At 45.4% G+C, this 142,335-nt stretch overlaps 5 protein-coding genes and 1 long non-coding RNA gene across 11 annotated transcripts; 3 read left to right on the forward strand and 3 right to left on the reverse strand.

Moving 5' to 3' along the window:
- The first annotated feature begins 386 nt into the window (after positions 1–386).
- AAMP (angio associated migratory cell protein) lies at positions 387–13,546 on the forward strand. Its single transcript, XM_053263800.1, has 11 exons — positions 387–619; positions 1,012–1,152; positions 2,716–2,835; positions 4,553–4,692; positions 6,159–6,303; positions 6,921–7,004; positions 7,998–8,113; positions 8,647–8,750; positions 9,229–9,319; positions 10,088–10,242; positions 11,133–13,546. Exons 1-11 carry the CDS (start codon positions 490–492, stop codon positions 11,206–11,208), a joined length of 1,302 nt encoding a protein of 433 aa, XP_053119775.1. The 5' UTR covers positions 387–489; the 3' UTR covers positions 11,209–13,546.
- Positions 13,547–15,433: 1,887 nt separating this feature from the next.
- LOC128326229 (uncharacterized) lies at positions 15,434–20,817 on the forward strand. The gene is made up of 3 exons (XR_008307899.1): positions 15,434–15,757; positions 19,749–19,789; positions 20,468–20,817. It is a non-coding gene; the product is annotated as an uncharacterized LOC128326229 (long non-coding RNA).
- Positions 20,818–26,272: 5,455 nt separating this feature from the next.
- GPBAR1 (G protein-coupled bile acid receptor 1) lies at positions 26,273–39,902 on the reverse strand. Of its 3 annotated transcripts, XM_053252672.1 has the most exons (3): positions 34,760–34,927; positions 32,970–33,116; positions 26,273–27,588 (listed from the first exon to the last, which is right to left on the reverse strand). In XM_053252672.1, the coding sequence occupies exon 3, from the start codon at positions 27,560–27,562 to the stop codon at positions 26,534–26,536; it is 1,029 nt and encodes a 342-aa protein (XP_053108647.1). In that variant the 5' UTR covers positions 27,563–27,588; positions 32,970–33,116; positions 34,760–34,927; the 3' UTR covers positions 26,273–26,533. The 3 variants fall into 3 exon arrangements, with proteins under 3 accessions (XP_053108647.1, XP_053108632.1, XP_053108640.1); XM_053252657.1 differs by lacking the exons at positions 32,970–33,116; positions 34,760–34,927 and adding an exon at positions 39,776–39,902; XM_053252665.1 differs by lacking the exon at positions 32,970–33,116 and having other exon boundaries at positions 34,760–34,926.
- On the reverse strand, positions 38,623–51,955 carry LOC128326199 (keratin, type II cytoskeletal 8-like). 2 transcript variants are annotated; one of them, XM_053252626.1, is made up of 9 exons: positions 51,341–51,955; positions 47,762–47,970; positions 46,154–46,214; positions 44,711–44,806; positions 44,318–44,482; positions 42,659–42,784; positions 41,376–41,596; positions 39,776–40,083; positions 38,623–38,842 (listed from the first exon to the last, which is right to left on the reverse strand). In XM_053252626.1, exons 1-8 carry the CDS (start codon positions 51,629–51,631, stop codon positions 39,915–39,917), a joined length of 1,338 nt encoding a protein of 445 aa, XP_053108601.1. In that variant the 5' UTR covers positions 51,632–51,955; the 3' UTR covers positions 38,623–38,842; positions 39,776–39,914. The 2 variants fall into 2 exon arrangements, with proteins under 2 accessions (XP_053108601.1, XP_053108590.1); XM_053252615.1 differs by having other exon boundaries at positions 38,623–38,871.
- Positions 51,956–52,002: 47 nt separating this feature from the next.
- LOC128326200 (keratin, type I cytoskeletal 18-like) lies at positions 52,003–70,932 on the forward strand. Of its 2 annotated transcripts, XM_053252641.1 has the most exons (8): positions 52,003–52,695; positions 58,428–58,510; positions 62,429–62,585; positions 66,003–66,167; positions 66,258–66,383; positions 67,526–67,746; positions 69,540–69,568; positions 70,760–70,932. In XM_053252641.1, the coding sequence occupies exons 1-8, from the start codon at positions 52,309–52,311 to the stop codon at positions 70,855–70,857; spliced, it is 1,266 nt and encodes a 421-aa protein (XP_053108616.1). In that variant the 5' UTR covers positions 52,003–52,308; the 3' UTR covers positions 70,858–70,932. The 2 variants fall into 2 exon arrangements, with proteins under 2 accessions (XP_053108616.1, XP_053108620.1); XM_053252645.1 differs by lacking the exon at positions 69,540–69,568 and having other exon boundaries at positions 52,011–52,695.
- A 1,354-nt stretch (positions 70,933–72,286) lies between these two features.
- On the reverse strand, positions 72,287–110,650 carry ARPC2 (actin related protein 2/3 complex subunit 2). Of its 2 annotated transcripts, none has more exons than XM_053252697.1 (10): positions 110,550–110,650; positions 93,953–93,987; positions 92,929–93,041; positions 86,906–86,951; positions 86,123–86,309; positions 84,686–84,779; positions 82,769–82,895; positions 76,933–77,033; positions 73,527–73,627; positions 72,287–72,743 (listed from the first exon to the last, which is right to left on the reverse strand). In XM_053252697.1, exons 3-10 carry the CDS (start codon positions 92,983–92,985, stop codon positions 72,719–72,721), a joined length of 738 nt encoding a protein of 245 aa, XP_053108672.1. In that variant the 5' UTR covers positions 92,986–93,041; positions 93,953–93,987; positions 110,550–110,650; the 3' UTR covers positions 72,287–72,718. The 2 variants fall into 2 exon arrangements, with proteins under 2 accessions (XP_053108672.1, XP_053108661.1); XM_053252686.1 differs by lacking the exon at positions 110,550–110,650 and adding an exon at positions 110,297–110,543.
- Positions 110,651–142,335: the final 31,685 nt, after the last annotated feature.

Consider the following 142,335-nt stretch of genomic DNA (forward strand, 5'->3'; position numbering starts at 1 on the left):
TGGCAACCAGCCATCCCGACCCCTTGCCCGTAATAAGCCACCTCCAAGTATCTCGCCACCTGCCCAAGAGTTACTGCATACATAGTCACCCTACCCTGCACTCGAAGGCACCCAGCCGCCATCTCGGGAAACTCTCCCCTGCTGGCTTGGTCGGCTAACGTGAGTGACAACATAGCAAGCAGAGAAAGAAACAAGGAACTACAGTTCCCATGACACCTCTTCGCAGGGCGGAACTGGCGTTGGTGAAGGGCGGCGGGGGGGGGCAGCGGAAGAGAAACTACAACTCCCTGCTTGCCCTGCGCTCGGAACGAGAACGAGAGAAGCCGTTTTGACGCCGGCCCCGATTGGCTAAGCCTTTCTAACCCCCTTCGGCAATTGGCAGTAGCGTCTTAAGCTCCGCCCTTCTCCGCTAGATGGGAGGGCGGCAGAGGAGGCGCTTGGTTAGTAGCAGGATCGGTGGCGTGTGGGTGCTGGTGGGTAGAGGCCAGCATGGCGGAACCCGGAGATGGAACAGTTGCAGAGCCGGCTCCAGAGCCTCTTCTGCTCCTGGCAGGCGGAGATGAGGAGGGGGACGCAGAAGAGATCGTGGAGGTGGTGGACCTCGAGGCGCCTGGACCTGGTGAGAGAGAATGAGAGCGGGGCTGGAGGCCTGGAGCGGGGACCCTGGAGATCGGGGGCCCTTAAATCGTGGAATGAGATTAGAGGAATTAAGTTGCCCTTCTGGGGGAAGAAACTACCCCGGCAGTGAGAGTCTTTAATGGCTTAGGCTACCTTCTTCTTGTAATAGTGGGGAGAATAGGGGACAGGTCTTAGCAGAGGCAATGCTGAAGGTCTCCTGGAGGGGCTTGGCTGCAACTTCTGAACTGTTTGCACCTGTGGTTTTGGACTGAGGAGACGAGCCTGCCCTTTAGGGTGGATGATCATCCTCTTGGAGTGGCTTGGCACATCTGGTGCTGAGGAGAAAGAGTGTGATGTGGAGTGTTCATGGTTCTGGTTGGTTTCTCTCAACAGACGATTTGGCTGATGAAATGGAAGACGTGGACTTAGATGAAGAGGCGGCTGCTTGGGAGGTGGTGGAGGAGGAAGATGAGGGGGTGGAGGAAGGCATGGAGGCCCAGGATGACAGCGAGGTCACATTTTCGAAGCACACAGGTAAGTTAGTGCAGGAATGAGAGTAGACATCCCTCTTAATTATCTGGCTTTCCAAGCACAGGTTTATGACACTTTCTCTCTCCTGGCCTTTTGGTGCAAAATGTGGTAAGAATGCGACTTTCATTTGGAGTGTTCTCAGGGAACCAGTTCTGCCTGTGCTAAATAAATGTGGCTTTTTAATGTGGGGAAAGGACTTTACTAGCAAGCCTGAGGTTGCTGGTTTGAATCCCCGCTGGTATGTTTCCCAGACTATGGGAAATACCTATGTTGGGCAGCAGCGATATAGGAAGATGCTGAAAGGCATCGTCTCATACTGTATGGGAGGAGGCAGTGGTAAACCTCATTGGCAGAGTAAACTTGTTTGCAAATGCAGCCAAGGAATTTACCATTTTCCTGCCCAGCAATGACTCATTGGGTTGTCTCCTGGAGAGTGACTAGCTGGCAAACAGCTGGTACTTACAGGTTGGTTTGTCTACTTGCTACTTTATTCCTGGCACCTGAAAGCCAGGTTTGACAATATGAATTGTTCCTGCTGAATTTAAGAAGCTGGAATTGGAGCACTGTCTCATGTCTTCCTTTTGCTTTAAAGTGCCAAAAAAGTGAGCTCACCTGTGCAGCCCCTATAGCACTGGGTTGCTGCAGCTATAAGGCACAGCTGTGTCAGCTAAAAGAATGGCTCGTTCTCTTTCCTTTACAGTGTTTCTGGATAGGGGATGAGCATGAACTGCAGTTTGAGCACAGTTTGGGAGTGGGGCCCAGGAGGTTTAAGAAAGGGGAGAGCAGGTGCCTGCAGATGCCAAGTGTGTGCTGGTGCTGTGCAGGGATTCTTGGGACGGGCACTGCCCCAGCAGGAAGCAGCATGGGGCGGTGGAGAGCAGGTAAGGACCTGCTCTCCTCTTTCTTAAAGCTCCTGGTCCCCACTTCCGAACTGTGCTCTAACTGCAGTTTGTGCACACCCCTATTTCTGGACCTTCCAGGACAAAAGAGGGAGGGCTATCATAGCCTGCATGGTGCTGTGCTCTGTTTCTGGCTTGACAGCCATGATGGGATCAACTCTGTTATCAGTCCTGGCTTTAAAAAATCAAGAACAGATCCTGAGATAGTACAAGATGAAGAAGTAGGAAATGGCTCTCTGATCTTTTGAGTTCCTTTTTATTTGGTTGCCTACAAATGCCCTGGTGGGCCAGAACTGACCATGACTTGCTGCATGGGGCCGAGGTCAATTTTCAGCACATATTAATACAAGTGAAAGGGCAGAGGGTTGGAGTTTGGGGGAAAGAGGGATGGTGTCATTAGGTTCCAGTCCAAGGACATCTGTCCTCAAGCGGCCAACCACATTGAGCTGCTGCCGTTGATCAGCAGGAAAGGCCAAGAGCTCTTAATGTCTCTGCTGTTGCTGCCTCATATTCCCACGTGGGGGGGGGGAGCAAAAAAGTCCCTGTGGGCTGGATGCAGCCCCCGGGCCTTATACTGTGCAGGCCTGGCCTATGTTAAGGCACTCACTAAAGCTGGAAAGTGGTGGCTTGTTTCCCTCATTCACATTGTCTTGTTTGTTCTCCGCAGCATCTGTCTTCTGTGTCAGCCTTGATCCAAAGACCAACACGCTGGCAGTGACAGGTGGTGAAGATGATAAGGCCTTTGTGTGGCGCCTCAGTGATGGGGAGCTCCTCTTTGAATGTTCAGGTGAGGCATCTCACAAATTGGACATCTGCTGCTGGCTGGGGAGGGCTTACAAGGTCCCCATATTTAGCTTGCCTTGGGGTCAGCAAGAAATACATGAAGAATAGATACTTCTCCCTGTTTCAGAGAGCCCCAGGGATGAAGCAATAGTTATTTTATGCTGAAATTCTTCAGCATGTGTCTTGAATAGGAAGACGCACAAATGGAAGTCATCTCCCAGACTTCTGAGGTGATTTAATAGTCTCCCAGTTTACTTTGACTGTAGGTGGCTACATGTGGATGACTCTGCATGATCAGAGTGGCTCTGCTCAACCGAGAGAGAAATACTTCAGCGTGGCTTATTAAGTAGAGAATGGGGGAGATGACACTGTTAATACTATTGTTGGTATATGTATTGTTAGTAGGGCTGTCGATTGGAATTTCTGATTCTGACAGCAAAGTCTTCCCGGGGTTACGTGGGCGGGTGCTTCCAGTCTGGCCACCACTGCACAATGCCATATTTGACTGAATAGAAGATGACCCCCTTTAAAAACATGAGTGAAACACAGGTTATGCTATTTTTCCCAAAAGGAAGAGGACCCTGAATGTAAGACGACCCCCCAAATTCTGTCATCAAAACACTTGGAAAAAACCTAGTCTTGGGTTCAGGTAAATGCAGCACCTGCCATTTCTGGTACAGGGGCTGGGGTGGGGTCTTCAGCGGAACTAAGAGTTCAAGGGGAAGCGGGGAGGGTGCAAAGAGGACACCAGGAAGGCACTGGGGGACAGCTGGGAAGTGTAGTTCTTCCCAGCATTCTTTCATGGGGAAACTGCTGGAAAGAACTACAGTTCCCAGATGGCTCCTTTGCACCCTTCTGATGTCCCTGTTCTTCTGAAAAATCCTGTTCTTCTGAAAAATCCTCCCCTTCCTTCCCCAGAAATAGAAGGTATTGTGCAAAGCTGGCTGTGCCAGGAACGCCTGCTTCTGTGTACTGCTGGAGGGCAGTGTTCCCTCTAAGGCGTGCACATGTGCACGCGCTCACACTTTTTAAAAAATGTCCGCTCGGTTAATTTTAGATCCTGCTCAGGTTTAATCAGGAAGGGTCCCACTCTGAATGCACATGTGCACACACTGCCTTGACACTGCAGCTCAGAACAAAACTCATTCTGCACACAGATGAAGAAAAATTAGAGAGAACACTGCTGGAGGGATGTTGCCTCTTTGTCAGAATTGGAAATGCTGATGCATAGCCCCAGTTGTTACTACTACTACTATCAGTATGGGTATTAGTGCTTCAGATACTAGTACTATAAAATCATTTATACTACCTCATAGAAATTTTCTTGTGTGGAGTACAACAAACTTGTACGGTAGATCACTCTTCTCTCCGTACTGCAGATAGTGAGGCTGAGACTGAGAACAGCTTGTCTTGGGCCCTGTAGAGAGTTCATGGCAGAAGTGAGATCTGAACAGGAACTTTCTGGTATAGAGTTGAGTCTCTTTGCTGCTGTGCCACACTGTAGATGGAAGGTGGGAGGGGCTGCTGAGAAGTTTAGGAACTGATGGGATGAGGAAGGGTTATTCCTAACTAATCAGGACAGCAGGTAATGATGGTACTAAAGTCTCAGGTTGCTGCCTGGTCTCCTGAATCCTCTTGATCCCTGTTGCACCTTTGCTACTCTTAATTGTGTGAAGTAGCTCTGGCACCCAAAGTATGATTTTTCTTTTCATTTTCTGCAGGTCACAAGGACTCTGTTACTTGTGCTGGTTTCAGCCATGACTCTGTATTTGTGGCCACCGGTGACATGAGTGGATTGATCAAAGTGTGGCGGGTGGAGACCAAAGAAGAGATCTGGTCTTTTGAAGTGGATGACTTGGAGGTGAGAAATGGGACCTGCAAGTTCCAGGGCGAAAGCTTTGTCATGAAAAGATGATAAAGCCGGTGCCCCAGTGAAACACGAACACACACACACCCCTGATCACACAAGGGACCTACTAGGCTGCAGTCCAAAGCCTCATTGAACTCAGTGGAACTTGCATGAAAGACTGTAGTACAATGGTTAAGAATGGGGGAAGAACCACAGCTCAGTGGAAGAGCACCTGCTTTGCATGCAGAAGGGCCCAGACTCAATCCCTGGCATCTCCAGTTAGGCCTATGAAATATGTTCTGAAACCCTGCAGGGTAGTAGGCAGTACTGAGCTAGATGAACCAATGGTATAAAGCAGCTTCTTATGGAGCTCTGAACTGAGTCCCCAGCTGAGATCTTACCTCTGTCATTAATTCATTAGATGATCTTAAGGAAGCTGCTATCAATCTCCTTCTACTCTCTCCTCGCCTCCACTGCAATACTGAATAGTACCAGCCTCTCTTAAGGGTTGTTATAAGGATTCTTTAGCTTTTTATAATTTTCAGTTTTTAGCTCTTAAAATAACCTTTAATTTGAACCTAATAATGATTGTGGTTTTTAATCTGACAACTTTTTTTGTTTAATTTAGTTAATTGTATCTTGTATTTATCTTATTTTTGTGAGCCATCCCAAGCAGTAGTGCACTGGAGGGGTGGGGTATAAATATTTTAAATAAATTACTAAAAGAGCACATTGGTTCTCTTAACACCCTGAAATGCTGTGTAAATGTGAAGTCCTTTTCTTAGTAAATATACATAGTGTTGAACTGATGGAGAGCTTGCAGCTGGCACTGCACAAGCAAGAGTTTGTGACACACCTAGCGAAACAACCAATAATGTTTAAGCCTGTGCATATTTGCAATTGAAAATTCAGATTTTATCCAGAATTGCCCAAAATCGGTAAAATCCAAATCCATTTTTTAAAATTGGATCGGTAAAGTCAGAATTAATTCCAAAATATCAAAATTTATTTTGGAAAATATCAAAATTTATTTTAGTATTGGCAAAATGAAATAGGATCCTCCCCCCCCCCAGATGTGAAGGGGGAAATTTAAAAATAATAATCGCTGGTTGGTCCTACAGCCTTGAAACTTGCCACACATGTAGGGAAGGAGGTCAGGGGCCCCCTGTAGTTAATTTGAAGATATTTGATAGATCCTCTGATTTTTTTGGGGGGGGTGGATTTTTAGGGGGAAATGGCTAAACATGGTGAAATCTGGCTTGTTTCAAGCCAGAACTTTAATAAAACTTCTGAAACTGAAGACTCTCCTTGGACCATAATTCCACCAACATGTGGAGGAATCTGCCCTTTGTGTTCTTGAGAAGGGGTAGCAGCATTCCGAATTTTCTGAACTTGCATGAGCCTAATGTTTGTGCATTGCTTATCTCCCAACCTGTTGCTTTCCACTGTCTTCTCACCCTACCCACCTTCAACCCCAGTGGATGGAGTGGCACCCTCAAGCTCACATCCTCTTTGCTGGCACGGCTGATGGCAACTCCTGGATGTGGAAGATCCCTGGTGGAGAGTGTAAGACCTTCCAAGGGCCCAGCTGCCCAGCCACTTGTGGACGTGTCCTTCCTGATGGTGAGGAACAAGGCCTGGGATGTGGAGAGTTGTTGTTGTTGTTGGTTGGTCGATTTCTATACCGCCCTTCCAAAAATGGCTCAGTTGACAGAATTGCTGCAGGAGAGTAGGAATGCCTGTGGCAAGAGACCCTAGACTTGTTCACACAGCCTCTGGCAGGATAGGAGAAGTGCCCAACCTGAGGAGGAGAGCCTGGTGTGCTTCTGATTTTCAGTCATGCGCTTGCAAATGTTAAGGTAGTTGGTGGGGAGGATGTGTGTGAGGCAGCAGCTGGGTGGGACGAGTGTACTCTACCTAATTCCATCCCCAGCATTTAACCAAGGTAGGTATGTCACCAATCATTCTTCCCTGCCTTAATGTTCACAAGTGTGTGACCGAAAATCAGGAGCGCGCTAGCTCTTCTCCTACCCTGCCAGTACTTGTGTGAACAAGCTCACTGTGAAGCTTTGCGCTTCCAAGCACATCCTCCACGGTGCGGGATTGTTTAGAAGTTTTGAGTTAGTAAGGGCTCTTGGGTCTTTTTGAAAGATGGGCTAGAAATATTATTATTCTAAATAATGCAAGGATTTGGGAGACCTGGGGACAGAAAGGGACTAACGCTAAGATGCTCCATGCAGGGAAGAGAGCTGTGGTCGGTTACGAAGATGGGACTGTGCGCATCTGGGATCTGAAGCAGGGCAACTCACTGCATGTTCTCAAAGGTACCAAACGTGTTTCTCGCTCCTCATCCGTTTCCATTACTGTAAAGAAGCAGGAGTGAAATTGTCATAATATCTTGGTAGGGAGCAGGGTAGGTTTTGTCCAAGAATCTGTGTTTCATAGGACTTGCTTCAGAGGAATTGTAAAGGTGGGAAATGCTCTCTTTCTTTCATGATTGGCTTCCAAGGAACATAGGGAATCCCAAGATGGTCATTGGGCCCAGTGTTCCCCCTAAGCTGTGCACACGTGCACAGTTTTTGATGTCTGCTCCTGCTCGGGTTGAATCTGGAGGGTCCCATTCAGAATGCATGTGCACACACGCTGCCTTGATCCTGCCGCTCAGAACAAAACTCATTCTGCATACAGATGAAGAAAATTAGAGAGGGCACTGATTGGGCCAGCCAAATTAAAAATGCCTCGTTGGAGAACTTCTGCAAGACTTCATCTTCTTGTTGTATGCTTGCCCTCTACTTGGGGCTGAGGAACCTTGACTCCACTAAAAGTGGAATTGATGGGTTTGAGGATCATCAGCAGACCTTTGTTTTATTCCACAGGGCTGTAGGAGGGTATAGGTCAGCTCTGGGGTCTTGTGGTATCAAAACATGCCTTGTCCCCTGTGATAAGCAGGGTCCATTCTGGTTTGTGTTCGGATGGGAGACTACATGTGTGAGCACTGTAAGAAATTAGAGCACTTGCGTGCTTGCATGCAGAAGGTTCCAAGTTCCCTCCCTGGCATCTCCAAGATAGGCCTGAGAGAGACTCCTGCCTACAACCTTGGAGAAGCCACTGCTTGCCTTTGTGGGCAATACTGAGTTAGATGGACCAGTGGTCTGACTCTGTATACTTCTGCCCAAGGATAGCCAGGTATTATGGTTCTAGGCATTGGCAAAGATGGAGGAAGGGGACAGAGGGATGTGCTGAGTTGAGCTCTGCTCTTGCTTAGGCATCTTCCATATTTAGCTATGTGATCTTTGCTCTCTAATAACTACTTCCAGGTCAGGATGGGCATCAGGGCCCTTTAACCTGTGTGGCCTGCAATAAGGATGGTAGCCTAGTTCTGACAGGCTCCATTGACTGCCATGCCAAGCTAGTGAATTCAGCAACTGGCAAGGTGAGTGTGGTACTGGAATGAATGAACCAGGGGATCTTTTCAGTTGGGAGGGTATATGTATGCAAAATTCTTTTAGTCCCAGTGAACAACTGGCATTGCCTATCTAGCTAAGGGCGAGGGTCAATTTCTGTTTGCTACTGACCTTGTTCTCTTTGGCTACTCTTGTTCTAGCAGCAAAGGTTTCAGAAATCCAGTCACTAGCTCCTGGGAACTGAGATCATCCCCCCCACCCCCCAAACTTTATCCAAACAGCTTTCTCTCATGGCTTGTATTTGTACATAGCTCTTTGGGGCCACGTAGATCTTGTAATGTGGTGGCTGATATGTTTTACTAATATCTCCTGTAACAGTTTGCATTCTTGGCTGAGCTTTATAAAGTTGATCTCTGCTGTCAACTTGGGTAGCATTTATGTGGAAATGCTACCCAAGGGTTTGCGCTTCTCTGCTGACAGGGTTTTGTAAACTCTGTGCTCAGAGATGATGCTTTGGATCATGACTATGTGGATTCTCCTTAATTGGTTTTCTCTTCTGTAGGTTGTGTCTGTGTTTAAAGCAGAAAGCATTGCCCCCAAGCCTTCAGCAGGAGAAGCTGAGGAGGCTGAATCCAACTCTGTTGAGTCTCTGGGCTTCTGCAATGTGTGAGTATTGAGGGTGGAGGGTGAGCTATGGTCACGAGCTTGGTATAGATCTTACGTGCTTAGTACACCAGAGAGCTTGATCCACCAAGCCATTTTGCTTCTTCAGTGCTGGGAGTTCTGAGTATCTCCTTGCCTCTATAACCTTGCCTGTGTAGAGCTCTTCCTTCTTCCTGTGGCGGTTGCTTTGGAAATTGGGTGGTATGCTGCCGCCCCAATGGACATTTAGAAAACCACACGCCGGCGGGGGAAACACGGTGGGTGTGGGGGAGTGCATCCTCCCCCACCAGACAGATCTTGCTGTCTGCCTTGTGGCAACTACCATGTTGCCTCTTTTCTGGAGGAATGTGAACCTGGTGAATCCTCCATATTGCTCCTTTTTAATGAACCAGAGAGGGAACTCCCCTAGAAGGAGTTGAAAATTATATTTCCATTAAAAGGGTGCAGTAAAATCACTCCTCTTATCCTTCTGCTGTTGCAGGATGCCACTAGCAGCTGTTGGCTATCTGGATGGAACCTTGGCTATTTACGACATTGCCACACAGACCCTGAGGCATAAATGCCAGCACGAGGTAATGGAGAGGATGCCTAGAGGAGCCAGCAGGGGGCACTGTGAAGAAATGCATTGGCATGAAACCTCCTGAAATGCTAGGCCATAGGAGGAAGCATTGCAATGGTCTGGCAGCTGCTCGCACTAATTTTCTGGTCCTTGCTATGTAGCCCAGCTGGTGACAGCCCTAGATGGGTACCCTGCTCTTAATGAACAACTGGGACTGTCAAGGCTCTCGTCAATTCAGAAGCCTCTTTTAGGGTAGAAAGCTAAAGAAAAATAACTGGTGGATAAGTGTGCAGATTCTGGTGTCTCCTGCTGCTTTTGGCTAGATGGGTAGAAAACATGTTACAGGATCCAATAGATGCTAGAGCACACGATGGTGTGGAGGAAGTGCTATAGTTCAGGGAATTATTAAGCCTACCAACTGGCGTGATCCAGGCAAACCTGCCCCTGCTGCCTGCTTTGCCATCTTCCCCATAGCTTTTGAGAGCAAATATTGTAGCCCTCTTCTGAGCACCATTCCCTTCTGGCCCTTCTCCTTTACAAGTGATCATTTGACCTGCAGTCGGGCTCACTCTACCCTGCTAGCTTGGTTGTGACATACAGCGTATTTATAGGCAAGATGGTGGTGCCCAGCCAGTTGTGTCTTTTAAAGCAACAAATCTGTTGGCTTGCTGAAAAATGTTAGACGTCCAGAGCTTAAGACAATATGAAGGGGTCTGGCTCTAGCTTGAGTGGGTGGGAAGGGAGGTGACCCTAATAAGAGCTTTTCCATCTGAATTTGCAGTCAGGGATTGTGCAGCTCCTGTGGGAAGAGAGCTCACCTGTGGTCTACACCTGCAGCCTGGATGGGGCCGTGTGCCTTTGGGATGCCCGTTCAGGCAAGCTGATTAGCGAGTACCGGGGCCACTCGGCTGAAATCCTGGATTTTGCTTTGAACAAGTGAGTGCCTGCAGCAAGAAGCTCTTTAACTGGAAAAATGCTGAGTGGAGAGAGGCATTGTGGAATTCCTGTGAAGAGAGAGAGAGAATAGTGCACGAGACTGGGATAACAAGGTTGAATATCTGGATAAATGAGGCATTGGGAGGGAGGGTGAATGCTGGGAGGATGCGGTCAGGAAGGGAATGTAAGATTGAAATGCAATTGTAGGTTCAGGTGCTTCTGTGGTTGGGGGTGTGCATAGACTGGTTTGCAATAGAACCGGGTCCATTTGAGTAGTACAGTCATGAACCACTTCACACTGGTCTGAGCCGGTCTGTTGCTTCGACTGGCCCCACCGTTTGGTTTAACTGAACTGGTTCGGGGAGTGGAACTTTGGTCCGAATTCAGACCGAACCACCACTGGTCTGTGCACACCCCTCGTTAGGGGGGTTGTATGGGAGAAATACATATTTACCAAAGTGTTCCTCTGAAGAGGCACGTGCCTCCTTCCACCTCTGTCCACCCTCCCTCCCCATTTGTCTTGTGGAGTTAGCGCCACTGGCTGGTCCTATAAAGGCAAGTGCAGTGAAATGAAGATGTGTGCTTTAGCAGGCAGAACAGACATGAGCCAAAGTTCATCCCTAAGTAGCCTTGGGTGCCCAAGTGTACTCTGTCTGCCCCTCAGTTCATTATATGTACTGTGTGAAACTTGAAATGTGCCTCACAGAGGAGTTGAGGAAGAATGAGAGACTTTGGTACTTTGCACATATTCTAAGGAAGAAGCCCCCTTGGAATCGGCAGGACTTGCTTCTGAGTGAACATGGATAGGAGTGGGCTGTGAAAATGTCATGGCAAGTGTTAATAGTCCTCTTCGGAGCTAACTCATTTTCTCTTGTTGTTTTCTCTTGCAGAGATGCTTCCATTGTGGTCACCACCTCTGGGGATCACCAGGCCAAGGTGTTCTGTGTGCAGCGCCCTGACCGCTAACACTGCCTCACTCAGGCAGGGATTGACACTGTGAAGAAACAGGCCCATGCGGATGCCAGCGGCCACACCAGTGGTGGGGTGGGCGGGGTTAGTGTCATCGCCTCTAAGGGGCATCTAACCTCTTGGTGAGGGAAAAGCTTTGCCGCTCTCTTCCCTAATGGCTCCGGGCTAATTTCAGAAGGCTTTTAATTATCCCACCTGCCTGGTGCTTTTGTAGAACTGCAAAGCCATGAAGCCACACTCTCTCTGATCTGGGGCTAGATCACCAGGATCCTCAGCATGTTGGTGGTGGGAAGGTGTGCCATGCCTTGTGGGCAGAGGAAAGCCTTTGTATTTCTTCCAGGTTCAAGTGTCACTTTCCCCTGCATAACTTCTGACAAAGTGTGTAAAATCCCCGGTAATATGAGACATATTAATCAGCATTAAGACATTAATATGTCTTAATGCTCTTCCCCATAAGGTGGAGCAGAGGGATTGCTTTGCAGCCTCTGAAATGAAGAGGAAGCATCTCCTCCTCCTCCTGTTGAATCCCTCTGCCTTTCACATTTGAGTGACAAATAATGTGATTAGAGACTGAGAAATCAGTGTAGGGTGTGATGACTTCTGGTACACATGTATTTCTTTTAAGAAGATGGGTGACTGAATAGCTCAACCTGGAGTTGTTCATTGGATCAGTCATTCCTCCCCTACAAAACAACTTGGTCAAATAATGATTCTTGTCTTTGCACTCAGATGACCACAGGATGCAATAATAAGAGAGAGAGGCTTCACAAGGATATTCTCGGCTTGGACCATTTGGCCCTGGTCAGATGGCAGTTGGGTGACTTTATAAACAGGATCCAGATTAAGTTAGTCATGATTTGGTCCCATTGATTTAACTTAGTCCTATTGAAATTGTTTTATGTTGATGTTACTTAGCCATGGCTAACGTAATCTGGATCCTGCCCAGTGTCCGTCATAGATCAGCCTTTTTCTGCACTCTGCCTCTGTAGTGGCTTTTTGCTAGTAAGAGGAAGTAGATACGTGCAGCAGAACCACAAAGCAGCCCCTATTCTTCCAACCAGTTCCTTTGCCTCAAGAGAGGAAGCTGACTGGGAGATTCTGCTGTTCTGCTCAGTGGTCCTTCCCGTAATGCACACCAGCCACATCTCATTGGCAGCCAAATGTGTGGCTGTAGGTGCAACATCTAACCTTTGTTAGATAGTGTGTTCTGCTGTGAAGACCTTGGTAGGTGGGATGCTGCCTCCTGTGCACTAGGACTGGGCTAGTGCCTGCTAGCCTAGGCAGAAGCATGGGTTTGGAGAACTTGGGACCGGGCAGTGTATTTCTTGCCAGCTACTTTTTAAAGTACCTGCATTGTTCTCCTGTGGTATTTTGGGGAAAGCAGAATAGAAAGGAGGGAGAATTCTCTGAGGGCTCACAATGCTGCTTAGGAGAACTGGGGCAGGGAGAAGTTCATCAGCTGCTCTTTCTCTTGCTAAGGGAGAAGTGGCCCCTGCCACTGCCAAAGATGATGACAAAACCCAGGGGACATATTTATTAAGAGAGCTCATAGGGCAGCTCCAAAGGATTTCAAGGATGTGCTCTTTGTTGGGGGACAAACACTAGTAGTCATCCAGAACCCAGCTCCAAAGGGAGCCACAACCTCCAGCAATCATGACTTACCTGTCATTGCCAGCTGTCTCCCTGCCCAGCAACCATTAATGTCACAATGGGCTTTTTCAGGGCCAATGGTTGCCAACCCTAAGTGTAGGCATTTTGAGATTGCCAGAAAAAACACCTTCCATCCCCCCCGCACCCCCCCATGTGGCTCTTCATATTGCCTGAGGTATTCAGAGAGAGGCACTGCCCCCACCAGCATGCAGTAGCCGGTCTCATTCATGTATCACAGCAGTTGTGCCCCTTGAGTTGTTTAGAAGGGGCTCGGAAAATGTGCTTTCTCCACAATTCCTGCACTAGTTCTTCCTGGGTATGTGTTCTCACTTTGAGGCATAATAGGGCCTGAAGTGCTCTTCTTGATGACAAATAGCCATAAAAAAAAACAAAAAACCCAAGAGACTGGCAACCTACTCAAACTATTCCACATGAATAGTTGCTCAGTTTTCCTTCCCCACAGACCCCTCCTAGGCCACCTTCCCATTTACACAAGTATTCCAGAGAAGACGTGTACCAGGATTTTAAAGGTGTCAGTCAAACATATTTCAGTTTTGTTTATTCTTTTAATATGAATTTCATTTTCTGTGGAACCAGCCAAGCAGTCTGGCACTTGAGTGCCTTTCTGGGTTGAGATAAATTTTGCACTTGCCCTTCAAAAAATAAAATTAAATCTATACACTGATTTGTGTTCTGGTTAAATATTTGATTACATGTTGTGGTCTGTCCTTTTTATTCTCTCATTTTAACGGCTTCCTTTTGACACAATAGGCCTTGGATGCTGCTTGTTTTCAAAACCTTAAACCTGGGGTGCACAACTCAAATACCCCAGTGAGCCAGAACCAATCATGACTTGGTGTGAGGGGGCTTGGCTCAATTTTCAGCACATTTTTGCATTAAAATTATTAACGAAAGCAATTATTAGTTACTTGTGGATCTTTTCCCCCACATCAAGGGGCCCACAACTGTAACCAAGGGTAGTGGCCAGAAAGTAGACCCTATCCCTGCTTTATCAGTGGGGTACCTGGAGGACATGCCCGCCTCCAGCAAATGCCAAGTCTTCTCTAAATTGCTGTTAATTTCAGGCTAAAATCCTGGGCGTGCTTAGGAGAGAGCTGTACTGGGTACACCATGAGATGTATTCCTGAGTAAATATGTATTAGATGGCACTATAAGGCAGTTTCTGGGAGAGGATAGAGGGTGGCCCTCCTTGGAGAAGGCAGCTGGGCAAAAGAGTGAACTTGTACCTTTCTGGGGTGCACTCTGCCTGTACCCATCTGATGTTATAGCTGCCACTGTCCCAACCCTTTCAATCCATTGCTGAAGCTGCTGCAGATCCGGCCGGTGGGGCCTGCAGGTAGGAATATCCCACAGTAACAAAAGGGGCCATGAAGGATGGGCAGGAGACTGTTGGTCAGAGCATGGGGTGGCCAGCAAGGGGGCAAAGGGTTGGACTTGGGGGTAAGGCAGGAGGAGTGAGGTTAGTGGTTTCCAACCCAGGGGCAGGGCCAGCAAAGTGGGCAGGGGTCATCTGGTCCCAAATGGCCAACTGTATTCAGCTACTGCTGCTTAGCAGCAGGATAGGCCAAGAGCTCTTCCTGGCTCCTCCTGTTGCTGCAGAATATTCCTACCTGAGGGCCAGCAAAAAAGGCCCTATGGGGTGGTTTCAGACCCCTGAGCATTATGTTGTGCAGAGTGATCCTAAGCCACATTTCCCACCGTCTGTTGGGTTCTGCCAGGGCTTGCTTTCACCAGGGAGCAGCGAGTGAGTCTGGACTCTCTTGCATTTCTGTTCTTGAGTTGTCCTGAAGGGAGTGGCAGCAGGCTGTGCGTGAAAGGGGCCTTCTCTTAGGCAGATACACTTGGAGGCATGATGGTCTTCAGGTCTTTACTGAGGTTCTCTTGGCTTTATCTCTCCCTCCCCCACATAACTGTTTTCTGGGAAAGCAGAAGGAAGCTCATCTCTTGAACTAGGACTGCTGCAAAAGGAAGCCTACAGTCCTCCTATCTGAAGGGCTGAAAGAAGCGTCGTGCTGACCTAGTCTGCTTTCTCAGCCCAGTTTATTCTAGGGCAAGACAGCTACACACGAACTAGCTGCCTGTCACTGGATGATAAATGCATCAGCTGCCAAAGACTGAGCCATCACGAAAGCTATTCCGGTGTTGGACATGATATGGCCTTGCTCCTCCTGCACCGTAAAGCCTGCCTGTAATACATGAGCGTCAAACTCAATCCGCTGGTGGGCCGGATTTGATTCCGATGCAGTTTGGGGCGCGCCACCTTCTGTTGCCTTGCACTGCCTGCCTTCTCTTTCTCTCACTCTTTCCCTCCCCTCCCTCCGAGAAAAAGTGCCCCGCGCTGACTTCTGGTTTGGCTGCCTCGTCATCTTCCTCCCCGTCTCCCCTTTATCTCCCTTCTGAAGAAGAACGCTTCTCACTCCCTGAAGAGCCTGCTGCGAGGGACGGGGAGGGGAGTGGCGGCGAAGGAAGGAAGCCTCTCAGGGCTCCCACTACAGCGCACTGGGGGCGTGGCGGAGAGAAATGCTGCAGCTGCCAGCAGAGGGTAGAGGGAAGCCTGCCAGTCAGCAGCAGGCAAATGAGGAGACATGCCGCCTCTTTGGCAGGCAGCGGGGGGAAGTAAGGCGGTGTCCCAGCTTCACGTGGGCCGGTCACTGGAACTCCAGGGCCCTGATCTGGCTCGCGGGCCGGCAGTTTAACATTCCAGCGCCTCTAATATAATCCTGTGCTGCTGTCACTTGTCTGTACATTTTCTTAGGGAGCTCCTCCCATTAGTTTTTGGTTAGTGGTATTTGTAATGCAGAAGCCATCGCGGTGAGGAATCTTTCGTTCAGGGACGCTTTCTTGGCCCCATGAACAAGGCTAATGCTTCCGAAGGGTAATTCAAGTCTTGGCTGCGGTCTACATGTTCAGAAATAGGAAATGGTGCTGTCCTCCTGTGACTATATCACTTAAGAATTTAGGCGGGGTGTGTGTGTATATATATTTTAGAAAATTCCCATGTTTTGGATGATTACTCCTTGCAGATAATAAAAAGAGAACTTTAAAAAGCTAGATCAGGACCCTTTAAAAAGGGTCCAGCTTTCCATGGAATGGGAAAGAACAATCAACTTATTTTTTCCCTTTCATCCTGCTTTTTCTAAACCTAGAAGCCTTAAGCTGCAGTTCAGAGAGTTACACAGCGATGCTGTAAAAGGATATTTTCCCCTCTTTCCAACAGCTAATAAGCTACTTGAGAAATTTGGGGTAGTTTCAAATACGGCTTGTGATGTAACATAATAAGCTGTTTGTGTGGTGGGAACCCCAATCCCTGATGTGTAAGCATGGGCTTAAAGGGCTGTTGGGATCCTGGCCCAAATCACTTAGAAGCATCACTGTATGGAAAATGTGCCATGCCTTTAGACACTCTCTTTTTCCATAATGTTTCTTTCCAGTCCTTCCCTTATACTTCATATGCTAGGTAACTTGAACTCCATATAGTATCCATCTCTTGATAACTTGCATGTGTGAATGGGTAGTTTTCTGAAATCACAGCAAACGTTTCAAGGTTTTTCTTGTGTATGCTAGTAACTAATTCTAAAGCCTAGTTCATATATATAATGCTGAACAGAATAAGCTCACTTGTATGGGAAAACTCACTGAACTCAAAACTAATACCATTGTGGGGGCATCTACCATATTTACCTGAATTCAACACTAGTTTCCACACACACCCCCAAGTTATCTGATATTAGAAATTTGTAGTGCAGCATCTTAAATTCAGTGTCCTGTTCCATTTGGGTAAATACAGGTATAAGCTGTATTTAACCTCTGTTTTTAAGAGGATCATTTAAATTCAGAGTCATCTTCTATTTGAAGATGGTATAATGGGGTAACAAAACTATTTTTATTTATTTATTTATTTATTTAACATTTATATCCCACTCTTCCTCCAAGGAGCCCAGTACATAGTTAAGTTTCTCCTCACAACAACCCTGTGAAGGCTGAGAGAAAAGTGACTGGCCCAGAGTCACCCAGCAAGTATCATGGCTGAATGGGGATTTGAACTCAGGTGTCCCCAGTCCTAGTCCAGCACTCTAACCATTACATCACACTGGCTCTATGAGTACTGTTGACCTGTTGACTCATGAGCACTATGAGTACTGTTGACCTGCATTGGGTGTGCTTTGCGAGTTCAAATACCATCACAATGATTAGTGGCATATGTGGTGCTTTTCCATACCTCAGTAGCCATAGCAGCACTTCTGGTCATGGACATGCCCTACCATCCATTACAACAGTTATAACTGCTCCTGTGGTGCAGAGGTATGGCAAAGCACCCCATGTGCAACAGTATGGTTCGTTGCTGGAAGAAGAGATATCATTGACTTTGAGCATTTTGCAGTGGTGCAACAGTGAGAATAATCTTAATATGCTCACAGTAGTAAAAATACTTTCCCAGCATACTTCATATGACTAACAAAGCGGCAAAAACCAAAATCAAAACAATCCCCTAACTCTTCAGTGCTAAAAGGGGGCATTTCGTGTGTATGATCCCTGCATCTCTCTTAGAATTAATCCTGCTTGGTTTTGTTTCGCAATGTATGTTGTTATATGATAACATAAAAGCCAAATGCTGTTTCCTTCCTGGAATGAAAGCCGCAGATATCTTTCCTACACATGCTGCTTTTCAAATGTAAGCAAACATGGTCTTGGGAAAATGTTGACCTTTATGTGGCAGGCCAGAACGAAACCTTAAATAGTTACTGTCTGAATGAAACTAGAGGGGCAGTGTGACCTCCTCCAGATCCCACATGAATCTCTCCATGTCAAGATGGTGGTAAGGGCAGAGAGAGGTGAGGATTGGTAGCTTAGTTGTAGTGGTTCTCAAGTTATTCAAGCCTTCAGGAGTCTGCTTTCCTATGAGAAAAGGCTAAAACACTTGGGGTATTTAATTTAGAACAAATTATTGAGTGTAGGGAAGTGCTATAGAGGTGTATGCAACTATGCATGGTTTGAAGAAAAAGTGGATAGATTTTTTTAAAAAAATTATGCCCCTCATAATGTGAGAGAACTCAGGGTCATCCAGTGAAAGTGACTGGCAGTAGATTTAGGATGGACAAAAAGTATTTCACACAGTTAATATGGCAGTGAATTCCGTAAGTTGTAGTGATAGTTACTGTTTTAACTTTAATGTGAGGCCTAGACAAATTCAACAGTGATTGGACAGGAGGACTAGTCTATTGGTTTTTAGGCCTGGGCACACCTGAGAAGTTGGATCTGATCCGAATCCGACCTGATCTGATTCTGAAAATTAAAGCAGGGAGAGCTGCTCCCAGCCTCGCTGCAAACACAGCGCTGGGCGGAATATGCTTGAAAACAGGGTGCGCAGCTCTGTTTACAAGCGCGCCATGCCCCCTGTGTCAGACTCAGGGGGTGTGGCTGGGGCGCAAGCCACATCCCCTAAGCGCAGTGGCCTGGGTTCTTTTAACCCGTTTGCATAATGGTGGCTCTGCCCCTGCAATTATTGAGCTTTCAGATGCCAAGCTCTCTTGGTGGAAATTAAATCTCTTTACTTTGTTTTAGGTCATGCTTTAGTAAACACTGGTTTTCTTGTATTCCTGTGCTAATACCCTAATCCCAATATAACCTAATAAAGTTACCCCATTTTAAGATATGAATTTACTGTAGCATTCCAATAACCTTCCTCCCCATGAGTGTTAGGTTCAAGGCACACTGTCTAGAGAAGTGCATAATGATTCAACCATGAATCAATTCTGGTCAAATTGGGGGGTGGGGTGATTTGATTATTCTACCCCAAATCGAATGACTTTGGAAAAAAGGGGCCAGAGTTGAGGTAGTATAGAATAATCCCTGATTTGACCCAAATCAATTCAGGTGATTCAGGAACCATTTTGAGGCCTGTTTCGCTTGGAAAATGGCCCTCAAATTCCCAATTGGTAGACCAGCTCTCCTTGTTTCCTGGGGAGAGCTGGTCTACCAGTTGGGATCAGCGAGTAGACCAACCTTCTTCTCCAGACTTGGTGCGGTCAGCCTGCCTTGGAGAGCTGGTCTACCCTCTGATCCCAATTGGTAGACCAACTCTCCCCCCCCCACACTCCGCCATTGTGAGGCCAATTTTTCAAGCAAAACGGGCCTCAAAATGGCACATGATTTGCTCTAATAGATTGGGGTCGAATTGGGGTGGTTCGTCAAGGGAACTGGCCAAGCCAACTGCTTTTGACAAATCAACGGTGTGTGTGTGTGTGTGTGTGTGTGTGTGTGTGTGTGTGATTGAATTCAACCTTGAATTGCAGATATTGATTTGTGCATACCCCTAACGCTGCCTGCTTCAAGATTACAAGGAAAGAAGGGCTGATTAAAAGGACCCACAGCCAGGATTGGGTAATGAATAATAAAGTTTATTCAAAGCTTTGTTTCCTATTGCACAAGTGGCAGGTGCAGCCCACCCCCATCCACAAGCATCCCCTTATTGCAGAATTTTCTAACAGAAAGGAAGGAAGATGGAAGGGAAAATGAATAGGGAGAAAAGACAGGGAAAGAGGAAAAATAGCCAAGGAAGCAAGGAAAATTTAGGTGCCTTGCAAAAAATGGGAGAGTCTCTACGTAATGTACTTCTTGTATAAAGATTGAAAGGAAATAAAGATTGAAAGAAAATAAGAGTTATCTTAATCTTCATTTTCTTCCCTGTTGTCTTTTTCTCCTTTATTTCTTTTTAAGAAACTGCCTACTTCTTAGTTTCCATCACAAAAATGTAGTTCCAGTGTACACTTTTTGTTGGACTGCACAAAATGTGTGCAGCTGCATGTTTGACTAAACCTTGCGGTTAATGCTGATAAATAATCTGTTTTTCCTTCCTTAATTCTAAGATAAATAAAGGCAAGTGGTGGCAATGATAAAGTACAGCAAGGTAAGGGCCTTTCTTACTCTCCTTTGCTGTCAGAGGGTAAAGATAGTATTGTGGGGTGGGGGGATTAGTGTAAGGTGCAGGACTTGATGGTAAATTGATTTGGGTTCAGGGTTGTTGGGACAGCAGAGAGCTGGGGGCTAAAGAAAGACTGCTATAGTCAGGCCAATTCTGTGCCGATCCTGTTTAGTGCCATTTCTATTTAAGTGCCAACATAACATCATAAATCATGATACCAGGAAGTGTGGTTTTTAAAAAAGCTTTCTCAGCATCCCCATTTTTAGCATCACCAGAGAAAGGAACATTTGGTTGATCAGTTCTTTTCTGCTGCTCCCAGCTTCAACTTTCGTAGAACTTCTGTACTAGGTCACCAACAAAAAATCATAGCACAGCTGGGGCAGATGTTATGTCATTCCATGGAGCACCCTGGAAGCACTTGGCCTGCTAAATAAACAGACTATGCTATGCCAAACACTACTGAAGGCAATAATTTCAGTTCCTTGGTCTGCCCTGACTTTTCGCACTTAATAGAGATTACAGTTGCGACTCATGTACTGGATGGAGCAGCACTTCACAGCCTGATCAGGCAAAGCTGCTATGCCAGCAACTAACACATTTATGTGTGTTACTTTTTCTTCCCCCTCCCCTTCATGTGTGTTCTTCCCATCTTTTCTTTTCCAGATCCTTCTGATAGAAATTTGATGCTGAGCTTCGGTGTATGAAAATAATTTCAGGGTTACAGGAGAAAGCTGCCATTTAACATTTCTGGTGGGAGTGAAAGCACAGTGCTGTGCCTCTCTTAGAGAGAGATACTTTCTATTTATTTATTTACTTACTTACTTGTTTGTTTGTTTGTTTGTTAAACATATTTTCATACCACCCAAAATTTATGTCTCTGGGCAGTTTACAACAAAGTAAAAACAGAAAAAGTAAAACATTTGTTAAAACAAAAACATAAAAAGTTAAAATGTTACAACAATTTAAAAAATTTAAAATAATATTTTAAAACAATATTAAAACTATTAAAACAGTATTTAATTAAAAGCATGGGTGAACAGATGCGTCTTTAAAAACTTTTTTAAAGCTGTCAGAGATGGGGAGGCTCTTATTTCACTAGGGAGCGCATTTCAAAGCCTCAGGGCAGCAGCAGAGAAGGCCCGTCCCCGAGTAGCCACCAGACGAGCTGGTGGCAACTGCATACAGACCTCTCCTGATGATCTCAATGGACGGTGGGGTTCATGACGAAGAAGACGTTCTCTTGAAGACATTCTCTTAAATTTTTAAAAAACATTGATGAGTTCTCAGTTGTGAAATGGCAGAAGGGATGGGGTGAGCCATTGATTGCCACAGTGGAGGCAGGAGCGGCCAACTAATTTGGTTATTTTGCTCTTTTGGAGCAAACCCCACAGCAGATGCTACTCTGTACATCCTATGTGGCTTTCAGCAAACATTGGTAGGGTGCACATAATGGGAGGGGAGAGAGGTAGAGAGGGAGAGAGAGAGAGAGAGAGAGAGAGAGAGAGAGAGAGAGACTCTGAGTCCTGTTTGCTTGGCCAACCTGGATACAGTACACAGGTGAAAGCAAAGGTGCTGTGATCATATAAGCAATCCAGTTCACTCAACTACCTTTACTAGAATAAACAAACATACATTTCAAGTGAAATCTACCAAATTCTGTGCAACCAATCACAGAAGGAATATTTTTCAAACCAAAACAAAATGTATCACTTTTTGGAAATTTGACCATAAAGACTGCCAAACACGTTTACACTGCCCTTTCTATCAGTGACCTGTTAAGCAGCCTAGAGTCTTCAATACAGAAACATGAAAAATCACCCATATCTTCCCCACCTCCAGAATATATGGCTTCTCAAATTTGTTAAAATGCTGCATTAGGAATCTTAAGTGGTCACTAAAATATTCAAAATGTTAATCCTATGAATTTCACCCCAAAAATCTTGTGCTCACATCCTGGGATCTGGATCTGAGGCCTTAGAATTACCAGGACATGTTCTCAACAAGATTTGAATTACTAACTATTAGCCAGTATATAAGACTTGAGCATAGCACCAAGCCAGAACTGGCTTTTCAGAAATTCTAAACCCTTTGTGTTGTAACCCCTGGGGTTAAGGGCCATGGTCAAAAGTCGGGCTAGCAAGGGTGGAAGCACCGGGATTGGGAGCTATCCCAGTACTCCACAAACAGCCTAAACTAGGGGTGTGCAATTTGGATTTTCAGTGTTTCGATTTGGATCCAAATTGAAACACCCCCCATTCATTTTGGGGTCCAAATCTAACCCATCTGAATCAACCCAGATTCAATTTGGTTCCGAATTAATCTGAATCTGAATCGATTCGGATCAAGAATATGGGTCCCAGGGCCAAAATAGTGGGGTAGGGTGGTAGTGCCTAATGTGTGGAGGCTACCACCCAAATTGCAGAGGGATTGGGCAAAGGGCTGGTTTTTGGTGAATTGTTGAAGTTTTAGTGTCTTTGGGGAAGATTTGGGGCATAAAGTGGGATCTGGGGTGGAAGGGTGGGGTGGGGTGGGGTGGTAGTGCCTAATGGATGGAGGCTACTACCCAAATTGCAGAGGGATTGGGCAAAGGGCTGATTTTTGGCGAATTGTTGAAGCTTACGCATCTTCAAGGTTTCCCCCCATAAGGTATAAAGGAGGTGTATCGCTTCATGTCGGGGGGGGAGGGGTGGCCTAGAGTGGTGTGGGGTTGGTGGTAGTGCCCAAGGGGGGCAAGGAAGCTACCATAATTTTTCAAAGGATTTGGGCAGAGGGCTGATTTTAGGTGATTTGCTGAAGTTTACGTGTCTTTCAGGTTTTTCCTCATAAGGTGTAATGGAGGTTTCAGCAGCCCCATAACTGCACTTGGGGGGTGCTGGGGTGGCCCAGAGCAAGTGGTGGGGTAGTGCACATAGGGTGCCAACCATCCCCATGGGTTTCTAACCCATGGGGTACAGGGTTCTGTTGTTTCTGAGATGTTTTGAGTGTGGATTCTCTGATAGCAAATGAGAGTGGATTCATGGTTTGTATTGAAAATCTCATTTGACCACACCACCCGAGATAGACTAAAGAGGATTTGGGCCCCCTCAGGAGCTGTGGAGGCCCTGGACTTCAGCCTGGAAGTCCACAGGTAAGAGCGTCTCTGTGCCTGCCCTCACCACCAAGTTTCTGTTGGCCAGATATGGACAAACACATTGAAAATGTAATCAGGCATTGCATGGCTTGTGCTGTATGTTACAAATCACAGAAAGACCTTTCCCACCCCCTTGACTCCATTAGAGTATCCCAATGGTCCCTGGGAAAAACTTGCTGTGGCTATAATGGGGCCTTTTGATAACCAGCCCACAAAACAAAGATTTGTTCCAGTGATGGTAGATTACTATTCCTGGTGGCCAGAAGTTTCATTTACCGACAACATTACTACAAACAAGGTGATCCAGTTCAAGGCTGCAGTTTTTGTGAGATAAGGTCTTACTAAATAACTGGTGACTGACAATGGGACACAGCTTACCCAGAGGCGCTCTTACCCCTGGACTTTGGGGCCGAAGTCCAGGGCCTCCACAGCCCCTGAGGGCCCCCAAATCCTCTTTAGTCTGTCCTGGGTGTTGTGGTTGCCTGGCAGAGCATGATGATGCTTAATTTGCAGGGGAGGGGAATACATACTCGTCATTTCCTACAGACTTGGAAGGGGAATGCAATCCTTGTGAAGCTGCTTTTCAAGCTTTTGATGATCATTTCCACCCACTTTGAATGTGATTGCTGAACATTACAAGTTCTATTCTAGATCCCAATTGCCTGGTGAATCGATCAATCAATATGTCACAGCATTGCTTGTCTTAAGTATAACCTGTGAGTTTGTCAGCTTTACTGATGTAACGATCAGGGACCAGATTGTTATGAAAATGAACTGCTCCAAACTGTGTGACAAACTGCTACTGGAAGGGAAACTTACCTTGGATAAAGTTATGGAGATGGCTAGGAGGGCTTCACTGTGCCAGATCACTCTCTTTGTTATCCCAAAACCAAGGAGAAGGAGAGGGAAAGAGGAGGAGGAGGTGGTGGACAGCAGGCCAGAGTGGGGTTGGGGGAGGCAGGAGTGGATGGGCCCCTAGCAGCAGATTGGCCTGTGTTCAAGGGACACTCTTGAACATTGGTAGCACCACTCCTGGGGGAAACCCTGCTTGGAATGTTGGGAGGAGGTGGCAGTGAACAGTTGGCCTTGAGTAAGAGGAGTTGATGTCTGACCCTCAGGAGAGAAGTCGGGGAAAGAGTTTCTGGTTCTTAGAGAGAAAAGAGCTAGGCTAGAGAGGATCAGGTGTAGCCTAGATCACGAAGACCAAGATGGCTAGAGCTCTCTCTGGTGAAAGCTAAACATAAGTTAATTAAGAACAGAAAACTGGTAAACTCTCTTACACAGGGTGTGTGAGGCAGAGTAGATAAATTCACCTAGCACTTCAAGTGGAAGATTTGGGGGGATTTTGGACTGTTCTGAATGAGAGTAAAGAAAGAGCTTAAACTAATTTCAGAAAGGAACAAAAAATATTCAACACAGCCTGAGTAAAATCAAACTTTTAGAAAGTGTAAAAGTCATCATCAAATGAACATTAAAAACCTCTAGAAGAAATCTTTAAGTACTGTAACCACCAAGCATACCAACCACTGCCAAGTTGTCAAATACCAGTTTTAAAGTTCTGTAATCAAGTTAAGCACAACTACTCTGAAGCCTTGAAACACACTTTCAAATAAATAAACTCTAGTATTCTTTTTACAGAAAGTGTGATAAAGTCTATTTTCTACCAATACCTACATGCCTAGTCCTTGCTATGAGTTACTGAAAACAACACCCCAGTGAACCCATGTGGTGGTAGTGGAAGCAGAGTTACAAGACAGCATTACATGACTTTTGTTATTCTTTGGCGTGGGGGAGCCTTGAAGAAGGGCTTTGGAGTCTCAGGGGAATGAGAAAATATCACAAGCTGCTCCCTCCTTGCATTCTGCATGTTATACTAGAACTAAGGTTACTGACTTTGGTGGACACTGATGCTAGAGGCATGTGGCTCTGGATGCTATCAGCCTGACTTGTGGGTTGTTTTATCTATAAGTCATTGCTCTTTTGCTGATTTATGCTTCAGGCTTTCTCAGGCTTCCTGTCTCACTACGATGCTATAAATAATGTCTCTCCTTATCAGGGGGACAGAACACCCTTTCTTCTTGGAAAACCCAAGATTGCAAAATCATAAACTTTTGCTTTCCCCTTGTTTTAATTCAGTGTGCCAAACATTGTCCAGATATGCCATAAGGGTTTCTCTTGGCGCACGGAGCCTGAAGCAGAGCTGAAGGTAGCTCTTCAAAGACATCATAGCAGTGGTGAAGTGACGTTGAGGGTGGGAGAGATATGAGGCAGCCCCTGCTGTCTGACTGCCCCCCACCAACTGGGCAGCTTTCTGTGGCTGGGCTGTGACACAGTCTAATGGCATCACCACACTGGTGTGAGCACGCAGCCCCATCCCAACAAGAACAGGTGCCAATGTGGTGACATTATTAGACCAAGGGAGGCAGGCTGGCGGTGGGAGGGCATGGCAGGCAGCCCATTTGCAGGCACACTGCCTGCCCTTATTATAGGTACATGCCACCATAGTAGAAGACTCCGTACTTTTTAGATCTTATGGCCAAGGAATCACATCACCCTGCAGAGGGAATAATAGACTCAAAGGTTCACACGACGAACAGGGCTGGGGCTGGTAAGGGCGGGGGAGGCAGAAGCCTACCTGCCTTCCCCCACACAATCGGAGTCTGAACAAGGCTCTGCTGCCCATACACCTAGATGAGCAGCACGGAGAGCAGGAGGGAAGGAAACTGGACTGCCAGGAATTCCATAATGCACCAAGCAAGCAGTGCGGTGCACTGGGGAAGTTCCTGATGCCAGGCTGCTCCTTCCGCCCGGCTCTGTGGAAAGGGTGGCTGCCGGCGGCCTTGGAGGAGCTGCTGGCAGCCCAAGTGCCCACACAACCCAGGAGGGGGACAGGAGGTGTGTGCTCACCCTCCTACCTCACTTGTCGCCTGGGTTTGAAAGCAGGGCTACGCAGGGTGGAGTGTCAGGCTCCCAATCCTGGTGCTTCACACGACCAGCCCTATCTGGGGTAGCCCTGTCTTACTCCTGTAGGGCTGGTCACGTGAACGACCTCCCAATCTTTTCTCCTGGACTGCTGGAAAATAGCTGTTTCACATAAGGTGTATAGAGCTAAGCATATAATCAGAGTCTACAGAAAAAAATCAGGGTCACCGCCCATAGGACACCTGAAAGGTCCAGTCAAGGACAATCGCAGAAACCCAGATGTTGAGAATTATTTTGCAGCAAACAACGTGTACAGATATGATGAAGGAACTCAAAACACACCAGTTAGACAAAATCAATTTGATGCAACAGTGGCAGAATCCATTAGTGATTAACCCAGCTACACAGAGGCAATGTTTAATAATAGGAAATAGCAATGTTTAATCATGGAAAATTCACAGTCTAATCAGAGAGCATCAAAGAGTGGGCAAGAAATTAGACTATCTTCAGGCCAGTGAGAATTAGGAAGAAAGTGACTGGTTAGCCCTTATGTGTTTTTGATAATTGCACATACTCCTCTCAGAGGTCTACCTTAAACTACTGAAAACCAAGCACATCCTGGCTTGGCTTGCTGCTGCTGCTGCTGCTGCTGCTTTGATATCTGTCTTGAGAAGGTCTCAGCCTAGTTCCACATTTAGGTCTTCCTCTGGGGTAAAAAGATCAGTATTTGGCAAGCTGGTTTGCTGCTGCTGCTGCTTACAGCCCTGTCCTTGGCAGCAGCCCCCACAGACTTTGGTGACTTTGTCCCTCCAGAATTGGGTGTACTGGTGATTGCTAAGGCTGAGGATGATGGGAACTGCAGCTGCAGGGCCAGTGCCTAGACAGGTGACAATTGTGAGAAAGAGTGGACTGGGACTGATATTTTGACTTATAGCTAGCACTGATACATTCAGGCAAGCAATATATGGCACCCAGCAGACCAAGAAGATGAGGGATACACTGGCAATACCCTTAGCATTCCGTAGTTCCAGCTGCTGCTGTAGCTCTGAAGGGGCCTGGCTTTGATTTACTGAATGAAGGAGTTTTCTAATGTTCCTTAGCTGCCTCCGGGCCACAATCAGCACCCGGGTGCACATAAAGGCCATAGCAAAGATGGCTGGAATAAGGAGCCCATAGGTCTCTACGTAAAGGTAAGAGGTGGGGAAGACAAGTTGGAGGGAGCAGTTCCCATCGGGTTTCAACTCGCTCAAAGCCATTGGGAGGCAGGCAAAGACCAAAGGAGCAGTCCAGGCCAGGAAGATGTAGAGAGCAGCCCAACGGTGCACCCAGAAATTGTGGTAGTGCAGTGGGTAGATGATGCACACGTACTTGGCATAATGCATCAACAGAAGGTTGGCTAAGAAAGAGAGGAAGATGAAGTTCGGTGCCACAGAACTTGTGAAGCAAGCGTGGTAGGCCCAGTTCTTCTTAAGGAGGAGCAGCTGAGGGACTGATGGAAGGACTAACCCAGCAAGAAGATCAGCAACAAGTAGACTCAGGAAGAACCAGGTGGTGGAACCATGGAGCTTTCGGTTGAAGAGGATCCCAAGGATGATGAAAATGTTGGCCAAAACAATGAAGACTGCTAGGGGCCATGCGAGCCACAATATGATATGCTCCTGGGTCCTAATGTCCTCTTTCGATACATCTGCTGAAGACATATTCATCCTTTGTGCTTTCTGACATGGAATTCCTAATGGAAATGAGAAAATGTCCAGCTTTATTGTTCAACAAATACCAGGGGATGGAGGCAGAGATTTCATGCAGGGCTCTGCAATCACACTTCCTTTCTTGTGGTTATAACTGATGCGAAGATTTCACTGACAGAGTTCTATTTATTAAAACACTTATTTCATGTATTTATTTAAACAATTGCTGTTCAGGAGTCCAGCCCACCCCAACTGAAGAAAACAGAGTAACCACAATGTAGCAGAACTATTAATTAGAGCATTTTTCACAGTGAAACAGCATCTATGAAAATACAAAGTTGTTGCAGGGCCAGTATGATAAATACATATAAAAGATACTGGGAATCTCTTAACTGGTGATAAATAAAATTACAACACAAATGTCTAACAGACCCTCCCTTCACCAACTCCCTAATCTTATCTGACACAGGAGATAGGGACACTTTGCATCTCACCACCCAGAAGGGAGGATATTGGAAGACTCTTTGAACTAAGGACAAGTGTGATACCCACAGTCGCCTGGGCCCAGCTCACCTCCTCCATCATGGCTTTAAAGCTGGAGGGCAAAAGCCTGGCCAGTGTTCGCCCTTTTCCATCTGTAAATGTGTGTTGCAGGGAAGAAGCTGTAGAAATTAACGTTCTCTCGGCCAAGGACCTGTGGTAAAACTCAGTGCTAGTCAGTTAGTGAATGCTTTTGTATTTTCTTTTGAATTCCTGTGTGCCTTTCTTTACTTCCAGCTTCAACCTACTTCCCCCCACCCCCCCGCCCCATTCCTTATTCTGTGTGCAACCCTTGATTCTTAATAAATTTCATATACTTAATGGCTTCGGTCTGAATTATCAGGTTCTGGAGGGTTACTTGCAAAACTCTTCCCCATGTGCCTCATAAGGTCATTCGCTACTGTTGAGTTGTTTTCAGAATAATATCTTGTTGTCTAGAGCTGGGTTTTGTGGACTCTGGCTGTGTACAGTGCCTTTAAGTCCCAAGCTGGACAGTTCTAGGTTGTTGAAGCCGTGTCTAAACCTGGTCAGTGGCTTTAGATCAGTCTTCAGGTGGTGGCAGCCTACCTTGAAGGAGCGGCTTGCTCCTAGATCGGATCAGACTAGAGCAATCTCTCTACTGAGGGTAGATCTCAGGAAAGCATCGTGTTACCCCCGTTTCGTCACAATTGGTGGCAGCGGTGAGAAAACCTATCACAACCAGCAATGTTGCTTCAAGGTTTGTGGTAGAGTCCATCAAATAGGGAAAAAATATTTCAAGAGGTAGCATGTCTGATCATACATGCCAGCACAGTATATGCTTTAATCATGACTGTTTGTAACAGAGAATAACCAGAAATTACACATCCATATCCTAATAGGGTGAAAAAATAATCAGCAGGTGTGATAACTTCTTCAAGTCATTCACAGGAGGACCCTGGGTCTGTCTCAAAAGGTATTTAGTGAAGATTTGGAGGCACTGAAGTATTCTGTATCTTCTTAGTTAAGGCAGGCAACACAAAACACAGTGATTATGGTTGAAAATCAGATGCTTTCATAATTAAAGATTGTTATTTTAAAATCCTCTGATTGGGTTAACCCAGTAGACCAGGCTGCCAAGGAAGGGGAAGTGTATAGAAAATATGCAGGACAACATCCAGACTAGTTAGTATAACTAGCACCATTGAAATCAATAAGACAAGTTAGTCATGATTAATATTAATTTCAATGGAACTCGGTCATGATTAGCTTAGCCTGAATGTTGCCCACAGGATCTGTGCGTATCACATCTGAGAAAACTTTCCAAAAAGTTACTTCTGCCCAAAGCATGGTCTGCTCTTTGACTGAGGAGATGAACCATTTCCTGACTGAGCAATGCAACAGCAGTCCTTATCTGCAGGGGACTTCTTGACCTGGGTTAGAAAATGAATAAGATGACTTTGCTCATGGAGACCTGACCCTGCTGAGGTCTTTTGTGAACACTGTAGTCCCTCAGATCTCCTTCCAAATATCCAGCTGCTGCTTTCTGGATATACTTTCTGAATATCCAGCTGCTGAATATCCAGATGCTGTGACCTTTTTAGCTGGGCCACCCATCCTTCTCCCTTGAGAAGTCCATAATGCTGGGGAAAGTGAAGGAAAGAGAAGAGGACGACCAGCAGCAAGGTGGATGGACTCGATCATGAACAGCAATGCATGCACCACTGAGAGACCTTAAAGGCCAAGTTGAAGACAGATCATCCTGGAGAGAATCTACCTATGTGGTCGCTCAGAGTCAACACTGACTTGACAGCACTCACTCACTCAATCAATCAATCACCCATCCTACTACAAATTAACAGAGCCTGTCCAGATAGTTAGGGCTCTACAAGCCGAATTGTTTGCTCTTTGACTGAGGAGATGAAACCATTTCCCGACTGAGCAATGCAACAGCAGGCTAGTTGCTAGCCAGCAAATGGGAAAACAACTGAGGAGGGAGAACTCGGCTAAGTCCAATTGAGTAATATGTGCAGTATCACCTAGGGCTGCAGATGCTTTACAGGCAAGAGCCTCTAAAATGACTAAGAATGTTATTTTAACAAGCTCATAAAGAAGAGGCAGCAGGCTCTTAGAGGGCAACTCTTACCATCTGGATGTGTATAACAAGAGTCAATTAAGCTATTATAGTGACATAATTTCCAGCAGCAATCATCTCTGTTGAGGCCCTGTAGTCTTGATTGAGAGGGTGAAAATAAAATGGAACATGAAAAGCAGGGCCCATTGTCAGAGGCAATTCAAGGGATTTAAGAGCAGTCTCTGCTCTTAAGCAGCATGAGAGAAGTATTAGGTATTTCAACCCTTCTAGAGACAGCCTGTTTCGGTGTCTTCCTGTCATGCTTAAAGCCCTGCTCTAATAGCTGAGAGGACCGTTTTGTTCTGCATTGAAAAGGGAAGCTCACTACACTTTGGTACTTGGGTAGGTTTACTTCTAAAGTGTGAAAGATATGAATGTCCCTGCTTCAGAGGAGCCCACCCTTTGGGTCTCTACAGGAGTCTCTTTTGAGCATGCTTCCTGACAGGAAAAGTTGAGCCCAGTCCAGTCACTTGTGTAGAGACTTAATGGGCAGCCTCTGTGGAAGGGTGCTTTGGGTTCACCAGTACCCTTTAAGCAGGGCCCCAGGATCTGGTTTGAGGGCACATGATACAGCCACCTTTCAGACACTAAGTAGGTCTAGGTCTTGTCAGTTCGTGGATGGGTGACCAGCTGGGAAGCTCATTTACATCACCTGAGTTTCAGAAGCAGATTGTGAGCCCGTTTGGGACAGAGATCCATCCTGTTTACTCTTTTGCAATGTATGCTGTTCTAAGAGCAATAGCTTTAAAATGGTATATGTGGAGAAAGGCTTTTGCTCAGCCCCAAACATCAGAACGTTCATTTGCTACAACCATGCTTCAAGGCTTTAGAGTCGAAGATCCACCTTTTTGCAACTAAGACTGCCAGTGCCAGCCTCTTGGCTTAATAATATCCAAGCCAGAATGTAAGTAGATTACTTCATGCCTTTTTGAACATTTTCTTTCCATTTTAATTGCCTGTAAATTGTTCCTTCAATTTTTACATAATAAACTAGACTTTTAACTTGTTTTTACCATAACTCTGGTCTGTGCTGGGTTTTTACTACATTAACGTCCTACCCACACAGCTTGGGCAATTGCTACTAATGCACTGGATTTGGAGTGGAGTGGGTGGTCCCCTTTTTATAGCAAGGGAGATGTCTCTATTAACACACTTGACCATCCCTTGTGTGCTTTTGGGGTTCAGGCTGTGGTTTCAAGTACCCAGCCTACCAGGAAAGTCTGATGGTGGTGGCACTGAAAACTTTTTCGGAAGAATCTAGGAATCTAGGAACATAGGAAGCTGCCATATACTGAGTCAGACCATTGGTCTATCTAGCTCTGTATTGTCTTCACAGACTGGCAGCGGCTTCTCCAAGGTTGCAGGCAGGAATCTCTCTCAGCCCTATCTTGGAGAAGCCAGGGAGGGAACCTGAAACCTTCTGCTCTTCCCAGAGCGGCTTCATCCCCTGAGGGGAATATCTTACAGTGCTCACACATCAAGTCTCCCATTCATATGCAACCAGTGTGGACCCTGCTTAGCTAAGGGGACAAATCATGCTTGCTACCACAAGACCAGCTGGGAGTGCAGAGGCTGGAAATCTAAGCAAAGGTCTTGCATGCCTGGGCCTTCTTCACAGTATATATTATAAATAAATAATAGTGGCCAACATCCAGCTCAACACTGCATCTCTGCGACGCTGTGCTGCACTGCACCCTTCAAAAGCAATGTCAGGGCTGCGCAAACATGACAGTTGTGCAAATGGCACGTCTGCAGTTTCCCCATTCAGAACAATGGTGAAATTTGTGAAAGCGCTCCTTTTACCCTGTTTGTGCAAGCCTGACATTGCCTATAAAGAGCACAGGAGCCCCACAGCACAGTGTTTCAGCGACCTAATGTTATTTTAATTAATTAATTAATTAATTAATTAATTCATTCATTCATTCATTCATTCAATTTCTATACCGCCCTTCCAAAAATGGCTCAGGACAGTTTACACAGAGAAATAATAAATAAATAAGATGGATCCCTGTCCCCAAAGGGCTCACAATCTAAAAAGAAACACAAGATAGACACCAGCAACAATCACTGGAGGTACTGTGCAGGGGGTGGATAGGGCCACCTATCGTGGCCACCTATGTTGGCCACAGATAGGGCCACCTATGTTGCACTGGGTGTTGCCTAATAATAACAATAAATATTCAAAAATAAGCCCCAGTGTTCAGTGGGCCTTAGCCCCTTGTAAGTATGGTTAGGATTACTGCCTTAATGTATTCATGGATCCAGATAAGATGAAGGTACTTATTGTGTGGGGTCAGAACTCGGGTGAAGATTTTGATCTGCCGATTCTGGATGGTGTCACGCTCCCCGAGAAGGAACAGGTTTGCAGTCTGGGGATGCTTCTGAATCTGAACCTCTCCCTGGTGTCCCAAGTTGAGGCGGTGGCCGAAGGTGCTTTCTATCATAGGAACATAGGAAGCTGCCATATACTGAGTCAGACCATTGATCTATCTAGCTCAGTATTGTCTTCATAGACTGGCAGCAGCTTCTCCAAGGTTGCAGGCAGGAGTCTCCCTCAGCCCTATCTTGGAGACGCCAGGGAGGGAACTTGGAACCTAGATGCTCTTCCCAGAGCGGCTCCATCCCCTGAAGGGAATCTCTTACAGTGCTCACACATCAAGTATCCCATTCATATGCAGCCAGGGCAGAACCTGCTTAGCTAAGGGGACAAGTCATGCTTGTTACCACAAGACCAACTCTTCTCCCCTTAAGGATATGATACGCCAGCTGCATCCATTTCTTGAGATGAATGACCTCAGAATGGTGGTACATATGCTGGTAACCTGCAGGCTGGACTACTGCAATGCACTCAATGTGAGGCTGCCTTTAGTCAGCTGGAAACTGTAGTCCAGAAACTGCAGTTGGTACAGAATGCAGCAGCCAGGTTCGTCTCTGGGTCATCTAGGAGAGACCATATTACACATGTGTTGAAAGAGCTACACTGGCTGCCAATAAGTTTCTGGGCAAAATACAAGGTGCTGGTTATTACCTATAAAGCCCTAAACAGCTTAGGCCCTGGGTATTTAAGAGAACATCTTCTTCACCATGAGCCCCACCGCCCATTAAGATCATCTGGAGAGGTTCATCTGGCGGCTACTTGGGGACAGGCCTTCTCTGTTGCTGCCATTGGGCTTTGGAATGTGCTCCTCGTTGAAATAAGAGCCTCCCCATCTCTGGCAACTTTTAAAAAGGCACTGAAGACATATTTTTTCACCCAGGCTTTAAATTAGATTTATAGTTTTAATACTTTTAAAGTTGGGTTTAACTGATTTTAATGTTGATTTTAATGTTTAAAATGATTTTAATTGTAAACCGCCTAGAGATGCAAGTTTTGGGGCGGTATAGAAATGTGTTAAATAAATAATAAATAAAATACCAGCCAAAGCTTGCAAAAGGTACTTCTGGACACTCTTACCATCTGGGCCTCCAGGGACAGTGTTGTGTCCAGGAGGGCCTCCAAGTTATGAACTCCAATGCACAATGAAAAACCCAATCATGTATGGAGTGCTCCCTGATAGCTTGCAGGGACCAACATAAACCAGGGACGATATATGAATGCACACCTGCCCTTCCCATGGTGAAGGAAAGCAAATCATCTTCTGGATATCCCTGGATAGACTCATATTTGCTGCCCCTTGAGACTGTTCTCACGCACAGCCCAAGCCAGGCTAGGGACGTCCCGTGTGGGTTAGGCTGTGCATGAGAACTGCCGAGATCTGGCCCAATCCTGGTGGAGGAACGCTGCCAAGCCTTGCTATTAACCCTTTATGGGAGGGGATCAATAAAGACACTTCATGTGCTTTAATTGTTATACTGAAACAAATTCAAAGCTTTATCTGGAAATAATTTTTTTATTGAATACTTGGTAAATCAATAAAATATATTTTCTCACACTTCCAAGGTATAATTAATTAAAATGTAATTACAAATTGTAACAAATATGTAAGTAATTAAAACATAATAAAACATTAATTACTACTTTGGAATTGCAGAACTTGCCTAATATTGCATTGGCATCCATTCATTGTTACTATGGGATTTTACGAAACAATGCTGGACATCTGGACTAGCATTGCACACATTTAGCAGTGTGAGTTCCAGACTACAGCTGCACTGTTGCTTGAGGAAGGGAAGAGGCTATTTCCACCAATTCCCCCTCCCCTCTGAAGCCCACCGTGTGCCACCAAAACAGTAACTAAGGTACTGGAAGTTCCACTCCACAGTAACTTGAATTACTGGCTTCGGTTGAGGGGATTTCATTATTCCAGGATTCTCCATCTTGGGTCCCCAGATGTTGGACAACATCTCCCACCATCCCCAGCCTCAATGCCTTTGTAAATGGGGATGGTGGGAGTGGAAGTCCAACAACAGCTGGGGACCCAAGTTGGTTGGAGAATCCCTGAAATAATGCAACCCAGGGAAAGCTGGCATTCATTCCATCCCTATCCTACCCTCCTGACAAGAACTAAAGACCCAGGAATTAGGCATTAAATAACCATGCAAAGGTTAGCAGAGGCAGACCTCCTGTGGGTACCAGCACTTACTGTGTCTAGCACTGTTGTGAGAGCAGGCACTTGTCAGCTGCTTGTTGGCTGCCCCATCATCAGCTGCTGTAGAATAGCGCCTGGTCGTTGCCCATCACGGAGGAAAGGAACCCTAGCAGCCAGCTGGTTTAGGTGCCTCCAAGGCAAAAGGCGGGCAGCAGCACACCACCCCCGTTGAAGAAGAACGGGGGTGGGTGGGGGGAGAGACTCTCCGGGTGGCCGGTGTCCAGTGAGAGAGCGTCTCCTTCCTCAGCACTGTACAGTCACACCCCTTGAGAGCCCAAGTCCAGCCCTTTTGAGCTCCGTTTCCTCGGGGGCTCAGCTGCCTCCCAGTGGTCTTGGGCTATGGCAGGCGAGATCCTGCAGCACTGCGCCCTATGCCAAGGCTTGAGTGCACCCCCTGCATGAAGCAGACTCTATAAAGAACAGTGTTTCCTGTTATAGTTCCTCATTTTTAGCAAGTGTTTCAATTGTCCCACAGTTTCAAACGTGGCTGCTGCCCCCCTGTGATGTGTTGACAGAACTGCAGCCACGCTCTGGGCTAGGCCCTAGGACTAGGAGTGGCCACTTCTTTATTCTCTGGTGCGGGCAGGGCGGGCTGTATTTTTAGACATTGGTCCAGGGCTCAGGTGTATTTTGCCACATAACTCAGCCCCTCACAGGTGATTCAGTTCTCTGAGAAAGTCCCATATACGACAGAAGAACAAGCTTTGTTTGTGCCAGGAGAGACCTCTTGGCCCAGTGGGCTTATCTGATAATGCAGTAGTTAGCAATACAACAGCAAGCATTGGGAAGGTTTTCTCCATCAAACAGGGCTTGGGGTTATGGAAATGGTGTTTTCGTAAGGGCTTGGGATTCCTGTGCTCAGTTTCCAGCTCTGAAAAGGGTATGGTTTCTTGTAGTTTAGTATGGCTCTGAGGAACAAGGAATTCTGGATGCTTTTGAGATAATTAGAGTTGGAAAGGGCCACCAAGTAATCTGCTCCATTCTCCCACTCAAAGGCAAGACCACCCACCCCTCCCTTCCCCCTTCTTCACTTCCCTACATTAACCACAAGTAGAGACCCAGATTACTCAAGCAGATAAGCCAACCCATCCAGGACAGAGCATCAAAACTGTTAGGGCAGGGATTCTCAACGTGTGGGTCCCCAGATGTAATTGGACTTCAACTCTCATAATTCCCAACCAAAGGCCACTGGGGGTAGGGATTATGGGAGTTGAAGTCCAAGAACATCTGGGGACCCACACGTTGAGAATCCCTGTGTTAGGGTCTCTTGTTTATATTGTACTTGGGGTGAAATTCTGGTCCCAGTTCCAGAAGCAATGTGGGATCTAGTAGGTGGCATTGAAACTCAGGGAACCTGAGATTTTCCAGTTGCTTTTAGAAGCAGCGGGTCTAAAAGGGTTAGAGAGGAGAATAAAGACTGCTGCTGGGTTCTCTATGACAGGAACAGACGGGGCAGGGCGGCTCAAGCCTGAACTTTTTAATTCAGATCCTTCTCGGTGAGATCAAGTGGGTTAAGATAAAGCCTGGGGTGAAATTCTGGTCCCAGTTCCAGAAGCCATGTGAGGAACATAAATTCAAGTATCAGAACCTCTGGATTGTAGCCCTGTGCTTGGCTTGCCATACTGTTATATTTGTACATTGTGCTATTCGCTGCCTTTCAGATCATAAAAGTAGCAAAGCCCCTGCCAATAAAAGAGAGGGGATGGGGACGACTGTTCCAGGAATGTATTCCTTTTTTTACAACATGCTAACCCCCCCCCGAATGTATCCAAACGTTCAAAATGTAGACTAATACTATATTTCTTGCCCTCGGGTCATCATTCGGCATCTCTTAGGTTGTACTCCTTTCTTCAGAAAGTGCCACCTTACCTTTTAAAGGCAAATAATGATTTTTGTTTCTTAAATAGCCCCAAGAATGAAGCCAGTCCCTTCCCAACATGACATGGGGCTGAGGGGCGGTTAACAATGCTAGATGCCCAGGAATTCAGCCTTGTCCAGCATCCCCAAAAGGGCTCTCCTCATGTCTTTGTAATGTCCAGTACAGAATGTTATACCTTGAAGACTCTCAATTCCCACCTCTTTGACAGGATTGTTTTGTGAGAAGAAGCTGTTCCCCCTGCCTGTTCTGCTCTGCTCTGTTAGGGTCTCAGGAGTGACGTGAGAGGGCTACATAGGCAGTATCTATAATCAGCAAAGAGATACAGGCAAACCTTCTCAGAAAAGAACGGATTTATTTTGGTACGAGTCTTCATAGTCAGGATGCCACAATAGCAGAGTCAGTCCCTAAGTAGTCACAGCCCTCCTTTCCCCCTAAGAACTAAGGGCATAATCTACACTAGAGATTAACCATCATTCCCCCTCCAAAGAACTCTGGGAACTATTGTCCTGTGAGAAATTTGAAACAGAAATCCCAGCACCTTCCCTAAACTACAATGCTCAGGGTTCTTTATGGAAAACCATGACACTTATTGTATAAAACCAATATAAGTTTATAAAATAGAAACATCTTAACTGGTAGGAATTAAATGAAGGCTGGTGTTCAGGGTGTCCAAGAAATCTTGGGCGAGACTTGTGTACAAGAACCGACAACCTTAGTTGGAATAACAGAGAACTGAGTTGTTGTAGTGGTGATGAGGAAGAGGACCTATCATTAAAATGGAGCAAAATGGCCATTATTATGATGGCCTGTGCAGGGAGTGGATAGACAGAGGACCTGTGCATTTGAGGATTTTGGGGGACGGGTGTGTATGCATGTGAGTGCTGGAGCCAGACTGGTGTAGTGGTTAGTGTGTTGGACTTGGGCCAAGGAGACCCGAGTTCAAATCCCCATTCTGCCATGAAGCACACTGGATCACCTTGGGCCAGTCACACTCTCTCAGCCTAACATATCTCATAGAGGTCTTGTGAGGATATAATGTGAGAACTAGGTGCACCGCTCTGAGTCCCTTGGGTTGGTAATGGGTAAAGGAATAATTAAGTCTTTGGGCACATAGAAACAAATGCTGTCCTTTTCACGAGGGTTCCTGCCAATGGGAACAGAGCACCCAGTGGGGAAGGGGAAGCCTTGCCCCTACTGCAACTGTGGCTCCCCAGATTGTACTTTATTTCCCCCTATCACAACAGAAGTGAATGACACTTTCCCCCTTACACAGGAGAAGGTACAATGTTCACTCAGGACCACTGTTGGGATGGGGGCTAAACCTGCCTCACTGCTCCCCCTGTCCAGTTTTTTCAGGTGGGAAAGGTTTTGCCTCTCCCATGAAAGGCTGATGATTGCATCCATTTACTTCACCCCATAGAACTGAATGGGAGCCCCTGGAAACTGCATAGCCCCTCCCTGTTTCTCAAGAACACAATTGTACGTTAAAGAGCCAGAACGCAGGAACTGCCTATGAGCATGGTGATCTGAGGTTGCAACAGAATTAATAGTGCAACACTCGCATACAGCTCTGCTTCCTGGTACATGCCCCAGGCTCCCCACATATGACATGAATCTCATCTTCCTAACCTGCTGTTTCCAGCACCCACCCATCCCTCTGCTTTCTAAGAACTTGCGTGCTTGGCAAGGTTCTTCGTACACATTATCTTGAGGTCAGAGCCTCCCACTTCATTACAAGCAGAGAATAAACCCATGACGCAAAACCATGAAAGGAAGACGGCTTTAGGAGATCAGGGACGAAGTGCATGGCGCCACTGTCATATCTCAAGCAAGAAACCAGTGCTGAGGACAACATTTCTGGAGCTCTGCTAGGACTATGAAAATAATGCCTCAGTCCAGTCACACCACCCAGCCAATGATAGCTGCTGGACCGTCTGTGATAGTCTGGAGAAGGAGACACCACTGCATTTGCAGGTCGTGAGTTAGAGGCTTTTATTCTTAAACTACCCAGCCCAACTGCTCCTTGCCCTGCTACAGCTACTTCTCCGAGAAGTGGCTGGCCTCTGAGAGGATCTTCCCGTCCTTGGTCTCGATGGTTTTGATCAGCAAGGGCCTCTTCACTGAGCTGTTGATGGCAAAGGAGTTTCCAGGGGTCCTGTTCTGGGAGGGCAATGCCATCCCCTGTGTCAGGAGCCCAGCTGCATAAGCAATGGATGGGTTTAGAAATCTAGGCCAAGAGATCAGAGAGGGATGGCTTTAAGGAAAAGGCTCCTGATTGGCTCCCCAAAGTGATTTGAAAGGGGGTGGGAGGGAAAGAAAGAGGGAGAGAATCAGCTCCATCCAAGCAAGTCAGCAACAGGTAGATACCTCAAGGGCAACTGGCTAGTTGCACTCAGCAAGTGGTTTACTTAAAGAAAAAGGAAGGACAACCCAGACAAACAACCATCGCCGATCATCAGAGAGATATTAAGAGGTAGAATTAAGACAAAACCCTTTGAAAGCTAATCTGTTTCCCTTCTTGCCAGGACACGCTCAAATGAAATGGGCAGGGAGGTGTGGGGAGGCTCAGGAAACCTGGAAGGAGCACAAGGGAGCCAAGATGGGAAAGTGAAGCAACAATGTGACCAGAAGCTCCCAAAGGAAGGAAGGCAAAAGGAGAGGACAGTTTGGTGGAATTACTAGTGCAATTGCTCATAAAATGGAAGCGCCCATTTTATAGTGCTGCCAGTAGAGTCTTGCATCAGCTTGATCAGATACTGTTCTAGGCGCTTTCCAGATTAGCTGCTTAAATGCCTCGTTCAGGCAAATCACAGTCAAAATGTAAAACCTGCAGGGGGAGCAGTCTCGTGAAAACCAACAACCCAGAAAAATGACACCCTTTTTTTGCCGGATAAATGACGTCATAGCACCAAATTACAGCGATTAAATTTGAAACAAGGCATCCGACACATGAATGGCACCCTGAGGTCAGCGTCGGGACTGCGGTGTCATAACATAGGGAGTGTGGAAGCACACTTCAGAGATATGTCCTGACCCTGTTTTAGGGTCTAATCTGGAAAGCGCCCTAGAGAACCCAAATGCACCAGTCAGAGCAAGAAAAGCATGTACCTACATATCTTGAATGTACTTACCCAGTTTGTCAATAGCACTAACTTGATGAAGATTTGGAGCCTGGCCAACCATCCTGACCGAAGAGAAAAACACGTTATAGGGTTCAGGAAGGAAGGAAGAGGATTCAGGCAGCTCGGCATTCCTCCATCAGCAAGATGGTCAGTTGCTCCATCTGTCCGTTTGCCCTGAATACTGTCCCACTGTTTGCTGCTGTGCAAGCTCTGGGATCCTTGCTATTCTTCCCCACTCCATGTTTGGATAATTCCCCACCAGTCCAGGATGCCCACATTCCAGAAGGGACAAGGTTTCTGCCACTTTAGGACCACGGCTGTAAGGCAACATTTAACGAGTACAATTATTCCCTGCAACAACTGCATCTTTTTCAAAGCTCTTAAAAGGAACAGGTTTGGGGGTGGGTCTTTTTGGTGGTGGTAGTAGTAGTAGTAGTAATATCCCAGTCCAGCAACATGCTAGGACACTTTAGAGCAGAATACCACAATTAGAATCCATATCATCGTCCAGAAGTTTTGTAGCTAAATGCCCCCATTCAAGGCTCACACTCCTTGTGAGCTCTTGTGCTTAATTCCCTGTAGTTCATAGGTGCACTACATAGGAAGTTGCTTGATACTGAGTCAGACCATAGGCTAAGCAAGCTTAGTATTGTATACACCAGTGGTTCTCAACTGCCGGCCCGCAGACTAGTGCTGGTCCGCAAGTCCATGGGGCATCACTAATAAAAACCACCCCCCAAAAAACAATTTAGGGCTGCCGCCAGGAGCTCTCTGGAGCTCATTTCTAGGCAGCCCTCGCTGCTGAAGCAAAATGAACGTTATCCAGCAGCGAGGGCTGCCTGATTAGAAATGAGATCTGCAGAGCTCACTCGGGCTCTGTGGATCCCGAGCCCTGTGGATCCCGGGCACTGCCCCCTTTGCACGTGACATCATGCACAGAGGGGAGCAGTCTGGGACCCACAGAGCCCAGGAGAGCTCTCTGGAGCTCATTTCTAGACATTTCGCTTCCTCAAAATGAACGTTATCCAGCAGCGAAGGCTGCCTGGAAATGATCTCTAGAGAGGTCCCCGCAGCAGCAGCCCCCACTGGCCCAAAAGTGTTTAGGGGTGCCTGGAGGTGAGGGCGAGGGGGGCGACCCCTTCACTAACTGCTGGTCCGGGAAACTGTGCACAAAGAATGTACCGGTCCAGGACTCCAAAAATGTTGAGAAACACACTGACTGGCAGCAGCTCTTCAGGATTTCAAGCAGGAGCCTCTCCCAACCCCACCTGGCAATTCCAGGGACTGAACTTGAGACTTTCTGCATGTGAAAGAGATGCTCTACCACTGAGCTATGACCCCATTTCCAAGTTCACCTTCGCCCCTTGGCCTATGATTTATTCAAGTCCTTTGCCTCTCTTATTTATATTGCAATTGTCTGTTCCATTCATACACTTTCAACCTAGTGTGCAGGAGGAGAGTGTAGGAAAGTCACACAGCAGCAGTTTCCCCTCTCTTCGCCTGACGGTTTCCCACTCCAGTTTCCCAAGAGGACTCAATGCAGAGAGCAGTCATTTTTTCAAAAACCCGACACCCACCAGCACTTTCAGTCTGTTAGGATCTTGCTTACCGGTTCTCTTCTCCTTCCAGAAGCTTCCTGTAGGTGGCGATTTCCATATCAAGGGCCAACTTGATGTTCATTAGTTCTTGGTATTCTCGCACCCTGCAGGCCATGTCATGCTTGGCCCGCTTCAGGGCCTCCTCCAGGTCTTGGATGGCACCCTTGGCATTTTGCACGGCCTGCTCCCCTTCCTCTTCAGCCACTGTGACGGCATTCTCCAGATTGGCTCGCTGGGCGGGAGGAGAGGAGGAGCTGAGAGGAGGAGCTAACCTTTTTCCCTCCACAACTCTGGTGGGAAGCCACATGGAAAGCCCACAGCAGCTGGGCACAAAGGCATGGTCCACTCTCACAGAAGCATGACGAGAAAGACTCTGCTTCTTTTTGAAATCCAGGGTGCCTCACGATGGCTGTGGCTGCTTGATCTTTCCCCAGTGGCCATTTTGAATGACAAAGAGGTCTTGCCCCTAGCCTTCAATATAGGGACACAATTCTTTCACTTCCTTCCATCTAGAGACCTGCCCAAATCACCTTTCAAGAGATGTCAGTGAGGTGGTTCACACAACCAGGCCGGTGGGCAGAAGACTTCACTCACCTTCCCACCAGACAATTGATGAAACATTGCTGGGAGTGCCATTGTGCTCCCTCCCACACGATTCATCTCTGGAGAGCTGGGACAATGTGTCTCGGCCTCCACGTATCCCACAATGCACCACATGCCAAACATGGTGCATTGGGGGATTCCCCAGGGACTGGTGCCCTCTAGGTTGATCTCCTAGAATCTAGGGGAATCTTAACCGCTTGCTCCCTTCATCCCAACTAGGAGCTAGGCTAAAAAGCCGGGCTAGGCCGCACTGCCCCGCCAGGATCGGGGCCAATCCTGGCGGTTCTCACCCAGGCCTCAGTGTCTGACGGAAGACCTGAAGGACTTCTTATGGGGCCACCAGTTCCACCTAGTGGTGTATTTTTTACAGGATCGGTGATCATTTTAATTCATGGCATCTTGAAATGTATTCTCCGAAAGGATAAGTTACCCCTTTCAGTTCCTCCTGCAGCAACTGCTACACCTTTTTATTCGAAACAAGGGCACCTGTAGTCAGGCAGGTCAGTGCTAGGATGCAGCCTATTTGAAATACAACCAAGCATGGATTGGATGAATCAGGGCAGAAGGTATGGCTAGAAAATGTGGAATAAAGAAGAATAACATTCTCCTAACACCATATACCATCCACCTCCCTGCCATTTTCCCCAATACATTTGGCTAAAACTTACTTTTCTGTCTAGAAGCAACTCACCTGGTTCTTCAATGCCTCAATTTCTGCATTAACACGTTGGGCATAGCGAGTGAGCTCAGCAATCTGCCCCTTGATGCCTTTCAGTTCATCATAGTGCTTCTGGGACTGCCTTGCCATGTCATCAAACTAGGAGGTGAGAAGAATCAGGAGATTTTAGTGTCACCAGGATACTATACATGGAGTTGCAAGGTGCAGGCTCCATCACAAAGGATACCAGTGATTCAGCTGCTATGTTGCCAGACATAATAGAGCAGGCATAGCTAGCTGGAGGCCCACAAAAGCCATTTCAGCTGACTCTCAGAGGACCTACCAAACTGTAATAAGTTGTTCTTGTAAGAACAAATCTGCCCACTTTCCTTTCACTAACTCCACAACTGGACTAAATTTGGTCCAAATCAGTTAAGCATTCACAAGTTAGACCACTTGCACCTCAAATGTTCACACGTCTGCCATCCTGAATTGGGGTGGATGACATCAAAACTACGCTATTGAGGTGTCCCCGTGTGTTCCTACAACTGTATCAAATTTGGTCCAAATCAGTTCCCACTTGCACCTAAAACATTTACATGTCCGCCACCCTGAATCAGGGTGGATGACATCATTACAAACTATGCCATTGAGATGCCCCTATGTGTACCTACAACTGTACTCAATTTGGTTCAAATCGGTTAGGTGGTTCACAAGTTAGCCCACTTGCACCTCAAATGTTTATGTGTCTGCCATTTTGAATTGGGGTGGATGACATTATTATAAGCTACAGCACTGAGGTGTCCCTATGTGCCCTTACAACTGTACTCAATTTGGTTCATACTGGTCCAAGCATTGCGAAGTTGATGGGAGTGGGGGACACACACACGGAATCCCATGCAATCTCATAAGCCTGCTAGAAAGTAAGCTAAACAATTTGTTCTAGTCATAACTAATCTGCCTATTTTCCTTTCACTATCCCTACAACTGGATTAAATTTGGTCCAAATTGGTTAGACAGTTGAATTGGGGTGAATGGCATCATTGGGGTGGATCATTAGGTTGATCATGACATCATTGGGGTGGATGGCATCATTACAAACTATGCCCTTGAGTTGTCCCTATATGTCCCTACACCTGTACCAAATTTGGTTCAAATCGGTTAGGCAGTTTACAAGTTAGCCCACTTTGTGCCTCAAACGTTTATGCGCCCACCATCTTGAATTGGGGTGAATGACATCATCACAAATTACGCCATTGAGGTGCCCCTACAATTGTAGCAAATTTGGTTCAAATCGGTTAGGCAGTTCACAAGTTCACACTTGTGGTTCACACTTGCACCTCAAACATTCACACGTCTACCATCTTGAACTGGGGTGGATGAAATCATCACAAACTATGCCATTGAAGTGTCTTTATGTGTCCATACAACTGTACCTGATTTGGTTCATATTGGCCCAGGCATTGCGAAATTGGTGTTGGGAACATACACATGGACGGACACACACATGGACTGCTGGATAGCCTACCGCAAAGTAGGCTAAAAATATGGTACAACACATAACCCCTATGTTATGTATAGCCTACCACCAATGTAGATATCCACACAGTACCTTTGTACGTGCATTCACACATACAAATAATGCATCTACATGGCTGCATGAATGCAAAATGATGTACATGTCCCACTCACCTTGTTCTTGTACCACTGCTCAGCCTCATCACGGCTTTTGGCAGCCATAGCCTGATACTGCTCCTTCACCTCATCAATTATGTGCTTCATCTCCAACTCTCGGCTATTGTCCATCTCCACAGTGACCATTGCATTTTGGACCTGAGACTGCATCTCCTGGATCTCCTGGATTGGCAGCGGAGGAGGAGAAAGAAATAACTAAACTGTAAGTGAAGTTGGGACTATGAAGTTCCTCTTATGCTAAGTCCCTGCACAACCTATCCTTTCCTCAGTATTCTTCCTAGGGGCCACCAACTTGGAGATTAAAATGGAAAGCCAAAAATCTCTCCTCCTCCTCCTCCTCTTCCCCACTCACTTCCATCATCCACCACTCCTCCCACATCTGGCACTCACCTCCTCAAAAAGTTGCTTGAGATACTTGATTTCACTGGTGATACCCTCTAGCTTGGACTCAACATCCACTTTCTGCAAGTAGATGTCATCCAGGTCCTGATGGCATAGGAAAGATGTAGTCAGCATATCCCATGCTGAGGATCAATACAGGATTCTCCATGCAACATCCACCAAATTCCTTGAATCTCAATATATTGTACACTGTGGATGTCTCTAACTCATTGCTTCAGTGCATCCAGTTTCCTGAAAATCATACAATACTGCACATGGCCTGCATCAATCCTCCAGTAATCTAAGCAGCAGACTTGGGAAATGGTGCAGTCAGCACAGACACGTCACACAGGAAGCTGCCTTATAACGTGTCAGAATGCTGGTCCACCATCTAGCTCAGTATTGTCTACTTCTGGTTTTCAGACAGATATTTCCCAGCCCTACCTGGAGATGTCAGGGATTGAACCTGGGCCTGTCTGCATGCAAAGCAGATGCTCTTCCACCGAGCTATGATCCCTCTCCAAGGATAGTACAGTCCTCTCAGGGGAAAGGCCTGTAAAGTTAGTTCATGCATCATGGTCCTAGAATTTTGGGTGGAACATAGGACGCTGCCATATACTGAGTCAGACCATAAGTCCATCTAGCTCAGTATTGCCTACACAGACTGGCAGCGGCTTCTCCAAGGTTGCAGGCAGGAGTCTCTCTCAGCCCTACCTTAGAGACGCCAGGGAGGGAACTTGGAGCCTAGATGCTCTTCCCAGAGTGGCTCCATCCCCTGAGGGGGATATCTTACAGTGCTCACACATCATGTCTCCCATTCATATGCAACCAGGGCGGACCCTGCTTAGCTAAGGGGACAAATCATGCTTGCTGTCACAAGACCAGCTTTCCTTCCAAGTTAGCCCTAAGTGAGTTAGGGCTTCGTCCGTGTGCATGTGTGTGTGTGTGTGCGTGTGTGTGTGCGTGTGCGCACTTGCCTCGTGGTATAGTGCACTTCACAGAATATGTTAGTTAGGAATTTACTAATATACTCTGTGAAGTGCACTATGCCATGAGGTGCCGAGACCACCTGGCGGGGCACAGAAACAGCAAAGCACTCTTGAGTCATGAGCAGACAAGAACATTCTCTTTTAAGGGTGGAGGGAGGAAAATTCACCATCTAGGCTATGCCACACGTATGTTCACAACCTTCTCTTTTTTTCTGAGAAGGAACATTAATGATCTAGAGGCAAGAGTGTTAAACAGTCTGCAGTGAACTTGCCCTCCACTTCAGAGAAGAGCAGAGAATAGACTTCTCTTCAGCCCCCAGAGGCACTGGATAGGCATAGAAGAGGGGAAAGTGCATAGGAGACGTTGAATAATTTAAGATGGAGAAGCAACCTTCAGAACTGGCTCGACCAGTTGTTCAGACGGAACCAGGCTTTCATTTGAAGGTCGTTATCTTGCACCCACCTTCTTGGTCACCACAAACTCATTTTCCAGTTGGTTACGCCGATTGATCTCATCTTCATATCTACAGATCAGAAAGAGGAAATTCTGGCTGTGAGAGACAACAGGGAACACCTCACAGATAACCTGATGAGGCCCCAAGTCTGTGTACCTTTCCCTCCATATTAGACAGCTTGTCCTTCACGCACTTGCCTGTCAGCCATCTCAGCTTAAGTGCTGGTCATAACAATCAATTCATGATAGTGCTCCTTGTTTCTTCCTAATATTCATATTTTAAAACAAACACTAGGGGATCCCTTTAGGATGGACCTAGAATGCCCTCATCTTGCTGACAGTCATGGAAACAGGAATTCAGTGGCAATGTCAAAACTGCTGAACCAAGGCTAGTAGCTTTCTTGAGGAGTCTGGGTCTGCAATGGAAGGCAGCTAACCCTGGTTTTCAAGTCTCATGAATACTTACACTGCCAGACTAGCCTCCTCTTCAGTTGGCATGGGACTTTGGGAAAACCCACAATTATCTCTTGATGGTGGTTGAGCTGGAAATTGAAAAAGTGTCCATATCTGCAAGATGTGGCTTATTAGGAGGAGAAACTTCTTATATGCCATGAATATTTTCAGTCTGCCATGAACAGGGGTGCAGACAGAAGGACAACTTGAGGGGCAACTCCTCACTTGAATTTTCTTGGGGGTGTGAGGAAACACACTTTGGAAGGGAGATATGGGTTACTTGGTTTGGCAGGGGGAGTTCAGTAAAATGAGTGGGGGAGGGATCTGCACTTTTGTTCATAAGGAGATTCCCCACAACCATTTCCCATTCTTTTGGGAAGGCGCTCCATCTCACAATAGAAACAGAATACCCATCTGCTTTCCTTCTTGGGCAAGATAACACCCTGGGGGCACTTCAGAGGTAAAGTAAAGTGTGCTGTTGAGTCGATGTTGACTCCTGACAACCACAGAGCCCTGTGGGTTTTCTTTGGTAGAATAGAGGAATAGAGGGGTTACCATTGCCACCTCCCACACAGTAGGAGATGATGCCTTTCAGCATCTTCCTAGAGCGGCACTTTAGCTCAGGAAAATAGATGAGGGAAGGATCAATCCTCTCTCCTAGCACAACAGACCTGATCTGACTCTTTCCCTCCTCCTCCTGTAGTTGTTATTGGGCCAGTTCAGATTATCACTGGCCCCCTCATGCAATCAGGGCAGGGAAAGTGCTGAAAACACACCTGTCTTGACATCACTAAAGGATTTCTGAAGCACTGCTGGGGCATCCTTTAATTGCATGAGAGGGTTGTTCATCCAAATCGTCCACTAGACATGCTCCAAAAGCCAGTAATGCATGTAGAGAGGAGATTCAGATGAATGGTCCTCTCATGTGAGTAAGGACATTTGGACAACGTGTTCTTTAGTGATGTCAGGGTGGGCATGTTCTCAGTGTGCCCTCACTGATGGATGTTCATCCCAACCATTAGGGTGGTTGTTTTTTTAAAGCAGCAAGCATAGGAGATCCAGTCATGGATCTCCACTATTTCAACTAGCCTAGCTTTTTTCCTAATGGGAGAACTGTTCAAGGGTCTCCCACCAGCTCAAATAGGCTGGCCCTCACAAACCCACCTGCTCTTCAATTCCTCCAGAAGAGCCTGCATGTGGTCCAGCTCATTTTGCAGCTTCATCTTATCTTGATTCAGTGCATCAATCTGCAGCTTCAGGGGCTGGCTGTGGGCTGCCATGATGCGTCCCACGTTGGATTTGTACTGGTCTTTGCCCTTCAAAAGCTTCAGCTGCGTCTCCAGCACTTTGTTCTGCTGCTCTAGCTTACGCACCTTGAAGGGTGAATAAGACAAAGATGAATAAAGCTGAATGGGCACAGGACAGGGAGTATGCACAGAACCCAAGCTCACTGCAAAGCAAATATTTGCATGTTGTGTTTATACAGGAGTGAGATATTCTCTGGATTTCCCCAGGGATGGACCCAGATGTTGCCATCCTCTCTTCAGTCTCAGGGTGGGTGCCAACAACCCCAACACCACCTTCATTTTCTCTTATAGAGCACAAACAGAGGCGATGGGTGTAAGTTTCTGGATCAGAAGGAGGCGCATGGAGAAGTGTTCTTTGAGCAAACCTTTCACTGAAGCCAAGAACACTTGGCACATCTCTCCACCAGGGGGCCTCGCACCTCCTAAATACCCGGCTCATACTACTGAAACAGGACCCTGCAGCAGATCCCCAGCTTACTAGAAATTTCATTGTTCGCTTGGACATTACAGCAAAAGTGGGATTGGGGCCATGATTTAACTCTCTTGTATCATATATAATGTAATTAGAATACGCAGCCCATTGACCATCGCGGATGACACCCAGGTTGTAGGGTTGCCACATTCACACCCACCCCAAAGGGTCATTTCAACTATCATGCTAAGAGATATTGCGCGCTTGAAGGCTCTAAAACACATCAATCACATTTTTATCTCACTCTTCTTCCAAGGAGCTCAAAGCAGCACACATTATCCCCCCACCTTTTTCTCCTCCCACCCTGTGAGGTAAGTGAGGGAGAGGGCCTAGCCAAGGACCACCTGGCGAGCTTCATGGCTGAGAGCAGACCTGGACACAAATCTCCATGGTTCTAGTCCAGTACTCTAACCACTAAGCATACTGTTTCTTAATGCAATCCACCCCCCTGCAGAGCTACAATCCAGGAAAAGCTTTCCCACAATTCTGCTGAGTGAATAAACGGGCTCTATCTACTACTTGCTGAAACGAAGCTGGTTCCACTGATGCAACACTGGCCAATTTGGAAAAATAAAACTGCTCACATGAGCGGCCTACTTGTATGAGCAGCGTAAACTGAGAACCACAAACTCAGCATGCAAGAGATCCGCTTTGTTTCTATGAACAGAAACATCACACAATCTAGAGAAGATTTACAAGGAGTAAAACCAGATACAGTAATAGTGTAAAGAGTTTGGGAGCCTGTCCCAGCCTCCCTACATGGGCCAGATGGAACTCCATCTTAAGAAGGAGCAAAATTGGAGGTGGGAGTCGATCCACTTACTTCTGTTATACTGGAAGCTTATGCATGTTTATTCCAAAATAAGTCCCACTGAGCTCCATGGGCCTTCCTCCATAGTCGATGTTCTTAGGATTGCCGCTTTAGATATTTCAGGCAAATTAATAATGACATTTTTCAATTTAATTTTTAAAGTTGTAAGACCTAGATATGGCTTACATTTTTAAAATAAAGGTGTTTTTAAAAAAATATACATAATGCTTAATATTTGTTGCAGGGTTCCGGGGGTGTGTGTGGAATCCATACTGGAGTCAAACAATCCATTTGTAACGGGTGAGTGGAAGAGACATTTTTGAGAATTTCTCCAGAACAGTGTACAGTTCCCCCACCAAGTGCAAAGCTTTATCTGATTGACTGCCTTGATTTTGAGATCCACATTCATTTTAACACCTGCTCTCCCACGGTTAACAATTCACAATGGTTAACAATTCACAATTACATCAGATCTTGTTTTACTTCCTGGTTTCAGAATAAAGAGCTCAAGTTTTCATTAAAGTCAATAATTACTTTTCGACCTCTCCCAGTTTACAGGAAGACTGAATAGTGTGATTAAGATCAATGAACTCCCCTCACCCCCTACATAGCTATGACTTTGGACAATTGGAAATTTTGTGTCACAGATAACACCGGAAAAACACCCTTGTTCCATTGACAGCTATTAACATCGAGTAGCCTAGCATTCCCCACTTCTATGCAAAAGGTGAAAAATCCCATTCTTTTACCAGCCTTTATGCACTCTGATTGTGAGCATGACAGTTACACATCTTCACAGGAACTAATCAGTGTTACATGAGCTTGAATATACGAGTAAACAGCGCTCACTAGCAGAACACAAGCGGTCCCAGATGATGTGAAGGTGTGTGTGTGTGTATACTTAACCTGCTGCTTATGATCTACATTACTGATATTATACAGTGGTGTTGTATGGCTTAACAATCTTTGGAAGATTTTTATAGATTGAACAGTCTATAAACCAACAAATATACTTTCAAATACATATGTTTGCATAGGGGTGAAAGGCGTTCATGTATTCTGTATTGCCTCATACTGAGTCAGGCCAAGCTCAGTATTGTCTATTGAGGGTTTCATGTACCTGGAACCTTCCACAAGCAAATCAGATGTTCTTCCACTGAGGCAGCGTCCCATCCCTACTACTTTGCCTGGTACTCTGCAGGAGCTACATACACCATTATCAATATTATTATTATTTATTATTTATTCGATTTCTATACTGCCCTTCCAAAAATGGCTCAGGGTGGTTCACAGAAAGAAATAATAAATAAATAAGATGGCTTTCTGTCCCCAAAGGGCTCACAATCTAAGAAGCAACGTCAGATAGACACCAGCAGCAGTCACTGGAGGTACTGTGCTGAGGGTGGATAGGGCCAGTTACTCCCCCCCCCCCCGCTAAATAAAGAGAATCACCAGGTAAAAGGTGCCTCTTTGCCCGGTTAGCAGGGGACTGCTATTAAAAGGTGCTGCTAACCTATCTAGCAGAGAAAATAATGTGCAATTCCTGCCAACTGGATATAAAACCACCTTTGCAAGTAGTGGCTTTTTTCTGTTAAGTAGGAGGGAAGCAATTGTCTCTTCCCAAACGCAGAACAGAGTCCCTCTCAGTAGCTTTTGCTTAAGGGTTTTTTGTTTGTGTTTAAGACTGTGACCCCTTGGGGCACCTTATTTTTCTTCATTTCTTCTGCTATGTAAATGACTTCGAAAACGGTTTTGTACTAGACTAACAACAGCAATACAAAAAAAATTACAACACACATTCATGACTGCATGCAGGCACCTCGGCGCAAGCTTTTATCAATCATTCTGCCTTAGTCACATCACTGGTTTCACAAGCAGCGCCTACACATAGGCCAGGGGTGTTGCTATAATTGAGTGAAGGGATTCAAAGAACCAGGGGGCCCCCAACTCCTGCCCCCCCAGCTCCACCCCTCCCTCTTTCCTCCATTATCTCCCCCACTCCGAGGGGTCTCCGGAGAGAGGGGTGAACACGGCCCCCCCTCCCCTAGCGACACGCCTGACATAGGCGCATATTTCACACGCGCGCGCGCACACACATCCCGGACAGAGATAGCACATCACGTTCTGTGATGCACATGCATGCCAGGCTGCACCTTGTCGATGAAGGAGGCGAACTGGTTGTTGAGCCCCTTGATCTGCTCCTTCTCCTCCGTGCGGATCTGGTGCAGCTTCGGGTCGATCTCCAAGCTGGGCAGAGAGGAGAGGAGGAAAGCGGGCGAGGCGGAAAGCGGGGAGTTGGAGAAGGCACTGGAGGATGATCCCCGGTAAAGGCCCGGCTGGAAGCCCCCCGAACTAGCCCGGTACAGGGAGCTTCGATTAGGAAGGGAGCCCTGGGAGCGGCTGCTAAAGTTCAGACTCCCCGGGCGGTGGTAGATGATGCTCATGGTGCAAGGAGTCCTGATCTGCTCAGACCGGTAAAGAAGGAGACAAGTACGCAGTGCATCGCCCGAGCAGCTTAATACAGGGGCGGTTCAAAAGGCCCCGCCTCTTGTACACCTGGGCACCTTACTGACATGTCAACGCCCCTGTCTGCTTCCGAGGGGCAGCCACGATGCCGATGCTGGACTCAAACATCCAGACAGTGCGCCTACTGTAACCCCCTACTACTTTCTAAGAGCCTTATTGGCATAGCCCCGCCCTTAAAGCCACGTGATAGCGCTAAAGCCAGCTCAGCTCTGCGCCCACAGCCCTCTCACACAGACCAGCGCCCCCCTATTATTTGCATAGCCCCGCCCCTTCGAGCTGCTTTTACGTGTTAATGGCCAGTGAAGAAACAACGGGGGTTTAGTACTTTTCCATCGGCTGTTTTTAAAGCCCCCCAAACTCCAGGCTAATTTGACTAAAAGCTCTCAACTCTCACCCCTATGACTGAGGCTCGTGGAAATGAGACCGCTCTTTCGGTGTGCATGCAAATTAGGAGAATGCATGCGGTCACTGTCCCACCAATATGTTCAACCGAGAAGGCTTCCAATTGGCTGTCCGCTACCTGGGCATGCAAATGACGACGCAGGTGTGGATATAAGGGGGCAGTAGGGACCAAGCGGGCCAGCCAGGTGGCATCATGGCTTTGTCCTTTGGTCGGCCCCGCAGTGGCTCCCTGTCGGCGGGCTCCGTGCGCCTCCTCCCCAGCTCTTCCGCGGGCTCCGTGCGCGGCAGCTCCAGCGGTTCGGACTCCTGGTTCTCGTTGTCCCGACTGCATGCCGCGCTCCCTGCGGCGCGAGCCAGTATAGATTCCGCTCCGATCTTTCTGGGCCCGGGCCGGCAGCAGGAGGCGCTTCAGGGCTTGAACGAGCGGCTGGCCGGCTACCTACAGCGGGTGCGGGGGCTCGAGGCAGCCAACCGAGCCCTGGAAGATGAGATCGCCACTATCCGGGCGCGCAGGGCTGGGGCTGTCGGCCATAAGGACTGGGAAGCCTGCGAGAGGCCCCTAGCCGAGCTGCGCAAGCAGGTGAGAGAGACGTGGTAGCAAGTAGTGGGATGGGGAGCGAGACATGGATGATGGGGCCAGCATGGAGGTGAAAAGACCTGGGCGAAGGCAGTATTTACATTGCTCACTAACTAGGGATAAGTGTGTGAGTGTGGCGGGGGCATAGCTCGGACAGATAGAAAGCGGCTTGAATGAAAGTCGCGCAGAAGGGAAGATGCTTCTTAAAGGATGGCAGAAGAAGGGCTTAGCAAGAGGATATCAGGAGATAATGACTTCACCTGAAAGGAAAGGTGACGATCCAGTCTCTCCACGCCCTGCTCCACATCGAACTACGATATTATTCTTCACAGATAAACCCACATAATCCAGACCAGACTTTGCTGCAGCAGATAGTAGGAAAGCAAACAAGCTACATCCGTTGTGCAGTTCTTTGCACACTTGCTTGGTAATAGGTAGCCTTGAATTCGGTGGAACGTCAGTCTCTGAGATAACATCTGTAGGATCGGGCAGCACCTGTGTCTGTGGGACAGAGAAATCCAGATTAAGAATGACTTGAGCAAATTATCTAAGGCACAGGGGAGGGAAATCAGCAGCTCTGAGAGTAGGTAAGATGAGGAAATGGTTGGGAAAGAGTTGCGGGCTAGGGGGGGATTGAATCAATGGGCAAGAGGTCATGTTGCAGGACTTTGCATGGGTCACAGGAAAGCTGTGGAATGGGCAAGCTGGAGTGCAGTTGTAGCAAAGCCACTCTCTCTTAGGCTCAGCCCTCCATCTCCATCTGCAATATCTGGAGCTCATAATCCTCCTGCCGTTCAGGGTTGTTTTGTAGACTATGACAAGATAATGTAGGAGATGCTCCAAACACTTTCCAGTTCAGGGCACGTCACACACCATTATAATTCTTAAAACCATCCCCAAAGATAGGTGAATATTTGGCTACTAAGTAGTATTAGGAGAAGTGGTTTGTAGAGCAGGCATTGTCCAGAAGAAGTGGGTGGTGATGAGAATATCACAGGGACTTAATAGGCAGTCAAGAAAAGTTCTGCAAAAAATGCAAGGAGATGAGCAAAGGAGATGATGCAAGCAGAGCTGCAGAGCAAGGCAGGGACGTTTTAGTTGTCCACATACACAGAAAAAAAGGCTGGAAGACCCTTTGAGAGAACTTGTGTGTGAGGAAAGGCACTTTCTTCTTGCCATGATGCACTTCCAGAACTCCTCTTTAGCTGTTAGAGTGTCCCAATTTTGCTCCAAATTGGTTCATTTAGGAAGCTGAGATTGGGGGTGTTGTACAATCCCACCAATCTCAGCATATTGTGCTCTATTTGTGGCACAGAACCAGAATCTGTAACTTGGATTTGAAGTGAGGGACGGATTCTGGTACTGTGCCACAGTTATGGCAGGATGTGCTGAGACTGGCGGGTTTATACAACATGCCCAATCTCAGCACATTGCTGTCCAGACTCAAAGCAGGGCTCACACATTTTCACAAGGCTATGGCAGCTTGTGACACTGCCAGATTTGGCTTATTTTAAGCCAAATTTTGGGTTATGGCCCATTTGACCCATGAGTATACCCCTTAGGTTCTGGCAACCACCTTTGGCACTATGTGTGAAGCCAGCCTGTGTGTTCTGCCAAAGCTTGGTGAATAGAGAGAAGGATTCTTGTTATAGCAATCCCCAAGGCATGTGGAGGAGTGCAACCCACCCCTGCAATAGTTGCCTCTGTTGGCTGGTAGCACAGGGAAGCTGATGAAATAAAATTTATTTCTGTTCTTCCTGGAAAGCAACCGAACTCCTTGCAGAGTATCGTTGGCTCCCCCACATCCATATTAATTCTAATGTCCCTTAAAGCTATCAAACAGACTAAAAAGCAGAGCCTCAAAACACACCAGCTATTATTAGTTGCTGGAGAACAAACACACCCCTATTTTTAGATTTACTTTATTTTCTTCCTTGTATAGAATGTTTGTCCAAACAATGAGCAAGGAGGATGCAGGATGCAGTTGAGCAGCAAGAACTTCATCTGAAAACCACATCTTCTTCCCTCCACCCCTGCAAATAAAGTTTGACTGTGCTAGTTTCATTGACAGGATTAAGAATTCAGTGATGTTTATGTTTTAGGCAGGAACTCCTATTTCAGAAGCTGATTTAGATTTAATCAGCTAAAAGTAGAAGTAGATTTAACTCCTGGCTTTGGGTTCCACCTACAACTTCTAGTTTGTGGTTTTCCACATCCAAGTAGTGTCCTTTCCTCAACAACAAGCTTAAGGCTCTGGAAATCCCCCTGTCTCTTGGGGATTTCCACCACAAGACTGAGGGTTCCTTCAGAGTCCCCTCTCTCATTGCCACCTTTTTGCCTTATTTCATTTTATTTTTTTACATTTATATTCCACTCTTCCTCCAAGGAGCCCAGAGACATAGTACATAGTTAAGCTTCTCCTCACAACAACCCTGTGAAGTAGGTTAAGCTGGGAGATAAGTGACTGGCCCAGAGTCACCCAGCAAGTATCATGGCTGAATAGGGATTTGAACTTGGGTCTCCCCGGTACTAGCTTTCCTCAAGACTTCTCATTCTCTTATATTTCTTCAGGTTCTTGTTTCCTAGTACATCACCTGCTCTGCATCTTCTTTCAACAATCCTAGCTTGTCTGCCACCTGAGGCCTCTTCCTGTTCTTCATCCTGCTCTGCAAAACTACCTCTGTTTTTAGGGCTTGTATGAGGTTTACATCCCAGTCAAACTGATAACTTCCCCTTTCCTCACAGAAAGTGGACAGCAGTCAGCAGACAGTTTCACAGTTTTGATGTCTTGCATAACTGGAATGATCATGAACAACATTCCCTACCAACCAGGGGTGTAGCTATAATTGAGCGAAAGGCTTCAAAGAATCTGGGCCCCCAGCTCCACCCCTCCCTATTTTCTTCATTATCTCCCTCACTCTGGGGGGCCGCCAGAGAGAGGGATGAACACGGGCCCCCTCTCCCCTAGCTACACCCCTGTTACCAACACACCAGCTCAGCTAATCCATATCAGAGGCTTCACTGCCACAAGCACATTTTAATAGATTGCTCACTCTTCCTATAAGGCGGATGTTTATAGTTTCGCCATCTGAAACAAATATTTGATTTGGAGTCCCATAGAAAGATGACTGCATGATCCACCGGGACAGATGAAGCTGTAGAAAGGAGCTTATGGGTGCAGTATGGGAGAGAACAGTCATGCCTGCCAATTTTGAATTACCAGTGAGTTGCTCAAAAGTCTAATAAAAGATGGCTTCTTCTGGCCCGCATAACAAACGCTTCAGCTACTAGTCTTAGCTTTTCTTTTGTAGTAACCAAATTCCATAGTTCAAAGAACTCTCATACAGATCAAAACAAATATGTTGGCTTGCTTTGCAGATGCTTTCATGTAATCCAATGTAAGCTTCCAAGGTTCAGCTCATTTCAACAGGAGCTGAAGAGAGACTGGAATTGATGTGGGGCAGGATGAGCTAGTATGTAAACAGACAAAATCATAGCTATCAGTTAAACTTGATAAATCTGCCATGGCTCAAATTGTTCTGGAAACTGTTTCCCCTTGACTTGGATACTTTGCTTTTGGTAGGTAAATGATGAACAGTGGCTATGGCCATTGTGTTCAGGCCTGTGAGCTTCCAGAGGCATCTAGCTCCGTGGGGTAGCTATAATCTAACAAGTGTGGGAACGAGAGCCATGGAGGGGTCCACTGACTGGGAAACAAGTCCGCTCTTCACTCTCCCCCCACCCCATCTCCTTGACTCATTGACAAAACTGCTGGCTCCTGAACGGAGTGTGGAGTAGGGATGTGCAAACAGGTTTGACGGTTTGAGGTTGAAATGAACCATCCCCTTTTTGGTGGACCGAACACCCCCCGACTGTTCAGGGGGTTCGCAGATTTATTTATTTTTTTAACATGATAGCATTAAAGCCAGCTCAGTGCTCAGTCATGCAGAGGCCAATTGTGCAGGCACGGTGGCCTCAAAAATGGCCACCACGCCGGAGGGGGAAGGCCCAAATGGGCTGAAGAGCTGGCCAAATGGCTGGTGGCGGCAAAAAGGGAGGTGGGTGGGGGGGAGTGGGAACCTCCGTGGACACCCCCCCGCCACCTTCAACAACTCCCCCGAAGGGGGTAAGTAAATTTTTTAAAAAAATGTTCGCAAACCTCCCCAGACCGAACTTGGGTGGGTGGGGGTTCAAAGGGTTGCTGGACCGAACTGGCCTGGTTCGGGTCCGGACTTGAACCAGACCAGCCGGTTCTGTGCATACCCCTAGTGTGGAGAATGTGTGCTATTGTTTGCATAGGAGGAAGAGAAAGGGCAAGCTGAGAATGTTTTGTTTTTCACCATATCCATATCATCCTTCTGCAGCAAAGACATGGTGGGGTGGGGTGGGGTGGGGTGGGGAGAAGATAAGAAGGCTGGGGGCTCTGTTCAACGTACTTCCCTTGTTCACTTGTTCAATGTACTTGTTGAACAAGTGAACATCTTGTTCATCTTCACTTGTTCAACGTACTTCCCTCCCATTTTACTTGAGCTCAGTGTTTGTCTGTCAGACTTCAGAAACACACATACACCAAAACCAATAACTAAAATACTTTTCACTGTGCTCATTCATTAACTGTTGGCTGAGATAAGAATACTTATAAGGTCCCAGGTTCTGTGGTTGGCATCTCCAGGTACAGATGGGAAAGAGCCCTGTCTGAAAGCCTGGAGAACTACCAATCAGTATAGAACAGGGGTTCCCAACCTTTTTTTAAAAAACAGGTGTACTCCTTCTGTCACAAACCTTCAGCTCGGGGGTGGGGGTGGGGAGAGAGAATGCAGTAGTGTGTGTGTACACACACACACACACACACACACACACACACACACACACTCATGTTACAGTTATGAGATGAGCTTCTCCAGTCATTGGCTTACATCTAGATTAAGTTACTCATTAATCCTCCCACTGAAATTAATTCAATGGAAGTACTCAGTGTTAATTTTAGGAAGCCTGTCAGTCAGGCTGAGGGGAGGAGTATACTGAGCTTCAGCATGTACCCAGCCAATCAAGAGCAGAGGAGGATGGCCTTCACCTCCCTCCCTCTGCTTTTGCAGTGAACACATAGGCTTCAAGCCAGGAACCCTCAGATGCTGGGGAACAAATAGCGTGGCTGCAGTTTGGGGAGACAGGAGGGCTCTGGGTATGAGAGATGTAATAGGCTCCCCTGGAGCCCTTCAAGTACCCCTTGTTGGGAACCCCTGGTATAGACATTACTGCTCTAAATGGCCCAGGGTGTCTGACTCAGCATAAGGCTGAAAGAGCAGAGAAGGCCCTACCCCAGTTTCCAGCAGATCTTCTAGGATGCGTAGCAGGGGCGTAGCAAGGCTGGGACAAAGTAAAGATGGGCCCATTCCATCCCCTCCACTTTCTTTTTCAGATAGCTATAAGGGGGAAAGCATAGAGCAAGATTTTACTCAGCCACCAGCCTTCCATCCCTCAGGAGTGGAGTCCATTGGTCTCTCCTTGTTCAATTATAGAGACACCCCGGTAGGTAGATGGCAACTTTGCTACTAGCAAGAGTATGCAGGAGCTTTGTCAGACCTGCCCAATTTGCTTCTCCTGCACAGCTGGCAAATTTTGTAAAAGGGGCACCAATTCACCATGACCTGACTAGGAGCCTGAAGTCTTACTGGGTAAGAGCATCATTCTGTTTAAATGTGTTATTGTTATACAAATGTCCTTTGTCATCACAGGTTGAAGACCTCAACATGGAGAATGTCAAACTGCTTCTACAAATTGATAATGCCAGACTGGCAGTTGATGACTTCAAGCATAAGTATGTTGTTTTGCTTGCAACCCTGTTGCAGTTTGCTGCACCATAAACGTGTGTCTCGGGATTATACAATATACCATGCCCAGTCAGAGAAGATATGAAACCACCAGAATCTCTGGGTGCAAACATCTCGTTCCATATGCTGAATAAGGATTAAAACTAAAAATTTATGCTGGGGATCATTAGGAAGGGGATTGAAAATAAATGCTGGGGATCATTAGGAAGGGGATTGAAAATAAAACAGCTAATATTATAATGCCCTTATACAAAACGATGGTGCGGCCACACCTGGAGTACTGCATACAATTCTGGTCACCACATCTAATAAAGGACATTGTAGAACTGGAAAAAGTGCAGAAGAGGGCAACCAAGATGATCAGGGGCCTAGAGCACCTTTCTTATGAGGCAAGGCTACAACACCTGGGGCTTTTTAGTTTAGAAAAAAAGACAACTGCGGGGAGACATGATAGAGGTCTATAAAATCATGCATGGAGTGGACAAAGTGGATAGAGAGAAATTCTCCCTCTCACACAACACTAGAACCAGGGGTCATCCCATGAAATTGACTACCAAAATTTATTACTAAAATCTAGGACCAACAAATGGAAATACTTTTTCACACAACGCATAACTTGTGGAATTCTCTGCCACGAGATGTGGTGACAGCCAACAACCTAGATGGCTTTAAGATGGGTTTGGATAACTTTATGGAGGAGAGGTCTGTCATCGACTACTATTTGAAGGGCTGAAGACCACCTCCACTGAGTACCAGTAGCAGGGGAGTGACAGCAGGAGAGAGGGCATGCCCTCAACTCCTGCCTGTGGCTTCCAGCAGCATCTGGTGGGCCACTGTGCGAAACAGGATGCTGGACTAGATTGGCCTTGGGCCTGATCCAGCATGGCTGTTCTTATGTTCTTATCAATTTTTTTAAAAATGTATTCTACTTTTCAATGAGGATTTATACCAAGCTTATTCACTTTCTGAATTCTGCCCTGAACTTATTGAGCCCAGATCTTAAATTCCTGAAAATTCCAGCATTTATTTATTTATTTATGCATTCATGCTTCTAACCCCTATAATTATGTTGTAGTCAAAAAGCATCGATCTTTTGGAGTGGCATCTCTGTATTCTGCATGGCTACCTATCACCGTTCCTCACTATCCCCATTCACACCTTCCTATTCTAAAACTTGTTCTGCACTTCATTGGCACCTTCGGCATCTTCCCTCCTTGGGCTAATAGTACGGGTGAGGGGCATTTTCATATGAGGGAAACAGCTTAAATATGCTTCTCTGTGCTTTAGTCTCAATCCTGATTATGTGTCTTCCCACCTCCCCATGCCCCCCGGCATGGCTGCTATTTAAGTATAAAATGAAAAATCATGCAAAGCTGTTCATTTAATACAACATGTGACTTGGCCATTAGCCATCTCTCTCTCTCTTTGCCACAATACTGCTAAAGAATACTAAAGAAATGCAAAATAGATGTGAGGTTCTTTTTAGATCTTTAAGATATAAAGCATGTTTTTGTTGCTGTGCATTAATTATTTAGATCGTACATTTGAGTTATCTTGGCACAGAATTTGATTTTGTTTGGGTGCTGTTTATGAACAAGCCTGGTTTTAGTGTTTAAAGACTCACTCCCATTAAGTAGATCTTGGTAGAAAGTATTCCCGCTTTAGAAAGGGAGAATTTGGAGAGAGACTGATTATTCCCACCCCACCAAGGCCTTCCAGTCTATAGCTGACTTGAAGCCTGAAGGCCAAGTGTTCAGGCCCAACACTTTATCCTGTGGGTTACAGCAGCTAATCCAATAAGCCAAAGTGGTTAGTTTGACATTAATTGAACTAAACAAATTCATACTTCAGTCGAGTCAGCATGTAGACAAGTGTTTAGACATAGAGACTGCAAATGAAAGAATCACTAAATGGAAACTACTGATGGCAAACCACAGTTATGTCTAAACCTAATTCAACAAGGCTGGCCTGTTTTCATTTCCACCACTTGGCCCAAATATCTCCAACAAACACGAATGCTTGCTTTTCCTTTTATACTGTAGTGTGCATCGCTCCTAGTATCTCAGGCCTAGTTCTCCATGAAGCAGTAAACCTGTGACTGAGCTGTACCATTTCTGATTGCAAGCAAAGACTCGTATGGCTGAATACGTCTCCACACAAAAATTATCTTCACATAGAAAACTAGCAGAGTCAAAGAAAAGGGTTCTAGACTAGCCCTACCCCAAACATACTAGTTTTCCGACTGAAGGGCACTTTTATTTATGGAAGAGCATTCAATCAAGTGAGTCTCTCGTCCCCTCCTTCTTGCCAGTAGTTTGCAGTGATGCCATCCTGACATAGGCCAACTCCCTCAGCAAGAACTAGGCCTTGAGGTATATAAGCTCCCATATGAACGTTCTTATATCCTGCCGTCACTGGGAACGGCTCTGTTGCAAGTTTGAGGTCAAACTCATGTAAAGGTGGAGCCTCCCAAGAGCAGCACACAAAGGCTTGGTCTACTGGAGTATTTGGTGAAAACATTTCTCTTCCCCTGGGCTTTGGGGAACTGTTGAGCTATCTGTTGTTTTTATATGGGTGGATATTTTGGTAATTGTGTTTAGGACTATGGTTGGTTTTATATTTGTTGGGTAATAAAGCTGTTTTATTTTGTAAACAAGCCAGATGGTGGGATAGGAATTGAAAAAGTAAAACAAACATCCATTTGAACCATGTTATGTGTGAGAAGCTGATGGATCTTTAAACGAACAAACTGGAAGGGGCAATTCAGAAAGACTCAAGAGCCCTCTTGAGATATTATGAAATGTAAGCGTAAGCGCCACTCGTGAGGGGGAAGGCAGGTCTCAGTTGCAATCGGATCAACAGCCATCATGCTTACAGCGGAGACCCATTAGACAAACAGTGCTGCAAGTGTAGTCATTGGGCAAGGGTGTGTGGTGGGGTGGGACTTCCTCCCTGCTTTCCCGCTCTGGAGTGGTGCTCACACTTATTTATTTATTACATTTATGTACCACCTCATACACATGCCTCAAAGCGGTATGCAAATAAACCATAAAATTAGAATTAAAACCAAACATTAAAACAGTTTAGGTTTAAAAAAAAATTAAAATGGTTAAAAGGAACCAATCAAATAAGAATAAAAGCAACCATAAAAACCAACTTACAGCTGATAGAAGGCTTGATGGAACAAATGCATCTTGGGTGTTCTTTTAAGACCTGCTAGAGATGAGGAACTGCCACCTTAGGTGGCACAGTGGGGAAATACTTGACTAACAAGCAGAAGGTTGCCGGTTTGAATCCCCGCTGGTACTATATTGGTCAGCAGTGATATAGGAAGATGCTGAAAGGCATCATCGCATACTATGCAGGAGGAGGAGGCAATGGTAAACTCCTGTATTCTACCAAAAGAAAACCACAGGGATCTGTGGGTGGCAGGAGTCGAAATCGACTTGACGGCACACTTTACCTTTAGAGATGGGGAAGCTCTTCCAACAGGGAGTTCATTCCAGAGCTTTGGGGCAGCTATAGTAAAGGCCCAACCCTGAGCCACCACCCGATGAGTTGGGGGCAGCTGCAGTTGGACCTCTTCTAAAGATCCTAAGAAGTGGTAGGGGTCCTGAAGCAGAAGGCGTTCTCTTAAATACTCTGGGCTCAAGCCATTTATGCCACTTATGCTTTATAATGTCTGAAGAAGGCTAAGCAGTTGTTCCTGAATTGTAAAGAGACGTGCCTACTTCTACCTGAATGCGTACAGTGAGCTGCATGTATGGTTTGTATCTGGCTATGTGCAGCTGAGCATAAAAAATAAAGAGAGAAGTTTCCCCTGAGACATTAACTCCCCTTTCCAGACATATCTTTTTAACCCTGCACCTTGAGTTTTCATCTACTCTGTCCTCCGTTTCTTTCAGGCTGGAAGCAGAACAGGCTGTGTGTGACAGCGTGCAAAAGGATACCCATGGGCTGCGCAAAATGATAGATGACACCAGCTTTCTACGCTTGAAGCTGGAAGGGGACCTGGAGTCTCTCAGAGAGGAGCTGGCCCACTTACGGAAAAGTCACAAGGAGGTAATGGGCACAGTGAGAACCTTTATGTTTTTCCTATATCTTACATAAGATCTATTTGAAGATCTATGCTCAGGCAATACGTGTGGCAAAGAAGCGATTCTTTTCTGCCTGTATTGCATCCGCAAGTTCATGTCCGGCAGAGTTGTTCAGGGTTGTGAGAAGGCTGGTATGTGCCCTTCCTCCCTTGAATCAGAATCTGGAAACCATTGATTACCTGCTGTGACATGTTTAATGAATTCTTTGTGGAAAAATATTTTGTATTCAGGCCGACTTAGACTACACAATTACTTCAGTGTCTGATGTGGAGGTGTCCAGTGACTCCTCTTGTGTGATTTGGTTGGGTCAGTTCCAGTTTGTGACTCCTGAGGATGTGGATGAGTTGCTTGGAACGGTATGGCCTACCACCTGTTTTCTTGACCCTTGCCCAGCATCTCTTATACTGTCTGGCAGGGGGGTTGTTGTAGAAGGCCTGGTAGAGATTATAAATGCGTCTCTGAGGGAAGGCAGGATGCCTCCTTGTCTTAAGGAGGCAATTATTAGACCATTTCTGAAGAAGCCTACCTTGGATTCCTCAGAGCTGAGCAACTACAGGCCTGTCTCCAACCTTCCATGGCTGGGCAAGGTAATTGAGAGGGTGGTGGCCTCCCAGCTCCAGACAGTCTTGGAGGAAACTGATTATCTAGACCCATTTCAGACTGGCTTTCGGGCTAGCTATGGGGTGGAGACTGCCTTGGTCAGCCTGATGGATGATCTCCAATTGGGAATTGACAGAGGAAGTGTGACTCCGTTGGTCCTTTTGGACCTCTCGGTGGCTTTCGATACTATCAACCATAGTATCCTTCTGGAGTGCCTGAGGGGGTTGGGAGTGGTTCCGCTCCTACCTCTCGGGCAGGTTCCAGATGGTGTCCCTTGCAGACTGTTCTACAAAATCTGAACATTTGTGTGGTGTCCCTCAGGGCTCCGTATTGTCTCCGATGTTATTTAACAGCTACATGAAGCTGCTGGGAGAGATCATCGGGAGATTTGGTGCAGGGTGTTATCAGTATGCTGATGACACCCAAATCTATTTCTCCATGTCAACATCATCGGGAGAGGGCATAACCTCCCTAAATGCCTGCCTGGAGGTGGTGATGGGCTGGATGAAGGATAACAAACTAAGACTGAATCCAGATAAGATGGAGGTACTCATTGTGCGGGGTTGAAACTCGGGAGATGAGTTTGATCTGCCTGTTCTGGATGGGGTCACACTTCCCCTGAAGGAACAGGTACTCAGTCTGGAGGTGCTTCTGGATCCAAGCCTCTCCCTGGTGTGTCAGGTTGAGGCAGTGGCCAGAAGTGCCTTCTATCAGCTTTGGCTGATATGTCAGCTGTGTCCATTTCTTGAGATAAACTACCTCAGGACAATGGTTCATATGCTGGTAACTTCCAGACTGGATTACTGCAATGCGCTCTACATGGGGCTGCCCTTGTATGTAGTCCAGAAACTACAGTTGGTCCAGAATGTGCCAGCCAGGTTGGTCTCTGAGTTATCTCAGAGAGATCATGTTACTCCTGTATTGAAAGAGCTACACTGGCTGCCAATACGTTTCCGGGCAAATACAAGGTGCTGGTTATAACGTATAAAGCCCTAAACTGTTTGTGCCCTGGGGATTTAAGAGAACGTCGTTTTCATTATGAACCCCACCACCCATTGAGATCATCAGGAGAGGTCCATCCACAGTTGCCACCAGCTCGTCTGGTGACCACTCGGACGGGCCTTCTCCGCTGCTGCCCCGAAGCTTTGGAATGTGCTCCCCGCTGAAATAAGAGTCTCCCAATCTCTGACAATTTTTAAAAAGTCTTTAAAGACACATTTGTTCACCCAGGATTTTAATTAAAGAGTATTTTAATAGTTTTAACATTGTTTTGAAATATTTTAAAAATTTTCAGTTGTAATGTGTCAATCTTTTCTGTTATCATTTATTTTGTTTTAATTAATGTTTTATCTTTTCTCTCATTTATTCTGTTTAACTAATGTTTTAACCTCTATGTTGTAAACCGCCCAGAGACATGAGTTTGGGCAATACAGAAATATGTTAACTAGTCAGTCAGTCAGTCAAGTTTATTTACGGTCAAAGACCAAAAGTTAGATAGACAGATAGATAGACAAGCAAGCAAGCCAGCCCACAAATGTGGTACCTGGTGCAGGCTTTAGAATCAAGAGCTTTGGATGCCACCTTTAAGAAAAATATTTTTCTAAACTTAATGGAAAGAGTTTGAGATAAATTTGTGGGCAGTGCTGGAAGGTTCAGAAGTGGAAGGGGGACTTGTTTTTAATTCTGCAAACAGCTTTCTGCCTGCCCATGGTGTCTGCTTCATGCTCTTCTGCTCCCGCCATCCCTGCTTGTCCATAGATACTATCGCTCTTTCTACTAATCCAATCCTTAGCAGAAATGGCCCATTCTTGATTGCACTTCCTCCACTTCTTTCTGACTGTCAGTTAGCCAAAGCTTCTATATACTTCCTCAGCGTTTTTCCCCCCATAAGAAAGCTTCAAGCCATGATGTGACTAGCTAGGGACTCCAGTATCCTAAGTTCATCCTGGCAAACTGAAGAGAAGCAGTGCCTGGAATACTACTTCATGTAGATTCAGTTAACTTCAGTGGTCCATACTGCTTGTGTAAAGTCCAATGTAACAATTTAGATCTTAGTAATACAGCTTTTTCTCACATATCTGGGGTACTCGACTTCCTTAAACTGAATTAGAGCAGTTAAATCTCAGCATGACTAAGTGAAAAGCAACCCTTTTGTACTTTTTCTTTCAATGTTGTGTTATAATAAAATCTCACCTATTTCCTATGTAACTACTCATGCGAGAAGATTTAAGAAGCTGGAAACTTGAGACTGAAAACTGGAATCTGGACATGGGACAGTCCAAATTAACACCCACCCCAAGTGCAGTAATGCTTCCTTTGTTTTCTCCTGATTAGTTTGATTTCAGGCCCTACATTTCCTGGTTACAAAATCTGGATTTGGGGGGCACAGAAAATATACAGTCCTTTATGCTCTCTCTATGCAGAGTTTTCTGGTTTTTCAGTTTTAAACAGACCTGTCTCATTTGATGTTCTTTTATCTCGTAATTCTCATGAGGATTGAACTTTTTGTTGTTGAAAGTAAAATATTGCAGGTAGTTTGCTGTATTAAAGGGTTACAGCAATGCAAATTTCTAGATGCTCTCTGTGCACACTTTCATGTGAAACATCTGGCTGTTGTCATTGCCTGAGGCAGGATACTGAACTACATGGACTTTTTGCTCTAATCTAGCAAATAGATTTCAGGAAGATTTGTTTGTACTAGGAGGCGGCTTGCCCAGAGCTTCTGTTTTGGCCACCTTAACCTCTGCAAGGTGACAGGTGATCTCTTTTCTGCTGCCTGCAGGAAGTGGAGGCTCTTAATGCCTTGATCGCCAAGTCTGATGTTACAGTGCAGGTGGATAATCCACAGAAGCATGACCTGAGTGAGAGTATTGCTGGGATACGCAACCAGTATGAGCAAGTGGCTGAGCAGAACCGTGCCGATGCTGAGAACTGGTACAAAACCAAGGTGAGGAAAGGAGGGAGCCAGGAAAAGGGGTGTGGCAGACTCCACCCCCTCTCCCTTTCTCCTCCATGCTGTTGTTTTTCATGTTTGCAGTTTGACTCCATGTCCCAAGAAGCCAATGTGAACACCCAAGCATTGGAGGAAGCCAAAAGTGAGTTAACAGACCTTCGGCGGCAGTTGCAGAGCCTGGAGATTGAACGGCAGTCTCTCCAGAAAGTGGTAAGGAGGTTCTCTCTCTTCAACTCCCATTAGAGGCAATGAGTGCCACTTTTGTGCAGCTTTCCTGGCAGCAGAGGGTTTTTCTTTCTTGAACAGCAACAAACTAGAGGGATATAAAATATTACAAAGGGATATAAAACCACCTAGAGCTTATCTTTTAGAGAAGGGATGAGTATGCTGGTCTTGGACCGTAATAAAGATGATTGATTGATTAGGGATGAGTCTTTTTATGCATCCATGACCTCACTTTCAGAAAATAAATTTTGGGACAACCTATAGCACCTACCTTATTTTCAGGCAGGGTTGGGTGCATTGTGTTCTCCGCACATTGGTTGGGGTCCTGAAGAAGGACTGCAAAGTTGCTGCATCACATACTTTCAGACCCTGCTCTGAGACACTCCTTATCCCAGGATTCTCATGGGGGTGATAGGAGTTGTAGGTTGACAGCTTCTCAGAACTCATGGTTGAGAACCCCTACATGACAAGTAGCATGGGCAGCAACTCCTTCCTCTACTACACCATTATTTAAGGAACATGGCCTCCTTTGCATCTGATTATCCTGGTGAACAGAAACAATTTGACATTGCCATCTGTTTTAATGCAACTGAATGTAAACTCAAGCTATGATCGAGAGAGAAAATTATTTAATGATGGCAAAAAGCAGTGGCTGGGATTTTGATAGATACTTTGGTTTATAGTTACTTGGGCTGGCCCAGCAACAATGTTGACTTAAAAAAACAAAACAATTTCTTAAAAGAAACTGCTTTGGAGCTCTGCTCAGATCTAAAAGCAATTTGCCACGAGGCATTTGTGTGTTGGGGGAAGTAGGATACTGTTAAAAAAACCCAAAACCTAAAGTCTTTTTGGGCTCATGGAATTAATGTCATGGGTCTCTGGATCCTGTCCAACATTTGCTGATTATTTGTTAGTCACTCAATGCCACATCAAATAAATGCAACTTCAATGTGATGTCTGAAATGCTGTACAACTCAGTGAACCCAAGTCAATTTCTATACTGCAAAGTGCAGGATCTTTCCATCACATCCCTACCATTTAAAAGTGGGGAATGTTACTCCTCTGCCACGAAAATTATGGTGTCTAGTCTTGTTCATTACATAAATACAAACTGTTCTCCAATACAGGTTGACACTCTGGATAATACCTTGAAGAACATAGGAGAGCACTATCGCAGTGACATGGCCAGCCTTAACCATGTCATTACCAAGTTGCAAGATGACCTAACAGCTTGTCGGGCTGACCTGGAGAGGCAGGCCCGAGACTATGAAGCACTTCTGGACCTCAAGACTAAGCTAGAGAATGAGATTGAACACTATCGCAGCCTGATTGAGGGTGCAACGGACAGGTAATAAGGGGTCATGCTGCCTATTTGCCCTATTTAGGCACCAGCCTATTGTGGAGAGTTGTATGTTCCCGAGTTATTCTAAATATAATGTGGCAGCAGACTTTGCTTTGCCACCAAGTGTGCACTCAATAGGAAGCTACAGCCAGTCCTGGCTCTCTGATGAGCTTACCTGTATTATACACATTGCTAAACATATTTCTCATTTGCATTTATATTTGTAGGTGTACACTTGAAAAATGCAAATCTTGTCATCCCTGGAGACATAGCTTGTTACCTTTGTTAGCTGCCTGGCTATACCTATGAGACCATTTTCCTATCAGTGCATGTATCTGGAAATATTTAACTTGTCTTCTAGTAACAACAATGCTGCTAAGAACAAGGTGCTGTTTCCCCCTTGGAAATGCATCTGAGGCAGGATGTTTGGGCATAGCAAAATGTTGCAGGGTTAATTCTAGCCCCCTTTCATTAGTCATTGCTTGCTGTTCTTCCCTGGGTGAGGACATCATTGTTAAGCACAACACCGTGCCCCTTCTAATACCCAAGCGTCTTACAGGCATTTGCTCCCTGAAACCCTATGATAAGGTCCTTTTAAAGCAACCAGTGGCGCCCTCCATCCGTTTCGTTTGGTCGAGCAGCAAGCACACATGCATCAAGTCCTCTGGTATCCACCAACGATTCAAGATTTTTTACATCTCCCCTATCCACGGCAACAATGGCTCAATACTATTTCAAGCATTGAGCCCTTTTCAGCTTAGTATGACCATATTTTTTAACAAAATGCAGAAGCGGTTGCATCACTGCAATCCCAGTTCCTGCAGTTGTCAGGGCAAAGGAACAGGGCAGGGGGTGCAGCAGCTGTATGCTTTCCTGTATCTCTCAAAGGGATAGCATGGGATCTCTGAATCCTTCTACTCATCCAAACCAGGTTTCACAAACCAACATATACATGAACATAGGAAGCGGCTTTAGGCCAAGACAGACCATAGGTCCATCTAGCTCATTGTCTATCCAGACTGGCAGCAGCTTCTCCAAGGTTACAGGCAGGGGTCTCTCTCAGCCCTATCTTAGAGATGACGGGAGAGGACTTGTAGCCTTCTGCATGTATGCAAGCAGATGCTCTTCCCAGAGTGGCCCCACCCCCTGAGGGGAATATCTTAACAGTGCTCACATGTAGTCTCCCATTCAAATGCAAACCAGGGTGGACCTTGCTTAGCAAAGGGGACAATTCATGCTTATTCCCTTGTCTACCACATGACCAGCTCTCCTCCCATGGTGTAGAGCTACAACCAACATATGGTTGAACTAGTTTGACCCGAGGTTGGGTTGTTGTTTTTTGTCCGAGTGGCCAACTCAACCATGTTCCAGCTTGTTTTGACAAGAGGGTCTTGGACATAGCCCTTGAGGAGGATTTTGTGTCTTTGTGCTACATAAGAGAAGTAGCTTCTAGTGGGATTTGCTCTTGTTACTGGAGCAGTCTGATGGGGGTGGGTGGGAAGCTGAAGAAAAGGTGACCATTTATTTTTGAAGCCATTCCAAAAGCTACAACAGCCCTTACAGCTCTGTTGTGTCAAGCCAGGAATGATAGAGCAGACAGAACGCTCACTCACCAAGATCCTTGAGTAACACACTGACATCTCGGCTGCAGACTCCAAAGAAAGGGTAGCAGATAGGAGCTGTGGCTGCAGCAGCTGCTGTGCTACAGGTGTAAACAAATCTGTAGCAGGAAGCATTCCTGGTAAGCAAATTGTCCTAGGGCAGAGTGCATAAACACCTGGCATGTTTTGTATTTTCAGAGGGGAGCTGCTCAACTTAAGCAAAGCAGGTAAGTGAGTCTTTGTAGCATAGCCGTAGAGATGTTAGTACAGAGCTACCTGCTTCCACCTCTGCATGTTTGTCTGCAAACTGCTTGCTAATCCTCCATGTGACAATTCAAACACTCTCCCAAGCTTTGCTGCCAGCTGCTGCTCATTACCAAGACACTTTATTGTGATATGACTTGGTTTGAAGATTGCCCATCTGAGTAACTGCTAGACATCCACAGGGACTCCAAGCAAGTGTTGTACCAAGCCAGGAGGTAACACTCGTCACTTTAGGAAGTCAGCATTGCTGTGCAGCCAAGGATGGATATGCACACACAAAACTAATACATTACTGTGCATTCTATGAACCGAGCTGTGTTTCTCACTGAAGTATCAGCAGCCTTAATTGGAAACTGCATAGGTGCCCTTGAGATTGAGGGCAAGTTTGGCTGCAATAAAAACTGAAGGTTTTTTAAAAAATTGAATAAAACAAGTTGAGATTCCTTGAAATAGTGGAAAAAGTTTTTGAATGTTTGTATCCCACCTAGGAGCTCAAGGCAGTGCACATAGGTTCCTAGGGGGGTCTCCCATCCATTCCCTGACCAGCTCAGCTTGAACAAGGGAGAGTTTCTGCTAAAGATTCAAGCCCTAGCACACATTTCATAAAACCTGCTGTTCCTTTTGGTGGTTCTCTTCCTCATATGGATATTCCAACTATCTCAGCCTTCTGCCCTTAATAAATCCTAACTTGTTAGGGTAGAATTACAGTGTGTGTGAAGTCCCACAATTCTTCTAAGGGTTTCATAACCATTCCTTGTTTTCCCATTGAAAAATCACCTCACCCCAGCTACTTTTATACTGGCAGGGAAAAGATATGGGGACCTTTTTTCTTGGGATGGAAGGTGTGAATTTTCACAGTAGGAAAATGGCACAAAGGACCCAGAAGCCCCACTTCTGATAAATTGGCAGCCTCAGCAGCTGCATTGTGTTGAGAAAAATCACAAGAGAATCATCCAGCTATACACATTGTATAGGTTCCTCCATGAATAAGCCCTGTGTAATCAACCTTGGGGCTTTTTGCGCAATATCTGAAAGCTTCTCTACAAGCAACACTTCGAAACTGCATTTGTTTTGAGCCTGCCAAAAGAACTTGTTCATGGTCCAACCTTGGCTTTATTCTAACTAGTCACATTAAATCCCTCCCTCTCTTGCAGACACCAAGAGACAGACAATTAAGAAGGTGGTGGTCACCACACAAGAGATTGTCGATGGGAAAGTGGTGGCACAGAGATCTGAGGAAGTGATTCAGTAAGCTTGTCCAGTATGTGGCATGTCTTCTGCTAAATCTGTTTCTTCTGTTGTTGAATAAAATAAATTGTCAACTCCAGACCCGTGTCTTTATATTTGCTTTCATAGCTTACTGGGTTAAGTCAAAATCTGGCAACTCTGAAGTCAGAGGTTGAAGGCTGCATATGCTCTCATATTATAGATGAGATCAGGTGCTGCTAGCTGAGTCCCACTTAACAGCAACATAGAACAAAGAAGTGTACACCTGTCACCTAGTAACTTCAAAAGAGAAGGAAACAGCAATGTACCTCCCTTCAAAGTGGGGAGAGATCATTGCTTCACCATCATGCTGGAAGAACCTGCAGCAAGGGGCTGCATAACTCTCAAAAACATGTAATGCTGCTATAGGATTTAACTTCTTGAACTTCAGCTGTGCTAAAACTTGCAAGATGCTCTCTGGCTGTGGCAGAGCTCCATCAAATGTCAGAGATCACATTTCATAAACCCACCACCTCTAAAAAAATATAGTACTTAGCTGTAGCAGTTGGGAGTTCTCTTCAGCACTAGGCCTGACTCTGGTGAGCACATTTAGGGCTGCATCCTGTTCAAGGCCCAAACTAGATGTTCTCAGCAACTACATGGTGGCAACCAAGGTAACAGAGGGGACATGCATTGGGGAGGACTGGTGGGTTACACCCCTTGCAAACAAGGGTTCATGGTCATCCCATGAAACTGAAGGTCAGGAAATTTAGGACCAACAAGAGGAAGTACTTTTCCACACCACACATAGTTAAATCTATGGAATCCTTTGCCATGATATGGTGATGGCCACCAGCTTGGATGACTTTAAAAGGGGCTTAGACAAATTCATGGAGGACAGGTCTATCAATGGCTACTAGTCTGGTGGCTATGGGCCACCTCCAGCCTCAGAGGCATGATACGTCTCAATACCAGTTGCATGGGAGCAACAGCAAGAGAGAGGGAATGCCCTCACCTCTTGCTTATGGGCTCCCCAAAGGCATTTGGTGGGCCACTGTGTAAACAGGATGCTGCACTAGATAGGCTTTGGGCCTAATCCAGCAGGGCTGTTCTTATGTAAAGTATGCAGGTGCTACAGAGAACAAAGTTTGTCCCAAGCTGGGAAGCAGGGGGATACAATTAATAAAGAGAGTTCCTTTTGAATGTATCTGGTTAATTTCTATCCCTGCTTTTCAATGTGGCAAATTCTGTTTATAATGCTAGATGTTTTTCAGAATTACACGTGAACCTGTCAAAGAGTAGCTTCAAAACAGACAGAAATCAGAATCTGCTGAAGAGGACCTGCAAAAGTGTCTCAGCGTTTTACATGATAATATAACACACTGGTTTTCCCGATCTCTTGTATACCTTTTCTAATGTAATGTGAGGTATTAACTAATAATACAAGTCTAATAATGAAAACCCATAAATCATGATTGGTAAGATAGAAAGATCTCCTTTATTAATGAACCCCAACAATATTTCTCCAGATACAGGCGTTGTGAACTCAAAACTCTCAGAAGAAAAACAAGTTAACATTGTATTATTCTCATAAGAAATACTGCAACTTATTACCGGTAAACATATTGCAAAGCAAAACAGCTTGAAAATGGGGATAGGGGGGAAAAAAGGAAAGAAAGTAAAGTTGATCAAGATGGAATTAAGGTTTGTTTTTTGTGTGAACTATTAAGTCCTTGCAAGCACAGCTCGATTCTGCAGATCACTTCCCAAACTTGTAGAAAACAGAACCCGATTGGATTTATTTCCTTAAGAGCCCAGAGAGGTGCAATGTTAAAAAGCTACGATTATCAGGTAGCAAGTGCTCCAGCCTTCTGCCACAGTTGTCCAGCTCCACCTCGCCTCAGGCGTTAACGGGATGCAAAGGTCTTCCCCCTGGCAAGAGTTCAGAGAAATAGGTTGGGTTGTGGATGATCATGGCCACATAATCATGCCCTGCAGTGTATCTCCCTACCTCTATGTTAGCCATTGCCCTTTTAGAATGGTATCCCTTCCCTTCTTCCTCAGCACCACCAACACCAGAAGTTCTAAACCCTGAATTCAAGCTAAAAGATGCAAAATAACCACTTACACAAAAGTATCCATTCTGTGAGTTAATTCACCAAAATTGCAGCTTTTGGCTGCACATTTCTAGACATCCTTCTACACCCACAACATATTTCTTTCAGAGCATCCCATGTGGATATCCCCTACCATTTTATTCTCAAAGCCACTAGTGTTGGACTAGGACTGGGGAGATCAGAGTTCAAATTCCCATTCTGCCATGAAATTCACAGAGTGACTCCAGGCGAGTCACATATCTCTCAGCCTAGCCTACCTCACAGGGATGTTGTTTGGATAAACATAACCATGTACACTGCTCTGGGCTCCTTGGAGGAAGAGCGGGACATAAATGTTAATACATTGCCCTAATGCCCATTAGCCGCAGTTTTGTTACCTACGGAAATAGGCAGGAATGCTACCTCTGTGGATAATGGGGTACACTTGTACATGGGGAGTGACGCAGTCCTCACAAATCTCAAGATTATGCGATTAATTTTGAGTGAAGAATTTACTTTTGCCCCCCATTTCCAACTGTACAGTCAGCCAAATCTGTGTCTTGTCAAGTGATGGAGAGGCCACAAGCCAAAGCAAAAGAACTGTTCCTTTAATACTCACGTGATTGTTTTCATTTCCTTCTTTTCTGCATCTGGCCGGGCACGATTCAGCACTTTGAGAAAATCTGATGTTTTTGCCCTCATGCGCGTGTGAATGTAAGCCTGCATTTAGCAAAAAAAAAAGTGGGGTGGGGGAGGAAGAGCAGCAGAAAGGGTTACACAGGAATACAGTCTCTTAGCACTTTGGAATTCAAACCCATTTATCTATTCTAAAATGTCAACTGACATCAAGGATCTGCATACAGAGATATATAGTGGGTGGTATAAAAATGTGCTAAATCAAATCAATTAATCAATATAACTGCCTGCTAAGAGTCTATCAGGCAGTTTGTGACAGTCCACGTGTGGTTCTTGGCTCAACCTGCTACTCTCTATCTTCCTTGGAGAAAACTGGAAACTTAAAAGACTGAGATGGGGAGCACCTACATCAAGGGATGACTTTGGATCACCACAAAATTCCTCCTTCTGTTTTCAGAGGTGCGAGGCAGGCGGAATGGAATTACATACAAGGAGCTGCTCTGGGAAGAGCATCTAGGCTCCAAGTTCCTTCCCTGGCATCTCCAAGATAGGGCTGAGAGAGATTCCTGCCTGCAACCTTGGAGAAGCCACTGCCAGTCTGTGTGTAGACAATACTGAGCGAGATGGACCTATGGTATGACTAAGTATATGGCAGCTTCCTATGTTCCTATGAGGGAGGAGAGCTGGTCCTGTGATAGCAAGCATGACTTGTCCCCTTAGCTAAGCAGGGTCTGCCCTGGTTGCATATGAATGGGAGACTAGAAATATGAGCACTGTAAGATATATTCCCCTCAGGAGATGGAGCCGCTCTGGGAAGAGCATCTAGGTTCCAAGCTCCTTCCAAGATGCCAGGGAGGGAACTGAGAGAGAGAGAGAGATATTCCTGCCTGCAACCTTGGAGAAGCCGCTGACAGTCTGTATAGGCAATACTGAGTTAGATGGACCAATGGTCTGACTAAGTATATGGCAGCTTTCTATGTTCCTATGAGGAATAATGAACTTTAAACTCCTTGCTCTCTTCCCACTGAACTAGGAAGTTGCAGCTGGCAGATTTCTGCTTTTGTACAAACTGGTATATAAAAGGATTAGTCACATGCCACACTGTATGCATGTACATGTCTTCGTGTGAATGACTTCATTTTACAAGTCAATAAGAGGACCGAGCTCCTCAAACATTTAGAGCATAGATAACGTGAACTACGGTACATTAATCTAATGTAATGTGTGAACTGTACATGTGTAGAGATTAAACATATAGATACGGTACACAGATTATATGCGTGATGTAATGTAGGACTAAAGTTGCATAAAATGTTCATCACTAGCATTTGTTTAGTACATAGGAAGCTGCCATATACTGAGTCAGACCATAGGTCCATCTTGCTCAGTATTGTCTACACACAGACTGACAGCGGCTTCTCCAAGGTTGCAGGCAGGGATCTCTCTCAGCCCTATCTTGGAGATGCTGCCAGGGAGGGAACTTGAAACCTTCTGCTCTTCCCAGAGCAGCTCCATCCCCTAAGGGGAATATAATCTTTTTTTTACAGTGCTCACACATGTAGTCTCCCATTCATATGCAACCACAGCGGATGCTGCTTAGTTAAGGGGACAAGTCATGCTTGCTACCACAAGACCAGCTCTCTTCCCTAGTACTTTTTGAGAGCCCCAAGTGCTTGGCATGTATTATCTTGATGTCATCCTTACAACAGCAGGTTGGTAAGGTGAGTATTATCATCCCCAGACTGCAGCTGGGGGATTGAGGCTGAGAGGGAATGGTCAGCCTAAGGTCACCTGGCCAGTTCATGGCAGAGGCAAGATTCAACCGGAGGAAGTGCCGAGTCATAGCCCTCTCAGTCACTACACCAAAGAGGTGGATGCAGCCTCTACTGCATTCGATAAAGTCACTGCTAGTGGGCCACTGAAGAGATACTTTTGCTCACAACTTCATTTTTAATTGAAGAGATAGAAGCTTTTGTGTAGCTGATCTGGACAGATGACGTCCCTTTCCCTGACCAACCCGGCTTACTCTTTTGAGATAATTTTATCACTAACATTTGAAAAAGAAAAGCACACCTGTCTCAGAGACACAAGGACAAGAATCATGTAAATGACAATTAGGAAGTCATTTCACATAGACAAAAAAGTTCCGCAAAGCCTTCTTCAGATAAGGCTTTCCTGCCCCCAAACCACATTGGGCTCTTCAGCACCACAGGGAATCAGTAGAACTCCGACAGCAGGCCATACATGACAGCCACGGTCACCAGGCCAGCCAAGAATTTAATTGCAGTAACTAAGACGAAGCAGTCTGAGGCCACAAGAAGCCACAGCATTTCGGGTATTTTCTCTCTCTATTAGCACCTCAGGCAGGTTGGCAGATCAGCCTTTGCTGCTGTGTCACTAATCCTGCCACACCCTGCAATCCCCCTACTGACTGACTGAAGTAGGCAGCAGTATTTTTAAAATATCCTTTAAAAAAATAAATCTCCTGTTTTAGTTCCGGTTTGAGTGCTCTCCCATCCTTCTCCACAGCAAAGTCGTTTAGTCCACCCCATCCTTTCCCCAGACGACTTTGGCATTGTTCTGGCAAACACTCCTAGCTGGCCTCTGTACCCCCCATGGAAAAATAAATTAAAAATCCAGATGCTTTGCACCAGCCTTGTCCTTGGGACTGATTAAAGCAAGGAAACACACACCAAATGGGCTTGCACAAAAAACCTGGGGCAGATCTCTGCTGTGGAAGCAAAGATTGTCCTTCCAAGATGCAGGAAAACATGAAGTGGATATCATGTCTTTTGTGCAAGAAAAAATTATTTTAAGTAGCCTTTTAAACCCTGGTAGTGAATTGAAAACAAGATTCCTTCTGCATCATTTGTGTTCATCTGAGTACACGAATGAAGCCCTTTGTGAGTGCAATGAGTGCACAAAATAAAGAGCCTGCCTATGGCAAGAGAGTTGGAGTGAGTGGAGGCAGAACATTTTAGCTGTGAGAGTTGCTGGAAGCTGGAGAAGACCAGGATTGGATTTTGGGGTGAGTGAGTCTATATTCTGTAGTTATGCATGCTTGCTACTAGGGAGATGGGAAGCATCAGTTGTACAGACTCAGATGTGTGAGGGAGTGGCACTATCTGTCCTATACGGTTTTCTACTTAATTCTTTTGGAGAAGGCCATGCTGCCCTTGCTTAGTGGGAAGAAAAAGGCACTCTGCATATGCTCAGAGGCATTTTTGCTATATTCCCACTGGTTGGCAAGTACACTTTTTGAAAGAATATCTGGACCTCTTGTTTGAGGGGGTGCATCTGTGCTTGGAGTTGTGGGGGATAGCTAGATGTTTGGCTAAAAGGCCAAGCTGATATTTGTGGGCCCTCCCTTATTAATATTGCCCTTTTACCTTGGAGCATTTGATGTGATAGTGCAGATAGTCCCGGAATGTGTGGATCAAATTGATGGTGTTGTCCCTGGCAGCAGCATTGGTGTGGCGGGGGAACAGCACTGCAAAGAGAAGGAAAGAGAAAGTGCTTACTCTCTATCAATCTTCTCTACATGGGCTCCCCTATTCCCAGGCCAGATGCACATTCTGGAAATGAAGACAAACCGCATTTGCAGCATGCATATATGGACAACAGTGTTCCCTGCCCCCTTAGCTTACCAGTGCTAAGCCTCTCAGAGTGCCATGTCTCAAAAGCACTGCTTCTGGGAGCAAAGTCCCCACAAAACATTCACAGAAACTCAATCCAGTGATACTGATTAGCTACTCTACTTACCGTCACAAACTGTTGCCATCAATGAAAAGGTCTCTCAGCTGGTTCCTCCATAAGGGGCCTTCTCTGAACACCCCTTGGTAGAACTTTTCAGTAATCACCCCCCTATTATCCCCAGGCAACTACTGAAATCAAACACCAAGTCGTACCACCACAGAGACAGCAGTTTCCTGACAAATAAGAGGTATCGTGTAGCGCCTCGTTATCTAGGGACAGAAAAAATAGTTCTCACTCGTCCCAAGCCAGGAAACAATCCTTGGCAGAGTCTATTTGCAAAGATGACATTTAACATTTATTCTATTCATATCCCAATACTTGGTGTTGAAATGTCTCTTGCTCAGACGTCTATGTAGTCGTTGTCTTCTCTGTCTCTAGGATGACACACAAAGCAACTCTTGGCAGTTCCTCCTCATGAACATGATCCACTAAGGACATCGAGCACCTGGAAGAAGGCAGCTGCCAGGAGAGAGCTTATCCTCATGTCATGGTGGACAGGGGACCAGTGTTCAAGGGGAGTCAGCTTTTGTTAGTGTGCCACAGCCAACTGCTGCCACTGACAGAGCTCTTAGGCATCTAGGTGGGCAAAGCTTCCTTTTACTGCTCCAGTGATGGGGGCTTTTAGCTTGATGACAGCTGTGCTGAAGATTTGTTGGCTCAGGAGATGGAGAAGATGGAATACCTGTGACTAAAGGCTCCTCGACTGGGTTTGTACAAAACCCTGGAGAATAGCCAATATCTCAATTCCTAATAGTAGGACAAGCTTTTTCAATAATCTGCTTTTTCAATAATCAATTTCAGCAATAATCACAAGAGTGACATAATCAAGACTTTGTCTATTCTGCAGCAAAATTTCAGAACAAACTGAATTTTGCATGAAGGGAAACTCCACTCAATGGCCAGAATGTGTATAAGTGTATGGAGAATATGGAGATATACTGACAGCAAGATCTGGCTCATGCAGAATTAACATTTTGAGAATTAATGACAAAGCAGCTATGGACATACAGTAATTATCTACTCACAGATGTCATTCTAGGCATCACCAGTAGATGATCTTACCCATCAGCATGGCTGTCAAGCACCAAATCATAACTGCAGCCAAGGCTTCCAAAGGGCTACCTTTGCCCACAGATGGGCAAATACAAAGATCCAGAATTTGGGTTGCACAGTGAACAAATGAAGCTGCCTCACATTGCATCAGACCATTGGTCCATCTAGGTCAGTACTAACTACACTGACTAGAAGCAGCTCTTTAGGAATTCAGATAGGCCATTGGAGGTCTTTCCCTGCCCTGTTTGGAGATGCCAGAGATTAAACCTGGGACCTTCTGTATGCAAAGCACATGCTCGATCAATGAGCTATGGCCCATCCCAAATGTCTTGGGACTAGTTCACACCAGCCCCAGGCTTTGCTGCACAAGGTAAAGTAGGGGGGCAAATATAAAGTTCGTTAAACCTAGCTCACTGCACACAAAATGCAAGAGAGACGCAGTGTCTACACACCTTAAACTCAATAGATACAATGTTATTTTAATGAACAGATTATGTGGCATTGTATACTCCTGTATGGAGGCAAAGATAGAGGCCTCAGATCACAAAACACTGTGCAGTGGACATGCAAGAGCCCAAAACTCATTTCTGCATCCCACTGTGCGTAGAACCTACATGCTTGGAGAGCTATATGAATCAGCTCTTTGAAACTGAGCATCTTGTGAAGGTACAACACAGTGAGACTCAGATGATGCCTTTTGTTTCCACTGACAATTGTACTTTTAGTTCCCTCTGAATTCAAGCTATTTAAATGCATCCAATTGGCCATGACCAATAAAATAAAAGATTGCTGCATACTCTCCTTCTTCCCTGGTATTTTCAGAATTTTGGATGCAAGAAATTGGTCCAATTTATTTTACCATCTTTTACCAAACAAGGCAGGATGGACAATCAAATCAAGAGGCTTTTCAATCAGCAGAAAGGATTCCTGCTGCTTTCTGAGAAATATTACAGCAGATTATTAATGCATAAGATGTCAGGAATGTCTCAAGTGTGATTTGTTATACACTACAGGAACCCAAAATTGTGGCTCATGACTGAGTTCCAGCAGTTTGCCCACACTGCTCTGCCAGCCTACATGCCTGGATAATGCATTCCGACATGCCTGGATGTGTCTAATAGGTGTGGTCACCCAATATAGTCAGTGGTGTTTTCTGTATTTTACAGAACTACACCCACTGTCAGGTGGTGAACAAGCAAGAAAAACCCAGACCACAGTGGAATCAGCACCTCTCTCTTCAGGAATAAGCAGCCTGATACTGCTGCTCCAAATGGGGCCATAGCATCTGCTTTGCAGGCAGAAGGTCCCTGGTTCAATCCCTGGTATCTCCAGAGAGGGCTGAAAGAGACTCCTATCTGAAACCTTGGAGAGCTGCCACCACCAGGCAGTGTAGACAATACTGAGCGAGATGGACCAAGGGCATGACTTGGTATAGGGCAGTTACTTACGTCAGCTTCACTTGACCAAGACAGTTGCTTTCATTTTTAAAAAGTCCATAAAAAACATTATGAACTTCCCATGCCATTCTCTTGGACCATAGCACTAATTCTCTGAACAAGCAGCTTGTTTGAAGAATCAGGGATAAGTTACAACAGGTCCCAAGACAGAGGGCTAAAGCATATTTGCATAGATTAGCAGGCACACTCTGTTTTGCACATCATTTGAGTGAACATGATGGATGCAGAGTCAACAGCAGGCACATTTATCCCAAGATCTTTTTGCCTTGAGTCCCTGAATCAGCTGTTAAACATACTGCAACAGGCTTAGGCCACTTTCGCACATGACCCAAACTGGAGACGAGTGAGCCAGAGGTTCCCTTTTGTGTTCATCCAAATGCATGAAACCACCGTTTCATCACAAAAGCCATCAGAGGTGTGAGCCGAAACCATAATCTGAACCTTCTATATGTAATGAGTTTTGCTGCTCTAACCTGAGGTTTGAAGGCGTCCGAAGGCGTATGTGAAGACATCCGAATTCTGCCGCCCCTCTAACCTGGGTTTTGGGCTGGGGCTGCTGCCAAAACCAGAGAGAGGGCAGCTCAGACCAGCCCAGAAACTTGTCAGTCTAGGCCTGCTGCCGTTCTTGCTGGCCGTCTCTCTGAGCACTCCCCCCTGCCCCCCGCTGTCTCTACACTGCTCCAGCCATTGCCCAGCAACAGGGATGCTGCGTTGCCACACCCCAAACTTCAAAGCTAGTAAAAGGGGAAAGCTGCATTGGGGGATGCGCGCCTTCCACTGTGTCCCACGTTCCTCCCCTTTGGCAATCTGCAGAAAAAGGGAATGGGACACGCCAGGCTCTTTGTGGAGAGGCCTCCACAAATCAAGTGATTAAGAAGTATTTTGCACAAGCACGTTGAGTCCCGGAGGCCCCATGAACTGGGCAACCTGGTTGTTTCCTGACAAAGATAACACATGCCAGGGGAGTGATACCCAGGGGCTGGGTTGAAAGGCAGCCCCTGGAACTCCTGATTGGCTCTGCTCTATTTTTTGTACAGATTAGTTGGGGAAGGGGGGGCAGCCACTTCCCCTCAGGTGCAAGCACACACTCTATGGCATTACTCATGACAAGAACCGTCTTGGGGAACACCGGGATGGAGATTCAAGGGCTGAATTGTTAATGTGCGACAATGCCCCTTCTCCCTAGGACTGCTCTCACATGAGAGTGGCAGGCCACAGACACAGGCATGTGGGCCAGAGGGCTTTCGCCACCCAGCCCCATTGCTAGATCCACGCAAGCCCTGGGGAAGGGTACCACACCAACCACTTTCCAGGTTGTGGCGAAAGGAGTGAAACCATCTGGGCATTCTTGGCACGGATATATGGTGATTTTTGCCCAGTATGGCCACCCAGCTTGCCAGGGTTTGCAGAAAATAGGTGCTACCCTCACCTATGATCCCTTCTGGGGCCCGATCTGCATACACTGCAATGCCGATCCCAGACCAGAAATTTTGAATGTTTACCAGGAGCCGTCCCTGAGCTTGCCATACTGAACCCATAGGGAAATGGCAGAACACATGGAGCACCCCGAACTCCTTGGGAGTCTGTAGAAGTTGAGTGTGGGCGGAAGGCAAGGAGCATGAGTCCTATTTTCAACAGATATACCAGGATCCCCACATCAATGGGCCCCCCTAAAGTTGAATGGCCTAACTCAAGAGGGTGTAGAGACTTCTTAGAGACCTGAAGCTCACAGTGTTTCTGGTCCTCCCCAGAGGACTGGCCCTCTCATGACGGGGCTAATCCCTGGCCAGAAAGCTGACATGGGGGCAGGAGTCTGCTGGAGCTTTCTGGACTTTCAGGTCTGTCATCCCAAGAGCATCCTTTGTCACAATGGACCAGACCCCAGGATCCTTTGCCCACCCTCCTATACTTATCCCCTCCCAGAAAGTCATCATGATCCCTTCCCAGAATAATAGAGCCCCTCTCCATTCCCCCCACTGCTCACCAGTAATCATGCTTGTGCAAGACTGGCTGCAGGGCTCTTGCGAGGGTGGCAGCACAAGTGTTGTGAAAAAAGGGTTTAAATGCCACTTAAAAGGATTTAAACAGAGAGGGCGGGCAATCCAAGCCGAAAAGGCACGATCGCACCAGACACGTCCCGTTGAAGATCATGGCCAATGGCTGCTGCCCTGCTGTTGTCTTGCTTGCAATCTGGCAATGAAGCGCTATGGATCTAGCCGGGATGTGGCCTCAGCAGACCAGGGAGAGGGAGGGGCTCCTCTGCCCTGAAACCCGAGGTTGTCCGACCTGGGTTGGAAGATAGTCTGCGGAACGATTCTCAGGTTCAAGGATTAACCTCAAGTTTGTTAACCCAAGGTTTGGCATTGGGAATGAATGCGGCCTTAGAAATAAGGACAGCGCAGAACCAACAATAAGCCTTCAAATTACTTAATTTCCAGCACATGTAGCTATAATATCTACAGCCACAGTTACAAAAAATGTAAACCATTTCCCCCTTTCCTCATAAGTTAGGTGAGACTCTCCAGTTAAAGTTCCCAAAAGGTATGCTGAAGACTTCATGTCACCCACCAGTGCTCTAAATGAGGAGCTGCCACTACTCTGCTGGCTCCTATACTCTGCAAGCAGTAGGGCAGGGCTATCAGAACTACTGGAAGTGCTGATAGCACCATTTCCTTCACCCACCCCTCATGGAGAAGCAACCAATTGCAGGGCAGTTGGCCCAGGTAGTACAGTGGGTAGTCTTTCTTTAAATCCTGACTCAGCACTGGTGCAGGTGGGCAGGGAGGGCTGCGGAGAATGCCAGGAGTATCCATGGGGAGGGTGGCGAGTTACGCAGGGAGGCTGGGGGAAAGTGCGGGGAGGCTGGGGGAAAGCATGGGGACTGTAGTTCTTCCCTATGAGAAGTTTCACCTTGTTCAGCCATCAGATCATTGCCCAGCAGAGACCAGCACCCACTTACCGAAGGTGATGTACCCAATGTTATCTCCTACTGCTGCATCTGTATCTTTTAGCTCTAAGGGGGGCTCCCTGTGGCTAAAGAGCACCTGAGGGGCTGTGTGGCTGGCACGACGACCCTCCTTAAACTCCTAGGAGGAGACAAAACAAATCCAGTATTAATCAGAAATTCAAATGAACAGGCACCTTCTTTCTGAGTTGCAAAAACATAGGAGAAGAGAAGCAGTCAATCTGAAGCAAGCTATAGAACCCAGAACTGAGTCGTGAAAGAATATCTGAGAGCTATTGCCACAAAGGGTTACTGTAGCTCTCACAAATCAGGGCCTTTGCCGCTGTATTATTCATTGCCAAGATCCATCCCTTTTATCAGCACACATAATCGTTTCAAGAAATGCTTGGCTAAAGATAGAGTATTTGAAGCATCTTAAGTATATGCTGGTTAAAAATTGAATTGTGACCACAACTCATCACAGCTAACTTATCTAAAGCTTTACCAAGGTACACAACTGTCTTGGCTGGGATCAATAAACTGAGCGTTAAGATCCACTTGATAAAGAAATGGGAGATTAGGAGCATGAGTTTTGTAGTGCTCCCAGTATTCTGGAAATGTCTCATAGATCTTGGTTCACTAGAACTGGGCCTATTAAGTTTAAAGCATTCCATCCAGCTGCTAATTCAATAGCATCTAATTTGTAAAAGAGGCATAATGACTAGCATAAGATGGGTGGGTTTACACAGAATAGTTACAAGTAAGCAGACTAAAAGGGTTATGGCTGTGTAGACAAAGACCTGTGATATCTGCACCAAGAAATTCAGATTTTAGAATAAAGTTGTTCTGAACATTTACTAAAAAATCTTACTTGGTCCTGGGTGCCCAAGATATACGATCTTTATCCTAAAATGTGCAATGTATTGGCAGACGTTCCAAGGGTAATTGAAATCAATGTGGACTCAAGTGCAAGAAGTGCTATTGATATCCATTCGATGGGAAAAAAAACCCCTTCACAAATCAGAAGCTTTTCAGCTCTGATTGGTAAAGAACAGAACACAAGACAGAATGGGGAGATGATCTAAGCAGTTGTTAGGTGGACTAGGGGAGGCTTTGAGCTGGAACCAGAGATGGGTGCTTATAGCCTAGAGCAGCCGTGTTTTGCAGCTGGTCTGGGCTAGCATCTCTGCAAGCAGCAGCTCTTGGAAGGAGTCATAGAAACAAACTATAGTTTAATCTGAGGGTGGGTGAGGCTTAATGTAAGCACAGAAGACAGCTTTAAATTGAGGGTTCAGAGGAAGAGATCTTTTGGTACATGTAGTCATCATCAGTTTTGTTTAGAAATTTATCTACATTTCTTGCCTTATTTAAAGTTGGATTTTACTCATAAGCCTAGATATAAATGCCATTCCCAGTCCAATATTCTCTGCTCCCCATTTAGATGCTCAGTTTCTAGAAAAAGATACCAAGGCTCAAATTTGCCTGAGCCATCGCCCTCTGACCTGGAAGCCCTTCTCCCCTTAGCCTTGGTATGTGGGGACACTGTGGCTACTCAATGATAAGATTCATCCCACACCTGCTCAGGAGCCCTTAAATCTATTGCTGCTGCCTATGTTCCAGGGTGGAACCACTGCACTGAAAGACAGAGGCGAGCATTTACAAAATTAAGCCCTAGATTACCACCCCGTCCTACGGAAGCACATAAGTGCCCACAGTTACCAGCAGCATCATTTGATCTCCTTGTCTACAGAAGGGATGACCATGCTTCAAAGGCAACAACTGAATGGAACAAACATGTTAGTCATAACCTACTTTGGCTACAATCCTACACACTAAAGCATTGAGTAAGCCCCATTAAACAATGAGACTTACTTCTGAGTAAACATGTACAGAATTACATTGGAGAACTCTACAAAATCTGAACTGTCATACCTGCATGAACACCTTTCCAATCACTACATCATCATCATCCTTAAATACCGTGCTGAAAACAACCGTAACACGGTCCTTCTTTGATTCAACATACCTAGAAAAAGGAGGGGGAAAGCAGACTAATAAAGAGTTCCAGAATGTCAGTGTGGGGGAACCGACAGGAATATAGTTTTTCAAAAGGGATTAACTATTCAATCATCAATATGAATGAGTTCAAGATTGGATGGAGACTATTTAGAAAACAAAAGCCAAACCAGTTTCTCTCCTCCCTCCCCACACCACATGCCCAAGGGGAGGGGCAACTCAGCCAAAGTCTGTCACAAGCCATCAGCTCTATGGGCTGCTGTGACTAAGATCCTATGAGCTCTCCAAGAATAAAATATACACATCTTTCACAGCAAACTATGAGATAGTGCACATGAAACAACCATCATATGGAGGGTGTTTAAACTGCTGCCTGTGGCAGAGGTCTCCACTTTCACTTGTGCCACAAGTCCACTTGACAGGTTGCCAAAGGTGACCACCCCTATCTCCACATGCCCAGCATAGAAAGCCCTCGCCCCAGAGTTCTTTACCAACTGTAGAGAACTTGGGAAGGGGGGCAGAGGAAAGAGGAGTGTTCTCTGCCTTCATTCTGGGCTTTGCACAATACAGTGAGATGCCACGTCAGCCAAAACCCAGGAAAAAGGGAGAGAAAAATACCAGTTTCTTTCTCCAAGGTCTCTGCAATTCATAAAAGGCTAAGGTGAAGGGATAGGCAGTTTCTCTCCCCACTGGGCTTTTGGAGAAAACACTGCCTAGCTGCTTGTCTTCTGCAGAAGCTGAGTGGGAAGGAAGAACTACCACTTCCTTCCCTAGGGTGTATTGCATATGCATTGAGGGAGAAGCTTGCAGCAACCACAAATAGCAGCTATCGAGCCAAGCCCAAATCTGTAGACTCCTGTAATGTAGGGGCTATGGAGTTCTTCACAAACAGCACAAACATCAGCCCCCCGAAAGCTTGGTTGCAGTCTGAAGATCCCTACAATCTGCAGAGCAAGTTGCTGCATTTGAACAACATGGAGACAAATATAAGATGCAATTTAAAGCTATCTCCATGTGGCTGCCATTTTAAGTACATTCTCCTATATTTCTCCCTGGAGAAAATATTCAAGCCTCAGACTCCCACCATGAAAACAAAGTGGATTATTATGTCCTTATAAAGGGCATCACTGTCTGTATTGTATATATTGATTTGAACGGTGTATTTGCTAAATAGAGCCTTCAGACACAACCAAGTGCCAACTCTTACCTATGGACCATTGTTCAAGATTTTTTACTAACCAGTCCATAGCTAGAGGAGCTTGTAGTAGCACACCGTGTATTGGACATAGCTAAACCTCAGGGTTTGGAAAACTATTTCAAGATACAGGGAAAGAAAGGCCAGTTCTCTCTTACATTGTCTCATCATCCCGGTAGTGGATGACTGCTCTCCTCTCTCCATCCTTTCCCTCCTCCTGGAACTTAAAATATTTCTCGAAGACGGAAGCAAAACAGTTGCGTTTCAGCATGCCCGCTTGGTGCACGATGGAGTCTTTGGCAGCAGGAAGGTTCTCCAAGTCATACAGCAAAGAGACATTGTAACCTAGAACAGGTAAAGAATATGGTACTCACAACCTTCCCTTCCCTCTGATCAGACTTTAGTCGGTTGCTTTCTGGAGAAAGCAGTATACCATTGGACCAATTCTTCATCAGTTATTTCTTCCCAGCTCTCCAACTGCAAGACCTTCAGATCAACTGTCTGATATATCCCCTGCATGAGACAAGGCCATTTCTGGTCCTTTCCTCAACTCAGAAACAGTCCCAGCCCCTGCATTTTGTAACAAATGAGTGGGAAGCTGTACTGTCACAGGTAACCATGGTTTTCTGGGGCTAGAGTGCCTGTCAGTCTCTTTACACAGAACAAAGAATCCCTAACTAGAAGAGCGGGGGCTTGCTTGGAGGCGGATCCAGAATCATAGTTTGTGCTGCTGAGAAATACAGCTCTGAAGTCCTCAGCCCATCATGTGGAACATTGTGGGTGTGTGCACTTTTTTTAAAAATAGCACAGTGACAAGGAGATCCCAACTGCGAGCTGGCTTGAAAATGTGCAGGATAATTTCTCTTTTTGAAAAGCAGGGAATAATTATATTGGAACTGCAAACTGTACAATAGCAGAGCACAAATTATACTGAAGCTTACCAGACTCTGGAGTTACCAAGTAGTTTCCATATACTCTCTTCAACAGCTAGGAAGAAGACAGAGAAGTGTCGTGAGCTGTGATATTTCTTCCCAGAGGGTCTCCTCAGTGCTTTCCTGACTTGCACTCATCCAATGCCTTAAAAGCCCCAACCCCCATTCTAGTCACTCCTGATGTGCAAGGCAATTTTCCAACACCCCCCCCCCAAAACAAACAAACCCACACCAATTTTTTTCAACCATCTCAAGTTGCAATTGCAGGAATAGAGGTACTGCCATAGACAGGAACAGAGGGACTACTAAATGAAGGGAAGAGGTTCTGCATTGGTGAAGCCCAAAAACGTAGTTCATAAGTGCCACACATTTTCAGCTGTGTTTCTCTGGGGTGCTAATTTCAGTGTTGTTCAGTTCAAGGCAGAACAGACATTCAAGTCTTACTCTCAATGGGACAGAAGGCACAGTGGTGCACCATTTTCAATTTTTGATAATACTTCCAAGGTTAGTGGATGAGCTAAATGTACCTGAAACAGCAGCTTGGTTCTTAGAATGTTTTCCCCTCCCACCTCCAAGAACTAACCAGGATACTCCAGGGAGGTGGAAGGAAAACAGGTTAGTGAGCAGCTACAACAAGCTAGATCTGCAATGATTCACCTGAAATACAATCTGTAATGTTTCTGCAACAATGCCTCCAATGACATTGTTCTAACACATGCTCCAAGGAGCAGAAGACAGCCCTCCAAACTATACAATTGGGCGTGAAAGCTGCCAGTCTTTATCACTTCCCACACTCAAGAGAGCAGAGAACATAAAACCAAGTTCCTCTGTTGATGGAATCTAGATGGTATTTTAGGATAACCCAAGAATTCCAGGGTGATTCAGCCATGCCACACCTGTATTTGCTAACCTAGGGCGACCTGCAGGTCACTTCACTTTCCCAATCAGGCTAAGAATTTCACATAGATGATAAACCTGCTATTGTTGACATGATGGAAAGAAAAAGCAAGCCAAGAGCCATAATCTAACAAGGTTTGTGGATTCAATTCACTTCCATTTCTGAATGGGCAAAGTGAATTTGGGGGATGTTATTCCAGGCTTTGACAAAGTCATAAAGCAAGGCAGCACTGGTCCCAAGCTGGTAGATTTTGGGGGACTCCAAAGTTTTATCTTGACTAAAAGACTGCTGAAACGATTACACCATCAACTGAGTACACACGGAGACAAATAATTACTTGTTTCAAGCATATGCCATCACATTAAAAAGTGCACTTTTCTATGGGTTTTATACTACTGACAGGAGTGTCTGTCTTTTGAAAACTTGTGGCTTACCACTGCACGGCTGCTTTACTACCCAGATCCACATGAGGTGTGAAGACAGCCACTCAGCACAGGCCCGGCCAAAGGCACACTTGTAATTGCACCCTGATTGGGAATAGAACAGCACAAGCACTCCCTACATAGCTTGCAAAGGTGGGGCTCAGTGCGATGGATACAGGTGAGCATTTCTATCACAGAGTTGCTCACAGAAAGCACAAGCCTGTGTCACATTAGACTCAATGCTCACTTACTGCCAATGTCATGGGAAGCTGTCATAGTAAGTATGAACGGGGGTGTTACAGGCAGCTGAATTTTTTGGAGTTACCCCTAGTGATTAGGCAAATCAACAGACAAGCCCTTGACACATAGCTTTTATCACATCAGGCTCCTGCATTTCCTTATATCAACTGGGGCCAACATTTCAAAAAGCAGGAAGGGAGCATTACTGATCCAGGTTGAGCCAGTCAAGATACTTAAGATTTTTCTGCGATAAGGGGGAGAAGTTTCAACCCAGCAAGAGTCGCCAGGTCTCACTGGTATGCCCTCCCACTGCTTGAGAAGAAACTGAACTGACTGTAGCATATTTTCTTTGGTTCAGCTTCCTGACCTTCCCTCCTCAGCCTGTTCTCAGAATGACAGAAACCCCCAATTATGACAGAAAAATATATAAACCCCATATGCAAATAAATGTCACACACTGCCTTATCAGATTGAGAGCTCTCCCTGGAAAGTAGCAAGTAAATAGGCACTATGAAGCAGAACGTTTTGAACATGCATTCACCAGTCTCCCCTACAAGCTTAGAGGCATTCAATCCATCACAGATTACAAAGTCCATTGTTAAAAACTAAGGCAACACCTTCGTAAGCTGTCCATTGCTTAACACAAGGCTGGCCTTGCGCAGTGGGTGTGGACAAGCCCCTCCTCTATTTCACCCCACAGCAGAATGTCCCTTCCCTCCATTACTATTTTAGAATATTTAAAACCTGATTTTCAACAAGAAGTTCTCAATATGGTTTACATAGCACAAGGAAGATGGCCCCTAGTCCCCAAAGGGCTCACAATCTAAAAAAGCAGCACAAGGGAGACACCAGCAACAGCCAGGGAAGGGATGCTCTGCCGGGTTGCATAGGGATGGTTGCTCTCCCCTGCTAAAGATAAGACAGCCAACACTTTGAAATCTACCCACTTGGCATTCCTTCACTTCTAGCTGCATTCTGCCTTCAACAGCTATTCCTCTGGACCCAGAGGTGAGCAAGGAATGCAGTTGTCACACACATACACAAATGCCCTCAAGGCAGCATGACAGGGACCACACACGGGTGCTCTGAACACCCACTCAACTCTAAGCGGTAGCAGTGGGAGGAAGAGGAGTTGCTCTGGGGAGACAGGTGGGGCAGCAAGAGTAGCAGTGTCATGAAGAGAGAGGAGGGGGGGAAGAAGCCGCCAGCTCTTAGGCGCTCCTGGTGCACTCGGGCAAAGCAGCAGCAATGGGAGTCTTCAGGCACTGGCTGATCCATGCTTCTTCAGAGACATCACCTATGAAAACTGAACAAATTCTCTCCTGCAGCTCTGGCTTCCCGCCAGCTTGTTTATCACACCCAGAAAGCCACACACACTCAGGGCCAAACTAGATGTTGTACACAAACATGATGGACACTCCACAAGCTACTTTAAGGAGACAATCCTAACTGGAGAAGCAACTGCCTTCCCCGTCTCTTGTTTCTCTGCTTTAAATAATGCCCCCTTTAAAGGCACTTACTCCATCTCTGGTAATGTTCAAGACACACCTGAGGGGGTACACATCTGGAACCCTACCAGGCTCGGTGGGAAGAGAGAGATTTGTAACACACACCAGGCAGGCAAAGGGTGAAAACACCCCCTTCCTCTACCAGGTTTTCTTTGCTCAAAAGCAGATCTTCCCCAGTTTGCTTCTTCATGAGCACTGCAGCCATCAAGCATCTGCTTTATATATAATCTTCTTCTTTCTTCAGATATAATTCTCTTAAATGCACCCGTCACTAATCCCATGTGTGGCAGCTCTTGTGAGAGTTTGCGAGCAGCTGTTGGGGGGTTAGCGACAGGGACGGGGAGAAAACAGTGATGGCGGCTGGCCGGAGGAGGCGGTGGGCCCGCCAGACGGCCAGCGAATGAAAGTGGCAGGCCGACCAGCTGGAGGAAGTTGTGGGCCCGCTGGCGAGAGAAAGTGCAGCCAGGTGAGCGAGAACATGCAGCGGCCGGTGGGAGTGGGTGGGTGGTGCTGGGCCGGCGGGCTGAGGTGGCCGGTCGGAGGGTGGGTGGCTGGGTGGGCAGCCATCTGGCCAGGAAAATAAGCAGGGGCGAGAAAGTGGCTGCGGCAACTAGAGGCGCAGATGCTCTGTGCCCGGCCCAGCTAGTTGTTGCAGAAAGCATAAAAGCACTGTCAGCATGTAGCATCCAGGTTGGCCCTGAGTGCCTCTGCTTCTTAAGGCATGGCTTTTCTCCAACGCATCTGTAAGTGGCTCAGGTAATTTTATGAAATGTTTCTTTCATTTTCTAGACATACTTCAGACCACTCACAGTAACTGCTCTTGCTAAGTAGTGCAGTCTGAACCCCATTTAGTTATGCAACATCTGAAAACCATTTCAGGAACTGAGTCACAGTTTCTGCTGAGAGATTCAACCACAAGGCAGAGAAAAGCCTCTCCTTTCTACCATAAATGGCTCTTTCTGCAAGAGAGCTGCTGCTGAACTTGAACGAAGCCTGCCACTTCACAGAAGTAGCTGTGAAGACAGAGGGAGCCCTTGCAGCCTGCAAACAGAGAGGAAGGGAGCAACAGCCTGACTGCTTTGAAAGGACTGGTAGATCAGAAGTGCCACTGTCCACTTCTTCAGTGGCCCTGCATGACAAGCTCTCCAAGTCTCAATGGCACAGCCTAAAGCCTCGAATGGGAGTACCCCAGCCCACTGTGGAGGGAATGACATCTGCCACCTGGGTCTCATTTTTAATCTCCTTGACAGTACAGTGCCAGAGAATCATTAACTGGAAAGGAGGCAACGTCAATGGAAACAGAATTTAGTTTGCTCCATCACAGCAGGGTTTCTTCTACCACCTCTAGAAGTGCAGCCATTATTTGTACTTCTCCATTTTACAGATGACAGTTTCAAGCACAGAATGGATTATATGACTAGAAAGAGGCCACTTGAGGGAACGGCAACTAGTTTATGAAGGAGCTGTTCCATCAGCAAATAGATATACTATGAGCTGGCTGCCAAGCTCAGGCGATGGGACCACAGCTCAGGTGTGGAGCACATGTTTTGCAGCGGCATGATCACAGATTCACTCCCTAGCATCTCCAGGTAAGGCTGGGAAAGATCCCTGCCTAAAACATGGAGAGCTGCTACCAGTCAGCATAAACCACTGTTCCTCACTGCATGGCCCATGGGCCAGTAGCAGCCCTGGATTGCCTCTCCCCATCCTCCTCCTGCCATCATGCACTCTCTCTCGCTCCCAGCCACTGCTGCCATAGCCACCCCATTCACTCAGCGTGTCTCTCGCTCTGCTTCTCCTCCTTTTGTCACCCCACGTGCTCTCTCCCCCTGCCCCGCCACTACCAAGGCCACTGCACTTCCTCTCACTTGCTCCCCTTGTCCTTCCCTCCTCTCCCTGCACTCTCTTTTGTGCAGCCACTACCACCACACTTGCTCTCTTGCTCCCTCCTCCTGTCACCGAATGAGCTCTCTCTCCCCCCCACCCCACCGCCGCTACCACATGCTCTCTCTTTTACTTCCCTCCTTCTGTCACCATGTGCTCTCTCTCTCTCCTCTTCCCATGGCTGCAGCCACAGCAACTGCCCTAGCAGCTCTCTCTCTCTCTCCCTGCCCCCTCACCTCTGCAGATCAAGTTATTTTGGCAGCTGAGGCCCCCACTTTAAAAATAGTGAAAATCACTGGTATAATCAATGGCCTGATTCATATAAAGCAGTTTCATATGTAACTGCTATAATGGAGACCAAACAATGAACCAAAATAATTTTAAAAAATCCTAAATCAATTTTCTGACACCCCCCCCCCCCAAAAAAAAGACAGTCAGGGGAGTTTACAATGAACCACTACATAGAGCTAGAAGAATACATAACAAAATAAAGCTAGCAAACAGACAGCCAACTTCCAAAAAAAACCAGAACAGAAACATTTTAACTAACTATGGGCCTCCTTAGGAAGGGAGTCCTTCAATTGCATTGTCATAGAGAATGTGCTGCCCCGAGCACCCATTGTTCTCACAATTGTGGGTGGGATGGGATGGGACCTAGTGGCCTCAGAAGGTATGTGTGCACATGTGTGGAGAATAAAGAGCTCCTTGATATGCCAGGCCTAGATAATTTAGGGCTATGTAGCATCTTCCCCATACAAGTGACAAGGGTCAGTGGCTAAGCCAGCAATGTATCTGGACTTGATATGTCCTTGGTTTGCACTGTTAAAGCATTCAACTCTCTTGGAAATTATTATTTTATAATCAAGGACTAAATATCTTGTAGGAGGAAGATCCAATCAAGTTCTTAACAGTCATTAAAATGAAACAATCTAAAGGACAGAACTTTGACTGATGGCAACAGCGCTGCACACAATACAAAAGTTAATTTACAAGGTACAGCCATGAGCAGCTAGTCCAAATAGATGCAGAGGCCCCCATTAACATTTCAGCGTAACAACCAGAGAACATGTCCATTCTTACCTCATCAGCACCATGTTCTTGGAGATCTTTGTAGAATTTCAGAGAAATACTGACCATAACCTTTGTTTTATCCCCATTAGGGTTGGAAATATGGTAAAGGACTCCATCAAAGTCTAGGAAGGAAGTATTTGAGAGATGAGGAATGCTGGTTTCTTTGTATCCTATGCAAGGGAAAAAACTTAACACAATGCTGTGAAGGCCAGAAAGCTACTGAGCCTGTACACTGATGATAATAAGCAAGGCTATTCAAAACAGTCCAATCTTGTTACAGTTCTCCGACAAGGCAGAATTTATCCAGCTGAAGCTGTACTAGAATTCGAATTTTTCTCAAACAACAACTGGTACTACAGGTGTCTCTTAGAACCTTGCTGTATTGGAGGCACTTGGGAAAATATATGAAGTAGACGACCCATTTCATAACCATAGAAAGTACTGTCAGGTGCCTAGCTAGAGAAGGGTAGAATTTGACATTGGCGTGGATTCAGAGAGCCACTACACTGAGGCAGCAGTTCTCAACATTCAATGCTTGGGTTCCAGGAGCAGCAGAACTATGCTCCATTGTTCATGAGACAACAGTTATCCATGCTGAAGCCATCATCTACTTTGCCATAGTATTGCAGTCAAGTTAAATGATAATGACCTTCTCACCAAGGCCACCAAGCAAGGCCAAGAATGAATAGAGTTCAGAACCCAGCCCCCACCCGGGCAAGCCCCTACCAGAGACATTTTTTCATTGGACTATCTGGTAACTGGAGTGTAAAATAGGAACAGGATGCTATTGGCTTACAGATCCCAACTTTTAAAATTTGTTTTCTGTGATAGAACAAAAACTGAGAAGGCTGTGAAAGCATCTTCCATCACTCAATACATCAGCTCCAACAGGATGGGCACAGGACATCTCACCATTAGATATTAAAATCCCAGAACAAGGGCTTCATTTGTGTGGTCTGTATGACCTGCACAGTCAACAGAAGGGATGCGTGCTCACCAATGAGCAGCACCCCGAAGGAGCAGTGGCACTTACCTGCAAATGTTACTTCTACAGCCTCAGGCTTGTTTCTGAAAAACAAAACAAACAGCAGTCAGAATGAGATGAAGATCTTGCAAGAGTTTACAGAAGGTGGGATAAACTTAATCACAAAAAACTGAACGCCAGCTTTTGATTCATTTGCTTTCTAAGAGATACACAGTTTTTATGCAAATGGAAGTTACTGTACATTAGCTATCCCCCTTTGCTTTCATATGGAGAATCCCCACTTGCCGTTGACAATCTGGCCAATAAGGATATGCACAAACTGGTTTGGCGCCTCCTTAGAGAAGTGCCAAACTGGCTCGGGCACCTGCATTCAAACAGGTTCAGTGGGGCAGGGATTGGTTCCTTTAAAATTCAAGTGAGCAGGTCCTTACTTGCTCTGCCCCTGCACCATCACTTTTCTGGGCGCGGCGCTCATTATCTAAAAGGCCACATGTGGTTGTGGCACAGTTCCCAGCAGTCTGTGCATGACGTCCGCACACACGGCTGCCACCTGCGGCAGCCATGTGTGTGCCAGTGCCATAGCCACCTGCAGCCTTTTAGGAAGTGAGTGCCATGCCTGGAAAAGTGGTGGGGCAGCAGAGGAGCAGGTAAAGACCTGCTTACCTGGATTTTAAAAGAACAGATCCCTGAGCCGGTTCAGGCACATCCCTACTAGCCCATACTATTTTGCTATTCTGAGAACAAACGTTCTCTAGAACTTTTCCTCTCCTCTATATCCTCTAGGTTTTGACACTTCTGGCATTTTGCTGAGCTCTGATTTTCAACTGGTACTCACTAGTGTAAAATGGCCCAGGGTACTGGGAGAAGGTAAACCTATACATCACATTCCAACCAAGCAGTTTTTCTATTGCCTCAGCAACCACAATAAGCTTCCCCCCATCATTACCTGGTGTCTGGAAAGCAGTGCAAAAGCAAATATATAGTAGAATATTAACTCTTTTGCTCCAGAAAGACTTTTGCCACATTCCCCACAAGATTTGATTCACAGTGCCCTCCCTCCTCAAAAGCATCACTGGAAAATCAATTGGTGTCACTGATGAGACTAAGTATTCCTCCTTCCAGTGCATCATCTCTGAGGTGTGGTCTCTACACACATGCAACAGAATGATGTTCTAGAATGGACTGTACCATTTCAGGCTGTGAGTGGGGAGAAAAGATACTGCTTTTGAATGTTCCCCATGTAAATAAAAACCACATGCTATATAAGTAAAAACTGGCACATCAGGAGAAAGTTCTACCCAGCCCTCATCCTGTTGTGCTGATATTCTGCATGCAGGAGCTTTTCAAATGAGCAAACATTCAAAACCATTTCACATTATGCTGCATATGCAGACCAGCCCCAAATGACCAGTCTGAACTTCAGCATTCAGCTGCAATGAGCTTATGGCAGATTTGGAATATATCACCAAGTCGAACAGCTGTGTTTTAGTGTGTGCCCAAAGGAGAGCTGGTCTTGGGTTAGCAAGCATGAATTGTCCCCTCTGCTAAGCAGGGTCCACCATGATGCTTTTGAATGGAAGACTGCATTTGTGAACACTGTAAGATATTCCTCTTAGGTGATGGGGCTGCTCTGGGAAGAGATCTGCACGCAGAAGGTTCCAATTTCCCTCCATGGCATTTCCAAGATAAGGCTGAGAGAGACTCTTTCCTGCAACTTTGGAGAAGCCGCTGCCAGTCTGTATAGACAATACTACACTAGATGGACCAATGATCTGACTCAGTTTAAGCACCATACAATCAGCGTAAGGATCTGTAACTAAGAATTCAAACTGCAACTAATATCCCAGAGACTTGGTAGGAGTAAGGTTGCAAAAGAATCTGAATATATTACATTATAAGATAAGATTTTGAAGTTTATTTTATTTATTTATTTGAGTTCCATACCATCCTTCCAAAAATGGCTCAGGGCAGTTTCCTACAAAGAGGATTTATTCCATGTCTTCAAAAGTCCTTTTCAACATGTTTTTAAGTTGCAGTGGAAATATTGTTGATTTTCATTAGAAACAATATGAACTTTGACATAGACACTTGACAAAGCGGGTTGAAACAGTTTATCACCAGGTTGCTATCGTGTTTTTTCCCCTGGCATATATTATGGACTATATAGTTTTTTTGGATTGGATGTTTAGTGTATCCTATAATTTAAATAGTAATTTTACTTTATATGCTTGATTATGATTAATTATCATCACTATTTCTTTCTGATTCTATTATTAATGATACAGTTCAGGTTAATATATTTCATTTTTCATGCATTTTTTGCATTTATTGAATCTGTTGGGTTGTCATTTGAATCCTGACTTGATTTAAGGCAGCTTCCTAGGTTGCTATTTATTTAAAATATTTCTACCCTGTCCCTCCAGTACACTATTGCTCAGGGCGGCTCACAACATTAAGACCCTGTCTAGTCCCCACCCACTGGATCTCTGTCAGTGGCAGGGCCTGAGATGATGAGCGGAGGGCCCTGGTAGGTTCATATGGGTGAATGCGGTCCAACAGATAATCTTGCCCCAAGTCATGCAGAACTTTAAAGGTCAAGAACACTACCTTGAATCTAGCCCAGAAGCAGACCTGTAACCAATGCGGCTGGTTTATGATGGGTATCATAACACTCAGGATGGATGGGTACCATAACACTCATGAGCATTCTTGCAGCAGCATTCTGGACTAGGGATGTGCACGGTCTGGCCCAGTACCGACGGGGGGACCTTTCTTTTAGGGCGGGAGGGCTTGCTTACCCCTCCCGCCTCTTCGGCCCCCTCCAGCGCCCGTATTTAACTTAAAAGTGGGGAGCTGGAAACCAGCCACCCCCGCCGCCGCTACCGCCGCCCCCCCGAGCAGATTAACAATTAAGGGTGCCCCTGCCGTCGCCCGCCCGCCCGCCCGCCCGCCCTCCCTCCCAGCTGCCCGCCCGCCCGAGTGTGTCCTTACCCAATGCTTGAAGTAAACGAGAGGAGCTACCGAACGGAGCTCCTCTCGTTAGCAAGGCCTCCAGAAGACTGAAGGCGCTTTGCGTGCATGCGCGCGCCGCAAAGGACGCCGGAGGCCCGGTCTACCCGGCCTTTTCCCGGCGGGTAGACCAGGCCTTCCGCGTCCTTTGCGGCGCGCGCATGCGCGCAAAGCGCCTTCAGTCTTCTGGAGGCCTTGCTAACGAGAGGAGCTCCGTTCGGTAGCTCCTCTCGTTTACGTCAAGCATTGGGTAAGGACACACTCGGGCGGGCGGGCAGCTGGGAGGGAGGGAGGGCTGGCAGGCTGGCGGGCGACGGCAGGGGCACCCTTAATTGTTAATCTGCTCAGGGGGGCGGCGGGTAGCGGCGGCGGCTGGTTTCCAGCGCCCCGCTTTTAAGTTAAATACGGGTGCTGGAGGGGGCCGAAGAGGTGGGAGGGGTAAGCAAGCCCTCCCGCCCTTAAAGTCATACCCCCCACCCGGACCCGAACCACCAAGAGCCGAACTGGTCCGGCAGTTCGGCCATTCCTTAGAATGGCCGCCGGACTGGTTCGGACTCACCACTATTCTGGACCAGCTGAAGCTTCCAAACCATCTTTAAGGGCAGCCCCACGTAGAATGCATTACAGTAGTCCAGGCCTACTCAACTTCGGCCCTCCTGCAATGTCAGCCCTCCTATTGGCCACTGTGGCTGAGGATTATGGGAGTCGTAGTCCAAAAATAGCTGGTGGGTGGCAAAGTTGAGCTAGCCTGCAGTAGTCCAATCTGGATGTGATCAGAGCATGAGTGACTGAGGTCAGGTTTGACTTCTCCAAGTAGGATCTCAGCTGGTGTACCAGCCATAGCTGGTAAAAAGCACCTCAGCACACCACCGCTGCCAGTGCCTCCAAGGATAGTGTTGGATGCAGAAACATCCCCAAGCTGCAGACTTTGTCTTTCAGAGGGGAAAGACCAGATTTTCCTCACTACTCGGATGATCAGTGTTACCAATCCTGAGCACTTCCCTCTTATGTGGATTAAGTTTCAGCTTATTTGTCCCCATTCAGTCCATAACAGCCTCCAAGCCCTGGTTCAGAACATCCACTGCCTCCCTGGTGTCTGCCGATTTAAACGATATGTAGAGCTACGTGTCATCAACATATTGATGGCACCGCAGCCCACACCTACGGAGGACCTCTTCCAGAGATTTCATGTAAATGTTAAACAGCATAGGGAACAGAATAGATCCCTGTGGCATCCCATAAGTCAAAGGCCAAGGGGTGGAACAGGCATGCCCCAGCACCACTTTCTGAATAAGATCCTCCAGGTAGGAGCAGAGCCACCGTATAACCGTGCCCCCAAGTTCCAACCTGGAGAGACAACCCAGAAGGATACCATGGTCAATGGTATCAAAAGCCACTAAGAGGTCCAGGAGAATCAACAGAGTAACACTCCCTCTATCTCCCAGCATAGGTCATCCACCAGGGAAACCAAGGCAGTGTCCTTCCTGTAACCACATCGGAAGCCAGACTGGAAAGGATCTAAGCAATCAGATTCATCCAGGGCTGCCTGAGCAGAGATAGCACCATGGCTACACACCTTGACCAAGAAGGGAATGTTGGAAATTGGTTGAAAGTGATTTAAATCATCTGGTTCCAATGAGGGCTTTTTAAAGAGCTGCACCAGACAAGGTGGCCACAGTATGGACATTAAAGTCCCCCAAGAATAACAGCCTCACGGCCCTCAACATCACATCCACATCCTATGTTCCTATAAACAACCTTCAGGTCTAGAGAACGCCTGCCATATGCTAGTTTTCCTCCCAATCTTTGTGAAATAATATTTAAACAAGTTTTTGTTCAGATTTAGCAAGTCTTTGTTCAGGGCTCATTCTGAATCGCAGGCAACTGGAAATTGCAAAAGACAGTTCTAACTTGCCATATAGCAATAATATAATAATTTTGCAAGTTATAGCAAAAGACAAACACGGTTTCTGAATCACATCCTTTCAGTACTGTGGTTTGCATGGGAGAAGGCAACACATAGACTTTTAATCTGAAGAGTTCCTGGTTCTTGCTCTTTTGCATGTACTGTAGTGCAACATTTTATTAAGCTATGTCTGGAAATGGCACTAAATGACAAACTCTCAATCCTAACAGCACAGTGTCTTATCTTTTTGTTTTGGCATTCTCCTTTTCATCCATGCCAGCAATGTAATATGAAGTCTCTATGCTTCTGAGCAGTTTATGGTTCTCTAGAAGGCCTTTATCAGAAGAATGGATAAGAGGAACAAAGATAACTAAGCAGAACTAATGCAAGTGTGTCACAGTCTGCTTCTTACATCGGAAATTATTTCTCCTTACCTGCAAACCATTCTCATTTTAATCCTTGCCTATTCAGCTGGAGCTTGAAAGACTATAGTCCTATCACTTAACAAGTCAGATCCCTTTTTCTAACTTGGGGTTGGAGCAATTCCCACATCCAATCAAATTAATCTCTCTTCACTGGTTATCAACTCAGACCAGAAAGTGAACCCATCTGCACTCATCAAATCACAAATTAAGTATGGCGGACAGTCTAGGAATGGCACAGCAAGGGTGTTACACTAGCTAGAAGCAGGAAGCTATGAACAAATGACATCTCTCCCAATTTTAGAAGTTTTCAGGTGGGGTGTGGGGAGAAGCATAAATATCTATTCAAGCAAGCTCACCAAATTTACTACAAATGCAAAGCTCATGTGAACACAATTGCATGGATGCATTAGCAGATTAAAACAAGTCACACCCAGAATCTTGATCAGAGATTCTAAAACTCCTTTCTGAAGAGAGCCAGATTTTGTGGTCACAAACACAGAGCACAAGAGCTATCATCGTTTATTTATATATAATGTACTCTTATGCCCTTTAGAGAATGCAGTAAAAGCTAATAGGAAATGTAGGAGCCAAGCAAGGAGATATGGCAAGCAGCTTTAGAAAGTACATAAGAACAGCCCTGCTGGATCCGGCCAAAGGCCTGTCTAGTCCAGCATCCTGTTTCACACAGAGCTGGTCTTGTGGTAGCAAGCATGACTTGTCCCCTTAACTAAGCAGGGTCTGCCCTGGCTGCATATGAATAGGAGGCTAGAAGTGTGAGCACTGTATAAGATATTCCCCTCAGGGGATGGGACCGCTCTGGGAAGAGCAGAAGGTTTAAAGTTCCCTCCCTGGCAGCATCTCCAAGATAGGTCTGAGAGAGATTCCTGCCTACAACATTGGAGAAGCCGCTGTCAGTCTGTGAAGACAATACTGAGCTAGATAAACCAATGGTCTGACTCAGTATATGGCAGCTTCCTATGTTCCAGATGTGTCTGGGGAGCCCACTGGCAAGAGGTGAGGGCATGCCCTCTCTCTTGCTGTTGCTCCCCTGCAACTGGTATTTAGCGGCATCATGCCTCTGAGGCTGGAGGTCAGTGTTCCCTCTTTTTTTAATGTCCGCACAGTTAATTTTAGATCCCGCTCAGGTGGAATCAGGAAGGCCCCACTCTGAATGCAGGTGTGCACACACTGCCTTGATACTACCGCCCAGAACAAAACTTATTCTGCACACAGATGAAAAAAATCAGAGAGGAGACTGCTGGAGGTGGCCCACAGCCACCAGACTAGTAGCCATTGATAGACCTGTCCTCTATGAGTACATAAGAACACTTCCCCAAAAGCAGTGGGGGAGAGCCATTCAAGCCTCCTTGCTTCAGTGACTATAACATGCACAAACACACAGCTCACACATTTTTAAACTTCTCAGCTAGCAAGTTGCAAGCTTCTCTCCCCTGCTCCGCCCACTCAGCTTTTACACCATACTATGCAATATTATAGGAGGTGGGACTGCAGAGCAGCTCAGGAGTGTGGAGAATGTATCACTGTTACTCAGTGCCTGCTCTCCTTGGTTGCTTAAACTAGAGAAGACATCATGTTCTTCGTATGGGTGTGCAATGTACAAAGGTACAGTCATTTACACATTATACTGAACACATCTCCTATCTGTACCATGCATTTGAGGGATCTGTATCCAGGTCCACTTTTAAAATGAACACAAGTACAGTCATTCACACAAACACATGTACGAATATACAGATATATCTATACCCGTACAACATAATGTCTGAATAGGGCAAAATACAGAGGAGCAAGGAGGTAAGTGCTCTCTTTTGCTTCACTCTCTGTCCACTTCCCCTTCCCGGGCAGTGTCTCAGATGAGAAACTGAGAAGGACAGAAACACAAATGACACATGTGGAAAGGAATCCATGGTAGGGAGAAGCAAGAAAGAGTGGACTACGAAGAGGCCAGATTCAGTTTGGAAGTCGACTTCTTAACAGGGGTGTCTCCTTGCTCTCAATGCTCCACTAGGCCAATGTAGCAGCTGGTCTTTCAAGTCCAAACTCCTGTGTCAGGCACTAAATGGGTACAGTGACTCTCAGAATAAAATGGCTAACATGTTGGGTGCTTCTCAAGCATTCTTAACTCAGCCACAATATGCCTTGTTTCAGCAAGGTTCTCCTATGATTAATTGATTGAGTGCCGTCAAGTCGGTGTCGACTCTTAGCGACCAAATAGATAAGACTCTCTCCAGGATGATCTGTCTTCAACTTGGCCTTTAAGGTCTCTCAATGGTGCATTCATTGCTTTCGTAATCAAGTCCATCCACCTTGTTGCGGGCCCTTTCTGTTTATTGTGCCAGACCTCAAAATCCTAGTCAAAGCCATTTTAGCACTTCCTGTGTTGAAGCTATGGGGTTTCCTATAAATCTAGGAAAATATATATTACTCTTGGTGCACACAAAATAGAACTTTGTATCTCTCAAATAGTCATTACATACTCTGATGCATGCCTGCAATACAAACAACACATACACAAATCTCTAAGGAAAAAGTAATATTTGAGCCCTGAATCAATCAGGCAACAAATCTATTTGCATATACTTGCATTTCTTCCATCAAAATGTCTACTTCTGCCAGGATTAGCAATACAAAGTCCTTTATTGCCACTGACATCTTGCTTCTGCTGCATCTGAGATTTCACCAGGTGTCACCCATATGTTTTCAAGCTTATCTTTAAAGTTATAATGGCCAAATCCAACATAGGAACATAGAAAGCTGACAAATACAGAGTCAGACCTACAACCTTGGAGAAGCCGCTGCCAGTCTGTGAAAACAATACTGAGCTAGATAGACCAATGGTCTGACTCAGTATCTTGTCCAGGTCCATCTAGTTCAGTATCATCTGCACAGACTGGCAGCAACTTCTCCAAGGTTACAGGCAGGAGTCTCTCTCAGCCCTATCTTAGAGATGCCAGGGAGGGAACTTGGAACCTTCTGCCTGCAAGCATGCATATGCTCCTCCCAGAGCAGCCGCATATCCTAAAGGGAATATATTACAATGCTCACATCTAGTCTCTCATTCAAGTGCAAACCAGGGCAGACCCTGATTAGCAAAGGGGACAATTCATGCTTGCTACCACAGGACCAGCTCTCCTCCTATTAATGCTTGATTATGTGCCCAATCGTTTCACTCTCATATAATGCAACTACAGAATACAGTTTTGGATAAAGAATCTTGCATATAAATTTTAAAAATCTGAAAGTATGTAACTGCATCTTTAATAAGCTATTGTGCAACTGAAAGCTTTGTATATCCCTTAGGTCAATTATTTCTCCACAACAGCAAAGAGTGAATTCTTTGCTCATGTTTATATATCTTTGGACTTGTTTTCTAGACAAATATATCCACTCATCTTTTATACCTAACAGCTATTACTAGATTACAACTGTTATAATCATTAGCTGCCTTCTTCCATTCCAAGGGATGCAATGTCCCATGTCTTTTGGGATTTTATATACTTGTATTTGAGATCTATTAAAGAAGAGTTTTGCTATTTAGGTTATGCTAGCACAGCTTATTTCAGATGTATATTAAGTTGCTTTTTCCTCTTAAGATATTATTACCTAAGAAGATGTCAGGATACACAACTGAACCTGTGAAAGAGGAACCTCCTAGGACTGCTTAGTACTTGCTACTGCCAGTGTTCCCTCTAAGTGTTCCCTGTGGCTCACACAGTTTTTGATGTCCGCTCTGTCAATTTTAGATCCTGCTCAGGTTGAATCAGCAAGGTCCCATTCTGAATGCATGTGCACACACACTGCCTTGATAGTGCCGCCCAGAACAAAACTCATTCCACACACAGATGAAAAAAATTAGAGAACACACTGGCTACCACACTTAAGGGATGAAGTATAGCTCACAGACCTTGATGCTGCTAATGGACAACTTAGTATGCCTGAGGTTTCCAGGATGACTCATTATAAAAACACACACTTCTGTCAAACGCACTTCTGGCAAACCTCCATGACTGAAGCTGAGAAACCATGAGCTGGTTTACATACATCATGGTGGCACACACAACTGTAAAGCACAGAGTTCTGGACCATATGAATAAGTGACAAAGCCTCACAGCTTCCAAAGAGCTTTAGGCAATTTTAGTGCTATTCATCTCTAAGTACCATACACACAAGGCCTGGATTTTTAATTTTGGCATAAGATACGTTTTACTCCATTTGCTGATCCTGACAACTCCCTTCCCAATTCTAATTACTCCATGAAGCTAGACTACCTAACAGGGCTGTGCATATCTTCAAAGTTTCCAACAAAGCACTGCTTTCTGCTACAGTGAGTTTCTCTTTATCCTCCTATTCCTTTATGAGCCTCCTACAGTGCAAGCCACCTGAAATGTGAGGACACAGGGAGCTTTTCTTTTCACTGCGTTCTGCCCTAAGGAGCAAACAAAAAAAGGCTCACAAACCAAAAATACTATCCAGCAGTCAGCTCCCTTCCTGTAACCAATGCTGAATACAAGACAGGCCTGTTTTTGACAAGCTCATCTGAACCTGAAGGCTAAAAACAGCAGCAGCTTCAGCCAAAGGCAGCTATCTGTTTCCCCCATTAACATTAACAGGCACTGAGTCCAGGTCATTTAAATCATCTCTGAATCGGATTCCAAGCACATCTACCTAATGTTAGAGATGATGAGAAAGGGTTCTTGCCAGCTTAATCTCTCCCAGCAGCCCTCTGTCTCCCTTCAACCAATGACTGGTGCATATGATTTTAAAACTAAGTTGCACTTTCTGACCTCTCAATCAGACTTTTTGGTCCCCAAAGCCACAGAAAAGAGAGACTGGCAGATAGGATGGCTCTAAGCCAGCACATGCTTAAAACCAAACGTCAAATCCCCACCCGACAGCATTCCCACAATTTTCATTCGGATACAAGCCAAATGCCTCAGACTAACTGTAAATTAATAAAATAGGAAAAGAGATAACTATGTATCTTGTTCAGAACTTGCATCACATCTGCTACATGGGACAAAGTGGGGGGGGGGGGCAAAGGGCACACAGGAGGGCATATCGGGAATAGGCAGACTAATAAATAGACCACTCAGTTCACAATTAACAACTGGCCTGAATAATAAAGGAAATTGAGGATTCCAGGCCAATCTAATCTCCTGTCCCTGAAGGACAACAAAAAGAGCCATTTAAAGGCTTACAGCTTGCACTACACAGGGGGGTTGGTTTATATTCCACAGAGTCTGCAGTACTTTGGGGAACTGTAGGACAGGATGTAGTAATAAATATAGATTATGGTGGAATCTGGTAATCGAGCTGTGCCAAACACACATTTAAACAGGAAATTACAACACAAGAGTGGACCAGTGAAACTGTTCCATGGCCATGCATTCACAAACAAAACATTAGCAATATCCCACTTAAAAATCTTCCACATAGGGCAGAAACATGGGGGACACACAGGAGCATGGGGAAGTCCAGAACTGACAGACTCTCATGTTACAGTCCTGAGCATGCATACTTGAAAGAAAGTCCCACTAAAGCAGGCCTTAAATTTTCTTTGATTTTAGAAGCCAGTCCCAACATTTAGAAGCTAGATTGTTCTGTGGCCCAATTGAGATGGGATAGACTCACTGCTTGCCTACCAGCAACACCCTCCGTGTACTCCCCACCTTCCTTACTTATTACTACTACTGGTTGCATTTGTCTGGCTCAGACAGGTGAGGTACCAACAAGACCACAGGAGGGAGCAGCCCACTCCAACTTTGATGCTCACTCCTCCTGGTCACATCCACCCATCTCCTGGCTCAGACGCCATACTTAATTTCCAGGTGCCATGGCCAAACGGGTGCCTGGGAATTGTCGAACCCCACACTAAAGGCACTGGAATTTGTTGTCAAGAAAACATGTTTACATTCATAAGCAGACTGCTCCTGATAAAGCATATAGAGAGTTGCATTATCAGAGGCAAGGAAAGTCAACCTGGTGTTTATGGCACTAGTCTACCTCTTCCACTGCTGTACCATCCTACTTCAGCCAGTTTGCCTCCGTCATTTGTACAGTAGTTCTTGTAAGTTTACACTTATTCTTTGTAGAACAATTTGGATTTCCCAGATTAAAGGCTTCACAGAAACAGTGCATTCAACTGACCCAGTAGTATGCAGGATCAAGTCAGGGTAACTTCGGCAATATAATTCACCTAATTTTAAGCAAATTCCAAGGACATCTTCATGTGTTATGTTTTCAAACACACATTATCTGTGTCAAAAAAGTAATGTGTCAACAAATCCCAACTGTGGAAGCAACAATTTTGCTAGTATTCTGCTACGCTGTAGGATTCCATAGCAGAAGAGAAAGTTACTAGCTGTTACCAAGCTATAGCTTGAACAAAATCTATGCCTAGCCAATTGTTGGAAGACTTTAAGGACATCTTGCAAACTAACCAGTTGTGCATATAGCTAATGTGCAGTGGCTTCTGGCCAGCTGCTGCTTGGTGGGCTTCAAAAGCCTTAAACTTCTTACTTGGTGATTTTATCCAGATGTAGATTTCACCCCAAGCTGGTTAAAATATCACCTACAATTTAGATCCCAAATTAAATCTGATACTACAAGGGTTATCTGCAGAACAGAGCCATTTGAAAAGGAATTCCTGGAACAGCTTTTTGAATTAGCATGAAACATCAAGAGCTGTAAGCTCGTACTAAAGTTAGAACTATTTGATTCTGTGTGCTACTTTCTCAAATAAATAGTAATGGAGTGGGGGTGAGCAGAGAAGAAGAGGGATTACGAATAGGATGATAAAAATGACAAATATTTATATATCACTTTTCAACCAAGGTTCCCGGAGCGGTTTACATAGATATAAATAAATAAAATGGCCCACTGTCCCCAAAGGGTTCACAATCTAAAAAAGAAACAAGAGAATCCCCACTTTAAAAATTGCCTATTTCCTCAGTTAGCAGGGGACTCAAACAGAAACCCTCCATAAAAACACTATAAATAAGAGCCAAAACAGTTAATGTGTACTGCAGGGTGTGACTTAGCGCAGCATAAGCTGTGTGGGCATAATGCTCGCAGATCAATACACCCACCAACATTGATAGCTGGGAATGCATAGCATTCAGGACTGCTCCAAGGAGATCTGTTCTTTTACAGAACACATTAGCTTGATGTTCCAGAACACCCGTGGGCATTACTAAGCAAGCATTTTCACCAATATGTAGACAAGAAACCAGATCTAAAAGATGATGCCAAAGCCATACCTTTTTAGATACGGTATACCCTGTCCTTTTTTCTATAAAATATTACTTAGCTGCAATGGGTTCACATCCAAGCCACACATATACTCTAATCCGGCCAGGTGCTATATGCACGCAGGAACACACTTCTGTGAGCATATTCCTAGCTAGAAGATGAATGACACAGGTCAACCGGTGCTCAAATCTGAACAACCAGGCTTGTGCATACAGCTCTTTAAAAGAGCTGACCTCACCTCCATAAGCCATTCAGAAGAGGGAGTATGGTGCTGATTCACTATCTCCTTGCACTTGCATCCTCAAATAGCTGAGCTCTTAGATTTTTTCCTTTTTAAATGGTTCTGTGCACATTCTGTTGAGTCTGAGACCTAGTGTATTAGTCTGATCTCATGACAATGTGTTATTTGTGAACCATTATAAGGGTAGGTTTTTTCATGCTTTATCAGCAGTGGGGCATGACCTAGTTCAAACAACAAAAATGACAGAATTGGGAACTGAGCACAGAGGTTTCAAATGGTAGCAGAGAATCATAACCACAGACTTCACCACCTCCAAGTACTGGAGAAAGAGACATTAATATGGCACAAGCAACTACGGGGTCTCAGCTCATGCCTGTCATTCTACAGCTGTAAGAAATGTTAAGATTTCAAGGAGAGGGAGATGCCAATATACCTCTTGCCAATTAAAAACAAACAGTGATCTATTTTCAAAAGAGCAGCACTACAGATTGTGGGACAATTGGTTGATGGGTTCTGTATTTCTTAAATTAATACAAGCAGAAAGCAAAGTTCCCTCTATGCACTCCTCCTATATATTATGAGAAATGACTCAGCCTGAAACGAGTAGTTTGCTAATCATTTCAGATCTTTGTCTTCATTTTCTCTGAGCTTGTCTGGACACGGAAGCCAGAAGCTTAAAAATGCAGAAGCTACAACTTCCTGTCTGTTGATATACCTAAGGTACTAATTGTACTATAATACTAGGGAACCATTTTATCATATTGCTTGATGCATAAGCAATTCAATAACGGTTTCATAAGTGCAAAGGCCACTTCATACACATTACATTTTTAATATACATGTAAAGTGTGAGTGCAGCAAATGTGCATTTGCAAATGTGTACACTACTATATATTGTGAAGGGGACAATGTCAGACTTGGACCAGAGAAACCTGCATTAAAACCATTACTCAGCCAGGAAAGCTGAAATCATGAATGTCATGATTCCTGAACCATGACAGACATCAGCTCTTGGACTAGCCTAATTGACAGGGCTGTGAGAGAATAAAAAGCAGGGGCTACCCTGAGATTCTTGGAAGGGCAGGATAAAAAGATAAAGCAATATGCACTTATCTGCAACTGTATACTCAATAGGGACTTGAATCCATTATGTGGCAAACCTTGGTATAATGCATGAAAGGGCCCTCAGATAGCATGACATAGTAACTGGGTGTCCCAGGTTGAAATTCCTCACTCAGTCATGAAGCATACTGGGTGAACTTGGGCCTTTAGGCCTAACCTATCTCACAAGCTTGAGGGTAAGTGGCAGGGGAGGGAAGAGAACAGTGTTCCTTGTAACAGGGATTCCCAGATGTTGTTAACTATTAACTACGACTCCCAGAATCTCCAGCTGTAATGGCTTTTGCTTGGGGATTATGGGAGTTGTAGTCAACTACATCTGGGAATCCCTGTTACAAGGAACACTGGAAGAGAGCCATGTACACTGCCCTGAGTTTCATGGAGGTAAGGAAAGATAAAAATGAAATACCCCTCTGCTCAAGGTATAACTAGGGATGTTTCACGAAGTGGTTCGGAGGCCCTTTTACAGGTTCGAACATGCGGCGGTTCGAAGGTGGGGTGGATGTCTTTAAGGATGGGGAAGGGTGCTCTTACCCCTCCCACTGCATTTCCCCCTCTGGCACTGGACTGGAACACCCTCCCCCGTCCTTAAAGATATCCCCTTGATCTTTGAACCGGCAGGCGCACACCACTAGGTATAACTAGTGCAATCTGCATGATAATTCTTATATACAAGCATTTACTTAAAGCAGCAACAGTGCTAAAAATATGCATGACTACAAATGTGAAGTATCCCATGATAAACACCATTGGATATTGCACTGATGTACAGGACATGGTACTGAGGTACATGTGAGCATTCAGTAAGCTTGGCTAGTATTGCTGCCTCTAGGTATACAGTATAACTAAGTAGTGAATGTATATAGCCTTTTAAATGTCTTCTCCAAGTAGCAACATGATGTAGTGTTTTGTAATGTGCAAGCAAGGTCTGCATAACAAATTACAGTACTGCTGCATTTAAGAAGCCGAAGCTGACCAAATGCTGTGGTTACATCTAATGCATCAGAGATGTGACACATACTCTTAAAAAAGAATCTACAGGAAATACTCCATGAATTGGAAATTGCTGACTCTAACCAAAAAAGTCCAAAAGTCTCAACAATACAGGCAATGATTTTTGCGCTGTCAGGCTGCACAGCAGTTATTAAATTTGCATCTTGCATTTTAATCTGAAAATAGGCTTCTCAAAGTGGCTAACAAAAACAGCAAGTGTGTACTGTAGTTGTCATACACCACGGCCACTCCTTGCCTAGATGAACCTTAATCTGATCCTGCAAGGCACGTATGTTCTTAAGTAAGAGTACATACTCAGCAGCACTTAAGGCATAACTATGCTGGATCTAAACTATGTAAACATGAGGCAGTTTCTCCCAATATAAAGTACCTCATGTGAATTCAAACGAGGTCTTGCAGCAATATGCAGGAAGGACCCACATAAGGAACAGACAAAACACCACAGATTCTGCACCCAAGACAAGACTAGAAAAGTCATGTCAAGCAGTGGTTTCATAGGCTCAAGTCATCATGTATTCAGCCCATTTTGAAAAGCTTTCCACAAATGGGGCTGCACAGCCTTCTTTGTTGACCCCAAATCCAAATGTCTCCCCTCATTCTGCATTCTCATCTCAGAAGCCCCAGTGAATGTTTGATGTTTCCTTGGAATAATTCCACTCTTACAATCTGGAAATTGTACTGTATACATAAGCTAAGGACACACCCTGATTAGAACAAGGGTGAGCAAGTTAGCTGCCCGAGAAAAGTGCACTCCCACAAGCTCTGCTCCTATGTGTCCTCTTACTACTATCCAGGAAGTGCCCATGTGTGGCATAACCATCCTGGTGTCTACTATGCAGCAATCCTGACTACCTCATTCAACTATTTTCTTGAGAGATTACCTCCGATTGAGCCCATTATTTGAATCGGTGGCAAGCAATTCCCTTTAACAGGGTCCGCTCCCCACCGGAGATCAATCGAGAAAACGATGTCAATGTTCAATATATTAGGCACCTACTGTAGAGTACAAGCATTCTGACTATTTTAAGTGGGGGGGAGAACAGATACAAAAAACCCACATCGGGACGATGGTTCAACTAAGGAGCCTCTCATGCGCTGGACGGCTAAAGAAGGCCACTGCGCTGCACGCGCCAGTGCCGTTGGGCTCAGGCCACGAGGAAGCTGAATGTCCTCTGCCCACCTCCACCCAGGCCCAGTCCTCATGCAGCCATTCGAAAGAAGGGGAGGCAAAGCATGTGGGTGGGAAGTAGGCCCAGAATCCCCACCCTGCCGCCAAGGAGCCTCGCCCACCTCCCTCAGCAGGGAGGCAGCCCGTGGCGTGGGGTCGGCTGGGCTGACGGCCGCGCGAGCAGGACCCCCACTTCGCCACCCCTCCCCGCCGCTGCCACTCCCACTCTCTCTCTCACCCGGCGGCCGCGCCCTCGAACTTGAGCGCCAGCGTCTCCTCAATGATGCGGTTGTTGACCTCCAGCAGGATCATGGCGACGGCTACGGGCGGGCGGGACGAGGTAAGGAGGGGTACGGAAGCCGGGCGGGGAAGGAGGTGGAGGAGGAGGAGGAACAGGGGGGCAGGGGAGGGGAGAACCACCTAGCTGAGAAGCGCGCCGCACCGGGGACCCGCCCGACTCCAGCCGCTTCCGCCACAGGGGCCCCACCCACCTTCGCCGAGCCGGCACTCTGCGTCACTTCCGGGCTGGGGTGGAACGGGAGGGGGTGCGGAGGACCAGAGGAGGAAAAGAAGGAAACGCGCTCATGCGCTCTTCCCTCTTTCAACCGCGGTCTCGCGCAGGACGCTTAGATGACCGTGCGTCACAGTTTCCTCTAGCCCCTCCTCCTCACCGCCCCCGGCATCTTCTTTCCAGGCTAGCCGCGCGCGCGCGTTGGGGAAGCCTTAGCCGGGCTGCGTGTTGCTTTGACTGAAGAGTAGCGCTCTCGTCTCGTGATCGAGGGTCTGCGTGTGCCGCCAGCTTATCGTGTTCTTCGGACGCTCCGGCGCGTCCAGCCACCTGCCTCCCCAGCCCAGCCGTTTGGAGGCTCCTGCGCTGCTGTTGGGGCACCCCTGCGTGCCGTAGCATTCAGCAGCAGTGAATACTCCCACTCTTAAATACCCATTCTGCTCAAAACTCGGCGCCTCCACACATACATTCCACCGCCCTCTCTGTGCCGTCAGTCCGGCCCTGCTCCAGGGGGGGCCGCGGGGGGGGGACAAGCCCCCACTTTCACTTCGCTATCTGTGCTTCCTCCTCCCCTCGTTTTTCTCGCTTGGTGCTGCCACTGTCGTACATGCCTTGACTTCGGCATCATGCTTGCTACACTTGGCATATTTAGTCCACATGTGTGTATTTATCACTTGATGACTGCAACATCAGAGTTTTGTTAATTTCCTCTTCAAGAACACACTGGCACTGGAGGGGGAACATAGACACTGCCAAGAACTGAGAAGTAAATGAAATGGAACTATGTCATGGTTGGGTTTACCAGCACCCTCCTTGAAAATGCTATATGAGATTGCTAAGAGTCCATACTGCTAAGAGTCAACACCAACTTGATCCCATTTAATCAATCAATCATGAGATCTGGTGCTGAAGTGCACTGTGGTAGAAGTAGGCAAGAGGTGTTGCTAATTGCTACAAATCACAGACTACCATCATGTGATGCAGAAGAGAGAGCCAGCATAGTACAGTGGTTAGAGTGCTGGACTAGGACCTGGAAGACCCAAGTTTGAATCCTCCATTCAACCAATAAACTCATTGGGTGACTCTGGGCCAGTCATGTATCTCTCAGCCTAACCTACCTCACAGGGTTGTGAGGATAAAAACAAGCATGTGAGAGATCCTTGAAGGGAAAGTGGGTTATAATTTTTTTTTAAGATGGAGGAAGAGGATCTCTGTAGTACCTGTAGGGCAGGCCCTTCCCGGAGGTGAGATGAGACAGTTGTTTCAGGTGGCAGCTACCTGCCTGCCACTGCTGGCTGCAGATGCTCTTGCACTGCTGGGTCTTTCATTTATTATTCTTAAAGATAACACATTTCTTTGTGTTAGGGCTTTATTGGTAATAACCTGCCTATAAAGGATAAACAGTTTAGGCCCTGGTTATTTAAAAGAATGTCTTCTTCGCCATGAGCCCCACTGCCTGTTAAGATCATCTGGAGAGGTTCATCTGTGGTTGCTGCCAACTCGTCTGGCAGCTACTTGGGAACAGGCCTTCTCCACTGCTGCCCCTGGACTTTGGAATGCGCTCCCTGTTGAAACAAGAGCCTACCCATCTTTAGCAAATTTTTAAAAAGCACTGAGGACACATGTATTCACCCAGGCTTTTAATTCAATTTATAGTTTTAATATTTTTAATAATAGGTTTTAAATGTTTTAAATGATTTTAATTGTTAATTGATTTAAAGTGTTAAATGATTTTAATTGTAAACCACCCAGAGATGTAAGTTTTGGGCGATATAGAAATATTTGAAATAAATAATCCCTAGCACTTACCAGGATTCTGCTGTGCCTACAGCTCTTGAGGGACAGTCAGAGCCTGCCTGTCTTGTGGAGATTCCTCCAGAGAAGTTTCAAATCTCAGCGGATCTCACACATCCTCCCAATCTAGACCCCTTGCCTGCCTCTAAGCCCCCTTTTTTATCACCCTGGGAACCCAAGAGCAGTGGCAATGCTGGGGATGGGCTAAGATCCAGAACTGGCAGAGGAGCAACTGCTTAGCTGCCCAATGCATCCCTTCCCCGAGGAGTTTGTTCAGGAGGAACAGGAAGTAGGCACAGATCCTGAATTGTTGTCTAACTAAGACCCAAAAGAGTTGGGCTTCCAGGCTCCCTTTAGCTGTAAGCTCCTCAGAATCCATGTGCTCCCTGAAACAACAGCTGTATACTAAGTGCTTCTAGGTCTGCTTTGAGTTCCTGCTTCCTGTTCTTCAGTTCCCATTTGCCACTCAGTCTCATTACTTCTGCCTTCCATCCTAAGTCCTGCTTTGAACACAGTCTCCAAACGCAACCCACCCACATCTTGACTTGCATGCAGCCCACTTTGCCTCCTTCATACAACAAATACGGACTGTAGCTTCTGATATTCTGCTGTGTCTAGTTGTGTGCCTACATAACCCAGTCATCCAGAGGCCTGAAAAATGTTTGTACCAGGAAGAGCAAATCTGGCTCAGGAGGATGTTTCAGAATGGGAGAACAGTGCACAATGAAGGTATCCTTATGTCAGCAAACACACTCTCCCTAATAAGCAAACAGGTGGAGGCACTTCTCCCTTGTGTACTAGTAGCTGCGTTTGTCCCATGAGAAGTGCAACTTTTCTTATTGATTCATTATTTTGGTTAAATAACTCTTTTGGCAAGAAGGCAATTAAATACCACAGTTATTTACAATGAAGAGGATTGGGTGGGGTAGAGCAGAGAGACTGGAAGTACATTTTAGTTGTTGGATCAGCAGCTTCCTGGTGAGGTCAGCAGGGGCCAAATGGTCCCCTTCAAATCCATAGCTCTTTCTCCATTTTCTTGGAGCATGCTTCCAGGTGCTTGTTTCAGCAGAATCTGGAGGCCTCACCGTATGGTTTCAAGAAGTATATGTTATGGGCCCAAATCATGACCTTTAAAGCACATTTTTAAAAAGAAAATTTTGTGTGACTACATAAGCCTGCTGCCAGGAGCTGCGATTGGCTACCAGGCCTGCTTGAACAAAGTTCTCAATCTTGTAACTGAGCAGCACATCAGACTCAAAACCTGCTTCTTCACCTGGGCACTTTCCAGAATGGCTGCTCATCAGCCTCTGTTCGGGCAAGTTGCATTCGGAATGTAAACAGCAGGGGGAGTAGTCTCGCAGCAACTAACAACAACCCCCCAAAACAGCAACTTCCTTATGCCGGATATAGACGTTCTCGTTCTATATCACAGCAATTAAATTCGCAACAAGGCACTGGAAATGTGAACAGCTCCCTGCTCTCTGCATAGGGACTGCGGTGTCACAACACAGGAAGTATGAAAGCACACTTCCAAGATACGTCCTGACCCTGTTGTAGGGTCCAGTCTGGAAAACGCCCTGCTTAGGCAGAGTTTGAACTGACCTTAATCGGAGATGAGGTGTTGCCTTGCCTAGCCCAGGGCAAGACTTTTCCATTGTGAATCTGTCTCCCAGTGGCTGGAGAAGCACTTCTAGAACCTGGGCCACTATGGCAGGAAGTAGAATGAAAATAAAAGGTATATAACTGTGCCTTCTGTGAAGACTTTCCCATATCCTTAATGGGAGCAAGAGGCTTTCTTCAGTGTGCACACCAACAGCTGAAAATGATCATTGTAACTTTTTGTCAATGCCTTAAATTTTAAGCTCTTTGGAAATCAAAAACAAGTGACCATATCGTGTGCTGACAAATAATAGGAAGACTGTTACTGTTATTTCTCACTGAGATTTTTTGTGCTCGGTTTTTTTGCCCAATTTCATTTGATAGTTCCAACAACTAAACAGTTCTGATGACATATGAAATAGCAAGTTAACTTTTAAAAGATGTAGATCTGTCTCCTTTTGACAAGGTGTGATGAGAATGGTATACTGATGTAGTGAGTGTGTTGACTCTTGTTAAAAGAGGGTTTTTTTAAAGTGTTAAACTCAAAGTCCTAATGAATTTAGCATCTGTTACCGGATCTTTGCTTCCTGGTCATTATTATATTGGAACATGTTCTATAAAGCTGAAGCCAAAAGCCATTGACAACTTCATTGTATCAAATTCCTGTGGTTAGGAGTTTCCACCTCAACCATGCAAACATTGGCTTCCAACTAATGTATTTTTAAAACTATAATTTCAGCAATTTGCTGGCTGATTTGGTAATCTGGGGGATGTTGATCTCCATGGGAAAATATAGATAAATTGGAAATTGCCAATAAACACTTAGGGCCCGAAAAATTATAAAGCATATGGGGGCAATTTCCCCCCACTATTGTTACAGCTCCCACTTTTGCTGTTTCTTTAGTTGGAGTAATCCTTAAAGCAAAGTTAAATAAAGCAATTATGCCACCTGCTCACAGATTTATTTATTTATTTATTTTTGCATTTTTATACTGCCTTTCGTTAAAAGATAGCCCCAAAGCGGTTTACAAAAGTTAAAAACATACAATAAAAACACAATAAAAACATCATGCTAAAGGTATAAAAACATATAAAACAGGCATAAAACAATACAAGAAATAGACATGCTATGCTCTTTATGTTTCATTGTATCGTATTGTTCTTTAGTTAAGCATAATATATGCTTCAGTGATTTTTAGAAAACATCTTAAAACACATTTTAAAGGAGGATTTTTAATGCTCTTTTTTTGTTATATCTGGTAGGTTCTTTAGCGTTTTATAATTTTCAGTTTTTAGCTTTTAAAACAACCTTTAATTTGAACCTAATGATGATTGTGGTTTTAATCCAACAACTTTTGTTTAATTTGGTTAATTTTATTATTTATTATATCTTGTATCTATCTTGTTGTTGTGAGCCGCCCCGAGCAGTAGTGCACTGGAGGGGCAGGGTAGAAATATTTTAAATAAATAAATATTGCAAATCATGCCAAATTTCAAGTATGAGCATTGCAAAAGCTTTTTATCCGGGCAAGCCTGTTGGAATTGTGGGTACGCTGATAATGGGGGCAATTATGTTACCTGGCATTTGGCTTGATTAGTATTTATTTAGTATCCTGCAACTGCATTTGCTCAAAGTGTTCCTTTCTCCAGTTCATCCCCTCCCTCTGTTAGCTTGCTCCTTCTCCCCTCTCTCCCTGCTGCAAATGCAATTTCACTTACAAGTTCCTTGGGTCAGGGACCTATCTTTGTTATTAGAGTTACTCTGTAAAGCACAGAGGTGTAACTAGGGAAAACGGTGCCCGGGGCAAGCACTGAAATGGCGCCCCCCCACCATGCCCCCCGTCGCCCCCCCAACATACTACATTATACTTAGGTTTTTCCTCACAAGCGCCCGCCGCCGCCGCCAAGCCAGGCCACTGACTGGCCGCCAGGCGCCAGCAAAGCAATGGGGGGGGGGCGCAGGCGGCGCAGAAGGGACCGCTCGTGGGGAAGGGGGCACCGACGCGCTCCCTTGACTGCTGCAGCGCTGCTGCACTGAGCAGGAAACATTTGTATTAACAAAAAATTTTAATTTTTTTAAAAAAAAATTGGTCATGGCGGCGCCCCCCATGTGACCAGAAAAGATGGCGCCCGGGGCACGTGCCCCCCCTGCCCCCCCTATAGTTACGCCTCTGGTAAAGCACCAAGTATATTCATGAAGTGGTACTGTATAAGCAATAATGATGATAATTTGTCATGTTTCTGATCTATATGTTTACTTTTTACATTTTCCCACCTATTGATGTAAAGTAGTATTGCCACTTCCCAGTGCCCTCATGCTGCTATACATTTAATCCTTCAGTCCTGTGCACACTTACTTGGGAATAAATCCTGTTGAAATCAACAGGACATCTATGAGAAGATCTCTGTAGCATCAGATCAAGGCTCCAGAGGCATATCTAGGGAAAATAGCGCCTAGGGCAAGCACTGAAATTGCGCCCCCTGTTCAAACATCTTACACCCATCTTTCAGATAACTTTACCATAATATCAGCTCAAAAATACAAGTCAGGCTTGTTAATCTTTTAATATTTCAAAAACTATTTAGCAGTGGACGTAGCCAGACCAAAAAAATGCTGGAAAACTACAAATTTCAGTATGCTGGGGCTCATGAAATACCCAAATACTATGTGGAGGTGTACTTGGAAAACTCAACAGAGGTGCCTGTCTAATTCTCTACTATGCATTGTAGCATCACTATTACATAAGTTTTAAAAAATAAATGGAGGATTTGAGTTTTCCTAGATACTCTGAAAATAATTAAAGGATATGTAGAGTAAACTGTGTCACTGCTTGGAATATATTCTAGTATTTCAGAAAGACAGTTAAAATTAGAGAAAGAGAGCAAGAAACTCCCAGTGGGCCTCAATATTAAGGATTTCACATTGATTCAAAGACAAACTCACCATTAATAGTCATATTATTAAGACATCACATTTAACTCATTTATCACAACAAGCAAAGTAAGAGCAAATGAATACAATCCTAGCTCATAAGCTTCAGCTCAGTATTCACAAGCCCTGATTCTCTGTACATAGTGCCAAACTAAATATGTGTACAGTGACTTATATTATATATATTTTTTAATTTTTTAAAAACCTGTAGCCCCTTTGGGGGGCTTCCTAAATGCCGTGGGGGGGCAGTCTGCAAAGGTTCCCCCTCCCCCCGCTGGCCTCTAGGGCCTCGCAGGGACCATTTGAGCATGTGCGGTGGCCATTTAAAAACTATTTTTTTTAAAAAAAATGGCTGCTAAAAACAAAATGGCCACCATGCATGCTCAATGGCCTCTGCGAGGCCTGGCCTGGCCTAGGGCCTCACAGAGGCCATTTGAGCATGTGCGGTGGGTATTTTGTTTTTGGCAGCCATTTTAAAAAATGTTTAATTTTTTAAAATGGTGACCCCTTCAAGTGGTGCCCAGGGCACGTGCCCTGCCCACCTCACCCTAGATACGCCCCTCCATTCTAGTCCAGCATCCTTTCCAACAGCGGTCAGCCAGATGCCCCCAGAGCTACAAACATTGGAGGAAATGTGGTGGTGAAGAGAGGACTTGGGATCATTGCAGAACAGCTAGGACATAAATACAGGTAGCCAAATATGTTTAAAGTTATTTCATTGAATTACGTCTTTGTGTGCAATTGGTAGAATACTGCCTGCATGTTCCCCCCCTTGTATTTCCCAAGTAAAAGCTCTAGAGACTTACTTTTAAACAAAACAATATTTAACAAAAGCTGAAAATTCAGAGGGGCTGGAATATCCCTAGAAGGGCCAGGGCCTTACACTGTTAACTCTTAATCAGCTTTGGCCAATGATGAGTGGCTATGTGCATGATCTGCTACTGTATGATTTGTTTGGCCTTTGGCACACCACCGCACACTACTCCAAATAGGTTTCAGTGTTAGCATGTTAAAAGTCTCTGGTAGTGTTTGCTTGTGACTGGCTTGTTACAGGTTGGAATGTCAGCATAGACAAGTTTTTTCCTCATTGGTCATATGCGGAAATTGTTGTGAGAATGAGTATCTGGTAGGTGGGCATTTTGACCCTGATTGATTGATTGATTGATTAAGTGCCGTCAAGTCGGTGTCGACTCTTAGTGACCACATAGATTCTCTCCAGGATGATCTGTCTTCAGCTTGGCCTTTAAGGTCTCTCAGTGGTGCATTCATTGCTGTCATAATCGAGTCCATTCACCTTGCTGCTGGGCGTCCTCTTCTCTTTCCTTCAACTTTTCCCAGCATTATGGACTTCTCAAGGGATCTGGGTCTTTGCATGTGTCCAAAGCATGATAGTTTGAGCCTGGTCATTTGTGCCTCGACTGAAAATTCTGGATTTGTTCTAAGATCTATTTGTTTGTTTTCCTGACTGTCCATGGTATCCTCAAAAGTCTTCTCCAGCACCAAAGTGCAAAAGCGTCAATACTCTTTCTGTCCTGCTTCTTCCTAGTCTGCTCCAGGTGGCCGAACCGGCCGCCCACATGACTGCCAGCTCCGCTACGTGAGTGTGCAGGACATACTGAAGAGACCCCCTAGTTTGCGCTCGCTCTGCAAACCTGGTTTAAGGGCAGGGCTACTTAAGCGGGTGACCTGCTTAAGAACCACCGGGCTCGCAGCTGAGCCCGGTGGTTCTCACAATGGGAGAAAATCGGGCTAGCCTCTGCTAGCCTGATTTTCTCCCATCGTGTGAATAGCCACATTATGTCCTAGCTGTTCTGCAATGATCCCAAGTCCCCTCTTCTCCACCACATTTCCCCTGATGTTCGTAGCTTTTCTAGGGGCATCTGGCTGTCCACTGTTGGAAAGGATGATGGACTAGAATGGAGCCTTGATCTGATGCTACAGAGGTCTTCTCATAGATATCTGATCCCTGTTGACCAGCAGGATTTATTCCCAAGTAAATGTGCATAGGACTGAAGGATTAAATGTATAGCAGCATGAAGGCACTGGGAAGTGGCAACACTACTTTATATCAATAGGTGGGGAAATGTAAAAAGTAAACATATAAATCAGAAACATGACAAATCATCATCATTATTAGTTATACCACGAATATACTTGGTGCTTTACAGAGTAACTTTAATAACAAAGATAGGTCCCTGACCCAAGGTCTCTGACCCAGCGCAGCATAATGCAGGCACTGCCAATCCACTCACACTGCTGGCAGACTTGTGCAAGAGTGCAAATTCTTTGATTAGCGCACCTGCATTCTCGAAGTGCTAGTTAGAACAGAAACACATTGCTTGACCATCAGTGCATCTTTCCAATCCAACTAGCACTTCCAGAATGCAGGTGCACTGTTTGAAGCACTTGCATTCTCGCACAAAAGTGCAAGACTGCAGTGCTTCACTACAAGCTGACAGAAATGCAAATGGATCAGCACCTGCCTGTGGTATGCTGTGCTGGATGTTGGCCAGTATGTCTTCTTTGATATGAATGCTTGGGATTACAGCATTTGTACAGGGATATTTGAGAAGTGACAGCTGTACCGATTTGAAGTGAAGACTTCTGATCTTGTGCTAGATTTTTTATTATTATTTATTGTTTTATTTATATTCTGCTTGTCAAGAATATATGCCGACCTCCTTGCAAAAATATATAACTTATCCCTGCAATCAGGCTCTGTACCGGAGTACTGGAAAGTCGCAAATGTAACACTGATTTTCATAAGAACATAAGAACAGCCCTGCTGGATCAGGCCCAAGGCCCATCTGGTTCAGCATCCCGTTTCACACAGTGGCCCACCAGATGCTGCTGGAAGCCACAGGCAGGAGGTGGCCTACAGCCCTCCAACTAGTAGCCATCAATAGACCTCTCCTCCATGAAGTTATCCAAACCCCTCTTAAAGCCATCCAGGTTGTTGGCTGTCACCACATCTTGTGGCAGAGAATTCCACAAGTTGATTATGTGTTGAGTGAAAAAATATTTCTGTTTGTTGGTCCTAGATTTCCCAGCAATCAATTTCATGGGATGACCCCTGGTTCTAGTGTTATGGGAGAGGGAGAAGAATTTCTCTCTATCCACTTTCTCCACACCATGCATGATTTTATAGACCTCTATCATGTCTCCCCGCAGTCGTCTTTTTTCTAAACTAAATAGGCCCAGGTGTTATAGCCTAGCCTCATAAGAAAGGTGCTCTAGGCCCTTGATCATCTTGGTTGCCCTCTTCTGCAACTTTTCCAGTTCTACAATGTCCTTTTTTAGATGTGGTGACCAGAATTGTACGCAGTACTCCGGGGGCTATTCTCATGATTAGCAAAAATCGGGCTAGGAGAGCCTAGCCCGATTTTTGTTAATCGTCAGAATCACCGGGCTCGGCTGCGAGCCCGGTGGTTCTAGAGTGGGTAATCTGCTCTGGAACCCCTGGTAAAAAGCAGGTTTGCAGAGAGAGCGCTCTGCAAACCTGCTTTTTACAATCGTGAGTATCCGCGCTGCACCTTCGCGCCGTGACTACTCACAAGTAGACCCCCGGCTGTGAGGCGAAAAGCCGCCTTCTGGCTCGGGAGTCTCCCCAGTATGCCTTGCGTGCTCGTGCAGGGCATACTGGGGCTTGCGGGGGCCGCATGGCCCCCGAGCTCCCCAGCTCCCGCCTGCTCCATCTCGGAGCCAGCAATCATGTGGGTGGCCAATCCGGCTGCCCAGGGCTCCCTCTTCGCTCACCGGAAGAAACCAGGTCTCACCGGGTTGCTTCTCTGCAACCTCCATATCCTCCTTAATAATACCTTTCACTCCCTCGTTGTCTAATGGTCCAATTGCCTCTCTGGCAGGTTTCCTGCTTCTGATGTATTTTAAAAAGTTTTTGTTGTTCCCCTTGATGCTTTTAGCTAAATGTTCCTCAAACTCTCTTTTTGCCTCCCTTATTGTTGCCTTGCATTTCTTTTGCCTGAGTTTGTGTTCCTTTCTGTTCTCTTCGTTTGGACAGGCCTTCCAATTTCAGAAGGAAGTCTTCTTCCCTTTTATGGCTTCCTTGACAGTACCTGTTAGCCATGCTGACATCTTCCTGGACTTAGTGGTATCTTTCCTCTTTTTGGGTATACAATCAAACTGGGCTTCTAGTACTGTGGATTTGAGTAAACTCCATGCACTCTGGAGCGAAGTGACTCTCCTGATTTTCCCTTTCAGCTTCCTTTTCACCATACTCCTCATTTTAGAGAAGTTTCCTCGATCAAAAAGGGATCCGGGGCGGTCTGGGAAATTACAGGCTGGTTAGCTTAATGTCCATTCCAGGCAAATGGAAGGAAAGCATCCTCAAGGATAAAACTGTAAAACACATAAAAGAACAGGACCTGCTGGGAGAGAACCAGCATGGCTTCTGCAAAGGTAAATCTTGCCTCACAAACCTTTTGGAGTTCTTTGAGAGTGTCAACAAGTGTGTGGATCCAGGTGATCCAGTTGACATAGTATACCTGGACTTCCAAAAAGCTTTCTTTCAACAAAGTTCCTCATCAAAGACTCCTGAGAAAACTTAGCGGTCATGGGATAAGGGGACAAGTACATGTGTGGATTGCTAACTGGTTGAAAGACAGGAAACAGAGGGTAGGTATAAATAGAGAGTTTTCGCAATGGAGGGAAGTAAGAAGTGGGGTCCCCCAGGGATCTGTACTGGGGCCAGTGCTTTTTAATTTATTCATAAACGATCTAGAAGTTGGGGTAAGCAGCGAGGTGGCCAGATTTGCAGATGATACCAAACTCTTTCGGGTAGTGAAATTCAAAACAGATTGTGAGGAACTCCAAAAGGATCTCTCCAAACTGGTGAGTGGGTGACAAAATGGCAAATGTGGTTCAGTGTTGGCAAGTGTAAAGTGATGCACATTGGGACGAAAAACCCCAACTTGAAGTATACGCTGATGGGATCTGAGCTGTCGGTGACTGACCAGGAGAGGGATCTTGGGGTCGTGGTGGACAGCTCGTTGAAAGTGTCAACTCAATGTCAACTGAAGTGTCACTGTCAACTCAGCTGTGAAAAAGGCCAATTCCATGCTAGGGATCATTAGGAAGGGGATTGAAAATAAAACTGCTAATATTATAAAGCCCCTTATACAAAACAATGGTGCGGCCACACCTGGAGTACTGCATACAGTTCTGGTCACCATATCTAAAGAAGGACATTGTAGAACTAGAAAAGGTGCAGAAGAGGGCAACCAAGATGAACAGGGGCCTAGAGCACCTTCCTTATGAGGCAACGCTACAACAACTGGGGCTATTTAGTTTAGAAAAATAATGACTGTGGGGAGACATGATAGAGGTCTATAAAATCATGCATGGTGTAGACTAGAGAAAGTGAATAGAGAGAAATTCTTCTCCCTCTCACATAACACTAGAACCAGTGGTCATTCCATGTAACTGATTGCCAGGGAATTTAGGACCAACAAACTGAAGTACTTTTTCACGCATAATCAACTTGTAGAATTCTCTGCCACAAGATGTGGTGACAGCCAACAACCTGGATGGCTTTAAGAGGGGTTTGGATAACTTCATGGAGCAGAGGTCTATCAACAGCTACTAGTTGGAGGGCTATAGGCCATCTCCAGCCTCAAAGGCAAGATGTCTCTAAATACCAGCTGCAGGGGAGTAACAGCAGGAGAGTGGGCATGCCTCCAACTCCTGCCTGTAGGCTTCCAGCAGCATCTGGTGGGCCACTGTATGAAACATGATGCTGGACTTGATGGGCCTTGAGCCTGATCCAGCAGGGCTGTTCTTATGTTCTTAAGGAAAAAAAACTAACCAAGTGCTTTACATTACAGAAAAATGGACAGAGGAGGAAAACTGGTCTTGTGGGAGCAAGCATTAATTGTCCCCTTTGCTAAGCAGGGTCCATCCTGTTGCATTTGAATGATAGACCATATGTGAGCACTTTATGATATTCCCCTTAGGGGATGGGGCTGACTGGAAAAAGCATCTGAGCTTTCAAGTTCCCTCTCTGGCATCTCCAAGATAGGGCTGAAAGAGATTCCTGCCTGCAGCCCTGGAGAAGCCACAGCCAGTCTGTGTAGACAATACTGAGCTAGATGGACCAATGGTCTGACTCAGTATATGGCAGCTGCCTATGTTGCTAAATAAAAAGGATGCTTCTTTGTCACGTCTCAAAGGGGCTCACAGTCTTAATAATAATTAAAGCTTCAATCTTTGTACCACTTCATAACCTTTATTTGTCTGTTTGCTTTTGTTCTTGCCAAATTCTCTTAAAGTGCAACACAGCTTTTATTGGAGGTCCCCCAAACAGTGTTACTGGTGTGTTGTTGGTCTTAAAAATTTAGATCTAGATAAGCCTTGCAAACATTGAACTAGATCAAACCAGTGTTTCCTGCAAAAAAATTCTCCTTGGTTCATTCAGATAAGGAAGACAGGCTTGAGAAATCAGTTAAGATTCTAATGTACTAATAGGGCAGTGCAGAAGGAAAATATTATAATATATTCTTTGGCTTTAAACTATCACAGTAGGGAGTCTTTTAATTAATATGCTTTCAGCAGTCAAATAGGAATGTGATCTGAATGATTTAACACATGCTATCAATCCAATAAAAATAATTTCTTTCCACCTAAAGCTTTGATTTTGTTTTAGTATAACATTTAAGCACATGATCTGGAAGTGCCTTTCCTCATTTCAAGGAGCCAACAGCATGAGAGGAGCAAAAGCATAAACTAATGTATCTCTTTTGGATAGCCAGAGTATTTAGTTTTGTATTGTGAGAAGTAAAAAGTGTCATACCATTAGTACATATAGTACTAACCACACAATACAGTCCTATTAATACTAATACGAGTGTTAGTAATAACACTAATACTAAATGTAATATTCATACTTTTTTGGAGGAGGAGATAATGCCACTAGCCTTTCTAGGAGTTACATCTTCTAAGTGAGGTGCATAAGATAGTTGCCAAGAGCCAAACTATAATTTAGGTTAATAACACTCTTGGCCCTGATGTGCTTACTATTGCTTTGCTAAATAGTGACTCCAGACCTGTGCATGTGGAGTGGATCAGGACTAGGGGCAAGGGCAAGTTGCAGGGAGGGGGGCTTCAACTTTGCTCTTAGCAAAATTCCGATCTAGGTTGGACCGTCCTGTGGCTACTTTTTGCCCCAGGAGCGAACGCCCTATTATGAAAACTTTCCTTACAGGGCAAATAGCAGCCATTGGTGACAGGGAGGATTTTTATCAGCATTTTGACACAAGGGGAAATAATTAAAGCTCCTCTCCCTCTGCTAGACTGATCAGGACTGCACACCCACAGCTGCTATTTAGGAAGGACATGTGTTGGCTAAGCAATATTGTGAAGTCTTTTACACTGATCGAGCACAGATTCATAGGCATATTGTGCTCCTCCTAGACCCAAAGCTGTCCCTGGTTTCTCAGGTTGAGACAGTGGCCAAGAGTGCTTTTTATCAGCTTCTGTTGATACATTAGCTACGTCCATTTCTGGAGGTAAATGACCTTAAAACAGTGGTACATATGCTAGTCACCTCCAGACTTGACTACTGTAATGTGCTTTATGTGGGGCTGCCTTTATACGTAGTCCAGAAACTACAATTGGTACAGAATGCAGCAGCCAGACTGGTCTCTGGGACAACACAAAGGGACCACATAACACCGGTTTTGAAAAAACTGCACTGGCTGCCAATATGTTTCTGGGTGAAATACAAAGTGCTGGTTATTAATAACATTCTTGGCCCTGAATGTTTTGCTAACTTGGCAAAGAGGCACCTTTTAACATGGTGATTCTCTTTATTTAGAAGGGGGAGAGTAACTGGCCCTATCGACCCCCAGCGCAGTACTTCCAGTGACTGTTGTTGGTATCTGTCTTATGTTTCTTTTAGCTTGTGAGCCCTTTGGGGACAGGGATCCATCTTATTTATTTATTATTTCTCTATGTAAACCGCCCTGAGCCATTTTTGGAAGGGCGGTATAGAAATCGAATTATTATTATTATTATTATTATTATTATTATTATTATTATTATTACTACTACTACTACTACTACCTATAAAGCCCTTAATGGCTTGGGTCCAGGCTATTTAAAAGAATGCCTCCTTTGTCATAAACCCTGCCACCTGTTATGATCTTCTGGAGAAGTCCAGTTACGGTTGCCACCAGCTCATTTGGTGATAACCCATGACCAGGCTTTCTCTGTGGCTGCCCCAGGCTTTGGAATATGCTCCCTACTAAAATAAAAGCACCTCCTTCTCTGTTTGCTTCCAGGAAGAACCTCAAGACTCTCCTGTTTTCACAGGCTTTTAATTAGAATTAATTCTCTGGCTATTGTGGTGTTGCCACTGCTGCTATGAGTGTACATCAAGATGATGTTGCAACAGGGTAACCCAGGTGTAGCAGTTGCCATTAAAGAACTGCCCTGTTAATTTTCTGTGCTTGAAATGTGTCTTGGAATTTCATCTTACTCTTGCATCAGGCTTCCCGCCACCTCCTTTTAAAAAAAAAAGTTGCATAAACTACCAAGCTATGCAAATAGGGAGAGGCAAGGAAATCCAGGGAGATCAGAGCTTTCTCAGAGACCAATTTCCATATCAAAGTAAGAAGTAGAGGACTGCTGAATTTGTTTGCCAATGTGAGGACAAAAATACATTCATTTTGTTGTGAATCTGCATACTGCAGCTGACTACATATAGTAAACACATTTCTTGACAGGATGGTAAAAAATGGGTTGAAATGGCTGTATTTGCAAAGTCCGTAACTGACTTGTCTGTTAGGGATGTGCACAGAACTGGTGGGGGGAGGTTCGAAGGCGAGGGGGGCATACCTTTAAGGGTGGGGGAGGGTGCCCTTACCCCTCCCACTGCATTTCCCCTGCTTGCGCTCCATTAAAAAAGTGTCCGTTAGGGTGGCAGCATCCTTCCCTGCCACCCTGGTGTCCTCCTCGGCTGGAAGTACCGAGGAGGTGCACGTACGCACAGTGGGCATGTGCATGCACATTGGGCGGGTGTGATGTGTGTGCGCATACGCGCCGGGTACTTCTGGCTGAGGACACTGGGGCTGCAGGGAGGTACTCTGCCAACTTGATGGACATTTTTTAAATGGAGCGCCGGTGAGAGAGGTGGAAGGGCACCCTCCCCCGCCCTTAAAGGTATGCCCTCCCACCTTCAAACTGGCCAAACCGCTGGTCATTTGAGCTGGTTCAGAGGCCCATAAAGGGCTTCTGAGCCTGTTCCATGCACATACCTATTGTCTGTGACTGTCTGAACTCCTGCCAAGGCAGGAACCTGATGTTCATTCGGGGGCTTAAACTGATATGCGTAACCAAGATTTGAAGCTGGCATGGAAAACCAGGTGCTGCTCCCACTGAGGTGTGCACTGTGTCTGAACTTGTGCTCCTAATGAACCTCTGGTTCATTCCAGGACAGCCCACCCCCTTTGTCATTAGGAGTTCAGGACCAATGGCTGCGAGGCAGTACAAGGCAGGCTGCAATTGCATCCTGGGCCAGCCAGGGGGCATACCTCTGGCTCAACTTTGCAACATCCTACAAACCAAGATATGTGATCATCTGCACCGCCAACTTCAGGTTCTTGCCATATCTTGGGTTGGGGGAAGCTCAGGTTCTGTGTTATGTGTGAACCCACCTATATTGTATTGTAAATGCATACAACTATAGCTTAATAGCCCTTTCTGAAGAAGAAAAGTCACCTCCAGAGGGAATGACTGAGAGAGAGACTTAACTTTTTCTCAACTGCTGTTTCCCTATTCTAAATCACTCCTCAAGCAGCTTTTCTCCTGTGGGATTTCAAGTGCATATTTGCGAGGGTAACTTGCTTCCCTTTAGCCATCCAAATTCCCGGACCATGTCAGCCAATTGCTAGTGAAGTGCTACTCTCTTGGTGTATATTGCTAGTGAAGTGCTATTCTCTTAGAATACTGCTTAGGGTATTCCTTGGTAGTATGATTTATTTATTTATTTATTTATTTATTTATTTATTTATTTATTGAATTTCTATACTGCCTAATATGGAAATCTCTAGGCGGTGTACAGATTAAAACATAATATAAAATATAAAACATTTAAAATCCATAAAACAGATAAATATCACAATAGATAAAAACTAGGTACATCTCCAGGGTCCTCCTAAAAACAACCAGAGAAAGAGATGCTTTTATTGCAGCAGGGAGAATATTCCAAAGTCCTGGGGCAGCCACAGAGAAGGCCTGGTCCCGAGTTGCCACCAAATGAGTTGGCAGCAACCGTAACTGGACCTCTTCAGATGATCTTAATAGGCGACAGGGTTCACGACAGAGAAGGCGCATATTATGCACATCCCATGACTCACTTGAGTTTTTGTAGGGCTTGCTTACTCTTCTCCTGCTTCATTCTCCTGATTACTCTTCACTGTTCATCTAAGGCCACCTTTAGTCTGGAATGCTGGGAGAAGAAATGTCATACCCATCATGACAATATGAAGGGGGCTCTCCATAGTACACGGGTTGTTCTTTTTCTTTCTGTTTTGCTAGAGTCAAACATACTGATAGAAGAACTTTATTGATAACTTTCCAGGCTGGGGAAATGAGCTGTCCATTGTGCTGTTGCTGTTTTCTTTCTTATGGTGGTCATTTTAAGAGTCATCAAAAGTTGCCAAAGAAAGCAGATAAATGATCAGAGTGGAAAATCTGTGGGCATCTCTCTTTGACTAGAGGCTCTCTCTCTCTCTCTCTCTCTCTCTCTCTCTCTCTCTCTCTGTGTGTGTGTGTGTGTGTGTGTGTGTAAAATTTGAAGGGTTAGGATTCTGTTTGTGTGATGTGCCACTTCAGTCTACTTGTTCTTGCTCTCTCTTTTGCAATGTAGTGAAGTTATTGGGTGATTCGCAGGGGAGAGGAGGATGGGGGCACCGAAGGCATGTTGCCAAGGGCCCCCAGTAACCTGGAATAAGCTTCAATACAGGAGAATTCTTAAAATAATTAGAGGAGTGTTCCACATGGGATGCGTATTTGGAAAATCTGAAAGGAACAGAAAGTATTTCTAAGTGTGACTGAATGATCGTGCAGCTGACAACTGCAAGACATAGGACCACGTAAGTAGAGAAAAATTCCTAAGCCCTCAAGTTTTCCAATAAGTAATGTGTAACATGATTGGCCATCCTGATCCAGGTTTAAGGGGATGGGATACAAAGAGATCACACCTGTGTTTGCATGACTTTTTTCATGGCCTTTTTTTTAAAACTTAGCTAAAGGGATTGGCCATGTTCCCATCCGATACCACTTAGCAGCTAGTTTTAAAGCTTCAGTGACTGTGATTTCACTTCCTTGTCCTGCAATTCAGAATTATAGTGCTTATAAACTCAGATGTGCAAATAAAACTTTGAAAGTTTTAGTCCACAATCTTGAATGCAAGTGAAATGTTTACATTTTGAGTTGGAGGTATGCAAAGATTAATCTCAAACTGGATTTGAATGGGTATGAACAAAGTTTGCATATAGACATTTTATATTCCATGTGTGCTGGTGATTTTGATTTATGTTTGTGATTGTGAGACCGGAATTTTCACTATCCACCTTTTATAAAAACATTTCAAAAGTGCTCATTACAAAAAACAAAACAAAACCCCAAAACAAAACATACTTTCCAACATTACATACTTGCAGTAGAAATTCCAGTACACAATAAAAGGTTTCTGTCCAGTCAGTTTCACCCCAAATTTGCAAGTGGTATTCCTTAAGTCTTTCAGTCAGTTTATCCCACCTATTACAAGGACTTCAATCAACTATTCCATAATTGGGGGAATAGAAGCTAGCTTCCAATGCTGAACTTAAACCATTTTAATTGCAGCCAGAATATGATAAATTTACAACCTCTTATTCACTATTTGAAACATTCAAAAGTAAAGTTTGGAATACAGATTTTAGCCCCTACCCCATTGTTTGCAGTATTATCCTAACAACTTGAAGTGAATAGCTTTGAAGATATTGATCTCTGGCATGCATAGAAGAAATTAGCCATTGTCATTCTGACATTTCCAACATTCTAAAATGCTACCTATCTATATAATTATCTAAGATGTACCTGTCGCTAATCCCATGTGTGGCAGCTCTTGCAAGAGTTCACAAGTGAACTGCTGGGAGGGGCAGAGGAAAGCAGCGGTGGACAGGCGTGTGGACGGGGGGGGGAGAAAATGGCGGCGGCAGCCAGGGGGAGAAAGAAAACAGTGGCAATAGAGGAAAGAAAACGGCGGTGGCCTGGTGGTGAAAGAAAAGATGGGGGTGGAGAGAAAATGGTGTGGGGGAGGAAGGTGGCAGCCAGGGGTGGGGGTGGGGCTAAGAATCGGGAGGGAGCCAAGAGGGAGGGGGAAGAACTAGAGGCACAGATAATCTGCACCCGGGGCAGCTAGTATTTTATAATTTTGTTTAATTTTCGGATATAATATGCCTGCAAAGGACAATTTGATACTGCACTTCTCTAAAGGCAGCAAAAGTGAAAACTGTTGGTCAGGTTGGATGATAGTTCACTCTGGCCATATGTACAGAGGGAGCAATTCTGCAAACTAACTCTCAGTGCCCTCCTGGTCTGCAGTAGGGATGTTCACGAACCTGTTTGGAGGCCCTTTTATGGGCCTCCGAACAGGTTTGGAAGATGAAGTTCAAAGGTGTGTGTGTGGGGGGGGGGTAACTTTAGGGACTGGGGAGGGTGCACTTCCCTCCCCCCCCGCCACATTTCCCCTGCTGGCACTCTCTATTTAAACAGTACAGCAGGGCAGCAGTATACCACCCTGTTGCTCCATTGTCCCCTTGGACCGGAAGTGACTGGAAGTACCCGGAGCACGTTGGGTGCTCGCGTATGTTGTGCTCACAGGCACCCAAAATGCGTGCAAGCAAGCACAATGTGTGCACGCATGCACCCAATGTGCGCACACACGCCAGATACTTCCAGTCACTTCCGGTCCGAGGGGGCAACGGAACCACAGGGAGTTACACTGCTGCCCCGCTGGACCATTTTTAAAGACAGCGCTGGCGAGGGGAACGCGGCAGTGGGGGAGGGAAGTGCACCCTCCCCAGTTCTTAAAGTTATCCCCCCCGCCTTCAAACCAGCAGGTGCCAGTTCTGTGCACACCACTAGTCTGCAGGTACAGCCTGATGTTCTCAAACATCCATGCAGGTCCGTAACATTACAGTGTGGCTTATGCATGTAGCCTAATGACATCCAGACTAATGAAGTGTGTTTGTGTTGTGACACGTGTGTGCTATGGGGGACAAGTGATTTTTATCAATTTTCCCTTCCCCTGAAGATGACTGTGACTCCAAAAATATGTCTAAGGGTTGCACAGCCCTTGGGAATATATTTTTGGGAGCCACAATTTCAGAGGGAAGGGGAGATTTAAGAAAATCAGCTTTTCTCTGTAGCACAAGCAGTGTTGGCTGCACACATGCTTCATTAGTATGAATACTGGCCATAAAATCCAGCATGAGTAAATGTATTCTAGTTTTATGGCCCTGTGTGGACATCCAGAAACATTGGAGCTGGGACCGATATGCTCTTACTCCCCTCTGTCTGTATAGTTCAGATTGGATGAGTTATTATTCAGCACCATGAGATCTAAGGATGCCTCTGAGGTACCAGTTGCAGGGGAGTAATGGCAGGAGAGAGGGCACACCCTCAACTCCTGTCTGTGGCTTCCAGAGGCATCTGGTGGGCCACTGTGCGAAACAGGATGCTGGACTAGATGGGCCTTGGGCCTGATCCAGCAGGGCTGTTCTTATGTTCTTAAGTGATTAATCTTTCCCCACATTTTTATCTGATATATCATTTCCCAGCTCTTGGGTCCATAATAGTTATAAGAATGTTTATAACTTTTTATGTTTGCAATCAACACACACACATAAAACAGTTTGCAGTTTGCAAGTATGTTAACATCTTATGCCACTGTGATTCTAATCTTTTCCTAGCTATGTGGTGTCATGACCCATGCTGTCCAATGGGAGAGTATTTTTGTATTTCCAGGCCATTAATGCATCTTTCCAGGGTTTTGGATTTTCTCTCTCTCCATAGTCTGAGTGAGGCCTGGAACCTACCTGTGAAAACAGCATATTTCTGTCTTTCATGGTTTAATCTGGGAGATTCATGTCAATCAGTCAGTGCGGACGTGGAGTTTGCAAGCATCTTAACTTTTTATGTCACTGTGACTCTAATCTTTTCTTGGCTCTATGAGGTCTCATTGCCCATGCTTCAATGGGAGAGTTTCCCCAGATTTTCTGGGAAAGTAATGAATTTTACTGGGGTTTTGGATTTTTTTTTGGTGGTCTGGGCAAGGTCTGGAACCTACTTCCAAAAATGGCATGTTTCTGACTTTTGTGGTTGGTCTGAAAGTTTCATATCAGTGAGTGAGTGACGCCCAAGCAGCTTTATATTCTAGATACAGATTTTTTTTTAATGCTTTTAAAATGTAAGCTGCTCTGAAAGTCATTGGATTTAAGAACAGGATAATATTTGTAACAAGCATATTTTTTTTTCATATAACTGAAGTGAATTAGCAATGATGATTTCTGGAAAATTACTCAGAGCCTGAACTGCTGAAGTCCACTGATTTTCCCATTAGATGAGTGGCTCAGGAAAATATGGGAAGTGGCAAAAATGATATTAACATTTGAAACAATCTGTCCAAATGAGGGATGATTTCCTTTTTTGCTGGTCGCCTTTTATTTTGTCCTATGAATTGTATAGCAGAGAATTTGTCAAGTGTTTCTTCTCTTTAATGCTGTATTAATTATCCAGATGGAAACCTTTTTATTCCTGTTGTTACTGATTTGTAATAAACTTTTTAGTGTGCATTTTCCTTGCCTACTTTCTTGATGCAATACTGCATAAATTAAGACAATTTTATAAAATAGACCTGCCATTCTGTATTTTATGACTTCTTCTCAAGATCATTTAATTCAAAGTTCATAACCATTCATCTGTTTTTAACCACTGTCTCATTCATACTTCCAGGTTAAAATAGGCTAAAGGTTTTTCTTTCTTCACTCATTCAGTGCACATTTATGAGAGTATTCTTACAACAATATGTTAAGGGGTAGCCAGTCAGTCTTTATTGCTTGGACAAGGGCCATTGCATAAAAATGTTACATATATAAAAAACAAAGCACACATATACATGTAAAGCAAAACACAAACACAGTAATAAAAACTCCAGAATCATAAAATAAACAGAACCAAATCAGAACATGACCATGGCAGGCATTGGCTGCAGGGGCAGCTCTACCATTGAGTGTTCATGTGCTCTGCATATGGATTAGCATGGGCCTTGCTGAGGGGGTGCTACGAGGAGCTGCCACACTCCCCGGCCATTCACCACCTTCATTGCAGCCACCATCCCCTCATTGCAGAGGATGATCTAACTGAAGAATCATGCATGCCAAAGGGGTTTTGGCTCTTCCAGAGGTTCTGCATGCTGTTCATGATTTTTTTTTTTGGTAAACATGAAAAGGGTTGTCACCACAGCAGTCATTGGTGATAACATTTGTTTCCTTGCTGAAAAAAAATACCTAAAGAGAGACAACTGCTTCCTTCTTTCTCCAGTGGGGAAGCAAACTTCTAGACAAAAGGTAAGAAATTTCCCTTTTTGACCTGCTAAACTTTGACATATATTAGGAGAGCCAAGGGAGTGTGCTATTTGTTGGTGTATAAGACGAGTCTTTCCCATCTCTCTGTATTGCATTTTATTGGATATTTTTATATGGGCTGAGATACTTTTTGATCCCTGGGAAAACAGTTCTGTGGTTCTGCCTGTCACCAGCACATCAGTTACATACAGAACACCAGCACTCCCATAAGGAGGGAGACACCCTCAGAGCTAACAGGAGGGGCCATGATAATATTTGCTCTGTGTGTTTGTGTGTGTGTTTTTAAAAGTCACAGAAAAGCTTGATGGGAGCAGAAAGAGACCATCAGGAACCAAACATTTCATCTGCAAACAAAGCAGGGGTGTCCATTAACATCTCTTTTCTCTGTCCCTCTTACAGAAATTAGAGGGTTACCTAGTAGTCCCAGGATAAGAGAGTATCTCTTGATTCTGAGCTGAATGACAGGGTGAGATCTGGTTGGCATGGTCCTGCTTCCCTATGACTGCATCTGGAACAAGATGCAGACCTAGGGAAACCGGGCTGTTGAAAGAGTCTGTGGACTCTTGCAGCAAATATGAGCTAATCTGCTTTCTGCCAGTTTGAAATGAGCCAATGTCGGCTTATTTTGTTACATGTATACATATATCTGCCCAAGCACTCAGTATGATTCTTGCTGCTCTGCTCACTAACGCTCATCAAATCGCTGCTCATCACTTCAGCACTTCTATTCTAACAAAGTCTGGAATCCATTTGCACCATTATTGGCACTTGAAGATTCTCTTTTTCACTTCCAGCTGCCCTGGTAACTGTGTTCTGTTGGTTTGCTTATAGTTCATTTTCTATAATGCCATTCACAAAACGTATCCCAAGGCAGTTTACAAAGGTTAAAATGCAACAGTCAGATCCATAGAAGTCACATGAAAACAATGTTAAAACCAATTAAAAACCATAAACCCATAAAAGACATACAGAGCTGCAATCTTAAAATTCAGAAAAAGAACAGAGACCAGCAGGCAGAAGCTGCTAAGGTGCAAAAACCTGAACAACAAAACAGTCTTAAGTTGCTTTTTAAAGACATCTAAGGAAGTCAGAGAAGAGATATTCCCTTAGATGCTTATCACAACCAAGCCCCACAGGAAAATAGCTGGGCTAGCCTTCCTCCAAACCAGCCTCTTTCTCCTGTGGTCCTCCAGTTCTGTCCCATAAATATCCACACTCTTGCCCTGCCCCGCTCACACGTCCATGAAAACGTCAACAGGACAAACATCTCCCCACCACATACCTGGGGGGGGCACACCTAAAGTTTATTACTACTTTGGCTCCCTCTAGTGTGGCCAAGTAGCTACAGTGTGGCCTAAAGTGGTGCGATCACTTTCCCCCACACCATTGTAGGTCTACAGCTGTGAAACACTCAAAAATCTGAAAGGTGAAAGGGTAACCCGTCACTGTATCTCCTGGGGGAAATGTGCTTGTTGCAGCTGCCAAACAACTGCTAATACCTCAGCTTGTCAAACAGTTGTTAAAACCTCCGAAAAAGCTGTTACACTTCCTCAGAAAAGAGCAGCAACCCAAGTGGCCAGATGAGGTACGGTCAAACATAATAGTCACATTTGCAGGTAACGTGGAAACATGGGTCGACATTTATATCTTGCTCTTACTCCAAGGAGCCCAGAGTACATGGTTATGTTTCTCCTCACAGCAACCCTGTGAGGAAGGTTAAGCTGAGAGATACATGACTTGCCCAGAGTCACCCAGTGAGTTTCGTGGTTGAATGGGGATTTGAACTCGGGTCTTCCTGGTCCTAGGACAACGCTTTAACCACTATGCTATGCTGGCTCTCATGGTTTTAAAAAACTTTTTAAAGTTAAAGTTTTTGAACTAAAAATAAACTGTATGGCTTTTTAAATGCTATTTAAAAAAAACTAAAATAGTTAAATACATGTATTTGTTTTGTTTAAAAAAAATTGTGGAAGAAAGCTAACTAATAAACAAGCTTATTAGTACCATTTTAAAGCCAGTTTGGTGGCGGTGGTGGCTCTCCAAGCATATCCTGACAGAAATATTCTCCAGACATCCATGATTAATTGAACCAGAGCTAGTTCATCTCTAATGAATTCACAAGTATGCATCTGCTTTGGTACTAAATAAAATGACCAAATCATCATCCCATTTTTTGTTTTGTTTTTTGAAGAAAATTAATCTGATTTTTTCCCCAGAATAATTGCTTCATAACGTAGGGTACTTACCTTCTATAAATGAAACTTACATCTATCACTGAGCAGACAACAAGAATGCAGACAAGAATGGGAAATGATGATTAAATAGAATTTTCCTGGTTAGTGAAGATGTGGCCCAAGAGCCTGCGCACAAAACCTCTCAATTCAGTATCCCTCCCGAATTTCTCTGCTTTTTAGGGGGAGGGAAATATTCAGAGGAATTAGCCCCCTCTAGCCTTTTTTGTCCTGCAAGATTTCTCAGTAAAGTAAATAAAGTTTGCTTAGCATTTTTCTTTACCACAAAGAGAAACATCCTTGGCTTGTTTGGGGGTGTGCCTAATTCAGGAAGCAGCAAATGCCTCTGAAGCATGCATGAGCATGCTGGGAATACACAAACATGGCGGCTGGGCCATCATTAAGGACAGCCAAAGCTTTTATGAGACCACTAATTGGAGTGGGTGGGGGGAGGCAAGCAGTTCATCTTACCAACAACAGAATTTCTTTTATTTTTATTGATGAATAAGTAAGGCAATAAAGAAACACACATTCTTGCAACACAGCCCTTAAATATTTAGAAGTGTAGAGAGAAACATCCCTATGTTGCCAAGGCAACCGGTTCAGATGCAAGAGATACAGTCCTTTGATTTCATTTCTCCTCTCCTGCTTTTCTTCTGCATATACTATGGCAGAGAGAAAGGCATTCTTTTCCAGAGTGTGCTTTCCCAGGAGTATATTCTTGGATAATACTTGCCTCTAGGCAGCATTCCTGAAGGGCAGGACTGTTTCTAACTTGTGTGGGGCCTAGGGCAGAAAGTTTTTCAGCCCCCCCCACCCCCCGTATGGGTCCATATTCTTCCAGTCTTGCTGGAAGAATCTTACTTGCTGTGCTGCAAAATGGGGCCTGTAGGTGCAGGGCCTTGGCTACTGCTCCCCTGCCCCCACTTCAGATCGCCCTACTGAAGGAAGTTCTTGAAGCAACAACAAAGAACTCTCCACTCCCACTCTGGTCCCATCCACCCCTTCCATGCTTTCCTTTCAGCTCATGTCTCTGTGCTGCATTCCCAAGCTTGGAAGTAATAAGGGCAAGCAACTTGCAAATGCAACATTATACTTCAGGTCCTCCAGCTCACACACATCTTGAGGAAGATCCCAATCCACTTTGTATGGCTCTCTGTTCCTTAATCTTAGTGCCTAATCATGTGCAGAGTCAGGGGCGTAGCAAGGTTGGAGTGGGCCCAGAGACAAGATTTTAAAATGCTCCCCCCTCGCTAAAGCTCAGCTCATGAAGTAAAGAAATTTAAATGAGGCTGAATAGTGATAACAAAAAGCATAGTAAAATTTACACACACACACACACACACACACACACACACACACACACACACACCCCTATGTGCCACAATAGAACATCATCCTAAATTATTTTTTTTAAGGTTCTGTAAATCGTGGACGATGCAAGTCATTGAATGGTACTAGAGAAAGACATGCTGTTCTGGTAGCTTCAGGTCTTAACACTCATGTCAATTTTGGAGGATGAATACAACTGAAGGAAGCCTGGGCAAGTGCGTGGCTGGGGGAGTAAGTCATGTGACTTGCCTCTGGGGGCCCCCCAAGGCAGTGGGCCCCCAGACAACTATCTCCCCTTGCCCTATTAAAGTTACATCCCTGTGCAGAGTGCCTTTCTTTTCTTAACTGAAGCAGCAAGAGAGGCACTCTCTTCCAAAGCATGCTTTTGGAGGAATATACTCTATTGAAGTCAGTGGCATTCACTTCTGAGAAAACATGCAGGGGTGCATATGGGGGCTCCCCACACAACAGTCAAGTCACTGTTGCATAAAATAATGAATACTCCTCATTCAATCCATTTTGAATGACTCCCTGTTCCTTAACCTCATACTGTTTGACCACATGCAGAGTGCCTTTCCCTTCTCAGCTATGACAGCCACCTTAATGACCCAGAAATCAGAACTGAATGACTATTGTGTGTGATATAATGAACATGCATACACATACTCTGTGTGTGGGGGTGTGTGGGGGTGGTTGGTTTGCGGCAACAGAGATGACCAATGATGGGCCCCCCAGTGGCTCCTGGTGCCCCATGTTTGCAGAACACCTGTGAACATTGGTAGCTCCGCCCCTGCAGACTCCTATGGGGACCGATGATGTTTACGATCTGTCTTTCTTTCCCTCCGTCTACTTCCCCATCTCCAACATCGCTAAAGGCAATTTGTATAATCAGGAGCATTGCTAGATATTTAAAAGCTGAGCAGCCCAGGCCCTTTTGATAATGAGACCTTTCCATGCTCTGTAAAAAGGAAGCTCTGCCTCATAAGTGTATGGGGCATGTCAGCCACTGCCTTTTAAAGCAGCCAGGTCCTCATTCCATCATCCTTGACAAAGGGTTGCCCTTGCTGTACCTCATTGTCATTTCCCCATTTGTAAGTGGTGGCAGCAAGTTTAGCGTGCTTTCTTGCCTCGTGGTGGGAGACACAGAAGAAATACACTACCCTTAGGGCCTGTTGAGAAGATATGTTCAATGTGTGATTAGATTTAGGTGTGTGCACAAACCTTGGTTTGTGCACAGGTTCGGCACCAAACTGGTTTGGTGCTCCAAGGCACTGTGGGCAGGGGGTGGGAGCGGCATGTGGCACCTTTAAAAGCACGTACAGCAGGTCCTTATCTGCTCTCTGCTGCCCCCTGCAGCTTCCTCCTGTGATGGTGCTCTCCCCAGCCTGTGTGCAGCACCAGCATGCACATGGCCTCCGCACATACCTGGTTCGTGCACATCCCTAATTAGATTCCTCTACCCATGTGCGACAAGGCTATATACTTTCTCCTTATTTATTCAATTTATATGATGAACATATACTGAGAGAAGCTGGATTGGAAGAAGATGAGCGTGGTTTTAAAGTTGGAGGAAGAAACATCAATAACCTGTGCTACGCTGATGACACTACTCTGATAGCTGAGAATCTGCTCTAGTAATGAAAGTTAAGGAGCACAGTGAAAAAATGAGACTGCAACTAAATGTAAAGAAGACTAAACTAATGACAATGGGTACAGCAACCAGCCTCAGAATTGACAATGAAGACATTGAAGTGGTGAATAGCTTGTACCTTTTAGGATCGACCATCAACAGTAAAGGATCCAGCAGTCAAGAAATACACCGCAGACTAGCACTTGGTAGGGTTGCAATGAAGGCTTTGGAAAGGATATTTAGATGCTGTGACTTTATTTATTTATTTATTTATTTATTTATTTATTTATTTATTTATTTATTCGATTTCTATACCACTCTTTCAAAAATGGCTCATGGTGGTTTACACAGAGAAATAATAAATAAATAAGATGGATCCCTGTCTCCAAAGGGCCCACAATCTAAAAAGAAACACAAGATAGACACCAGCAACAGTCACTGGAAGTACTGTGCTGGGGGTAGATAGGGCCAGTTACTCTCCCCCTGCTAAATAAAGAGAATCATCATGTTAAAAGATGCCATTTATTGATTGATTGATTTGATTTGATTTGATTTATATAACACCCCTCAAAAAATGGCTCAGGGCAGTTTACAACAAATAAAAACAACTAAAATCAATTAAAAAGTTAAAATCATTTAAACATTAAAATCATTTAAAAACAGCATTAAAAATCTAAACCACAAATCTAATTAAAAGCCTGGATGAATAAATGTCTTCAGTGCCCTTTCAAAAGTTGCCAGAGATGGGTGGCTCTTATTTCAACAGGGAGTGCATTCCAAAGTCCAGGGGCAGCAAGAGAGAAGGCCCGTTCCCGAGTAGCTGCCAAACAAGTTGGCAGCAACTTCAGGCAAACCTCTCTAGATTATCTCAACAGGCGGTGGGGCTCATGGTGAAGAAGACGTTCTCTTAAATTTTGCTCAGGAAGCAGGGGCAGAGCTACTATTGGGCGAATGGGTTCAAAGAACCTGGGCTGCGCCCAATCAGAGGCCACGCCTCACAGCCTAGACACACACCCCGTGACTGGTTTAGCTCCCAAGCAGGGGTTGTACAACCCCCATTTGGGAGTTAAATGGCCGCTGCGTTCATGGTGCAGCCAGGAGCAGCTCTTCCCTGCCTGTGCTGCGAACGCACAGCCCCTTCAGCAGTTAAATGGCCAGTGCTGCATTTTCTTCCCTTAAAGGCAGGGAAGAGCCGCTCCTTGCTGCGCTGCAAACACAGCGCCAGCCTTCGTTTAACTCCCGAAGGGGCTGCAGAGCCCCTTCGGGAGTTGGACTCCAACTCCCAAACGGAGCCTTGAACCAGACTACACACCCCACGTCTGATGTCAGATGTGAGGGGCGGGGTGAGTGGGGCCACCGCCGCCGCACACGGGCTGCTGGCGGTCAGGCTCTGCGCCTGTCAGGAAGTAATGTTTTCTGATGGACATGAATGTAAGTTTTCAGTACCCTCTCTGATTTCAGACCTTTCTGATAGGTAATGTTTTCTGATCGAATAGTCCATAAGTTTTCAGTATCTGATCAGATTTGAGTACCAAGTTAAGCTTTTCTGATGGGCAATGTTTTCTGATGGACTAAACCATAAGTTTTCATTGCCCTGTCAGGGTATGGGCACTAACCACAAATGGAGAGACACCACTCTTTTCTTACCAGCTCTCCAAGCATTTCTCAGCACTTCAAATTTGCCTTAAGAAATACCATTGTCTTGCCCTCTTAATTTAAGAATTATTTGGGTGCCAAATAAAAAGCAACAAAATCTGATGCTTTTCTGCAGAATTTGGATTTGTTTTGTTCCCATTTTGAAGAAGGTAATAAAATCTGACAGAAATTGTTGGCAGGAAAACAAAATTAAAGCCACTTCTTCTAATCATACCAAGCGTGCTGCACTGCAGTTGAATAAGATAGAGTAAAGATGTCTGTCAGGCTAAGAAAAAAAAAATTGCTGTACCAGCCTTGCATCAGCCACCTCCACGAACTCTTCCAGAAAGGAAGTGCAGCAGTGAAGGCACCTGTGCAGAGCTTGGGAGAGAGCACCTAGCCTCACTTAGCTCTCTGCTGCTTCTTCCTCCATAGGTGCTGTATGATAATATTTTAAAAACATACGCAATTATTCTTGGGGGTATATGACTGAGTTTAATTATCTAAAGGAAGGTTGTGGCCCACCGGCCCCAAATCTTTTAAGTACCTAGCAGCACCGTTGAGTGGAACCAAACATTGAAAGTAAGGTCAAGCTGATGTTCTGCATGTTACTGTATGTGACAGAAGGCTCTTCCAGTTTTGCAGAATCAGAGTATCATTATGCTCCAATTTTGTTATTTCATCTCATTTGTGCAGTATTGCCAGTTGTGCATGTTGTCGAGCATGACTTTCTAAATCAGAATTTGGCTTGATGGATTTCCACCCAGATATCTGACTCCTTGAAATATCTTATTTCCATTTGCAAATCACTGACAAGATGCTTGGAATGAATGTCAGAACTAGTTCTGCAATGGATGCTTTATGTAGACAAGCAAAAACCTTAAACAGAGCACTGCGTTTCTGAAAGTCAACAAAATGAGAATTGAACGCTGTCAGTAGCTCATTACAAACCTAGCAGGCTGCTGCAAATCAATGATGTTATTTAGTTTCTCCCTCTGACACAAATTATGAAACATTGGTAATCTTCTGAAATATGCCAGTCTTCCCATCTTGATATCTTAGATGAAGACAGTCAGTTTTGACAACAACAATAACAACAACAACAAATAATTAATAGTAAGCAAGAATTGGTGGAATCATTTGATTGAGAAGGTCACAGAAAATGAAGAGGCAAAAATTCTCTGGGATTTTTGAATACAAACAGATAAGCATTTAGCACACAACATGCCTGATCTGACAGTCATCGAGAAGAACCGTGTTCTGATAACTGATACTGCAATCCCAGGGGATAGACGAGTCAACAAAAAACAATGGGAGAAAATAACCACATACAAGGACCTTCAGAATGAAGTTGAATGGCTCTGGAAAAAGTAAACAGTATTGGTGCCTATAGTTATTAGTGCCCTTGGTGCAGTACCAAAAGAACTTGCTTGCATACCATCTCAGCACCTTGGGCATCAATAAAACTACAACACATCAATTACAGAAGGTGTTGGGAACCGCCAACATTAAACCCGGAATACCAACCCAGAATTGTGTAGGATTCAGGTTTGTGTCTGATTCCACTTTATTAAGAGTTCAATTAAATGCCTGAACTCAAGGTGAACTGACACCCAGGTCTCATGACTGCCTCTGCTAACTACTCTGTGAAAGAGGAGGCAATCCAGCATTGTATTGTGAAATGTGTACTCAAAGAAACACAAGGGCTAGGCCTGAGCTATCAATATGCTAAAATGTAACTCACTATCAGATAATGTCTGTGGAAGAGGCCAGAGGCTGATCTCCTCTTTCCTGTTGCAAGAAGTCTATGTTAATCCTTGTCAATGATGGCTCTGCTCTGCCCAAAGGGGATACTCAATTGCTGTCTATAGAAATTCTACTCTAGGAAAACACCTATAGATTTTAATTCTTATTTTACTAACACCTTTTAACACCTTCTGGGACCAGGCCCCAAATCTGGGGACAAGAGAAGATGCCCATTTGCAGCTCAGAGATGCAGATTTGCTTTGGGCAAAACAGATTGTCCCCTCCCCAAGATAGCGGCTAACAGAAGATGGGATTGAGATCTCCCTGGACTGAGCTAATATCCTGAATAATTAAAAGACAATATCCAGAAGGTAACAGCAAATTGTCACCTTTTTGGGGACCAAGGAAGGGTGAGGATATTTTGAATAGACTCTATGGAGATCAAAGGAAGATACAACTATAAAGAATGAGGCTTACTGGACAGAGAGCTAGCAATCTTGCCTAACAAGGATACTTGCTCAAGAGCCATCCCAGAGTTTGCTGCTAAGCTGTGGGGCAACAAGCAGGAACTCTGTCCATGGACAGGAACTGTCTGTGACTTCTGCTGCGCAGTGAAAAGTCAAGACTTCCCCAGCCATGGCGCCCTCACTCTCAGCCTCGCTCTGAGCAAACTGCCTGCTGGACTGCTAGAAGATTGCATCGCTCTCAAGCTCCTGTTTCCAGCTACAGCCTCTGTCCTTCAGCTGAAAGCCCCACCGCTCTCAAGCCTCTGACCCTGGTAATATGCTGCTCCAGGAGCCTTGGATCCCTCCATCCTTTCCCCTCCTTCTCCTTCCCTCTCTTCCCTCTACAATTCCTGATCTCCCCAACCCATGCCAGTCCTCAACCTTCCTTACCCTCCACCCTTCTCCACCTATATCTGAATTATATTAGGCCCTAGGAAGATTTAATACACACATATGTTAGTTAGGAACACTTGGATGAATGTTGTTGCTGGCCAGGGTTGAAATACTGTTAGTGATACTGACAGATTTTTCTGTTTTCTGTTCAGTTAGATTGATGTTGTTATTCTTTTATACTCAATAAAGCCCATTGAATCATTTAGGGTTGCTTTGATCTCCTTTCTTCCTTGTGTTCCCAGATCCTACATGGTCACCGTATAAAAGAACTGGTCACTTTGTGACACTGGTGAAGCCAGCCTAATTTCATATGCTAAGCTCCTG

The sequence above is a fragment of the Hemicordylus capensis genome, chromosome 1 (assembly GCF_027244095.1).
Source record: "Hemicordylus capensis ecotype Gifberg chromosome 1, rHemCap1.1.pri, whole genome shotgun sequence".
Taxonomy (NCBI): domain Eukaryota; kingdom Metazoa; phylum Chordata; class Lepidosauria; order Squamata; family Cordylidae; genus Hemicordylus; species Hemicordylus capensis.

Excerpts from the sequence above, each read along its gene's own strand:
- AAMP (XM_053263800.1), top strand. The coding sequence starts at position 490 with ATGGCGGAACCCGGAGATGGAACAGTTGCAGAGCCGGCTCCAGAGCCT. Across the intron at positions 1,153-2,715 it reads CACATTTTCGAAGCACACAG|CATCTGTCTTCTGTGTCAGC; the intron begins GTAAGTTAGTGC and ends TGTTCTCCGCAG. Across the intron at positions 8,114-8,646 it reads TGAATTCAGCAACTGGCAAG|GTTGTGTCTGTGTTTAAAGC; the intron begins GTGAGTGTGGTA and ends TCTCTTCTGTAG.
- GPBAR1 (XM_053252657.1), bottom strand. The coding sequence starts at position 39,827 with ATGGTTGGCCAGGCTCCAAATCTTCATCAAGTTAGTGCTATTGACAAA. Across the intron at positions 27,589-39,775 it reads TAGTGCTATTGACAAACTGG|GAATTCCATGTCAGAAAGCA; the intron begins GTAAGTACATTC and ends CATTTCCATTAG.
- LOC128326199 (XM_053252626.1), bottom strand. The coding sequence starts at position 51,631 with ATGAGCATCATCTACCACCGCCCGGGGAGTCTGAACTTTAGCAGCCGC. Across the intron at positions 47,971-51,340 it reads TCGCCTCCTTCATCGACAAG|GTGCGTAAGCTAGAGCAGCA; the intron begins GTGCAGCCTGGC and ends TCACCCTTCAAG. Across the intron at positions 44,807-46,153 it reads AGTTTGTGGTGACCAAGAAG|GACCTGGATGACATCTACTT; the intron begins GTGGGTGCAAGA and ends CTATGCCATCAG.
- LOC128326200 (XM_053252641.1), top strand. The coding sequence starts at position 52,309 with ATGGCTTTGTCCTTTGGTCGGCCCCGCAGTGGCTCCCTGTCGGCGGGC. Across the intron at positions 58,511-62,428 it reads GTTGATGACTTCAAGCATAA|GCTGGAAGCAGAACAGGCTG; the intron begins GTATGTTGTTTT and ends CGTTTCTTTCAG. Across the intron at positions 66,168-66,257 it reads AGAACTGGTACAAAACCAAG|TTTGACTCCATGTCCCAAGA; the intron begins GTGAGGAAAGGA and ends TCATGTTTGCAG.
- ARPC2 (XM_053252686.1), bottom strand. The coding sequence starts at position 110,370 with ATGATCCTGCTGGAGGTCAACAACCGCATCATTGAGGAGACGCTGGCG. Across the intron at positions 86,952-92,928 it reads AAGAACATGGTGCTGATGAG|CTGTTGAAGAGAGTATATGG; the intron begins GTAAGAATGGAC and ends TCTTCTTCCTAG. Across the intron at positions 86,310-86,905 it reads CTTGGTAACTCCAGAGTCTG|GTTACAATGTCTCTTTGCTG; the intron begins GTAAGCTTCAGT and ends TACCTGTTCTAG.